We start from the raw sequence: 143,470 nt of genomic DNA, 5'->3' as shown, positions 1-143,470 counted from the left end.
GAGGTACAGGCTGCATTCTTCGGAAGAGGTGGCCCTGTCGTCTTGTCCGCCTCCCTCCTCCACAGTGGTGGCTGCGGCCACCTCGCAGTCCACGGTTGCAGCATCCTCGTCTACAACGGCTACTCAGGTTCTGGGAAAGGTGGACAAGCTCCTTGACTCCCTCGGGAGGAAAATCTTTGCCAACTCGGCCTTGCAGCTCAGGCAGGCCAACGCCGAATTGATATTGGCGGGAGCTAACATGCGGATGTGGAAAGGTCTGTCGGAGTTTGAGGAGCACATCCCGGTTGAGAAACTGGAAGATTTCAAAGGAGGCCTTTCCGATGCCAGGGTCTTGGCCCAGGATCTCCTGGAGGCTACGGCTCATCACGTAGACACCTCGGGTCTGGGCCTGATGCCTGGGGTTGATACCTCACGGCAGGCGTGGCTGCATGCCACTAAATTTTCCAGGGAAGTGCAAGACAAGGTGTTGGACCTTCCATTCGATGGTAAGGAGCTTTTTCATTCTTCTACTGATGTAGAGCTCACCAAAACCAAGGATAGCACTCAGACGGCTAAATCATTGTCTGTTCTGGTTAAAGCTCCTTTCAAATCCCAGAGACAGTTGTTGCAAATTCGACCTTCCTCTGGTTTTAGGGGCTTCCTCGACCGCAAATCTCGCAGAGTGGATACTCCTGCGGGGAATAATTGCCGTAGACAACAGCGTACGCGGTTTTTCTCCCGCTCCTCAGCCTCCTCTTGAGGTTCAGGTGGCACCGCCACCGATAAGCCTGCCAAATGAGGGTTTTCCGCGCTCGCACGAGACCCCGGTGGGAGGACGCATTGCGTCTCATTGGGAGGCGTGGCAGGCCATCACAGAAGACAGATGGGTCTTGTCAGTCGCTCGAGCGGGCTTCTGCTTACCTTTACCCCGTACCCCACCCCTCAACCCTCCTTTTCAAGTGTCGGGCTCGCCCTCCCTCAAAGCCGAAGCTCAGAAACTTCTGGACCTCAGAGCTGTGGAACCCGTTCCCTTTGGGGGAGCGAGGGGAGGGCTTCTACTCCCGGCTGTTTACGGTGCCCAAACCCAACCCGGCTGACCTGCGCACCATCCTAGACCTTTCCCAGTTCAATCTTTTCCTACCCCAAGAGAAATTCAAGATGATCACGCCCAGCCAGATTCGCTCCTCCTTGCAGATGGGCGATTGGCTCAGCGTTGTGGATCTTCAGGACGCGTAAATGCATATCCTGATTTGGAACCCCCACACAGGAGATATCTCCACTTCTCTTTGGGAGAGGAGCACTTCCAGTCGCATCCTTATCGGTCAGTTTATGACCGGAACGCTCGGATGCCCCTTCCGCACAATGTTTTGTTGCCTGCGGGGTGGGCACCTTGGGTTGATCTGTCCATCCAGATATGGGAGTGGGCCATGCTTCATGGTGTCTGGCTGCTTGCGGTGCACATCCCGGGCCAGCTGAATGTCACAGCGGATGCCCTCAGCCGGCGGACAGTGTTCAGCTACGAGTGGGAGTTGAAGGTGGAGGTCCTCTTATGGATTTTCTTGCGTTGGGGCACACCGGAGGTGGATCTCTTTGCTACGGCGGTAAACAAGAAGGTTCCTCAGTATGCCTCCTGAGGGGGGCTGAGAGCCTCCTCTCTGGGGGATGCTCTCGAGATTACATGGCACATGAGAGCTTACGCCTTCCCGCCTCTGCCTCTAGTTCATCAAGCAATTTGGAAGCTGAAGAACTCTGTGAACTGTTCCCTTCTGCTCATGGCCCCGTGGTGGCCGGCCAGTTTTTGGTTTCAGAACTTCAACACCTGTCGGTGTTTCCGCTGATCAGGTTACCAGTAACCCCAGATCTTCTTCATCAAGGGGAACAGTAGAGGTGGCACCCTTCCCCACAATCACTCAGCTTGGCGGCATGGTGCCTGAGATCAAGTCTTTAGAGCATCTTAACTTGTCTACGGATAACATGCGTATTATCCAGGCAGCCACGAAACCCTGGACCAGATCCCAATACAGGAGTAAATGGCTCAGGTTCTGTCGTTGGTGTTTGGAAAAGCAGTTGGACCCAAGGGTGGCTACGATTGACAGGGTGCTGTCCTTCTCCCTAGCAGAGTCGGGTGTTCACGCTCTGTCATGCAGAACTTACCTTTCAGCGGTTTCCGCTTATCTTGCTACAGACCAATGATCTTATTCTCTGAGTAACCCAGTGGTTAAGAGGCATTTTGCAGGCTTGACACGCCTCTACCCTCCGGTTCGTAGTCCGCACCCGCCGTGGGACCTAAATGTAGTCCTGACGGCGCTGTGTCATAAACCTTTTGAACCCATGGCCACGGTGGACCTCAAGTACCTATCCTGGAAAGTGTCCTTTCTGGTCGCTGTTAAATCTACGAGGAGAGTGAGTGAGCTCCAGGCCCTGTCGGTGGAGCATCTTTTCTTATTCTTTCACAAGGACAAGGTAGTCCTACGGACAAACCCGGCCTTTCTACCGAAGGTGGTAACTGAATTCCATCTGAATCAGTCGATCTCCCTACCGGTCTTTTTTCCAAACCCTGCCTCAAGAGGCTGAAAGGATTCTGCACTGTCTTGATGTCAGAAGAGCTCTTAAGTTCTACCTCGACAGGTCCTCCGAGTTTAGGAGTTCTTCTCAACTTTTTGTGACCTTCGGTAACCCTCAGGGTAAGCAGGCGTCTAAGGCGACTATTTCTCGGTGGATCGCCGCCTGCATCACGGAGTCTTTCACCGTCCAAGGGCTGAAACCTCCTAAGGGTATTCATGCACACCTGGTGCGGGGCAAGGCAGCCGCGGTTGATTTTCAGAAATATACCCCTGGGAGTCCATCGCGAGGGCAGCTACTTGGGCCTCCCCATCTGCTTTTGTAAGCATTATTGTCTTGACATGAGCTCAAGAGCTGATGCTCAGTTTGGTCAGGCTGTGCTGAAGAACCTGTTTCAGTAAGGGGGTATTTCCATCCACCCGTAGTTCCTGTAAGGAGTGCTTGGGAACCTCCCATGACGGGACGTAGGAGTATAACCAGGTTACTCACCGTAGTGACCACCTTACTCCTAGTCCATAGTCCCCTTTCCTCCATATCCCTGCCCGCCGTCCCCTCTAATAAGGTTCCTCTGTTATTGCTAATAGGTCTCTGATCTGGCGATAGAAAAGGACTGATGGGCGATGCGCGGGGCGGAGGCAAGGTGGGCGGGGTTACTGCCGCGTGCTGGGCCCCGCGCAAGAAAGAGAGGAAGGACACATTTTTGGAAACATTTTGGATGCTTTTTACAAAGTGCTCCGGTCCCGTCCCACAGGACGGAGAGATGTCCCGTCCCACAGGACGGAGAGATGTCCCATAAGTATGGAGGAAAGGGGACTATGGACTAGGAGTAAGGTGGTCACTACGGTGAGTAACCTGGTTAATCCATGATATGGTGTGTCCACCTTCCGATATGTCATGCAGGGTGTCAACTACGGAGTGCTTCTCCCGTAGTTCACTGTAAGCAGGCCACCTACGTATAATCTCCCTTTTGAGTGTGCTGTGTAATAAATATTGGCCTGTATGCAGTCCTGTGTGTTCCACCAGGTCTGCAAAGGGTATGAAACTGGTTTTGTGCAATAGATCCCCTACCGTGGCCACCCCATATGATGCCCAATTCGCTCGTATTCCCAGCCGCACCTGTGCTGGGGATACCGCCAATGAGACCTGCACTTAGAACGTGTCTGTGAGCCCTATCACTTCGAGAGCCCTCTCCCACATTTTCACCTCCAGGGACACTAGGTGCGACCATTGCCCACCTCTGGGTTTTCTGATCCATACTTATTCCTTCAGGTAGTAGCGTGACCCTATGGGTTGCAACATTAGTGTGTCTGGCGTGGGGTCGTTTGCTAACCAGTCCACCATGAATTGCTGTTGCCCCGCTATGTAGTATAGCTCAAACTGTGGGATCCTGATGATCCCTCATATGGCCTGTGCAGCGTTGGCAACGCTATCCTATTTCTCCCATTTAGCCAAAGAAAACCTCTACAAATGCTGTCCAGTGTCTTAAAAAAGGATTTGGGAATGTAGAATGGGATGTTGACAAAAAAGTGCAGCAGTCTAGGGAGTACCACCATTTTCAACAGGGCCACCCATTAGTGACAGGGGCTGCTTGGCACAAAGCGTTTAGCTTTTAATGCCCCATAGGCAGGGTTGGATTGGCCCCTCTGTCCCTGGGGATTGGGGGCCGGTTTCTGGCCATGCCTGGGCCGGTTTTGACAAAAAACAAAAAAGGTTTTGAAAAACATTTTTTGAAAAAAAATACATATTTTGGAAGAAAAAAAATACCAGCAACTGCATAATTCATCAAAGCAAAGTAACACGTTACCTTGCTTTGATGATTTATTTGCATGCATGATGTGGTCATCATAAATTATGATGCATGCATCATTCACATGCTGCTGCAGCATGCATAGTTGAGCGGCCGGGGCTGCCGCCGGGCCGGCAGCTGTCACTGTGCCGCCACTCCAGGGGGCACTATGCCCCTCTGGAGTTGCTGTGCTGTTGTATTAGTGATAAATATGTATTAGTGATATTAGTGATAAACAACACATTTTAGAGTAGAATAAGCTTCCATTTGGACTATGTATTTTGCCTTTTGCAAGTTGCAGTAATAGCATGGTTTTTTTCTGCTGTTGTCTCTGTTACGATCATCACAACATTACATCTCGGTCACTTGACAAAATCCTTGTGCCTAAAAGCTTCTGTACAGTGTAGAAATATTTGACCATAGCACATCAAGTGGCCATTTACTTCATTGTGCCACAATAAATGCTTTGTTGTAATGTGTCCATCTTTTCCATCTCACTGGCATGCTGTTCAGGATATTTGTTTGCATGTATGAGGTAACAAGTGCTCAGAATATGGGATGTCCTGTGAGTGCGCTGCTTTCCCTATTTTGCCAACCTCTGAAGCCTGAAAGTAGATGCATGCAGGCTTGACATGTGGCCAACTTTGCAGCAGACCTGCAGATTAACTTAACTGGTCTGCTGTTAAATCTCAGTTACCAGTTTAATGGTATCCACTACAAAATAATTGCTCATTTTACTATAATATATATGATCGCTCAGTGGGTTGAGCGCTCGCTGCTGCGATGTGTGTGTGATCTGCAAGTTCGAATCCCACCAAGGCCATCTCAGACTTTCATCCTTCTTAGGTCGATAAAGGAGTACCAACACAGGCTGGGTGATATTGTATGCATATTTGTTCTATAAAAAGAGCTTAAGCGTAAGTGCTATACAATAATATTATCATTTGGCCTTGGAGGTCTCTTGCATTCACAGTAATTTCACAATATGGATCTATGCACACAGATATTAAAGTGTACTTGGGAACAATGCTATTTGATGCCACTTCCTGTTTTGTCAAGGGGTGAAAGGTCGTGTTTCATTGCTTCCCAGGATGTCACTTTGGGGTGGGGTCAAATGACATCACTTCCGGTGATGTCATCAGAGGTCAAGGGTCGTGAGTCAAGGGGTAGGCCACTTTCTTGAGGTGAGGGGTGGGTCACTTTCTTTTGGGTGTCCTGGCCAATTTCTTGTCCCAGTCCGACCCTGCACCTAGGGCATTCATCGTATTATGTATATGTTATTTCGCTGTTTCATGGTATACATTGACCCCCAAGTATCAAAACGTGGATGTTTTCCATTGCAAGGCAAGAACCGGCAACGCCCCAGGTTCTGTCCTGTGCAACCCCGCCACTGGAAACAGGGCTGATTTATCTATGCTGATTGTGATCCCTGACAGTTTTGCAAACAGCACTAAGGCCTCCAGTAACAATTCTAAATAATCTTCAGGGTTATGGATGTATAGCAACATACCATCCGCATACAATGATATCAGGTGTCTGGTCCCATCAATCTCCATACCTGCCTCTATATATTCTGTCCTGAGATACTGAGCTATTGGTTCCATGGCAAGGATGCAAAGTAGCAGGGACTGTGGGCAGCCTTGTCTTGTCCCTTTTCTCAATTCCCATGCACCTGCCCATTTTCACCCTTGCCATCGGTCTTGTGAATACCAGTTGAACGCACTTGATAAGTCTGCCCAAATCCAAATCTACGCAGAGGTGCATAGAGCCAGTCCTATCTTACTGAGTCAAACACCTTAACTGCGTCTAGCGTGGCTATGGCGCCCGGAGTCTCCCCGGATGACTTGCTGTCTATCACATGATGTAACCTTCTCAGATTCCATGTCATGCTACGGCCAGGTACATAGTCAGTCTGGTCTGTGTGTATCAAGGTGTGTATCACCTTCTTCAGCCTATTTGCAAGAATAGTCATCAGTATCTTGTTGTCCTGGTTGAGCATCGAGAGGGGACTATATCAGCTGCACTCCATTGGGGATTTATGAGGTTTCAGAAGAGATATGATAATGGATTCCCTCAAACTAAGGGGGAGGATGCCAGCCTCATAAGAGTCTGTAAATGTATTAAGCAAGTGTGGGGCCAGCTCCAGAGGATATTCCTTGTAAAATTTGCAAGGGAGCCCATCCGATCCAGGGGTCTACCCTGTCAGCAATGCTGTGATCGTGCTCTGCATATCTTCCAGGGTGAAAGGCTCCTCTAGACTATCCCTCGCTTCCAGCCTTAGCCTGGGGAGTGCTATCTCACCCTACACTTACTCCAGGTGAGCCCCTGGTGTCATGGGGCCTCCCCTGATAGACATTTTCGTCAAAAAACTTGCAAAGCCTCGTTCACCCCGATTTGGGTATGGCACAAGTCCCCATGTCTCATGCGTATTGCGTGGATTGGGCCCTGTTTCTCCTCTTTTTTTGTGTTACAGCAATGCCAGTAGTCGGCCTGGTGTATCCCCTTCTTTATGCTGCCTCTCAATGTATTTTGCATAACTATGCATACCCAACCTTTCCCAGCACAACATGCATTTCTGTTTCAGCTCCATCACCCATGTGGTCACATCTGGTAGCTTCACCGGGGACTGCTCCAATTTCCTCAGCCTTTCCTCCACAGAGGCCAACTCCTTACTGATGATTGCTTGAACACTGCATGACCCCGGCATAGCAGCTTCCCTGATTACTACCTTTAACGCTTCCCAAAAGGGTCCTGCACTAGATACACTCCCTGCATTGTGTGCAACGTAGTCTGCAATGCTGTCTTTTAGGCAGTCCCGGAATGGGGGATCTTTCAGGTATTCAGGTATTCGCTCCTGAGTCTCCACAACGTTATTGGGGTTCTTGGGGGTACATATTGCCACTGCAGGTTAAGAGGGGCGTGATCAGACAGGACCCTACCTTTATACTGTGCGCTCATAAGATGTGGCAACTCCCGTCCCACAAAAAAGTTATCAGTTCGTGTGTGCACTGCGTGCGGTGCTGAATAATGTGAGTAGTGGCTAGTATTCGGGTGGAGTACTCTCCAAGCATCCACTAAGGCAAATGAGTCTAGGAACGTCTGTAATGTCCTGGCCGGTGGAGCAGGTTTACGGTATTTAGTATCAGATCTATCTAAAGATGGATATAATGTGCAATTAAAATCCCCCCCCCCCCCCATATGATGTTGCCCTTCCTATATGGGCCAAGCTGGTGATACAGGGAACAAAAAAAAACATAGCAGCATTGTGATTAGGAGCATACGTGGTGACCAGACAAACGTCTACTTGCTCAAGGAGGCCCTGCACCACCACCATCCTGCCTTCGTTATTAGTTTTAACATGGGTGACCTCCAAGGGTACCGTGGCCGCTACCCATATCAGGACCCCTCTGGCAATACGGAGAACCAAATGCTTGCCCCATCCATTTATTTGCTAACGGTGCTTGTTGTTCAGCCATAAGATGCATTTCCTGCAACATGGCAACATCCACTTTACACCTCTTCAGATATAAATAGACCCTATTTCTTTTAACATATGCCTTCAGACCCAGTACATTCCAGGTGAGACATTTACAGTTCCAGCCATAAGCACATATCCCTTTCCAACAGACCCCCTGCGTCCTCTTTAGCCGCAGCAAATGATTTACATTTTTCCTTATTCAGTGACCCATTCAAAATGACAGTGCCATTATTCCTCAGTGCATACAGGCAAAACCCCATCCCCTTTAACTTCCCCAACTTTCCCAACAAAAAACAACAATAATAGTCCAGCATCCTTATCCTTGCTCGGGCATATCCGCTTCTTGCAATCGCCCCCAGTGAGCATTCCAGAGGCTAGTGCACAGCGAATGGGCACAAAAACAAGTGCTCCTAAAAAATGGAACTCGGAGGGCGTGTCAACCACAGCCATAGGTCTGGTCTCCCTCTTATGATGTAAGGTGTTGGCCATTGGTATCCTGCCATTTGAATTAAGCTCAGCGTCTTTGTATCTCCTCCAAGTGGGAACCATCCCCATCCCAGGTTCCCTTTTGTCGTATGGTGCCTGTTAAACTTCAAAAGATGTCTTGTCAGCGAGCGGCGCTGCTAGTCCCGTTGGTGAGCCCTCGAGCCTATCTGGACATCCGTCACATCGAACTTCCCTTGTGCTTTTCTTGCCTGTTGGCTCTGTCCCCTTCACTGGGACCTATCCTTTCCCTGTCCATCCATGACTGCGCCTCCTCCGGGAGGTCAAAGAAGAGGGCTCTGTTCTTATGTATAACTTTCAGTCGGGCAGAGTAGATTAGCATGTATTTCAGGCCGGCTGACTGGAGCCTAGCTTTAGTCGCAAAGAATTTTGCTTGGTTCTTCTGCACCTGGAAGGTGTAATCGGGGTAGACGGCCAGGTCGGCCAATGCTCTTTTCAGTACGCCTCCCAGTCTGAAGTAGGCTTGTATTTTCTCCCTGTCCTTATAGTTCAGGACCTTTGCACTTATCTGTCTTGGAGGCGCCCCAGGGGGTGGGCGCCTGGTCAGTGCCCTGTGAGCCCTCTCTATTGTGAAGCCCTGTGTAAAGTTCCCGGGCCCAATATCCTGTAATAACATGTTCTCTATATAAGTTGTAGGGTCCGTACCTTCCTCCCCTTCCGGCAGGCCTACTATACAGATGTTGTTTCTGCAGGCCCGTTTCTCTGCCTCGTCGACCCTGTTTTCTAGCAAGGAAACGTTCTGCTGCAGGATGTGGACGTTAGCTTGTATCTCTCGGATCGCCCCCATGTTCTCCTTTTCCTGGGTTTCTGGAATAGTGGTGCGCTCTGCCAGGCTACGCACATCCTGGCACAGCAACCCAGCATCTATCTGCACAGCTGCAATCTGTGTCCCTAATGAGGCTTTTAGAGCCGCTATGGCTTGCATCACCTGGCAGTGTAGTTCCATGGCTTCACCCTCTTTTGCTTGTGCGGGGTCCATGTTACCCCCTGGAGTCTGCAGCGTGGGCCTATCGTAACTGTCCAGCATCGATTGGCCTGCCTTTGATTTGGCTGATTTAGGAGGCATCCAGACTGCCTGCCACCCGAGTTGCAAACCGCAATTCTTGTTGGCTCAGGGCTCTACCTTGATGTGCCTGGGAACAGGTTTAAAGGTCGCAGTCAGGGCTTCCAGTTAGCGCCAGCTTCCTGCACCACCACGCTGAGAAGGTACCTCTATCGGGGGGTGCGGGGGTGTTATTATCACTCCCTCTCCTCTGCAGGTCCGCCTCCCTCTGCCCACCCTTATTCCGGGCTCCTGCGCCTGGTAGCTTATTCTAAAGGCAGTCCCAATGCGCATTTGTGTCTCCAGCTGTAGTGTTCAAGCGTACCAGGTGCTGGTTTCACACAGGACTGGTAAGCACCTTGGCTCCTCAGATCCTGGCCACTGAGATGTTCATGGGCATCTGGGTGCCAGCAAACCCCCTGCCAGTGTGCTTCACTTATGATTTCCCAGCAGTTGGGGTTAGCCTTGAACCCCTGCTTTTATGCCCTCCTGGGGAGTGCCTTGAAATCACGGCCCGGCCCAGCCCGGGTTCGCCACGTACCAGCCGTCAGTTCCCGCACTCCCCTCGGGAGCCTGATACCTCGAACGGAAGGAATCAACTCCGCCGAGCCTTGCCGACTCCTTTGTGGACCTCCGGGCCAGGGGGATGCAGCCTCCGATTGTCCCCACCCACTTGGGCTCCCCATAGCTTGCCCCAGCTTCCCCACTGTGTCTCTATCTCCTGATCAGTTCATGGAGGAGGAGGGGCGAGCTTGTCACTTGCCTGCACATTATAGTGTGGGCCGGGCTCATCCAGCTTTGACTGCGGTCTCTAATGGGAGTCCTCATCCACTCCTCTGCACCCGGCTGCTTTCAGCTGATCCCTCCAACTCCGGTGCGCTCGTCCTCCGCTGCTTGCGCTCCTTAGTTATGCGCTCGGCGGCTCCGTCCCTCACCACTTTGCTGAGTCTCTGCAGGCTACTCCGGGCCACTTCAGCTCTCTGAGCCTCGCCCGCCCTGTCCCTTGATCCACCACGGCCGCCATCTTAATTTCAGACAAAGTTAGCAGTCCGACCCTTACAAGCCTTGTTCCAAGCTGACGAACAAAGCTCTGCACTCTTTCATGCAGTTGGGCATCCAGGGTAGGTTCATGTGCTGGTTTCCTGCTTTTCAGGCGTTCGCACCATATTTAAGTTAGCTATTCATGATTAATTATTCAGGTTCAGGCAGGAGCAAGTAGCAAAGGCAACCTACACCATGGCTGTAAGCCACGCCCCCGGCAAAGGTACTCAATATGACCCCATACTACCATTTCATGTGGCACTCCAAAAAAGGGTTGTGGCAAACTGAGAGGCTCCAGAGGCCAGCCCTGCAGTAAGTAAAAATTTCACATAAAAATACACGCCATCAAGTAGCGACCCTGGCTACCTGTGAATACATCCGACACCGTAAAGTCTAGTGACAAGTCTAGTAGCAAGCAGCTACATCCGCCTCTAAGCAGGCTGCGTATCCAACCATACCCCCTGATAGGGATGATAAACACGTTGACTCATTTGCAAAGAAAGTCTTTTCTGCTATTCGCCCGGGGGACTGCATAGCGATGGCGGCTGATCGCATACCTGAAGATGAAGAAAGAGATGGCTTCTTGAACCTGATAAAGGATGGTAAGGAGGCCATGTGTGAGTATCTGCAATCAGGTCTGGACACTGTTGACAGCATCAGCAGGGCCATGGTGGCAATAACTGTCATACGCAGATTTACGTGGTTGAGGAAATCGGGGTTTGCACCTGATGTACAATCTAGACTCCTCAACATGCTTGCACTTATTTGGTAATAAGGCTGACAAAAGCATTGAGAAGCTAGAGACCTCAATGGCAGCAGCCAAGTCCCTAGGTGTTGCTATCAGGCAGCCACAGCCTTTTCACCCCCAGCAGATCATCTTTGAGGTCTAGGTCCTTTTGCTACTACTCCTCAGTTGGAAGAGCAAGAGGACAGGCTGGTCAAAGGGGTCAAAGAAGATTCCCTCGTGGTTGGCGAGGGAGAGGTGCAAAGCCCGCCCAAGCAGCATCGTCTTTACCATCAGTTCCTGCTACAGCCACCTCAAAACCTCTCTGAGGCCTTGACTCACGACACCCCAGTGGGAGGCAGAAGGTCACTGCCTCTGAAAGAAGGGTGAGGTATTACTTCGGATGCATGGGTACTGTAAACAGCAGCCCAAGGTTACCGCCTCCCCTTCATACAGAGACCATCAGGATTATCCACCGGGAAGCCATTCGCTAAATGTTCCAGATCCATTCCTGTTGCAGGAAATGTTAACCCTGTTAGACAGGTGCTATAGAACCAGTACATGTGATGGAGAGGAACAAAGGATGGTATTCTCTCTATTTCCTAATGCCCAAGAAGGACAGATGACTGAGACCTATTTTGGACTTGAGATACTTGAACAGGTTCCTCAGGAAGGACAAGTTCAAGATGCTCACACTTTCTCATATCCTTTCGGCCCTCCAGCTCCAGGATTGGATGGTATCATTGGACCTTCAGGATATTTACCTTCATGTGCCAATCCATTCCAAGCACAGGAAGTACCTGAGGTTCGCCGTTGGTGGTTCTCATTATCAGTTTCGAGGTTTGCCATTCAGACTGACCTCCGCCCGAGTGTTTTCACTGAGCTGATGGCGGTGGTGCCAGTGAGTCTCAGGAGAGGGGGGAGTCACGTCTACCCCTACCTGGATGATTGGTTGATCAGGGCACGTTCACCCAAATAAGCCCTGGAATATTTTAGTGTAACCTGCCACTCTCTCCACAGACTGGGTTTCTCCCTCAATTACAAGAAGTCCCACATTATACCATCTCAAAGACTCCAGTTCATTGTAGCAGTCCTGGATGCATCCCTGGAAAAACCCTCACCACCAGAGGTGACGGCTCAACACATTCTGCAGGTGATAACCAAATTCCAGAATGCCCACCGTCTTCAGGCCTTCAACTTTTTGAGGTTGCTCTACCTCATGGCATCCTGCATTTTCCTGATGCCAGAGGTTTGCCTGAGAATGAGATCCCTTCAATGGGCTCTCAGGACACAGTGGTCTCAATTCTCAGGCAGGATGTCAGATCTACTTCAGGTTCTGAGCAGGGTCAATCAGGATCTTCTGTGGTGGGCCTGCGAGGATAACATTCTGAAGGGAGAACCTTTTTGGCAACCATGGCCTGAGATAACAGTAGTAATGGATGCCTCACTTACGGGCTGAGGTGCACACATCAACAATCTGACAATCAGTAGTCGTTGGTCTCCGTCGGAGTCCAAACTACACATCAACCTATTGGAGCTGAGGGCAATCAGACTGCCGCTGAAGGCCTTTCTGCTCTCGGTACGGGGAAACAATGTGCACGGAGGCGGATGCTCTGAGCAGGCAGAGCACAGTCTCCCACGAGTGGTAACTAACTCAGGAAGTCCTTCAAGAGATCTTCACCCTTTGGGGAACCCCTCAAGTGGATCTGTTCGCAACCAGTGTCAACTGGAAGTGCGAACTGTTCTTCTCCAGGGAATTTCCTCCAAGAGGAGCTAGAGAAGACACGTTTGTAGTGGACTGGGAGTTCCCACTACTGTACGTGTTTCCTTCAGTCCCCATCATTCCTCACGTGATCAGGAGGTTGAGAACGTTTGGGAAATCCATGATCCTAATTGCCTCAGATTGGGCCAGGAGGACGTGGTACCCGGACGTTCTGGACATGTCCATCTGCCTTCCAATATGTCTTCCACAAAGAGAGGACCTTCTCTGGCGAGCGGAGGGTCGGGTTCTCCATCCAGTGGTCAAGACACTCGGACTTCATGCATGGTGTCTGAGAGGCTGAGGTACAAGGATTGGGACCTCCCGAATGACGTAATTGAGATTTTGCTTTCGGCCAGAGGGCCAGCAACAAAATCCTTATAATGCTGCTGTTGGAACAAGTTCTGCAGCTGGTGTAGGGAGAAAGATGTGAACCCTTTTCAATGCGATACACCTACAGTATTACCATTTCTGCTGCATTTGGCAAATCTGGGGCACAAGATTGGAAAAGTCAAGGGTTATCTAGCAGCGCTTTCCATATTAAAGCGCACCTCGGAGGAGGGGAGCATCCTTCTTCAAAATACCTTTACTAACTCAATTTCTTAAATGACTCGCAACTGTGTTTCCTCCTGCACCTTTCTAAATTCCAACTTGGGACCCTTAATTTGGTTTTAAAGTTTTTGACATGTGCGCCTTTCAAGCCACTCCATTCCTGCCCTTTGAGGTTGCTAACGTACAAAACTATTTTGTTAGTAGCGATAACATGCGCCCACAGGGTAAGTGAGTTGCAGGCCTTATCCTGTAAACCTCAGTTTACCACCTTTTACAAGTCTACGGTTGTCCTTAAGGTGAAACCCTCTTTTCTACCTAAGATTGTATCGGATTACCATTCAGCACAGACCATTGTGCTTCCAGCCTTCTATCCTCCACCTCATCCTGGCATGGAAGAGAGAAGATTTCACAGACTCTATCCAAGGAGAGCTCAAAGTTTTTATTTTTCAAGAATGGCAGAGTTGCGACAGCACGTCTAACTTTTCAATGGTTATACAGGACACAAACTAGGTCTGTCAGTTACCAAACAAACTATCCTGATGGATCATATTGGCTATTTCGGAGTGCTTCAGGCTAGCTGGGGAAGATCCCCCAGAAGGCTTAAGGGCTCATTCTACTAGGGGCATGGCAACTTCCTCTGCACTTCAGAGGGGAATTCCGATAAAGAATATCTGCGAGGCAGTTACCTGGTCCACCATCCACACGTTTATAAAACATTATTGTTTAGACACCTCTAACAATGGGGGAAGATTTGGGAAGGCAGTTCTATGTTTTGTTCTTGACAAACATTAACTCTCAAATTCTTACTCCCTCCTCCAAAAGAACGTAATACTGCTTTGGGAGTCTATCATAAGATGCGGAATACGTGGGAGGACACAATCCATTCGAAAAACAAGTTACTTACCCCGGATAACGTTCTTTCGACTGGATGTTCTCCCATGTATTCCTCATCGCTCTCCCAACCTACCCCACTGTAGAATTTCTGAGCTTCATACTTTATGCTCTTTTAAGGTCTGATAATTAAAGGTACTTGTCATGGTGGTGCATATGGGTGGTGAAAAAACAGAACTGAAGTCAACGGGCGCTGTGCATGGTATATGTACTCGACTATGACGTCAACCAAGACGGAAGCCCTCGAGGGACATCGGGTCTGAAGCAGCTGAAGCTGGAAACAAAGGTATCATAAGATGAGGAATATCTGGGAGGAACATCCAGTTGAAAGAACGTTACCAGGGGTAAGTAACTTGTTCATCCCCCCACCCCCCAAGTCTGGGACCTCACCCTAGGCAAGAAAAGAGGCCCTATGCCTCTGAGGCCTACCGGAGAAACTCCGGGTGGACCAGTCCATCCCTGTATGCAGGCCAGATTGCTGAGCGTATGTAGATACTGCTCTGTGGACAAAGACATCTGTGGACAAAGACACTTGACATCTATTGTTGTACTGCACATTGCTCAACAATTTGTGTATCGTAAATTTTAGAGAATTTGTTCATGATATTAGTTTTGTATTAACTGACAACTTGTGGGAACGAATGTGTAGCAGTGATCAATATCTTTGATTTTAGCCCCTTTACGCTTTATAAACAGTTTACATTTAATCAATTTGTGTTCTTATGTAAAGTAGAAAAGTGCACCCTTTAATGAATTGTTGGTTAGTTACTGATAATTCCAATGTTCTCTCCCTGCTACCAGGTCATTTTGGGGAACGAGTAGACCTGGTCAAAATTGCACTTACGTTAGTGGTGGTTATCATTATAACCCTTTAATTGTGATGAGTGAAATCTTGTTAACCAATTACCCTAAAAGGTGGAAACATTTGAACTCCAAATTATGCTGTCAATTTGATATTTGTGGTTAATTTAAAATCTTTCTCTCCTTTCTCTTTTATATGTTTATAATTGTATTTTATATATTTTGCACGGGCGACAGAAAAATGAATGGTTCTCGCCCTTTTGTGACATAAATAGATTAAACCAGGGGTTTCCTAATTAATTGTTTCAGGCTTTTCTCTTCTTAGACTTACGCTCACCAATTTCAGCCTGCTGATTCTTGTGCACGGCTGGATGCCCTTCGTCTCAGAGGCACTCTCTTCTCCTCTTTCTCTCGCTCTCAGCTGCCTGCAGGGATTCAGCTAGGTCTTCTAACACCCGTCTCCTTCTCTGAGGCCAGCTCTGCAAGCCTGCCATGACACAGCACAGTGCAGCCCCGATTTCTTTTCCTTTTTCTCGTCCTCCCGTTCTTCCTCTACTCTGTCCTTTTCTGGCCAACCCCCTTCTTTCTGTCGTGATGTCATCAGTCAATCATCACCTCCCCTTTTAGCCAACAACCCAGCAACTTTCCAAACCCTTTCTGGTTCTCCAAAGTGACGTGACCTTTGTACAGCACTTTTCTCCAGCCTGGACGAAATATGCAACATGACATCCTGACATCCTTTCTGGCTTTCCTGTTTAAACAAAGGATCTTTTTTTTGCAAAAACACATTCTGCTCTCCTGAATCTAACATCCGCAAAGCACTTTCAAATGTTTTGCCTTTATTTCTTAGGCTGAGGTAGGTCTATGATGTAAGCAAACCACTCTCATCCCTGTCTAATTTCTAATGTCAGTAGGGTTATAATTAGTTATTGTTAGTGGTATTACTATTTAGTAATGTTCATATCATTGGCACCCTACACTACCCTATGCTAAGTCCCAAATCACTCCCTCTTTTGTTTACCCTCAGTGATATGATATGTTATTTATAACGCGCATAATACCCAGAGGTTTCTAAGCGTGGACCCCGGGATCGAACCTGTCGTCTTCGTGTCGTCTTACTTCCAAGGTGAGCATGTTGCCCCTAAGCTATCCTCCTCAGTGCCTCACATCAGTGCTAAGTCACATCTAACACATGCTGCAAAATTAGCATCATTTGTGCATGGTGCACATTACCCCTATTGAAGTCATTGGCACCGCTGAAATTAGTGCACGGTTGAAATTCATGCAGTATTTATTTTATTTATTTGTTACATTTGTTAAGCGCACTAAACCCAGAGGCATCAAGGTGCTGGTTCCTCCAACAGTGCTCTCCAGCCACTGGAGACAGACACAGTGTGCCAAGAGCTCCTCTCTCCCACAAGGCAACCTGAAACCACAAAGCTTCCCGCTGCGTGACCTCTGTAGTTCGGGCTTCTCCTGCTCACGACACTCTCAGCACCATTAACCGCCAAAGGCACAGTGGTAGTCCCGGCATCTTCATTCTGCCCCTGCTGCATAGACGGACACAAATAACTCCTTCTACTGCTACTGCTACTACTGCTACTCCCATCCATCTGCACCTGAGGGGGATTTAAATAATCCTAATTTCCGCTCAGGTGCAGATTGTTAGGGACACTAGACTGCACATTGTAGTTCTGTGCCTCCAAGCTCCTCCTCCTCGTCCCAGTACCTATGGCATTGTGGGACTTGGAGTCCCCAACAACCTCATTCTTAATTTTCTTACATTTTTCAGTTTTAGTTAACTTACTTTGTCTACACAAAGTATTTCTAGATAAGGGATTTGAAGATATTACTATTTGTTTCTTGTGTTCACAATTTAAATCAGAGGAAAGATCATATTTCTCAGAAAGAAGGGTATTGATGTTCTGATCCTTTTATTCGCCATAATGGCCTTTCTTACCAATATGTTGGGTACCTTTAGGAAAGGGAGGCTGATTCTTACAAGAAGCCATTATATATTCTGGCATCTTGGATAGCTCGTCCTTCAAAGATGATGAGTACTGCATCTTTCCTAGCGGAACCCTCTTGTTCCCTTGGGCCCTTCTCCTTCCATGTGATCCACCCAGCTAATACCACCCACAGGCTTAGGATCAGGAAGCGTCTGCTTTCCCCAGGCCACCTGGGAGGAGACTTTAGTCAGGGATTCTGTGAGGATTCCACAGAATTCATCACAGTAGACAAACTGCTGAGAGATTATTTTCTAAACCACCTACCTGCACATATAGAGGGATTGACAATATTCCGGAAACTTTCATTCAAGCTGACATAAGTGCTAAATATACTGCAACATCTTTAGTGACACAAAAGATATGCACATTTCCTTGCTTAGGATGTCAGAATTGCAGCAGTATTTTTAATAGAGATGTAGCTATGTCCTCTTACACTGGTAAAGCTATCAAACTGAAATGATTTGCGATTTGTAATAGCTTAAATGTCATATATGCAATACAATACCCATGTGGGCAATAGTACACAGAATATAATTATAATTCGTTGTTTATAACAGGCTTAATACCAAAGAGGTTTCTAAGCGCGGATCTGGGAGTTGAACCGGTGTTTCTCTGTGTCGTCTTGCGTCCAAGAGGCGCATTGCCACTGAGCTACATCAAACATCATGGCGAGTGTGTATTCAATGGAATGAGCATCGATCTGCCAGACATACAAAACCATTTAAAGTTCTGTCTATTCCAATTTCTTGGATTTCAATTTCTTAAAACAGTTATGCCTCACCCTCGAGTCAGTGACATCCAAAGTTGTTTACTGCAGTGGGAATTATAGCGATTAGAGACTTTGGGGGAGAGTCTCAAAACTTGTATTGCTGCATCTCGTCACAAACTTTCCCCTGCACCTGTTTGGCATGAGCAAAGAGGGATGTGCAATGTGTGACAGGGTCTTTCCTGAAACTCTCATGCATTTTGTTTAGATGGAACAGCAGCGGTATGGACTAACTTGCATTGTTGTCCCTCAAACAGTGTTAGACATGTTTCTTTTTACATTTCACAATGACGTGTCCTTTAAGGCAATTGGGGATCCCATTATAGGTGGTTGTATACACTTCTCTGAATCCTGATGGGAGCTCCCTCCTCCCTAGCCCAGGCTCCCTACTCCCAACGGTATTAGCACAGTACACTCTCACTACTCTCTACTGCTAGGGTACACCTACTGTCTCAGCTGTACCTATCCGAAGGGGGCCTAAGGCCCGTCACCTTATGTCTCTAGCTTCCCACAGGGACTTCCTAGGGGACATAATTGGGGTAGTCTGATCATCCTGGCGTGACTTTCCTTCTCATGACAGTCTTTCAACCTTCCTGCACCTGCTGCACACTCTCTGGTCTCTTGGTCCTTCTTCACCTCCTCCGACCTCACCCAAACACCTTGTACTGCCAACTGACTCTGCTTGATTTTTATGGCCCTCCCAATCCTGACTACAAGGCCCTCTCAGCCCTCATTAGATACTGGAGTCAGCTTTTACCTTGGCCCAATCTATTTCTGTTGTACCCCCAACTCCTTATATGTCGTTCATTTGTGGATTGGAATTTCCCCCTGAAAGTCTTCGTGAGGGCCTTTAGTCTCCATTGTTGTCCAGCCTCCCATGAGGTCTCATGCATAGAGTGTCCTCTGGTTTGCCTCTATATTTGGTAAGTTACTGAGGGTTTGGACAGTGTTTCTGGCTCTTCCCTATCACTGCCTAGAATCTTGCTAGTTCCAGCTCCACTGCTGCTGTCCCACTGCTCCCCTGTAGCCAGACTGGGTTTTGTGGGGTAGCAGTTGGATCGCACATTTGGCTCCTGAATGCAAGAAGGATAGTCCATTTCCATTAGGGCAACCAGTTTGTTCCTCCTTTTCTGCACTAGGTCTTGTCCGTTGGACCCAGGTGTATTGTGGCACCTGTTGTACCCGTTCTTTAACTTTACGTTGGTCTGCCTCATGGGATCCCTTCTCCAAGGGGCCTGAGGAGTCTGGTGCATGCTAGTAGCTATAGTCCTTTGCGTTGAGATAGATTGTTCTGTTCAGCAGGCTTTCCGGACATTCTCTTCAAAATTAAAAAGAGAGAACTGGCCAAGAAAGGGGCTGTTATGCATTGGGTCAGAGAAAGAGGAAACAATAGACATACACAACTCTACGCATATAGCTACATGCATACTGAGGAGCAGGGGACTGGAGTCCCCTCAACTGCCCCAAACCACCCCTGGGAAAGATCTGGCTCTGGTGTTGCCCCAATATGCCACCTACTGCGTGCTAAGGGGGTTGGTGGCACCCATGAACCTGTTACAAAACGTGAATTCATTGCTTATTTGAACTTAATAAACCTGACTTGAGTCTTTTATGCCCTACAGTGTGCACTGTCAGCTGGTATATGTGCATAACACACTCTTCATTTGATCTACACGAGGCCCCATGAGGATGGACACAGAAGCTGTCCTTTCAGATGCTCAGTATGACGTCCGATCTGGCTTAGGCAGAGTGGATCAAAATGTATATATAACAATGTACTTTTTGGCTAGGAAAACTAAAGTCCATCTGGCATTCAAGCTTTCAGTGAGTTTAACCGTGCAACCCTATGGCAAGGCTTGCCAGACATGGGATTTCCCTAGGGTGTCTTGAGATTATTCCTTGTCCTGGTGGGATATGGTAGGACAGGTGCCTGAACTAATCCATTTCCTATACATGGAGCAGGAAGTCAGTGATCTGTACTTTCACCCCTGCTTTTTATCTGTACACCAACTGCCCCCAGATGACTCTAGAAGCAGTTGATGCAGGTGCCCGATTATAGCGGACAAAAAGGTTGCATATGCTGTGGTCTGGCAGGATCCCAAGATCACTTCAAGGGCCTGTTTACAGTTTATACTTAAGATAGGGAAATCCTGGATCTGGTTGTAAATCCAAAGAATTGGGCAGTATTAGTTACTTCATAACGTATGAATAATTATAATTTTTGCAGTCCAGCTGGAGGTGAAGATTCTTGACTATCTAGATCAGGTCCCTGTAACTTTGTGGCTCACTAGGTGTTTTGTACTATGACTCCCATGGTCCCTCACCATAGACTATGCTGGCTAGGGTGATGGGAGTTGTAGTTAGAAACATCTGGAGAGCCAAAGGTTGCAGACCCATGAATCGATCATTTGGTTAACCCCAAAGCTTAGGTGGAGGACCCATGATAAGAAGCAAGCTTCTCTTCTACTCCATTTTGTTGGGGGTAAACTTAGATTATCGTCCCTGTGAAAATCTCAGTCAAAATGATGATAGCATCGCATGGATCGTGCATTTGCGGATTTGACTGTGTCTTTCCTGTACAAGTACTAACAAACACATTCCCAAAGAACTAATCACATCTTCTCCACTTTGCCTCCACGTTGACTTGCTAATGGTTTTTCAGAGGATCCCATTCGTATTTCTGCTTTGCTTTTGTGGTTAGTAGTATGGGTTAACCCAAAGGCAAACTTGACTCAGGAAATCCTCTCGAGTGCACTGCATTGTAAAAAAGCATTTAGTATAGTAGCAATCATGCCCCAGCAGGGGCGGCCGGCGTACATGGCCGGTAACAGCCCACCAGCAAGGTGGTCTTAAATGGTCACACAATGCCGGGCTGTCGACAGACGCACCTGCCTGCCTGACCTCTTGGCCCATTCCTCTGCTCCCTACACTACTCAGCGGTGGCTGGGATCGGAACAGGGAGTCCCATGTGGCCGATGGCTGGTGCTGGCATTATGAGACTCCCCAGGTAAATATATACCTTCTGGGGGTAGATGCGGCCTCGCTTGTCGGGTGACCCATCAGTTTCTGTGCTATGAAAAGATTGTGCAGAAAGAGACCTGCATATGATTAGGCTCCTGCCTGTTGGAACCCAAAGCATTTTGTGTTGCTTTTTAGTGCCCCGATGTGGAAGATCCTAGCTCTCCTGTGGATCCTGGTGCGGCTTTGCCTTGATCCCAAAATGTCCAACTTTTAAAGATATACTGCTTATCATATCTGTTCCTTCATATGTCGAAATGAATGAGGCCTGGGATAGACATGGGAATTAAGTTACTTGTGATTTAACCATTTCACTGCCAGGACTTCGGTCCTTTGCTATTGGTATGATGAGTCATATATGCATCCTAAGGGCAGTGGAAGAGTTTTAACATTCTGAAAGGTAAGAGCCACAGGCTGCTGCGTCCAGAACAGCCCCAAGCAGGCAGCTTTTGGGCGATCATTATAATTATTTAACCATAGTTCTACCCAGTTAGAGTTTGATGGGGGTGGCAAACGAGATATGCTGCAATATAAAACACGTATAAAAAGTGTAATAATTTATCTTTCGATTCCCTTAATATGAAAGAAGTACAATTGGCATAGGGGCATCACAAGTGGCTTCACACCAATCTTTATTTCTTAAAGATCACCTTCTTTATCACCAATGGATAACCGGAACACAGGGATCACTGCCATTAAACGTTCACCTTGTGAGAAACTCGCCGCTGACAACCAGCGGCAGAGGTTGCTGAAGATACTGGAATAAAAGCTTCCCTGCACCTTGAGTGACTTAGGAAAGACACTGAGCAGTCTCGAAATATAGTCCTATCTTTAACAGTGGGCTCTATATTAACATTGCTGGACGGTGTAGCATTAGGACCAATATCCTGCTCAGCCAATCTGATGCCGGTGTCTTGCTCTCATTCTTCCGGGTCGAACCTATGGAATTCCCAGCAATAAATATTTGAACATATGATTCCGTACCAGAAAAACACAGGCAACGTAACTGTGCGCAACATTTACATGTCAGAGTTTTTAATCCTAATGAGATAGCTTAGAGGGTAATTGAGCCTGCATAACAGCACTGTGTAACCCTCTGGTCATAGAATCAAAATCCTACTGACATAGTTAAATGGTTAATGGGACCGTGGCAGCCTGCTGGGCACAGGCTTGAAATTGACTCCGGCTTTAATTCTCCTGAGCTCGATGAAACAGGTGCTATTGGCTTGGATAATTATTACACCTACTTAGCTTTACGGTTGGCAGGGTGGAGCCCATCCAAACTGTAAAGCCAAATACAACCAGTGCTTCATCCTAGCATCAATCATTTCCTGACCCTGCCGACTGTGATGCTAAGCAGGATAAGCATGGGACGGTTTGTGCAGATGGGAGACTGTCGTTGAATTACCAAACTTACTGATTGCTGCACATGGACTGTGCTTATACGTTTTGATTTAACTTGATCACGTTAAGCTCAGGAGACCTACTTACTGACTGGTAAGAGCCTGGGCAGGTTGCAGGTTTCAGTAAGTTCAATAAAAAAATGTATGACTTAAAAATGTGGCAATAATACAAAATCTATATTGGCATGATGTCTCCCATCTGCAAACCAACAGAGGGTGATCCTGCTTAGCTTCACGGGGTGTGGTCGGCAAATGATTAGTAGCATTTAGGGTTCTAGGAAGAAGCACTGATTGCATTTGGCTTTCCAGCCTGGATGGGCTTGACCCTCCCGCCCCGTGAAGCTAAGCAGGCTCAGCCTCAGTTGGTTTGTGGATATAAGACATGCACTGGTGTGACAAGGGCTGTACGCTTCTAATGGTGTCAGCTTTAAGGGTGGGTCTTATGATTAACTGCTGTGGGAGCACTTGAACTTAGCTCAACGGATAAGATTAGCACAAGATGACGGCTTCCAATGCGTGAGTTTCACATATTTTTTTGGATAGATCGAAATATGCTAAAAAATACATGCCCTATCCATTGGGCCAATAACATTTCTGAGAGAACTTCCCCTTTAAGGGTGATGAGATGTTCTGGTTTGTGGTGTGCGCTATACACATGTAAGCACACCGTACACTCATCGCGCATAGGGGACCTTCTGTTCCTTTTCTAGCTTGAAAACACAACTCTGCATATTTTGCTGTTGATTCTGCAGTCTCCTGTTATTCTTTATCACACAATTTGTATTCAATAGTCCGTATAACGTCCCCACACTCTCAGAACTAGTGCCCATCACAAATCAGATTGAAAACGTTAAATCTTTAGTTTTACTGAATAACTTAGCCTGACTTTTCACAGAAAGTAAAACAAACAGAAAATAAGGACATCAAAGAATGGTTTCAGCGTGAACCGCGCTTTGGCTACCCTTCCAGACACCTTTTCCATCACAATTTGCTAAATCCTGCAGAGAGAACACCTAACGCACAGAAAGAAAACCCCTACTGGAGAAACATCATTTTAGTTACAAAACACACACAAAATGAAGCACTCGTTTTGTGCACGATTACAATATGAAGCGTGTTTTAAACCTCAAATAGCAGGTTTAAGGGCAAATACATGAATTAAATAACAATGCGTTCAGTACCCTTAAATCACATATATAGAGCTATTAAATTGTGAAAAGAAACTCCAATACCAATTTTACAATTTTAAATAAAAACGTTGATTTTGCTGGAGAAATGTCATACATTACAAAAGGTTGGATGCGTGCATTCTTTGCAATGCACATGCAAAGCATCAAAGGCACAAGAAGTGGCACAAAGAACCCAGATCGTTGTCAGTATGCACACGCTGGAAGATGTTAGAGGTAGTGGCATATGGCAGCTGGGGTCATCGTACACTGTACGCCATCACAAAAAAAATAGATATTCATTTGTGAACACCCGATTTTTGCCTCCAACTGGGTGCATATGGTTGAACAACAAGAGTAGGGGCGTTGGAAGAGCGCTTTAAAAAGAACAGTAATTCTGGTAGACTGTTCATGCATGCACAGACCCAGCTGGCCTAGTTTAGATTTTGAAGAGCCTACACTCCAGATGAAAATACATTGATGGATCATGGGTAGGTATTGACTGTGCAAGTGGGGTGGAGCCTAAAACATGCTCTAGTTGAAGACATTGAAGAACAAATGAGAAGTGTCTGGGTTTTTAATATCTATTAGCCCCGCCCAGTCAGTGGTACAATCGCAGGGACTTTCAACTTGGCTGCCAAATCCGAGTCTTCAATGCAGCATGTCATCCGGTCCCCCGTTCGCGGCCCCTAAAGAGAGCCTGTCAAACCAGGCTGACGGTGAGCAATACATTTTTGTAGCATAAAGCTATTGAGCATGGATTTTGAGGAAAGATGGAGAGTCCGGATTCTACATAGCCGTACGGGCAATTTACTTCGTGCGAGTTTTGAGGAACACCATTTTAAGTCACGGTGTGGTTCTGCTCATGAAGTCATGGTTAAACAGTATCTCTGAGTGTATTTTCAGCCTTTAAGATCTTTCTCTACTCAACACCTCTCAAAATATGCATTCAGGATTCAAGATGTATTTCATGGCACTGAGATGTACAAATGGATTCTTGTGCCTTATATAAAGTCAGATAAAACTACAATATGTCGTCTGTAACCGTACAATCTACAGACAGATGAAATGTTCTGAGAATTTTAAAGGTTTATATGTTAGACGTTGACTCATATTAGTGCAGTAATGACATTTTCACATTTTTATGTGATGCTTCATGCCAGATTCCACCTGCCTTTAAACTTGTAAAGTGCAGGCTAGCCCAGGGTCCAGGGCTTTAAGTGAGCCGGAGCTAGCCGGGCTACTGTCCCTTGGCAACCCCAGCTGCTAGAGGGCAAGGCTGTTTTTCTAAAGCCTGAAGCTCCTGCTCATGTGTGAGAACTTCAGGCGTCAGAAAAAATAATCTTTACTCCATAATGGTGGCACCGGCACCTGCAAGGCATCCCTTTAATCAAGAAATGCCCATGGGCCGGTGCTCATTCGCGGGATTTTCAGGCTTTTGGAATAAAGGTCTTGGCTTCCTGAGCCCTCACCATTTCAGCCTTAATGGTGCCGTTGCCCCTTGTCCAATGCCTGTGAGGGGCAGCGCCACCATTAAGGCTGAAAACATGTGGCTGCTGTCCCCCATCAGGCATTTCTTTAGGTAATACAGTTCCTGGGTGTCCTTTTGGGTTTGCGTTTGGTGCTCCATTGCTCTCGACCCATTTATAACATGGTTTGAGTTTTGTTTCAGATCTAATCCAATCGAGACTGCTAATCCTTTGGCTATGATTATTGACAAGTCACAATCATAACGCATGATATTTTTATGATCTGCTGCTGAAATTAAATTATTAATTTGTATTAAAACATAAGATTTCCTGTCAAAGTACATCAGTGTTATTTTACTATTCTTCTTTGTAATAATGTCTGTATGTACTTACAATTGTATGTCGTGTATTACATTTAAAGAAACAAGGGCAGACTACAATGTACTCTGTAAGTGGGAAATATGAACATGTATGGTATGTAACAAAGCAGAGGTGTCATATTTCAAACGTAATGAATCAAACCAGTGAGATCTGTGGTCATGTATGATGTAATTAGTGATGTTATCAGACATGTCATCTCTGATATCTTAATTGGGGTCCTACGCTGCGCAGCAGTGGGCTGAAAGTTAAGGTGGACGTGTTTCAAATGCGAATGCCGAATTTCAAGGGTTTTGTTGCGTTAAATCTGATCACCTTAACTCTCTCTTAACCAAGATTTTTTCACTGAATTTCAAAGGTTTTGTTGCTATGTTTTTTTCACATTAATCTGATCACCTTATCTCTCTGTTAACTCCATTTTTGTCACGAAATTTCAAGGATTTTATTATACTATAGTTGTTTTGTCGACAACTAGCCATGGCCTTCGACCATTGTACATATTGCACCAATAGGTTTCTTTTGGGTTGACTAGCCATTGCCTTCGGCCGTGGCCACTGTACATGTTGCACCAAAGGTTTTCATTGGGCCCGCTAGCCCTTGCCTTCAGCAAGCCTCCTCTACCATTTAAATCGATTAATACTTATGAAGAATATTTAACTGGCTTGCCAAGCCTTGCCAGCAGATGGTCTTATTTAGCTTGAGAACTAATGTGTTACCTCTGGCCAATGACAGCTGGGGAGGCTGTAGACCATCAATAGACGATTGTCTATGTGTCAGTGTGGCGGCAGAGGAAGACTTTTTACATCCTTCTTGTTTTCCCAGTTTACGCTTCTATGAGAAGGAATAATGTAGCCCCTATTTCGAGGGCCACTGGAATCAAGTAGGCAAGGATAGATTTATTATATCTGCTATCTCTACCCGATAGCCATACTGCCCATGCTGTATATCGGTTCATCAAATATATTTTACTTTAGAGGAAAGAACGGCAACCATTTTGCTTTTGATTATTCCTGGATTGTTTTATTCTTATTTAAACTACACTTACGTGCTTTGTAACCTAATGGAGCATGTGAATGTTATAAAGTTTACAACGTGTTGTAAGCTTTATAACATGTAAATGTTGTAAAGTTTAAAGTGTTTGACAACGTCATAGCCAGCACAAACTTGAATAATATTATATATGTAGTAAAGATGGACTTGCCAGAAACAATTTGATCCAGATTTTGGAGACTCCCTTATCAGGGGGCTCCACACAGTAGCATTTATTTTAATTCTTATAATCCGCCACACCCCCGTAGGTCTCATGGTGCACATTGAGTACACTTTTAGTGATTGTATGACACATTGCTTTCATCTGCTGCAATGAAAAGAAATGATGAACACATGATTGATTGCACTGATGTGGTGCTGTCTGTGGAGCAGATTACATTACGAGGTGTCTAAATTGCTTCAATATGCGACTCCACATTTAGTTTTTGGGTTACCCCACTGAATTCACATTCTCCTCCTTTGGCTGATGAACTCTGGCTTCCTGTTTAATGTAGGGTGGTGGACATGATGATACTCTGCACCGTTCATAAAACCCTTTTGAGGGTAGCAATACCACCTTTCTTTGAATTCAAGCTTCCTCGCCACGTACCTAGCCGCCAGCTTCGCTCCTCTAACCAGCTCCTGCTCTCTGTGGCAAGCTTCCAACTTACCTGTACGGGGACGCATCTTCTAAGTACATGCCCTGCTTTTCAGGACACACCTATGCCGTACTGTTCAAATGTCTTGGGTGGAAAGCTCAGGGGCAACGTGCTTGCCTTGGAAGCAAGACAACACGGAGCAACACAGGTTCGATCCCCGGTCCGTAGTTAGAAACCTCTGGATATTAAGCGTGTTATAAATAACCTATTATATCATATCAATTACTGTCCAACCATATGGATTTTAGGCTGATTTTTAAATAACTTATGTGCTTCCTTGATAGGTTTGCTGTTGCTTTTCTTTCTGGGTTCTCAGCACCTAAACATATTTTGTGTGCCTGTGAACCTTTTTAAACCTCTACTATTACCCTTCTAAACTGCATTAATATGTCAACATTATGTTTTACAGCAATTCATTATTTCTTTATTACAGCAAAGGTTTGCAGCATATCACTAAGCTATGATGTAGTTAGCTTTCAATATCTAAGTGACCTAAGTAAATTATGTATCAATTATGCCCAGTGTATGTATAACTTGGGCTAAACATAGAAAACGTACAACATACTCTTGGCTTACAATGGAAACTAATATCTCACCTTTTGGGGGTTTATGGTGCGACACACTTCCTGCCATGACGTAAATATAAATAAAGCTATAAATGCGTTATTCCCAGAACAGGCTTTGGCCACCCTTTTTTTCTATATAAGAGTTTACCACTCCTCCTGAAAGGCTGACGTCGATAGAGAAGAAAGGTCCAACATGTATCAGGTTGGGCTTATGACATGAGTTGGCTGCGTTTATGCCAGGATTTTATCTACGAAGAAAATGACGAATGTTCATATCTTATTTAAAAGATAAAATATGCCATTGATGAATTAGTCATGATCTTCAAATCAAGAAGCAATAGTTTTGCAGCTTGAGTAAGGTTTTGAGAAATCTACTAACTGCCCTTGATGATCAGCTGTTGGTTCCCCAATGCACTTTCAGTTTTGCAGTAAGATAGTGCAACCTTTTTAAATGTGCCACGTTGGATTATTTACCAGTTTCATGGTGTTTCTTGGCAATCAGCGATTTCTCTAGTGGAAACATGTTATGGTTCGGTTAGGGCGAGCGGTACGGAAGCCGCAGTGACACATTTTCTACCTAAACCAGGAGGTGTATTTGCAATGAAAAGCGGATTTCTGCCTAGGAAACTATGGCTGGTCTGACAGATAGACGTGTCGGTGCGATTCACATCACAGAAGCGGAGGCCCTTTATCTGACACGACGGTAGATGGTTCTTCAAATGTTCGTCCTTAGAATATGTCGCTGCTGCTCGCTGGGCCATTATGATATTTTTCATCTGACTGAAGTTTTCCATTCATATCGTGCCAGGATCCGCCTTGGCTCTCTGCACTGCAATCCGTGCTAACATCATCTATGAGGTCTTTTTTACCTTTACCAGGTAATCGCAGGTATAGTCGATAACCTGGAAGAGAAAATGCACGTACGTTAGACGTTTGGTTATTGTTGTAAATTCACACAGCATGCTTAGTTTTCACTACTCCATCAAAAATATGCAACTATTTCCTTGAGCTACTTCCTGAACAGATAAGATATTTGAAGATTTTCAAATTAAGAAACATGTTACGTACAGGATTTTCTCTCCTTTCTGTCACTGTTTGGAAGTGAAAACCTCCATTAAAATGTTTTTTTTCCTGCCAGCATGTTTAGCTATTTTGCTGTTATGATGACTGGAACCCCAATCCCTGTTGTCCTGGGCCATCCAATGCCTGATCGCCCATGTAGGACTGTATGGGGAAGCTTTACACCAGCTTGGTGAAAGTGCATTTGCGCACAATGGAAACCAAATATATCCGGGCGCTCTCTGGGGACATAAGTCATGCGAATGATAGAATCTGGCCAGGGACATGGGATGGTTTGGGGATCATGAACTGGTTGCTCTGACTGGAAGTTTGTGACTTTGAGACATATCTTCACAGGATTTTCCCCAGATGCAAATACATTTTAGGCTCTGTTCATTTTCATTCCAAACTCTAGTAGTAACACGGGCAAAACAATCCTACTGAAGAGTGCCTGGTATGTGCATCAGTGGGGCCCCCAACCCACTTCTTTTAGTTCTGTTCATTCTGCTATACTTTCTGTAAGGCTAGGCTGAGGCTAGTTTCCAGTACCTAAGGGATCAGAAAATAACGGAAGCTATCAAGCAATGACGCTTCTTATTTCCTCTAACTGTGACACTCTTTCCATATTGTAGAAGGGCAAGTTAGCCTTCACAGCAAATGAAGAGCAAAGATTTCAAGGAAATTCCACTTTGATTAAGTTGGTGCCAAGGACCTGTTATAATCTTTATTTTGATTGATTTATTCTACTTATTTACTTCCCAGCACGCTTTTTTGTCATTTATAATGGATGCTGACATGGATTGTATTTATTGTTCCTATTTTGTCTTTTCTAATGCTAGATAATACATTGAAATTGATAAATACAAATAGTAGGTTTCAAATTCTCTTTGCAGTTCATGATTGTGCATGAGCTATTTTAAGGTTTACTTTATCGGTGTACATATCATTCAGCAAAGCGATGATAAGATTAACCAAACTAACATGGGGAACCTTTTGGGGTAGCAAAAGCATGTGAACGAAAAGGGAGTCATCGATGCATAATTTAGAAAGAAGCAAACCTTAGTTGACTTATCACTTTGACTGAGCAAGACATACGCTGTACACAATGACACAAATATGTGATGTGTATGAAAATCTACTATTGTAGTTATACCTACAAATTGAATGCAATTGTATACAAAATTGTAGTTAACGTTTCGCGGAAAACAGACACACAAAGCCACTGACATAATAGTAAACTGTGGGAAAATATAACAATGGGGAGCGTTATCAACACAGCGGTGTCCCATAAAAAAACAAGAAACAACATAATGTACAAAACCGTGATCACTAGGAAAAAGTGGTCAGAATTACAACTGTTACCCAAACAAACATTTAACATCAACATGTTTCAACCAAATATACAAAGTTTCAACGAGGGTGTTCTTCAGGACAAATGGAAGTGTTCACAATGAAGTTGTTTTCGAATGCACACCATCATCGCAGGTTAGATATATCTTTATTCCAACTAATTAGAGGGAGGGAAATGAAGGGAAGCTTTACTGCTTGGTATCAATCACAAGACAATCTGGTAAGGCACCCATGATCTTGGCAGTATGGCTTCTGCACCATCCTGCATTAGCCCGGTTTCAAGGGCACATACGTACAATGTATTGTTCGGCCATGGCTGTGTGCCTGTTCATCAAGGGCGAGATCAAGCACATTAAGGATGGCTGCCATGGTTATGCGAAAAGGGCGCGTTAGCAAGTACCTTCTCACTATCCATGGCAGCGTCATGTGAGGGGGAGTAAGGAAGGTGCCAGCAGTTTGAAGGTGCCTGGAACATGCAGGGAGGTTGTGGGTGGAGCATGGGCGGGAGCGAGGAGGGGCGAGTGGGTGAGTGTAAGGGGGCAGAGGGTAGTAGCAAGACTCCAGACTGTGGTGCGTGGGGGAACAACGATTAGCTGTCCTGGAACAAGGATTCAGCCCAGCGTTGCAGGATGTTCATTGGCTGGCACTTCCCCATACAAAGTGCTATTTAATCTCACACAACCTCATGACAAGAAATCAAATCTTTGCTTTTCTATTTATTTGATTGTGACTTTATCAGACACTAAATAATTAAATCGCAGCGCATCACATTAACAGATGAAGTATTTAAACAAACTATTTTTCGAAGGCAAATCGTTGAACAAGCTACATTTTTCATCACACGGAATACATGTGCTCTTTGGCAGAAATTAACATGTGGGCTGCTGCAAAATTAAAAGGTGTCTATAAGGCAAGCAAATCACATTGCAGGAAAATAAAAGAAGTTTGCCGGTCTGGAATTAACGGTGCCTGTAAAACAGTACCGTTTTCCGGACCGGCAAACTACGAGTTCTGCGGGCAGGTGCCGCTCCGCCCGCCCAGTCTGACCTGGCAGGCGGAACGGCACCCGCCTGCAGAGATGCACGGAAACACCGGCACCATTACGAGATGGTGGCGGTGTTTCTGCCGTCCCCATTCCCGTGGAGTCCTATAGGACTCTACGGGAATGAGGATTAACAGAATTGCTGGCGCTGGATTTACTGGACCACCAAGGTTCTAATGCCCCAGTAAATCCTGCAAGTCTGGTGCCGGTAATTCACTACGGGTCTGGGGAATCCTGGCGGTTTTACCAGGACGGCTACCGCCAGACTCGTAATGAGGGCCCATATCTCACATATAGGCTGACAACACCCTCCACTGATGGCCTAGCCCAGATTTAAAGTGTGTTTCATTGAGTGATATGTTACCAGCCTTTTTGTAAGATATCAGTATGTAGATGCACGAAAGTATGCATTGCAAAATACCTCAAATTAAATCCAGTACACACGAACATGGTGATCGAGTGCCTCTTAGAACTTGCTTTGAGAAATTGCTCAAAAACGAAAACATCTGCCTGAGACCTATGCTGCCTTATGGATAACTCCTGCTCTCTGGTCCTTGTTATGTAATCTTATGCTACACCTTATTTATGTAGCGCGCATGATTGGTGTTACTGGTTTCTTGGCATTATCTGACTGATCATGAAACAGCGCACAATGCAACCATTATGTGGTACATAGTTATGCATTCAGTTGTATTTAAAGTGGAAATGGACTCCTGTGGCTCAAATGGTATTTGCTAGCTGTTTCAGGAACAGGCCGCTTGAGTTGTTAAACCTATTCCTAGCATAATCGTTTTCTGGTTTTGGGGTGCAAAGAAGAATGCTGAGGATGAGCACAATCTAGGAGTTGGACGTGATGGCCAACGCGTAAGGCTTAAGAGTTATGTTTGATGATAGAGGCAGTCAGTCCCTCAGGTTTGAGTAGTGGTGAGCTCCTGCTTCTTCGATATTAGAATGCTGAAGAGTTTCTTCCATTGCTTGTCGTCCCCGGGCAATCCCCGGACAATCCCCAGCTTCCCAATCTTCACTGACCAACGAGGCCCCTCCGATCCAGCAACGAAATCCGCCTGGAACTAAAACCATACCTTAAAAAAAAACTTGGAGGCACCTCCTTCTACCACTTACCACTTAGCCGCAAAAGCTTGGAACAACATCCCAAAAGAGATAAGAAACACCGAAGATCACCACAAATTCAGGAAATTACTAAAAACCTGGCTCTTCAACACCACAGACTCAAACTGAAAAACCGAAACAAGAGAGAAAAAGGATGACTAAACTGGAAAGGACACTGACAGCCCCAGAACCGACAGGGAAGCTCCCACGGCACCTGGACGGGTGACACCGGATAGACTGGAACACAGGTGACACCCATGGAGACGGAGTCAACTACCCCAGCCAATCCCACCCAACATCTTCACCCGCCCCTTAGTTACTACCAGGTACCACAGAATTGTGGATTTGTCGAGATATTGGCACATCTCCACACTAGCTGAGTTGTGGACATTGACAGGTGCACTGGCCACAGGAGTAGGAAGGGAGGACAGGTAGGGTTGTGAGGGAGGCTGGTGGCGGTGGGGGCCAGATGTGAAAGGGACCTTGAATGCAAGATGGGCCCAGATCAGGACAGAGGCGCATCAGGGGAGACTACGCAAGCCTAACGCCTCAATTTAGGATAGAGATGCCAACTAACCAATTCCACTAACAATTTACACCTCTGCATACACCTCTCAAACTCCAAACCAAACACAACCACAAACCTACAGCACAGCAAACCGCACAAACTTCATTACATTGCAACAACAAAACAAAAAACACACATAGACTTGCACAACAGTACACAACGATTACCAGCTGCAAACACCCCAGGCCCAGCCAACGGACCCACCGGGCTGAGGCCGCCAACAACACATCACTGCTCTCTTGCATTTTTCCTGCTTCCTCCCACTAACTCACCCTCCCTTCCTCTTTTAGAGCCTCCAGTGCGCCAGGGGACCACTCCGGTGGTGATAGTGCGCGGTACAAATGTCCTTTAACATTAACATTAACACTGACAGATGCCTGCATATCAGTCCTTAAGATCAACTAAGGGTAACCTGTTGGTTTCCCCACGGTTTCACGGAGCAGGGTATGGTGCTAGACAACTGATGACACTCACCTTTAGAATTCACTTCCTTCCTTTATCAGGACAGCAATGCTTTTGCAGGTTTAATGGTAAAACCTGGCTATTCTCACAAAAAGCTTGTTGCTCAATAGTGTCACCTCAAGTGTAGCAGCATGAAGCTGCGCTGGTGGCATGCACCGATTACCATTGTTTTCAACAATCAAATTCCATGGTGTGAAAGTCGTTCCATGAGTAAATACAATAGAATCTGCATCAGGAATGCTTTGGTGCAGGTTTTGGTCTACGCGATTACTAAGATTGTTATTTGGCACGCAGTTGCTGACAGAAACCGCACCTAAACGTAGAGCAGGCATGAGTGCTCCCAAGTTACTCCTGGAACATACATATTATAACTTGAAAGAATACTGCATATTTTTAATTTCAGTCCTATACTTCAACAAAAGTGTGTTGCTGTAGCGGTTACAAATTGAACAGGACGCGTGGGTGCTGAGTTATATGCTTATAAAAACACGTTAATGCTAAGGCTTTCAATGACTGTGAATGTTTTGCAATCCCACTGGAAGCACTATGTCCAACTTTAGTCACCAAGATCTGCAATTCATGTTTTCAAACTAGCCACATACATTGTCATGAGATGCATTTACATAAATGGTGTTGATTGGCTTAGCTCCTTGTTACATTTTGCAGCCACCAGGGTCTGGATCTAGTCCCCCTATTTATGAGGGGAATTTGGGTTGGGTGCAGAGGTGTATTGGGCAGTGACCGTAACTGACTCACATTCCCGCCCCCTTGCATACCTACGTGCCGGCGATCACCTTACAACAATGCATTGCTTCTCAGCAAATTACCTTCATTTTCCCTATTTGGGTGCACATTTGTAGTACCCAAAAAAGGCAAAATATCTTGTAACCTGGGCCCAATGAATCTAAGTGAATGCAAATTAATCTCGTAAATATTAATTGCGGAGATCCTTGAAATCCAACCAATTGGTTCTCCTCAATTACTGGACCTGGATTTGAATCGATATCTTTAATTTGCTAGCCGACGGCTGCTTACCTGCTAAAAGTATCACTGCAAATACGATTTGGAAAATACTGTAGATGAGCGGAAACGTGAACATCAAACTCAGCTGCTCCGGAGTGAAGGACAGCTGCACTATGGTTGTGCACAGCTGAGTGTTCTGCAGCCCTGTTTCCAGAGCCACTGTACGGCATCTAAAAGAAATAAAACATGTGTTTAGTAATTCTTCCATTCGTCTATTGATCAGCAGTAATTTAGGCAAGGCAAGTCACGTGTAAGACATGGGTAAAATGTAGCATGGAACCAGTTGCAATAGCCACTTCTGAAACAAGGTGGCAGGATGCATGTTTGTGAGTGGAGTGTTTAGGTGCAGTCGTTAGCTACTGCTTCTCTCTTTAGGAGCTGCATGTCTGAGCTGCATTATTTCCCCACGACTTGCTTTGCCTATGTAGCTTCAATTCCATTTTAATTACATGTCCCTAAAGAATTGTTTCCTTGTCTGTGTTTATCTACCTTTTTGGTAACGTGGGTTTGTACGTCATCTATTTCAGAGTATGTACATTTCCATTCCATTTAACGGAATTGCTGTTTTCATAGACTATATCAATCTCTCTTCGATGGTAGCAGGCCTAAGAGTGAACTTTACCTTTAGAACGAGGCGTGGCCCGTGCCTAAGGCAGAGATTTTAAGTGTTGTTCCATGTCATAGGTCGGACTGTGTCAAGTCAGAAACCAACCCAATCTTAGATTCATTACGGATAGGTCTGCTCTGAATGTTATGTTAAATTGATTCATACCACGCACCACTGCCATTTCTATGGTCTCCAGGTTCTCACGTGGTTCTGTAAGGTAAAGTGGGTTGGGTTGGTTTGTGGGGATCGAGGGATTGGATAGATGTTGTTCTCATCTGTTGATGCGTGCAGAGTCGAGAGGAACTGGCATCTGTGCATGTGAGCTTTCTGGGTGTGCTTTGCTTTGTGCACTGGGGCATGTTGTGTCTGGAAGGATAGCAGCAAGCCTTTGAGATGTTTGATGTCGAGGGTTATTGGTTTTGTAGTTTTGATGTGCGGTATGAGTGTTTTGGTGGGTTGTTTCACTAGCCCTCTGGGTGTGTGTGGTAGGTGAGAGTGTGGGGTGTGAAAGAGAGCAGGGAGGATGGTTGGTGGGTTTTGGGTGGTCTCTGGGTTTTGTGTGACTAGTATACATAATTATTATGAATAAAAAAGGTTTTAGGGAATCCTAATCAAATTATCTCTTCTCACTTGATACAAAATTGCAAGTTTGACGTATGGCCGACCGGGCAACCTGTATCTAAAATGATTTGAAGAAAGCATGCCAGACCACATTGGATTGTGGAACTGTCTTCCAGGAGGATGGTTCCGTGTTGGTAATACAGGCGTGAACAATTACTAGCTCATCCAACCAAATGGAGCTTCATTGAGACAGAATTCAAAAATTATCTGTCTTCTAGAAAGAATGTCTGAGTCCAGATGTAGGCCGGTGTGAGGGTAAGGGGGGAGCTTGGGGGATGGGGAAACAAGCAGACGTAATTGGTGGTGTATAGGATGTAAATTGTTATGCAAGTCTGTAAGTTATTATGTTAAACAAAAAACAATCAAAATTGTTAAAAAAAAATGTGAGTCCAGATCATCAAAACATTGCCCTTGGCCAAAAAATAAATAAAATACAACATTCATTTCTCCAGCATGGGGTCTGGCATGGATTCACATGCTCATGAATATTCCCCGTCGTCAGGCTGGGAAGCTGGGAATCCTCGGTAAAGAAAAATCAGTATCAGTTTCGTTTCTGATCTGTCTTTCGTAGTAGTAACCAATCACTGATCTCTGCGTCATACTGACCACAGCCAATGACTGCCATCTCCCTAAGCCCCACCTCTGGCAGCCATCTTCAGATTTTTAGCGCACGTTCAAGTGTTGGGATCCTCGTGCTATTGCTCTCGAGCTTTAGTGCGCTTTTTCTTAGGAAAATGTTCTCTTTTTCGGTCAAAAGAGCCTCAAGCTCCACCGTTTCTTTATCCGATCAACGGGGACCCGTATCGGATTCTTCTACGCCCCTCAAGGGTGAAGATTTCATCGAGCCACGCTTTTGGAGGGCTCCAGAAGTTTCTCAGGCCCATCTCGATCATGGCCCAGGAGAAGGGAAGGCCGACGCCCGGAAAGCTGTTCAGGGTCTGCCCTGGATGCCAGCTTCAGAATGTCTTTAAAGAGGACGAACACTCCCTCTGCCTCTACTGCCTGCATGAGGACAAGACGCACGTGGAGAAGGACTGTGCGTTTTGCGGCAATATGTCGGAGCGGACCATGAAGGACCGCCATCTGCGTCTTGCCAACTGGCTGGAAGGGAAGAGCCTGTCAGGCGAGAAGAAGAAGAAGAAGTCCGAGCGGTCTTCTAAGACCTTTGAGGGCGCCCCGGCGACGGGGGTCCAACAGAAGGCCATGCACCGCGAGTCCGCTGGCACCGGGAGCGCCGAACGGTCGGGCTCTATGGGCGCCAGGCAGGGCGCATCCTCCCCGGCGCCATCAACCACGAGCCAACGCTCTGGCTCGGGTAAGAGGAAGGCCGAGCACCCGGCAAAGCTCCTGGAGAGACCCCGGTCGAGCTCGAAGGCCCCATCGGAGGGGGAGCGAGGCGGTGACCCTCCCCCCAAGGAGAAGGCGGTGAGCGCACCTAAGGTGGTGAAAGCCTTAATCCATCCGGCCAAGGCCTCTATCGAGACAATCGTGGCGGCCCTGGCTCAGCCTGTGGAGGCTACACCAGTGGTGGCGACCTCGGGGCCCAGAGTCTCCCTGCCACCGCGGAGGGAGTCCTCTTTCATGCCCATCGACAGGACCCCGTGAAACCTCGGACGGAGAAGAAAAAGGGGGGGCAGGAGGTCGTCGTGGATTCGGCCTCAACCTCTGAGGAGGAGCTGATCGAAGTCTTAAACCACGGCGTTGGCGTGGAAGAAGACCAGCCCGTCGGGAGGGACCTCGACGTAGGAGACGACGAGAACGTCGAGGGTGCCGACGGGGCTCCTGACCGCCCGTCGGACTCCCCTCAACCAGTGCCGCAAGACAACTCAGCGGCCATTTTGTTGGCTATACAGTTCTTATGCTCAGAGATAAGGACGAGATTGCCGTTACCACCAACGGAGGAACCTCTCCCGACGGGGGACCCGGAGCCAGGCCCTTCTGGGAGCCCTCCTCCTAAGAGAAGAAGGATTCATCCTCCACCTCCTTTTCAACCATCGCGCCCTGCTCAGCCCTCCTCCCCGTCCACGACCCGTGGGGATGATACGGGGACTGACACGGCCGCGACGGGCACAGACGACGAGGTTTACGACGAGGATCTCCCGTCGTCACCTCCTCCCCGGGCTTCCCCGCCCGACGAGATTGGATCATTTCATGCCATGATCGCCAGGGCATCCGAGCTTTTCCAGCTCTGCCCGGAAGAGAAGAAGAAGGAAGGCGCGAGACCAAGAGGAAGACGGTCCTCGCTGTACCTCTACTGGACGATATATGGGATGAGGGTCTCGCCCTCCTCAAGAACCCATCCACAACGCCTGCGAGAAGGGACCGGTACAAGAAGAAGTACCGGGTCCCGGACGCGGCTCCCTTGTGCCTTTGGGCACAGCCGACCCCGGACTCGGTCATCTCCGCGGCGGCCAGGAAGAAAGCGGGGGGGGCCTCGGCCTCTACGTCAACCTCCCCGCCGGACGGCGAGGGAAAGAAATTGGACACGATGGGACGCAGAGTCATCTCATCGGCAGCGACGACGATTAAGGCTGCCAATGCCTTGGCTATCGTAGCCCGCTACGACAGGGAGTTGTGGTACAAAATCGCCCGCCTGCTGGACTTCTTACCAGACGACAAGAGGGCGGAGGCCCTAGAGATCTTGCAGGAAGGAGAAGTGGCGTCGGACCACGCCATTACGATAGCGATGGATATCGCTGACACTGGATTTCGCCAGTTGGGCAACGGCGTGTGCCTTAGAAGGCGCGGATGGCTCAAGGCAACTGACTTCCGTCAGGACGTGCAGACCAGAGTCTTGGACATGCCATTCGACGGGAACAACCTGTTTGGGAAAACAGTGGACGATTCCCTACAAGCCATCAAGACGGACATGGAGACGGCCCGGGCTCTTGGTGTTCTCCAGCAACGACGGCCGCCCTTTCGGAGCGGCGGAGGCAAGCAGGGTGCCTCCAAAGGGTCCGGCGGCAGATTTTCCACCTATCGTCAAGCGGCCCGTTCGTCGTCGCAAGAAGTCTACAGGGGACGAGGCAAGTCGGGCGGACCCCGCCGTCGTTGCCAAGGAGGGCAAGGCGGCAAAGCCTCGTTGAAGCAGGACTGAACCGGCCGTGGGGTCGGGCCCCCACCGAAGCACCCCGGTGGGAGGCCGGCTGGCGAACTTCGTCAGCGTATGGGAGTCCATCTCCACCGACCGTTGGGTGCTGGATGCCCTGGCCCAGGGTCACGCGCTCAAGTTTCTAAAGAAGTGCCCGCGCGTCCCCCCCGTGGCCACAAAGGAACATCACGTCCCTCAACTTCTCTTGGAGGTAAAGGCGATGCTTAAGAAAGGCGCCATCGAGCTCGTCCCAAAGTGGCTTCGGGGCTCCAGAGTTTACTCAAGATACTTCCTCGTGAAGAAGAAGACGGGAGGATGGCGTCCCATCCTGGACCTACGACGACTGAACAAATTCATCAAGGCACAGAAGTTCCGGATGGTCACCCTCCAGCACGTCCTGGGTCAACTGGAGGAGGTCGATTTCCTGTCGTCGTTGGATTTGGAGGATGCCTACTTCCATATCCCCATCCTAAAGGGACACCGAAAGTTTCTCAGATTCGTGGTCCAAGGGCGTCACTACCAATTCAGAGCCCTTCCCTTCGGATTGAGGTCGGCACCCAGGGTGTTCACCAAGTGCCTCGCACCGGTGGCGGCGCGGCTGCGCCTGGAGGGGATCCACGTCTACCCCTACCTGGACGACTGGCTCATCCGAGCAAAGACAAAGGAGCTCGCCGCGGAGCACACGGCGAGGACCGTCCAACTACTCACAGACCTGGGATTCTCCATAAACTACCTGGTGCCCACGCAAGACGCACTGTTTCTGGGAGCGAAACTCGACACAGTGGCGCTTCTGGCCTCTCCGTCGGAGGAAAGGACGAGGGCCATCTTGGGCAAGGTGCAGCGGATGCTGGTTGCGGACGCGGCCAGGGTGAGGTCCATCAAATCCCTCCTCGGAATGATGTCTTCTTGCATTTATCTCATCCACCTGTGCAGGCTTCGGATGCGCCTGTTGCAGGAGTTCCTGGACGCTCGCTGGATCCAGACGACGGGCAGCTTCGAGGACAGGATCACACTCGACGAGAGCTTCCGACGAGCGATCCGGTGGTGGGGCACCAGCGCGCATCTGACGGCGGGCATGGACTTCCAGACCCCGGGCCACCAGAAGACAGTGACCACGGATGCCTCTCTGGAAGGGTGGGAAGCGCACACCGAAAATCTGCACGCGAGAGGCCTTTGGCTGCCGACGGAGAAGTCCCTCCATATCAACGTCCTGGAACTCCGGGCAGTGTTTTGGGCCCTCAGGTCTTTTCTTCCGTCCCTCAAGGGCAAGGTGGTGAGGATCTTCACTGACAACACCACCACCATGTTCTTCATCAGGAAGCAGGGCGGTATCAGATCCCCAGCCCTGTCCAAGGAGGCTCAGGATCTGTGGCATTGGGCCGTCGCCCAAGGGATGTTTCTGGTGCCGTTTCATCTGGCAGGGATAAAAAACACCATCGCCGACTCCCTCAGCAGAGAGCTGCGCTCGTGCCACGAGTGGGAACTACGACAGGATCTAGTGGACTGCCTCTTCCGACGGTGGGGCACACCCCAGATCGATCTGTTTGCGAAGGCGACGAACTCCAAGTGCCGGAGGTTCGCCAGCAGGTTTCCCCAGCCGAGGAGCATGGGCGATGCTTTCTCGTTCCCCTTGGAGGGCCTGTTCCTATATGCGTTCCCTCCATTGCCGCTGCTGATCCGGCTCATCAACCAGCTCAAGAGGTCACGGTGCAGGATGATCCTCGTCGCACCTGCGTGGCCGAGACAGATATGGTTCCCGGACCTTCTGGACTTGTCAGCATCCCCGTCAATCAAGCTGCCAGTGGACGCGGATCTTCTCTCCAGGGAAGGAGGCGCCATCCTCCATCACGACCCGAAGTCGCTGAACTTGCAGGTCTGGCTCCTGCAGCGTTAGAGTTTGGAGGTTACGACATACCGGCCGACTGCAGAGAGGTTCTTGCAAAGGCCAGGGCGTCCTCAACTCTTAAATGCTATGGACACAAATCGAAGAGGTTCTCTGTCTGGTCCCACGCACAGAAGATTAACCCTCTACGGATTACGGCTCCTCAAGTACTGCCGTACCTGCTGACGCTGGCCAAGGCTGGCCTGGCGCACGCTTCCATCAAGATTCATCTTGCTGCGATCTCCCGATACACCAGAACCACGGGACGGACGTCTTTGTGGTCTCATCGTCTGGTGAAAGAATTCATGAAGGGACTGTTCAGATCGTTCCCGCCGGTGAAGGCCCCGGCCCCGGCGTGGGAGCTCAACGTGGTGCTGACCAAGCTCATGGGACCTCCGTTCGAGCCTCTGCACTCAGCTCCGTTGAAGTTCTTGTCGTGGAAAACTGCGTTTCTTGTGGCCATCACCTCCGCACGACAGGTGGGAGAGATCCAGGCCCTTTCCTGCAAGCCCCCGTACTTGACTTTTCACGACACGAGGGTAGTGCTCAGGACGCACCCCTCCTTCATGCCCAAGATGCCGTCGGACTTCCACCTCAACGAACCCTTGGTGTTGCCTGTTTTCTTCCCGTCGCCTTTGTCGCCGGCTGAAAGGACTTTGCACTCGCTGGATGTGGCTAGAGCGCTGAAGTTCTACGTGGACCGCACAAAGAGTTTTCGGAAGACGTCACAACTTTTTGTGAACTTTGGACCTGTCAATCAGGGGAAGGCTCTCTCGAAGGCTTCCATTTCCAGATGGCTCTCCGGCTGTCTCATGTACTGTCATCGGTTGGCAAACCGACCGCTGCCTGGCCGTCCGAGAGCCCATTCCACCAGAGCGATCGCAGCTACCACGGCGTTCCTATCTGGTGTGCCCTTGCTGGACATCTGCAGGGCTGCTACGTGGAGGACGACGCACACCTTCACGAAATTCTACTGCGTCGATCGGGATTCCAGGGAGGAGTCCAGGTTCGGCCAAGCAGTGCTGCGCAACCTGTTCGCCTAAGGTGAGCCTGGTGAGGAGGTAAGAATTGCTTAATGTTGAGTTTTGGATGTAATGCTTAATGTTGAGCCTTTGCCACCTCCCGTGGTTGTGCATGTGTGTACTGCTATGTATTCTTTTATTCATGAGCATGTGAATCCATGCCAGACCCCATGCTGTAGAAGGAACAGTTACTTACCTGTAACTGTTGTTCTCCAGCATGGGTCTGGCATGGATTCACATGCGAACCCTCTCGCCTACCCCTCTGCGACTCTTCACTTGGTCATACTGCCACTTCACGTGCTTCCAAATCTGAAGATGGCTGCCAGAGGCGGGGCTTAGGGAGATGGCAGTCATTGGCTTTGGTCAGTATGACGCAGAGATCAGTGATTGGTTACTACTACGAAAGACAGATCAGAAACAAAACTGATACTGATTTTTCTTTACCGAGGATTCCCAGCTTCCCAGCCTGACGACGGGGAATATTCATGAGCATGTGAATCCATGCCAGACCCATGCTGGAGAACAACAGTTACAGGTAAGTAACTTGTTCCTTAGCACCAATGTTGCTGCTTAGATAATGAGGAACAGAACAAATAGGTTAAGCCCCAATTCCTTTTATTTAAAAATGTTTTCACCTTGGTAAAATGAAGCAGACTGTGTTACTTACTATGTTTGCTGTGTAACATGAAAAGAAATGTAGAAAGCACATTTATTTACATATTATGCAGCAAATACAGTTCAAAGACAGTCCTATTCTTTTTTGCCTTTAGATAATATGGATTGTGACAAAACATGTTTGCTCCATTCCTTGTTATTTAAGCATTTGCTCAATGTCTTGTACTGGTGCAAATGATGGGATATTTACAGTTACCTGGTTTTTCCAAGTATTATAGTAGCACCCATGACAGAAAAGCTACAAGCAACTGGTTGCGAATAGAATGCATGTACACAGAATGATTTACTGTTATTATTGACTTACCTGCATGATTTTGATATTGCATGCTTGTGATATGTATTTATATTTAAGCACCTAGTGTGTACATCTTATTTGATTTGTTGTCATTTTATAAGCCGCCACCCGCTACCACCGTTGCTTCATAGCGCCTCCAAAGCTATGGGGAAGCTGATCTTTCACATGTTTTTGAAATATTTGGATCAGTGAAGTGCAAAGCATAGGGGAAGAGGCAATGTTTAATCATAACAGGTTAATTCGTCCCCAAAATGGAATACATTCCACAATTTCAGGCATGGGATTTAATGATAACTCTGCTAGTCATGATTTACAACAAAACACTCTTCTCCTGAGTTGCAAATCACACAAATTCCAGCATAAAGAAAAAGTGACAGGTTGTCGTCTCAGCCGATGCAATAATGTGTGATCTTATTAAATGCTATTTTGTAGTTCAATGCTGCTTTTGATCTAACTAATAGAATGTTCTAATGCATTATTCTTGTTAAGGACTATTATCTTGAAATACAATGGCCATGTTGTCATCTCACTCATACAATGAGGTAAAGAGTAGACTGGATTAGCTAAATGACAGAGCTCGTAATTGCATTCAGTTTTAATGGGATATCCAGAATGAATGTCAACCGAAAGCCCGTGCCTGACTCTCCACCCGAGGATCATGCAGTTATTCACAGGGTTATGCATCGTTTTGACCCATCACCTACTCAGCACTAGCAACTGACATAGGCAAACCACACACTACATGCAAGCCAGCCACACACGTAGTAAGTGTTGAATGATTAATTCTGGGAAGATCAACTTAAGGTGTAGTAGTCAGTGTCTGTCAAAGAAATATGTAATTGGTAGAGCACACTTGTATCATATTTCAAAACTGTTTTGTATTATAATGCATGTAATCTAGTAATGTGTGCAGTACTTGTAATCTCATTATAATGTCAAACTGTGATCTAAAACCAAGTAACATTGAGAGTGGTCCAAGTGTGCAAAGTTTGACAGCAACCTTTGAACTTTGACAAATACAATGGCCAACCAAATGCATTCCCAACAGTGTTTTTGAAAGGTAAGTGGCTTTGTAAGCAAAAGATTACGGCAGCAATGGGTAAAATGGTCTGTGAAATTCTGCATCTTTTCTTCATCAAACACTCACAGAGTATTTAGTCATCCAGAGTAATTAGATGCAGTAATTCCTAGTACATGTGTAATTATTTAACTCTAAACTTCAAAGTCGGTGTCTGATATATTGCAAGGACAAGCAAAACATTCCGTATTAATGAATCCATACCTGCGCCATGACTGCCCGGCAATCCAAGCCAGGAAAAAGCCAAACGTGTAACCAGCAGCAGGAAATATCGTCCCAATAATCCACAACTCCGGGGCGATAAGCCACGATCCTTTGTACAGTATTCCCCCGACTGTTGCTATCAGCACTATCAGAATTGCTCCAGAAATTGAACCAGCCTGTGAGGGAAGGAGACACACAGAGGTCACATAAAAGGTTCCTTTCTTAACTTTTATTCAATTTAAGTTCTGACTGTATCTTAAATGCGAAGCCATGAAGACCAGGACCTAGAAAATGTAGATGTACATATTCTAAACTTGCTATTTGGGAAATGACTTCCTGAATTGGAGGCAGGGGGTCTACCTCGTATCTGGGACGGAAGTTACATTATGATTATATTCTTGTGTTTGGATAGGTCGGGGTCCTTACAGTTTGGGTGTGAATACATTTGGCTATTAATGGGGGAAAGCACATTCTGGGGGTTGCCAGACATTTCGTCGAAAAAAATTGGTCGACCAGACAAATGGTCGAACCAATTTGGTCGAAAACCAAATGGTCGAAATTTTTTTTTTTTTTATTTTAACCCTTTTTTTTTTTTTGGGGGGGGTCCCCCCCCAACCCCCTTTTTTTCTCTAAAAACCCCTTTTTTGACTAAACGAAAACCCGAAAAATAAATATATAAATAAAAAAAAAAATTCGACCATTTGGTTTTCGACCAAATTGCGTCGACCAGTTTTTTTTCGACGAGTTGACTGGACACCATTCTGGGTGTATGATATATTATAACAATGAATATACCATACAAAAGTGTAAGTCCAAATGTAAGCCATTATAAGAGATGGAAAGCAGAAGAAGCAGCCCAAAGCCCAAAGAACTTGAGGGGAAGACAGCCGGTTTTAAGGGAATGTCACAGAGATTTCGAAGAAACAGAAACATGCTAAAAGTCTGAGAAGTTGGGAAGAACTACAGCTTAAGCTGCACAACCCATGAAGGCAAGTCAGGGATTGAGGGGCTGGGGAAGAGGTGTCTGGCAAAGGTGGGTGCCAGTCAGGCTTAGTATTTCGAATATGGCTTTTAGGCAATGCACTCATCTGGTCTTTCAGCTAGCTTACTTTGCTTTTCTTTCAGGGCCCACCCAAAGAGTAAGCATATTATTAGTAATTGCAAGATGGGCTACTGATGTACCAAGAACTACAGCAAATGTCTGAGCTGTGCCAAGCTGAGCACGTGTCCTGTCTAGTGACCTTAAGATGCTGCTGCTTCTTCCTTTCTAGGACTATTGTACCAAAGAGGGGGCTTAAGATCAAACGCTGCAGAGGGGGATCCCAAGCCACTGTCTAACAGGGCTTGTATTTTCAAGACAGATTATCTTAAGCCCAGGGAAAAGTGTATGGAAGTGAAACCAGCCCCTTCTTCCACGAGAGTCCACTTCTACATGAAGCTCGGCGTTGAAGAACTACAACTTAGCCAGCAGCTGTGTGGACAGAGAGCGTCCCCTGTCACAGAGTGCCACAGGAGGAAAGTCATATCATGATGGATCCTTGGAGTTTCAGGAGCTCACCCACTCTAAAGGAAGTCCTTCTCTCAAGGAAAGTCAAGCGGCTGAGCTCAAAAAGTGAGTGTGCTAGCGCTTCTTCCAAAAGCTACCTCCAACATGACAAGGTCTTTGTTACAGTTTCCCTGTTCCTAGAGTGGAGTCAGGTGTGTGACTGAGACCAGTCAGACCAAGGCAAGTGGAGGGATTGGTGCCTCCAGCGGGGAAAAGAAGAGGATCTCCCTAATGTGTAATAACAACTCTGTCCAGAAGAGAGTGCCCTTGAAAGCGATGCTCCCTGTTTACCCTACACACTATGACACTCATGGCGAACAATGGGCTTCCTGTCTGTTCCAAAGCCAAGTGTTGCTGCTACCATCTTTGGACTTCAAAGAGGGGAGATCATGAAGACCAGGCTGACAGAGGGCAAGCATCATCCTAGGGTGGATGGCAGAGTCTGGGGTGAATAAACGCCCAGTTTAATGGTATTTACTTTTGCATTTCTGTCTGTATCCATATTTATTCTGTGTAACTTTATATGTACCCACAGTTAATTGTTTGCGCTGTTAAAAAAAATGCAACCACAGTAAAAGCTTTGTTATCCGGCATCATTGGGAAACCAATGATGCAAGGATAAGCAAATATACTGGATAATTTGTCATCTGAGTGACAGAGAGCCAGAAAACCAACAAAAAAGTCTGATAAAGTTTGTGAGACAGGTATTCATGCCCTATATGGAGAGGTATATGTCCCTGTGGAAACAACTGCCACTTTTAATCCCTGGCCATAGAGGGCACTCTAACAGTGCATGATTTCTTTGTGCTCAACCAGTATGAAAGAGAGGCAGGGCTAGAATATATTGTTAACAGGCCTCACGATCTACTTTAGGCACAGGCAGCATGTAACATGTCTTTCAATGGCAATACTGGCATATGTTGTTTGCCACAGGCTATGTGAAACTATGTTTACAGTAGCAATGCTGGAAGTACTACTGCTGTTTTAATGGTGGGACTCTCTGACTGGTTACCCTCAGCGCTCTGTTGCCTGTGAGACTGTTAGCATTATACAAATGAGCATTGATAAAATGCTGGCATATATTGTTGGGTTTAGGCAGCAAGAAAATCTGTTTTACTGTGACAATGCTGGCATACACTGGTCACAAGCAGTATGAAAATGTGTTTTTTGTTGTCCTTGTGAGGTCTAGGGTTGCAACAGGCTATGTCATGCCCTTCTACGGTGCAAACAGAATTGGTAAGCCTCATGATCTGCATTGGGCACAACCTGCTTGAAAGTTGGGCAAGACCAGCATATATATCGTTGAGACAGGCCAAATTATTTTTCTTTGGGCACAGCCAGCATGAAATTGTATTGCAACTGCTTATTATTGTTGCTGACCGTCATCTATTTGTAGTCTTTATTGTATTCGCCTACAAAACCTATTGTAAATTGTATGGGGTTTTACATTGTTTTTCAGACATGTGTGCTGCAAAATGTACCATTTCAGCCTGTTATTAAAAAAGATTTCTCTGGGACAGAACCACCCGAAGCCTCCCAATTATTTCTGGCTGCCTCGCTTGCTTGAGCCAATTCAGGGAAATCATTTAAGTCTTCTGCTTTCAATATTCAACAGCCGCCACTGATAAGCAGCACTTTAAATCACCCCAAATGGGAAATCATGCACTTTCTGTACACCCTCCATATTGTGTGTCTGCAGAATCCCAGGTCTGGGCAGCATGACTAACATCCTGGGAAACATGAGAGACCTGTTTTTCTATTTTTGCACAAATATAGACAGAAAAATCAGTGTATTTCCTTCTCTAAATGTTAAAATCAGTGCGTAGCGAAAATAAGGAATCTTAGTCATAGCCCTACACTCTAGGACAGTCTATTCTCCTCGAGGGGTGCAGTGACCTACACACAATCATACCCTTGCAAGAATATGCTCTGCCGTGGACATTCCTAATCGATGGATTCTGTCCGACTACACAAAAATAGAAGGCATGAACTGCCAGGAGTCAAACCCTCATAACTCCCACCTGCTTAACTCAATCTACTTGCTCCTCCAACTTTGGAAGCTAGCCTTGCATCTTCCACCCAACCATGCTACGAGTGGCGCTGTGTGGTAGATGGCCACATCATTCTCCTCTATGGCAGCACACATGAGTTATTTTTACTTTTACTACTTGTAAATATAGATTCCATATTTGCTATACAATTAGGCATCTCAACTCACCCGAGTACATCATTGTTTTTCATTTTGTAGTCTTAATAGATATTGACATTGTGCTGTTGGAAAATTACCTTCAGTATTATTTTAGCAGCCTTGGGCCATTTGTGGTGGACATACATCCCAAAAGCGACTGGAATCACAAGAGCTGCCAACGAGATACCTGGTGAAAAGAGACATGGTTAAAGAGTAAAAACAAACATTTAGGAGAGTTGGAAGATCACAGACATGACATTTCACTTGATGAAGTGGGAATTTGTTCTACAATGCGTCGAGTGTACCACTCTTTTTTCAGCATGCCCCTTTCAACTGATGTACAGAGGGGTTGGACTGATTAATATGCAATGTGATTGTGGTATAGTGTAGGCGATTTGCTGTGAGTATACATTTAAACACGTTATATGCCACATTTCCACAGTCATATGCATATATTATAACTATATTTGACAATTTCTATATTGGCTACCTGTTCAACCGCAAGTCACTTTTCATTCAATCACTCCAACAAGTTTATTTAGATTTCCCATATACATAAAACCGTTACAACCATCACAAATATAATACATGATCAAATCTGTAAGATTAATGAACAGCTACAACACAATAATACAAATTGCCCAATAATATGAAATATAACGCCTTTGTATAGCAAGACTTATACATATATCTCCTGCTAAAAACTAAAATTCCCCATCCCTGCTCACCAACAGTTTGCTTCGCCTCCACCAGGCACTTTAAAGAAAACTTGCAAAGGCGAAAATAACCACCGGCCTTGTTGAATTTAATAAAAACGTCAATACTGGAGCAGTGGGTCCTTATACCACTTTCTCTTAAAATATTCAGCAAAAACTTTGCCCTAAGGTCTCAATATAGTGGGCAAAAGAGAACAAAGTGTGTGTCTCAAAAAGCCCTGCACATACAGTTCCAATTACAATTTTCCTCCTTACCCCTAAACCATTTCTGCTGTACTTCCCAAACTCGAAAAATATTAAATCTGTCTCAGTGTGAAGGAATAGACACCTGCATCAAATATTCTGTGGGCCCGTCCACAGAAGCTAGGGAGCTTGTATGTCCTAACATGCATCCTTGACATTAGCTCACCCTCCCTTACTGATGCCAAATAATGCATAGCTCTGCTTTTTATCAAAATCTTAGGAATATTAACAATACATTGTGGATCCTCAAACTACGACACCCACTATAGGTTATGAAATAATGATTTCATATGTGCTAGCCAGCCTACTTTGTTAAACCCTTGTGTGGAAATCAAGTTCAAGATTAGATTTTTTTGTCAAAAGGCTGTGGTTATCAGCCCATAATGCAGCCTGAGAGATGCATCATCTCAGTCTCCATTTGCATTGAATAGACTGGCGTTGAAGGAGGGACCATTAATAATCTTCTTAAACATGTATTCCTTATCCTTAGTACTGAATAGATCCCCATAATGTTGTACCCATGTCTCCTCAGCTATATGTACCTAAGGGATCCGTGGACACCCCTTATCTAAACCTTCAGTATTTCTGGCCACAATACCCCCAAAACTTCTGGAATCCGCCCTCTCAGCTGCTTCACACAAAGCTTCCCATTCCTTGGTTGCTAAGTCCCTCTTACGGTCAGCTAAAGAGCACTTGATTTCACGGCGCCTGGCTCTAATTTCCTCAGTATCCACAGTTAGTTGTTAAAGGGCTGTCAGGAGAAGTCTTTTCTTGTCCTTACAATAATCTAACAGCCATGATTTATGTTGGCGTATTTTGTTTTCTCTGAAAGGCCCCCATAGGCCTGAAGATATCCTTACATACAATCATGCAGTCCCCAAAAGCCTTCATGATTGTAACTGGGCCTGCATCTGCAACAAGACGGATCGCAAGTTCCTTCCTGGCTTCCGTGATTGCTCGTAGGCCTAACGCACTATTGTTAGTGTAGTCCCAGCGTCCTAATCTGGACTTGGTTCTCTTTGTGATAGAAGCAGAGAGGAAATGCAATTTCCTAAGCAAACAATCATCAGTCAGCCAATCAAGAGGGTTATGATCACTTTCTAACCTCTTATGGATTTTGAAATCATATATACATCCCCACCAGCTCATTGGTACCAGAATGTAGTCGATGATGCTATGAGACCTACCATTATCAAAGGTATAATCCCCATTAGAACTTGATTTTGATCATCTATCATTAACTGCTCGATATACCAGTTCAGCAAGGATTTCCCCCATAATACCAGAGCCATGTCTGATGTAGTTGGATCAATCAGAGAGGCTGTAGGAACGGAGAAAGCCATTTACTCTTCACCAAGGGTAAAGACATCTTCTCCAGTCCTAAGGTCCGAGATTGAAGTCTCCCCCACCCCACACAATGATAGGAAAGTTTGAGTATGGAACCCCAGACTTATTTAAAATAAGGCCCTTAAGTAGATCAGAAAACACAGTGTTTCTTTGCGTGCTATGTTATTATAAAAATGAATTTGCCCCAGCTTCCGCCTGTCACTATCCCTAAATGTAAGGGACTGAATATTACCATTTAATTTGTTGGCCTAACTAACTTTCAATCCAGGATGGTTTGACAAACCTTGTTGTTTAATGGCGCTGGTGGGTGGTTGCTACCCATGTGTTGTAGCTGTGAATTAGTTAGTTCCAGGGTATTGTAATAGAGGAGCAAGACTCCTGACTTGTCATCAGTTAAGTTTTTAATGTTGTTACATACATGACACAAACGACCTAGTAAACATGCTAGGTATAGGTGAAAAGGGGAAGCCAACGCGTTTTGACCGTAGTCTTTGTCAAGGCAGGGCAATTCTAGGTGATCCTGTGTAGGATTGTGGCACCTGGTAGTGGTCTCCTAGTTCTTGTGGGCGGTGGGCTGGTTAGCCAATCTGGGTGTGGGTGAGTTACGCTCCGTAGTTCGGTGATACAACACATGGGTAGCAACCACCCACCAGCGCCATTAAACAAGGTTTGTCGCACCATCCAGTAAACCCTTCTATTGGGAACCTTTGAGTTTTGGTTCCCAGACAAACCATGTGCCAGGACGCAGGTCATATTACAGCAACCTACTAACCTTACCAGTAACGCCAGGGGCCCGTTAGCCTCCAAACTCCAACCAACCGAATCTAACTTTCAATCCAATTTCACCGAAACATAAATGAAGAGGTCTCCCAGCTGCTATGAAGATTAGTCTGTAACCTTGCACATGGATTGGTTCTAACAACCAAGTTTTTCTTTATAAAGGTTACCCAGCTAACTTCATCGATCTCAGATCCTAAATCTGCAGTATTCCACACTAGAATATCAAGATGTTTTCTGCAGCCAGCCACTCCAGCCGGGGGTTTCTCCTCCTCCCAATTGCTGTCCATTTTGGATATAACACCTCCCAGCCCAGTCGGATTGTTCAGTTAATAATCAAAATCAATATGTCAATCTACACTATCAAGCGATTCCAGACAAGTGAACCTGTTTTCCACGGGGATAGCACAAGTAATTGCCTTTGTTGCCTCGGGTTCTATCCCTTCCTTCAACATGCCCATGCCCTCTGACTGGCTTTCGGCCCTGAAATGGCTCTCTGGCATCTATACCCCTCTTTATGCCCGACAGTCAATTTGCCTATTTTTAAGTGGCTTCAGACTTTGCAAAAAGCTTGGAGGGCGTTTTAGGACAAAATGCGGCGATGTTCATGGAATAAATGCACCAAGAGGTTTACTGCAAGGATGTAAGCTCGCACAAGGCGGTCACCGCTGGTAAAATTAATTGCTTTTGGAAAGATGGCGTTTTGCGCCAAAATGCGGCAATGTTCACTGAATATGTGCAGTAAAAGGTAAATGGTGTCGCCTAAGGCACCGTAGATATGCATCATTTATGTTTTAGTTTGCTCTGTCAATGCGCTGGTTTGTAGAACAACGTGCAGTGGGCTGGAGCACATTTTGCGCCAAAAATGCAGCGATTTTCACAGAATAAATGCACCAAGAGGTTTACTGCAAGGATGTAAGCACGCACAAGACGTTTGCCGCGGGTAAAACAAAGATGGCGGTTCAAGGCAAAAATTCAGCAGTGTTCACTGAATACGTGCAGTAAAAGGCACATTCAGAATGTTATTATGATATAAATGTGCACAAGTTATGCGCCGCGTGGTCTGGTTGTGCTTCAAGGAATGTTCATTTTTCGGGAGGAATTGTGCAACTTCGGGTTTTTGGCTCTGGTTTAGCCAGAGATCGGGAGCAACGGGATGCGTCTGCACTAAACGTTCTCCGCGCCGGTTGGGTTTCAAATAATGTTAAGGACACGGGTTCCCAATTTTCGGAGGGGAGTTTACCGCGAGATTTGCTGGGAAAAATGTTTCAGGAACTGGGCGCGATACCTGGGTGGGTTTGAATATTGCGAGGTTGAATTTAGGAACAAGCTGTGTCCCCGAACTCCCCCCTGTTTTGCAAGTGGAACTTATATGGCATGGGTGTCGCGAAATGCGCGCATTCAACCGGTTGAGGGTAGTGCAGCTAACACCGCAATGTGTGTGGTGCCCCGCTCTATTGTCCCGAAATCGGTTGCCATTTGGATTCCCCGCTTGTTGTTTCGGCGAGCCTTGTTAGAATGGTAATGCGCAATGCCAAAAATAGACAAGCAGTTGGTTTTGCCTGGCCCGTGCCACCAGGCGCGGCGATGCTGGTGGTCCGGCGATCTTGTGTTTAAATCTGCAAGAAGAGAAGATTTTACTGTGGTGGGTGGCTGTGATGCCGGTTCCACCGCTGTGTGGCGGGCGTGGACGGGCACAGAACACACAGACACAACTCTTGGCGTGGAGCAATAATAAAGAACCCTTTGGCGTGCATTCTCCTCCTCTTTATTTGCCAGGTCACATGGGCCATCACGGCCACGCTATATCCTGTATCATCTGACTATCACATCCCTCCCCAACTTGGATAACAAATAAAACATGTTGTGAACAATTCAATAACGTCCTCTTGCATGTCTGAGAATACACTTAACTGGAATATAGTTCTATCTTACTGTCTCTCATTCTCTCGGGACCTTAGATCGCTGGTAGATCCCATGCAGGATGAACCCACATAGTTGCGAGGATTGGGCTTGTCGCTGGCTGAGTGAGTATGGGTTGCTGCCTTCTCTCTTTGGGGTGTCGACCATCTCAGAGCTTGTCGGCTCTTCTCTTGATTAAGTGCAAACCTCTGGTATTTCTCTGGGCGACCTCCCTGGGCTTCCCTCTTGCTGTGTCTTGACCTAGGGTGTGTGTGCAGTAGGTGTCGGTGCGTTCTCTAGCCCTTCTTGCAAGGTGGTCGCAGGTATCTTTCTGAAATGGGACACGTTCCGCGTTACTGTCTCTGGTCCTCGGGAGGTCGTCACCATTCCGTGGTCTTGGTGTGTGACAACCCATGGTTGAGACTCATAGGGAAGTGCCATTTTTCTGTGGAAGGCATGGTTCTTGACCAGTGCTGTGTCGCCCACTTGTAGCTGGTTTGGTGTTGCTCTCCTGAGCTTGTTCTCTCTTTCATTGTGGTCTTGCCGCCTTCACTCCACTCGGTCTTTATCTACTCATGGGGGATTCCAGGTGTGGTGAAGGGGGGATGCTGCTTGGATGGGAACACCGAACATGAGTGCGGCTGGACTGACTAGGGTCGATGAATGTGGGGTTTGTCTGTAAGACCGGAGAAATCTGTACAGCTCTTGTAGCCACGGTCAACCTTTGTGCTTGGCAATCCCTACTGCTGTTGATCGAGGACGTGAACCTTTCGCCGTCTCCATTTGCTTGGGGCCAGTAGGGCGTGATGTGGTGGTGCCGTATTCCCATGCCATCGAGGAACCTCTTGAATTCCCTGCTCCTGAATGGCGGCCCATTGTCACTTAGGATCAAGGACGGTATTCCGTGGACTGCAAACATCTTTTCCAGTGCTGTTGTTACCGAGACAGAATCGGTGGATCTTACTGGTTCTATGGGTATCACACAAACTCGTCCACTCCCACTAGGAGCTATGGCTCATTTGCAATGGTACAAAAGTTGATGCTGACTGCTTCGCATTGGTGTTCACTCTGGGGTGGACTGGCCATTTCTTCTGGGGGCCCTGTCCGGCGAGCTGCTTGGCATGACATGCAGGTTTCTACCAGTGTTATTACCGTCTGTTAAATTTGTGGCATCCACACTCTTGATTTTAGGAATGCTTGTGTCTTAACTATTCCCAGGTGACCTTCATGCCCCAGTTGGAGTGCTCTGTCTTGCAAGCTGGAGGGCACTACGATGCAGTGTCCCTTTAATATGAGCCCCTCAGGGGAGACTGATAGCTTGTGTCTGATTCCAAACAGGCTCTGCATAAGTTCTTGTGCTTGTGGGGTGCAATGAGCTACCGCTGCAAGGTAGTTGTTCCATTCTCCAGACCTAATGGCCTGTTTTGTGATTTGAAGGCAAGCGTCCTTCTCTGTTTCCGAAATCATTTCGTTCAGTTGCATTGCTTTCGGCCATGCACAGACGATGATGTGGCAGACATGTCCTTCTGTCTCTTTTGCAGCCTCACACTCTGTCACTGTGGCCGGCCTCGGGTGCCGTGATAGTAAGTCAGCCGGGTTGTCGGCTTCGTCCGTGTACTGCACTTATAGGTCAAACTGTTGAAGTTGAAGCACCCATTGTTCTATTCTTGCTGGGGGGTGAGGCACTGACCTTTTGAATATGGGCACCAGGGGCTTGTTGTCTGTTAGGACCTTTACTGGTTGTCCCACGATGTAGACGCGGAAGTGGCGGAAACCCACGGTATGGCCAGCGCTTCTTTTTCGATGTGCGCATAGTTCTCTGTCGGCGTGAGGGCTTGACTGGCAAATGCGATTGGGAGTATTGTTCCGTCCTGGTGTATTTGCATCAGTACAGCACCTAACCCGACTGGACTAGCGTCCACTAGTAGCTCTGTCTTCCGGGACATGTCAAAGAAAGCCATTGTGGCATATCCTGACAGTGAGTCCTTTATTCGTTGGACGTTGGAATGCCTCATGTTTTTCAATCCATTCCCACATCGACTTTGTTTTGATAAATTCCCGTAGGGGTGTGGCAGTGGTGGCCAGGTGAGAGATAAATCTTCTGCAGTAAGTTGCCATCCCTAGGAAGCTGCAGACTTCCGTGGCGCTGGCGGGTGCTCGTGCGCTTTTAATGTCTGCCACCTTGATCGGGTCTGGGGATACCCCGTTCTTGTTGAAGATCTACCCAAAGAAACTTAGTGTCGACTCGCCAAACTCACAAATCTTTAGTAGTGTTGGCAATCGCGAGTTGTGTTCTTCATCTGACTTGCCATAGGTCAAGATATTGTCGCTCACATTTGTGACCCTCGGTAGGTCTTATAGTACCTTCCTGATTTCGTGCTGTAAAACTTAAGCTGCAGATGATTTCCTCAAATTGAGTATGCAGTATCTTCGTAACCCCAGGTGAGAAGAAAACGTTGTAATGTACGAAGACTACTTGGCCAGGCGGATCTGATGGTATCCCGACCTCAGGTCTGGTTTGCTGAAAACTGTGGCTCTTGTGAGGTCCACAATCAGTTAATCAATCATTGGGGTGATGTGTCGCTCCCGTTCAATGGCAACATTTGGTAGGCGCATGTTGATGCAGATGCGCATTGCTTGAGGCTGCTTTGGTTTTGCAGTCACCACCATGGGGTACACCCACGGGGTGGGGCCTGTGTTTTTTTCCGATGTTTCAGAGATCTTCTAGTTTGTTGCGTTCGGCCTCTACGGCTGCTCGCATGTGGAAGGGTACTCTCCTGTGCCTGACAGCTCTCGATTCCACTGTGGGGTCAATGTGGAGCTTCACTGTTTGTCCCTTCAAACAGCCAATCCCTTGGAAGAGTTTTGCGTGCTTATCCAGCAGCCGGTCGATTTCTCTGGTATGTATCATAAACGTAAAGAGAATGAGTTCCAGCTTTTCCACTGTTGGGTAGCTGAGTAGCGTTTCAATCCTTGCATCTACTACGTATATCTGCGTTTAGCAGCTTCTTTTCTTGTAGGTGAGTCTTGTTTTGAAGTATCCCCTTACTGGTAGTGGTTTCCTTTACCGTAGGCGAAGAGTTGCACTGTCTTCTGGTGTAGGGCTGGTAAGGCTGGAGTTTCTCGCACTTGGTGGCTGGCATGACATTCACTTTAGCCCCTGTATCGATCATCATTTTCACTGGTATCTCCTTGTGGTCTGTGCAGTGTTGCTTCTTGATGGCTTGACAGCTAAGATCATGTGGGCTCTCTCTTTTCTTTCTCTCCTGTGCTGGGGTGCACACTCTGGGGAGGAGTCTCTGCTTAACTGGTTTTCTTCTTCGCTGTAGCTTTCAACGTCTTCAGCCTCAACAGCCCAAGCTCACCCCCCTGACCTGTTCTGTGTCCGCATCGGCTGTCGATGTGGTAGTGGTCCTTGTTGTCGGGGTCGGTATGACTGTGGCTGCCTATGGTGTGTTTCTCCTTTCCATCCTCTGGACTTGCCTGGCGTTGATGGATACTTCGGACTTCAGGAGCTCAGATAAACAACCGCAAAGTGGTTCAGTTTCCCACATTTGTGGCATGTGGTGCCAAAAGCTGGGCATGACTCCTGCTTGTGTGGTGGTCCGCCGCACCATAAGCAGTTTCTGGGTTTCCCTTGTGTGGGTGTCTGTTGGTTCTTCCGGTGTTGTAGGGCATTGACGTTGGTCATGCTGTTGCTCGGGTTCTCTGTGTCAAGGGGCTGTCGGCTGATCATTTGTTCCATCTCTGCCACCTCTTCATCAGTCCTCTCTCTCTCTGACATCCCATGGTGAGTATTTGTTTGAGAGGTTGGTTAATTTCCAACAATATGGTCCTGCAGAGCTTTTCCGATGATAGGCCATGGATGACCTGTTGACGGACTGCAAATTCCTCATCCGTAAAGTCGCACCCAATGGCCATTTCTCAAAGGCGGCTGTGAAAGTCATCGATGTTCTCATTCGGACGCTGTTGAGCATGGCTCATCTTGAACCTCTCAAAGTCTGGGCTCAGTAGTGGCTTGAATTTCCTCATTAGTACCGCCTTTGCTGTGTCTTAGTCGTCCTCTGTGCCTCGATTGGGTAGTGCATTAAAGAGTCGCAGGGCCATTGTGCCTAGGTTGAGCATTAGCAGGGTCCGCTTTTCTTCTGGGTCTGTGACCTTTCTTGACTTGATATTGCTGAACCCACAGTTCCCAGGCTGTCCTCGGTTCAAATGGTTCAAAAGGCTTCATAAATTTGCCTTGCGTTGTGTCCAACTGTGTGCTGGTATCAGGGTTCTGCCCTTGTACCCTGTCTTTTGCTCTGGCAGGTGATGCACCTGGATCTGCTGCCATGACTGCTGGCTTGTGTTGCACCTGCTGTGCAGATGTGTGCCATGTGTTTGCGCTTTTGTTGGTGGGCCTCGATCACTAGGTGAGTCGCCTCTAGTGCTGTGGGATGTTCCCTTGTCCTGTCTGGCTGTATGCGCTGGGATGCTGCTCCTACCTCCACTGCATTGCTTTGTGTGCTGGGGCTCACCTGGTGGTCTGGCGGGCGCTGCCGTGTGTCTGCGGCAGCTTTGTTTTTTTCCCTGTGCTCCTCTGCTAACCCGTTGCTCTTGGGCTCTCAATCGTTTATTCCTTCCACGTGTTCCCTTCGTGGTGTGAGCCACGAACAACACTGGCCTGGCTGGGGTATGCTTCGCTATTACCACGGTGCCTCTGGCGACTCTTTTCCCGCCGCTCACGTTCTGTCCTGGGCGGGGGGCTGCTCTGCCGTCTTGCGTCTTAGGTGGCAGTGCGGGTGCCGTAAAAAAACACAGCGGTGGGGGCCTGTCCTCGTCGCCAATGTGATGTTCGTGCCACCGCTGTGCGGAGGGGTGCGGACAGGGACAGAGCACACGGACACAACTCTTGGTGTGGAGCAAGAGGAAAGAGCCCTTTGACGGCCTTTCTCCTCCTCTTTATTTGCTAGGTAACATGGGCCGTCACGGCCACGCTATATCCCGTATCACCTGACTATCACAGTGGCATGGCAATTTTCGTGCCGCTTGTGGATTTGACAAAGGCATGCAGGTGTTGTTTTATGATCGCCCCTTGTGTTTCGTTCTTCAGCAAGCTTTGTGCCACTGTGTGTTCATCACAGTGTTCTTGTGCCGTGGGGGGGTCACTTATGAGCAGTGGTGTATGAGGGTACATTTTTCGCCCGTGTTTCGGGATGAGGTGGTCGCCGCTGGAGGATGGCGGCCACGAGCACACTTTCGTGGGTTTTTATGTATGTGCAACCATTGGAGATTGCAAGGAGGTGTTGTTTCTGCACGACATGCGGGATGACGAGGGCGTAGTATGGATTATACCGCCTAGCCTACATGCCTTTGGGAAATACAATGTTTTTGGAAAGGGCACACGTTTGCATCGGTGTAACAAAGAAGGGCTCAAAATGGTGGTTGTTTTGGGCGCGAAATATGAGGTGCTTTGTTTCATATAAATGTTGGGTTAAAACATGCTAGTTAATATGGCGTGCTTCGGTGTTTAGGAAGTGCAACGAGGTTGATGAATGCTTTGAGGTCGTACTCATTGCGACCCGAAGGATATATTTTTTTTAAAAAGAAGGGGAAAAAAGGGGTATTTTTAAAGTAGGATTTACTAACGTTCAGCACGACAGCCATTATAATATAGAACATACATTTTGTAAGCCAGACACTGTAGTGGCCAGTTCCCTTCGGTCCCAAGTTTGCATCTTGGTCGCTGAAAGACTGGGGGAGATGTTTGCCCATTCCACGTCCGTTCTTAGAAAGACAAACAGGATTGTAAAGCGCTCACGTTCTTAGGGCGAGGAAAGGGCAACGTGCTGTCAAAATGGTAGAAAGGTTGAGCCCATCACGACTTGGGTTAATTTTATTTATTTATTGTGCATTTGTAAGGCGCTGTCAGGTTGCTTGATTGTCGTGAAGAGTATTGAAACCTCCGTCCCCAAGTACCACAGAGAGAGAATACAAGATTACTCCCTATGCAATCATTGAGGCCACAGGTGGGTAGCTCTTGCAGCTCGGATCCACGGGAAATGTTGAAACCCAAGGCAGCTATAAAGAAAATCTTTATTAGCAATCAACCAAGCACAGTACAAGCAAACAGGCAGAATAAAGAACAGGGCTTACCTAAAGTGATGGGTGAGGAAACCCAGAACCTAAGATAGTTGGTAATTCCGTGGATGGGCACGTGAGCTGGTTTCCCCGATGACAGTAGGGAGAAGAACTGTAGGCTGGGTTAAAACCCAACTTGCCCTCCTGTAACTTGATGAAACAAAAGGACCAAAATCCAAAGTACTTGATAGCGTAATGCAGTGAAGAGACAATGCCAAGTCCAATTCAGGGTAATCCAAGACAGTCCAAAAGGCGTTCCGAGTTCGAGATGATCCAGCAAACAGAGCCAAAGACGTGAGCAAAAGCAAATCTAAAAAACAATCCAAGAGTCAAGAAGCTGTGAAAACACAAGGTATCCAAATGCTGTACAGAGTCCTCCAAAGAACAGCTGTGAAGCGCGGACGTGCGGAAGTTCAGCGCTTAAATAGCGGAAGCTTCAGCGTCACCTGATCCGCGACGCGTCACGTGACCCGCAGACGCGACACGTGAGCGTGGTCTCCATGATCGCGGACTTGACTTTCTGCGTGTAGCGTCCTGTAGCCGGCGTCTGCGAGCTCCCTCTTGCAGACGCCAGGGCAGACGCCAGTGAAGGAACGGAGAACCCCTGAGTCTGCATGTGTGGCCCTTGGGGTAAACCCGCTCACGTGACAACCTTCCACTTTGAGGGACATGGAGTGGAAACCTGACTGGGGTAACTGGTGTATTGTGAGTGTTGCCTGTCCTATTGTCTAACCTAGATGTTTGCGAAAAAGGGACAGAATGAGAGGACAGCGTGACAGAGCCCTCCTCCCCAAAGGCCCACGACCCCGTGGGCACAACGGATTGTCCCTATGGAAACTGGAAACCAAACGAGGGGCATGTACATCACCCGCAGGAATCCATGAGCGCTCCTCCGGGCCAACCCTTCCAATCCACTAGGTACTGCAAACCCCCTTTGAAGAAACGAGAACCCAGAATAGCAGACACTTCAAAAACATCCGGGGAGGAAGGGGAAACTGGAGCTCCAGGGGAACGAAGACGGTTAGGACCAGGGCAAGGTTTGAGAAGAGAGACGTGAAAGACGGGGTGAAGCCGCCATGAAACCGGGACTCGAAGGCGATAGGCCACGGGGTTGATCACTCGGGAGACCATAAAAGGACCAACGAAGCGGGGCAACAACTTGTGGCAACCCTGTAGATGCAGATGACGAGAAGAAAGCCAAACTCTATCCCCCACAGCAAACGAAGGGGCCACAGAACGCTTCCGGTCTGCGGCAGCCTTCATGGAATCCTGGGCTTCTTGGAGGTGCAGCAAGGTCTGCGCGTGGACAGCCGAGATGTCTCTGATGCAAGAAGAGGCAGCCGGATTACCAGAAAGCGAAAAATCCGGGATGGGCAGGATTTTAGGGTGCTGACCATACAAGACATAGAAGGGAGAGAAACCAGTGGAAGAGTGCACCGCGTTATTATAGGCGAATTCAGCCATATGCAAGATGCGAAACCAGGATTGTTGATGCTGGAGAATCAGGGAATGCAGATACTGCTCCATGGTTTGATTAACCCTCTCGGTCTGTCCATCCGTCTCCGGATGGTAGGCCGAAGAGTAACGTGAATCGATCCCCACTAATCTAGTCAAGGCGCGCCAGAAACGAGAAGTGAACTGAGGACCCCTGTCGGATACCAACACTGATGGTAAACCAAAAAAGCATACGATGGACTTAAAAAACAATCCTGCCAGAACAGGAGCAGAGGGAATGCCCGAGCATGGAATAAACCGTGTCATTTTGGTGAACGAGTCTACCACAACCCAGATGGAATCAAAACCTTGAACCCGGGGAAGGTCCGTCACGAAATCCATCGTCACGGTATGCCAGGGCCTTGGGGGTATGGGAAGAGGCTGCAGGAGACCCAACGGTCGTCCTTTCCTATGTTTGGATTGGGCACAAACAGAGCAAGTGTTAACATAGCATTCCACATCCCTTCTCATGGAAGGCCACCAACACCAACGTTGTAGAAGCGAAAGTGTTCTTCGCTGCCCAGGATGTGCATGAACAGGGAGATCATGGGACCACTCAAGAGCCAGATTGCGAATATCAGTGGTGGGTAGAAACAACTTGTTCTGAAAGAAAGGCAGACCGTCTTGTAATACCAAATCCCAATCTGAAAGTAAGGATGGGTGAGTGGAAACCCACTTACGGACCATATCCAGCAGAGTCAGAGAAGGAGTACAGAGACATATCACATGTTTCTTATCTAGCCAGGGTCTCAGGATAGACTGGCAAGGAAACCCCCCCCAGGAGAGCGAGACAAAGCATCAGCCTTTCCATGAACGGTACCAGGACGATGCATGATCTGGAAATCGTAAGCGGCAAAAAACAGATGCCACCTAACATGTCTGCTATTCGAGCATTTCAGAGAAGCTAAATCGCGTAGATTCTGATGATCCGAGAAGACCGTCACCTGATGTTTTGCACCCAGGAGATGGTGACGCCATACTTGGAAAGCCTCTTTGACAGCCAGAAGTTCTTTTTCGGTCACTGTATAGTGACACTCTGTGGGTGTAAACATCCGGGAATGAAAGGTGACTGGATGCAAGCGTCCAGTAGAGACACATTCTTGAGACAGTATTGCCCCTAAGGCGAACGAGGACGCGTCCGCCTCAACTATAAAAGGGAGATCACTGTCAGGGTGTTGGAGGACAGGAGCAGTGGTAAATGCAGCTTTTAGGGTATCAAATGCAAGTTGTTGATCGTTGGACCAATTAAATGGAACTAGAGGACTGGTCAAAAGAGTAAGAGGTGCTGCTATGGAAGAAAATCCAGAAATGAATCTTCTATAGTAGTTAGCAAAACCCAAAAAAGACTGTAATGCTTTAAGGTTGGTGGGAGTCGGCCACTCCAAAACCGCTTTGACTTTGGCATGGTTCATAGTGAGACCATCAGGAGTGATGTGAAACCCTAAAAATTCAATGTTGTCAGTGTGGAATTGACATTTTTCGGGTTTCGCAAAAAGGGAGAACATGCATAAGCGTTTTAGTACCTCCCTTACGTGTCTGATGTGTTCCTCTTGAGAACGTGAAAAAATGAGAATGTCATCCAGGTAGACGACCATAAATACATCCAGAATATCACTAAATATTTCATTCATGAAGCGCTGGAATGTAGCAGGCGCATTGCAAAGGCCGAAAGGCATGACCAAATATTCATATAATCCGTAACGAGTGCAAAAGGCCGTTTTCCACTCATCACCCTTTCTCACACGTACTAGATTATACGCACCTCTGAGATCCAACTTAGTGTATACTGAAGCATGCGTGAGGCGATCAAATAGGGGCGTGATGAGAGGAATAGGATACCTGTCCTTTTTAGTGATGGCATTTACACGTCGGTAGTCAACACATGGGCAAAGGTCTCCCTCCTTCTTTGGGACAAAGAAGATAGGGCTGGCTGCTGGAGATGAAGATGGACGTATGTGACCCTTACGTAGGGACTCTTGAATGTAAGTTTTCAAGGCTTGTTCCTCAGTGGGAGATAGCGAATATATACGACCCTTTGGGATTACAGAATCTGGTAGTAATTCAATAGGGCAATCGTACAACCTATGAGGTGGAAGGATTTCTGATGATCCCTTATCAAAGACATCCAGGTAGTCTCGATAAGGCTCCGGAATTGCCTCAGCTACAAGACCAACAATGTGTGTGTCTGCCAAGGTAACGAGAGAAGGTTGCAAAGTGAGTTGTGAAACAGTACTGAGAAGTTGGGCTGGAGTGCTCTCAGTAGAAGGTGTAGTAAGGCAAAACTCCTGGCAAACTTCTGACTCAAAGAACACAGAACCAGTCTTCCAATTGATCAAAGGGTTATGCAGACGCAACCAAGGGAGGCCTAAAATAAGGCCATATTGAGGCATGGAGATCAAGTCAAAGCTAATGGTTTCTTTGTGGTTAGTTTGTATGACTAAAGTAAGAGGTGCTGTCTGTTGTTTAACTGGGCCAGAGACTAATAAACTCCCATCTATGGTCTGTACGGGTTCTGGTCGGGTCTTGGCGATAAGAGGGAGATTAAGTGTATGGGCCATATTGATATCGATATAATTGCCAGTGGCACCAGAATCGATGATGACAGTTACTGAATGTGAGACCTCAATACTGGGTTGTAACAATGCATGTACCATCAAGGGTCTGATGGTGCCAAACGCAGGTACCTGGTCCGGGGAGTGACTTATAGCGCTCGTACCCACCCCCGGGTCTATGGTCGAGCTGCCCGAAAACCCTGAGCTTTAGCCTTTGGTGCGACGTGGACATTCTTTCACAAAGTGACCAATCAACCCACAATAATAGCAAGCATTGACCACCCTCCTGCGCCCCCTTTCCGTGGAAGTTAAAGGACTACGTAGACCTCCCACTTGCATAGGTTCAGAAACAGACTCAGAATGAGAGGAACCTGTAGAAGGGGTAGAACCAGAAAACCCAGCTTCAGCTTTCCGTTCTGAGCGCCTGGCATCAACCTGGAGAGCCAGATCTACTAAATTGGGGAACGCTGTGGGCAAGGAAGGGACTACTGATAATGCGTCCTTCATAGCATTGTTCAGACCCTTGTAGAATACCACAGCCCTCTTGCTCTCAGGCCATGAAGTCTCAGCTGACAGTTGGTTGAATTTTGTAATATATTCAATGAGTGTTCCCCTGCCTTGATGTAATTCTAATAGTTCTAGATCCCTGGACTGAGCTTTGTGGCGGGTGTCAAAGACACAGGACATTTCTGTGACCAGGAGGTCAAAATCGTATAATGCTGGGTTATTATTCTCAAGAAGTGGGCTGGCCCAGGCAGCGGCTGTTCCAGATAAATGTGATAACAGAAAGGCGGCCTTAGAAGTAGGATCGGGGAAGGAGGTAGGTCGACACAGGAAGTGTAACTTGCACTGATTTATAAATGTGCGGTACTTGGTGGGATCCCCCTGGAATCATTCAGGTGCAGCCAATGGAAAAGGAGTGGGAGAATCACGGGAGCAGGAGTGGTTGGGCCTGGGGCATGGGGAACTGGGGCAGGTGATGCCGTGTCCCCGAACTCTGCATCTGCAGGTAATGGGTTGCGGGTACTCTGAATAGCATCTAAACATTGATGAAGGGCTGTGGTGGCTGCAGCCATGTCCGCTCTTAGTACTGTGATCGCTTGAATCATAGCTGTCATGGGGTCATCCGCGGCACCCTGCATACTCTGCACGACAAAGAATGGCTTCACAGTCTGTCAGGTTGCTTGATTGTCGTGAAGAGTATTGAAACCTCTGTCCCCAAGTACCACAGAGAGAGAATACAAGATTACTCCCTATGCGATCATTGAGGCCACAGGTGGGTAGTTCTTGCAGCTCGGATCCACGGGAAATGTTGAAACCCAAGGCAGCTGTAAAGAAAATCTTTATTAGCAATCAACCGAGCACAGTACAAGCAAACAGGCAGAATAAAGAACAGGGCTTACCTAAACTGATGGGTGAGGAAACCCAGAACCTAAGATAGTTGGTAATTCCATGGATGGGCACGTGAGCTGGTTTCCCCGATGACAGTAGGGAGAAGAACTGTAGGCTGGGTTAAAACCCAACTTGCCCTCCTGTAACTTGATGAAACAAAAGGACCAAAATCCAAAGTACTTGATAACGTAATGCAGTGAAGAGACAATGCCAAGTCCAATTCATGGTAATCCAAGATAGTCCAAAAGGCGTTCCGAGTTGGAGATGATCCAGCAAACAGAGCCAAAGACGTGAGCAAAAGCAAATCCAAAAAACAATCCAAGAGTCAAGAAGCCGTGAAAACACAAGGTATCCAAACGCTGTACAGAGTCCTCCAAAGAACAGCTGTGAAGCGCGGACGTGCGGAAGTTCAGCGCTTAAATAGCGGAAGCTTCAGCGTCACCTGATCCGCGACGCGTCACGTGACCCGCAGACGCGACACGTGAGCGTGGTCTCCATGATCGCGGACTTGACTTTCTGCGAGCAGCGTCCTGTAGCCGGCGTCTGCGAGCTCCCTCTTGCAGACGCCAGGGCAGACGCCAATGAAGGAACAGAGAACCCCTGAGTCTGCATGTGTGGCCCTTGGGGTAAACCCGCTCACATGACAACCTTCCACTGTGAGGGACATGGAGTGGAAACCTGACTGGGGTAACTGGTGTATTGTGAGTGTTGCCTGTCCTATTGTCTGACCTAGATGTTTGCGAAAAAGGGACAGAATGAGAGGACAGCGTGACAGGCGCTTATACAGCAAGTAAACTGAGTTTCAAAGCTCCCACAGGGCAGCAGGGAGGGAACATGGAAATGAAATCAGATACAACATTGAAAGATAGAGGGGGGCCTACTAGGCCTTGTGAGCATCTAGGAGAGAGAGAGAGAAACAGCAAGAGAGAGAAACAGAGAAAGAGAGAGCGAGAGATGGAGAGAATGAGAGAGAGAGAGAGAGAGAGAGATTGTCATTTGTAAAGGGAGATTTGGAAATTGCATGCAGGGTCGCTCCATTTATAAGGATGTTTCAAAGTTACAAGCAGTAAGTCTAAGAGTGAGAGTTTCTTTCTATTGGATTGTGATGAAAATGGATGGCAATTGCATGCTCAAGGTAAACACCCTTTGGGAGTAACGCTCTTGCCCATTTTCATAGCGTTGCAGGAGTAAAGCCGCAGTTTAAGATAAGTTTACAGGCTGCATGGGAAAAGCAACCGTGCGGTTTGGCCCACCGATTTAAAGTGTGTAGCTCAGCATTGGTTGCGGCACAACAGCACGTTTAAATATAAATTGATATAGCCAGTACGCTAAATGCTATTGGCACTGATCTATGCTTGACCAGCAGTTCACAGGTTCCATCCCGGTAAGGCCTTTTTCCTTGGGTCAAGAAATAAGTACCAATTTGATTGGGTAGTAATAGTAGTGCAAGTAAATATGTCCTATGTAATGTGCTGTACTCTAGCACTATAAAGAAACAATACGTACTTATTTACTATTGGGTATTCATAAGGTGCCAGACAAAAGGTTGCTAGACAAGGTGTCGAAGTCCCAAGTGGGTGAGGATAAGAATGCTTTATTATGTGACTTTGTCGAATAATGGATTGTTTTATATGCCAAACACCGGACAAGTGTATCTTGAGAAGAGAAAGGATCATTTGGCAGGTCAGTCACGGGATTTGGACGTTAGTGGTGAGGTGCCTTTGGGGGACTCGGTTGAAGAGTTTTTTATGAGACACTCAAGAGGAAAGAAGTGTCTCCTGATTATTATAACAACCGTAAAGATAATTACCCACTTCCGACCACCTGCAATTTTGCGCTGTCACACTTGCACGATCATAATAACAGAAGGCCTACTAAGATCGGTAGCCTGGCTTTCCCCGTCCCTTTGGGTATTGTCGCATTTAGGAGTACTTCCATTAAGGGTATTTTATTTTATTTTATGAATATCAAATAAGGCAAGGCATGCTGAGTGAACATAGCAGGTAATGGCAGGAGTTGCACCCCCTATCAACTTAGATGTGTTTGGGCAACAGACTTTACACACCACAGTTGCATTAATTAAGTACATCTGACAAATGGACACTCAAACGAAGGAGAAACCAATGGGGTATGGTTTAAAGGTAATTGCATGGGAGGCGCAGGTACGCGCACTGTTATATGTGGGTGCGCCCGGCATTGTGAGGGCTTGACCTATTGGCAGCGCTGCATCAGAGGAGCGGCCACACAAGGAAGGATTTAGGGCCCCTTGAATTTAAACAGGTAGGAAGGGTGTTCATGGAGAAAGAAATGTCATGCTTTGCATTTTTTCCGCGCACACACATTCCCAGGCTGGTTACGCTGGCGTGGTGTATGTAGATCTTCCAGTAGAAAGATTGGGGCTGGGGTGTGAAGGGTCTGAGCAGGGCTAACGCCCCAGAAAACACCAAATTAATGGAAAGAGATTGCACCCTGGGCCCCTCCCTCCATATATATCCCGGGTGACATTTTGCTGACCAATGCTGCTAGTAATTTATAGGTTGTCTGTTCCTTATGGTGGTTGCCAGACTTTCAGCATTTGCCATTTAGAACACCCCCCCATCATAGGGTTGGTTAGGTGGTAGGAACGAAAGAATAATGGAAATGAAAATTACTGACCCACCGCAGGGTCCATCATCACTGATGGGGCCAACTGGGGGGAATTGTTATGATACTATAGGGCTCAATCTTAAATGACTAATGTTTTTTGTGTTGTCCTAGGAAACAGAAATATCTGAGGATGACGAGGAATGCCTCAGGTTGTTCTCAGAAGTATTTCCATGAGCACTGCAGAAGTAGCCAGAATTGTGGTAAGGTGGGATACTCCCACGAGGCACAGGCTCAGTGGTAAGACTGGATGGATAGCTTGAGGGCACTGACAATTTACAATTAAGGTTTTTATGTACAATTAGGGGTCCAAAGGTGGTAAGCACGAACATTGTTACCAGTTGATCAACAAGCCTTCAATAGTGCATGATACTATGGATACCTGGGCCACTTGAGGGATATTATGGCATTTTCAGTGCCGGGACAGTTTCAAAAGGCCAACTAATGGCTTAGTAAATACTGCACAGGGATGGTACAAACCCCCACTCTTAGGATAAGGATGTTCCACCTGAAGATTTGGCACAATAGAGAGAGCAGCCAGGGTTTTCTTAGGAGGGAGAGAGGGCTGCAGGAAAGTACAAAGAACTTGTAATGCAAAGGTGCAAGACAAACACAACCATAAGAAATAAAGGTGGTTTATTATGAGTGCAGTCAGGCAAATTAACCATATAAAAACACAATACAATACCTGAAGGTACACAGACCATGCATGCTCACATCGGTTTATAGTTAATATGTCGAATGAAATATTTTCGAATGCAATAATGTCGGAAAAAAATGCCGGAAAAGAATATTTATTTATTTTTAATGGGGGAGGGACCCCCGCCCGGAGGGACCCCCGCCCACCGACGCCCAACCCCCATTTTTAAAAAAATGTCCAATGTATTTTTATTAGCTAAACCCCAAAAAACATAAATAAAAAAACATTTGGAAAAAAAATGTCGGCATTATTTTTTTTCAACATTTTTGCATTCAAATTTTTTTTTTGCCCATTTTAACTGGATACCGCTGACATCCCCCCACCCCTGCCAGAACACCTGCAGTTCTAACGAAGTGAAACCGTACCAAATACATTTAGTAGAGGATCACCTATCCAGGGGGGTGTACCCTCCCACAGCAGGTACCACAAGGTCGAGGGACCCCGGGTCCACCTGTTTTTAATTACAAGGTAAGATTGGACAGATAGTTTAAGTGCATTGGTAATTTAGCAATATTGTCTTAGCCCCAGGTCAGGGACCCTGCAGTGGAAGGTATACACGGTTACCGGAGCCTCGGTTGGCCCAGGACCTTGCAATAGGTATTAGTACAGGATACAGGGATGCTTGGGAAATGGAAGCAGAGACAGCATGTGACGGCCAAAGGATTGGAACACCAGCTATCGTGGTGGGCAGCTGATAAATAAGGTACAAAAGCCTGGCGCCGGCCCTTGCAAACTGTGGCTGGTAGTATATTTATTGTGCAAGGAAAATACACAGTGGCCAGCTGGAGAACTTTTCGCTGTACCAATGACATTACTGAGGGCATACTGTGTAAATAATATTAAAAGCTCACGAATGAAGGGCTCCATTGGCGATCGGAAAGCTTGAAAAGACAGCCCTAAAATGTCATCATCTGGTTTAAAGAGCTGGGATAGCTCTGGGGGTTGAGCGGTCACTGCAGCGATTTAGGCTTTGGAACTGCACGTTGCAGGTTGATATGCGGCCGTGGTCGACTAAGCCCCTCAATTTTTCTGAAGCAGATAAATTACTACCGACTACATTGGTAGGGTAATAGTAAGTGAATATGTGCTAGGTGCAAGACTTTGGCAGAAAGGTGATACCCCTGGGTGCCCTGCTACGCTGGAATATAACCACCACTGACTGGTGTCTCCCAGGCCATGGGCACTGCAGAAAAGCCCTGATGTTTGTAAGGTGTGGGGTACTCCCATGGGTTACAGGCTCAGCACCAAGAAGGGAGGGACAAGCTTACAATTGGGAGTAGGAAATACAGTAGGACAAGCAAAGCCTGGGTGAAGTACTTTGCATACAGCCATAAGAATGTTAAAATAACACAATACAAGCCTGGTGGGTACACGCCGGACCAAAAACATGAACTTGTTATGACCGAATAATTGTTATCAGGCTTTTCACCATGCGGAATGGACACCCGAAAGGGTGGATGGTGAGTATATTGTCCCGAAACCCTGTGGCCAGTGTTGAGGGAGTCCTGACCCGGTGGCCAGACACCAGAGGTGGGCCGTCCTCACAAGAACAGCCACATGAGTGATCCATACAAAGCTTATGGGAATTACTGACCTGGCAGTCAGACAGCATTAGGCAAAAGATTTCTCAGGGTTGTGTTTGCAGCTCTGAATTGGGCCGGATATGCTCATGAGAGACGGGGAGTGTAGATACAGGTAGATAAGGTTGGTAAGATTTTGGGGGTGGCGGGGTGTCCAACCCCAAATTCGTGGTGGAGTTATGGGGCGATCCTAGCTGGGGAGGAGTTTGATGCTGCGGTTTCAGCTGTGGGCGGTTTCCCGGTGGCCGAACTCGAGCCACATTTGGACAACGGGCAGTGAGTCCTTTATGGACAGTTGAGATTCCTCGTCAACGAGATTCAGTGGTCCTGAAGAATTACTGCTTGACAGTACTCAGAAGTGGAGACGTCCGCTACTCTGCAAACCGGAAGTGACAAGTGTCCCTGGGAACTATAAAATAATGACAAGCCCGATGAACCAACGCGCTTCCTTAGAAATGGAAGGAGATGTGACTTTACTTAGGGCTGGCAGTGCCCCCAAAATGTTGTATGACTCTAATAAATGTGATCTTGTGTTTCCAAATATGCACCACGTGTCCTTGGGATTATTAGGGTATGTGTAACCATTGCATGATGACTTAGACCCCAAAGGGGGGGGGGAGTAGGTAATGAGGGATGGCCCCACTAAGCTTAACAGCTAGCCCCTCGCCACTTAAATGTTAAATGAAGCCACAGGGGTATGTCGGGTCAGGCAGGCGAGCCGGCGAGGACTCTGCCTTCTCCCCCTCCGCTTTGCAAACCAGCAGCCGAACACTGCAGAACTGGCCGCTGCCGGCCCCCTCGGCGCTCCTAAGCGTGGGAAAGATTTTCAAACAGGCACGCTGCATTTTACCATAGCTGTTTTTTTATGGAGGGCTAGTCCTGCATAGCTGCGTTCTAACCCCTCATTTTATCCCTCTCAAACAACCGACCCCTATTCTACTGTTCGCCTGTCACCCAACCCCCAACAAAATCCAGTGTAGTAAAATGCAGTAGGTTGTCCCTCTAGCCCGGGTTGTCCAACTCCAGGCCTCCAGGTTTATGCATTTATTTCATAAATATTAGTGAGTGGTATCCTGAAAATCCGACAGGTTTCTGTCCCTCGAGGCCTGAAGTTGGACAACCCATGCAGTCAGTCGGCTGTCACCAGATTCGTAGGTACTGCACAAAAGGGACTTAATGAGTAGGCTATCTTTCAAGGGTGGGAGCCCATTCATGGTGCCATAATTTCCTGTGGTGTTTATCCACCAGCCCACAGGGCGTTGTGGTACCAACAAGTCTGACTGCAGACGAATGCGCAGACGAAAATCTCATTCCCTGTGCTCTCCGCCGTCACCAATTATCTGATCTGTGTGGCTTTAGCAGGATCCAGCAAACAAGTGACCACAGGAGTCCAGTACAGCAAAGTGAAGACACGAGTCACAGGGACACAAAGTCCGGTACAGCCTAATGAAGAGAGAAGCCACAGGGGCACAGATTCCAGTCCATCATAGTGAACACAGGAGGAGATGGTAGGCACTCCTTACAATACTCACTACGATAAAGCTGGATCAGTGCAGAACCACCACAGCGAGACGGCCCATAAGGAACCAGCAACAACCCCACCCACAGGGATACAGCCCGAACTGAACCAAAAGTACCTGACATCAAACCTGGCATCAGGATACAGACCCCACTAACCCAACCCTCGACTCTCTGCATACTTAACCCACACAAAAGTCATGCAACCATTTCTCTCCTAGCATTCCGCACGCACTTTACCACACCACAGCAAAAACACATAAACAGCACCCACAGCACACGAGGTCTCGCCCGATCCGATACTTGCACCAAAGCCCAGCACTCGGTGTATACCGAGCTGAAGCTGCCAACAGCACACCACTTCTCCCACTATCCTACTCCTCTCCTCCCGACTAACCCTACCGCCCTCCTTCATGTTTACAGATCCGCCAGAGCGCATAGGGACCAATTCCGTTGGTGACGGTGCGCTATATACATACCTTCAACATAACATTAACATAACATAACACATGTGGAGTGGAAACAGAGTGCAGTCCTATGCAACGGGGTGTCCAGAGCAAAGGTTTGGAGAGTCTGGTTTATTCGAGGGCTGATTCTGGAGGGACAATGTTCTCTCCTGCTTCTTGGTGTGCAATGTTTTGGTGGGATTAGCAGTGCCCAGGCTGACTCCAGTAGCACACAACGACCCAAGCTTGCTGAGAAATGTATTTCACAGCTGAGCAATTACCAGGTTGTGTGCAGATGATTTCACGAGGGTTGATCGGCCAAGTCGGTAATCCCATTACTGCCTTCTGTATAGCCTCCAGTAGTGCAAGGCCGTGGAGCTAATCGGTCTCCAGTCCCCCTTTCCCCCACCCCACAGCGAAATGTGAGTTGAGACGCAGGGCTTCCACACTTTCTTTTTGTTAGGCAGAGAGGGGAGGGAACCTTTCCTGAAACGTGCAGCTTTAAAGGCTTCCCCCAACTCTCTTCTTAACAAAAAGTAAGTGCGCACATGAGCCCCCTCCCCTGGATTTGAAAGAACACATTCCGTTGTTATATGTTGGCTCGCATCCGTGGGGTGGGGGCTGATGTGCACACTTGCTTTTTGGTAAGCAGAGAGGTGAGGGAAGCCTTTCCTGAAACAGGTGGATTTAAAAGGTTTTACTGTGTTCGTGCAGAAAAATGCATTTGCTCAAACGCAGCAAAATTAAGTGAGAGGTACTGGGTGCACGTGTGAATTAGCTAGTGTACGGGGAATAGGGGAGTGAGTGAATGCTATGTTTAAATGAGTGAATGAATGTTTTGTGAAGGTGCGTGTGTGTGGTGCGCGCTTATGTGTAATACTGGGCCGGGGAGCTGATGTTGGCGGGTAGAGGGTAGGACACTATGGGGGTGGGTGGGAGAGGGAAGAGGGGTTGCACACTGTACTACCGTCTGGTCCCCTGGTGGTCGCTTTTGCTTAAAGGGTGATGCCTGATTGGATAACTGGGCTTTAGATATACAAATTATCAAAGCAACTAAATGTGAATGGTATCTTTAAATCCAATCACTTTGTTACTCTCACTGGCATATTGCGTAGGTTGACCAGATTTCGAAAGTAAAAAACCGGGACAGGGCAACTACCATAAAAGTAGGACTAACTGTTGAAAGTGGCTGTCCAGGCAATAAACTTCAGTAGTGGTTGGAGGAGAAGGTTGCTTAAGTGTTACTGTTCAAATAAACACATAATATAACTGATTTATCACAAACTAACACTATCTTAAGCTATACAATGCAGCATTTCTTCTGTTCAAGTGTTCATTCCTGCCTGCCTCCAACGAAGACCTAATACCAAAAACCGGGACCACAGCAGTTTCCAATTGAAACATAGGGCCTCATTACGAGCTTGCCGGTCCAGATACAACGGTACCGGTAAGCTTGCCGGTACGGCAAACTCAGAGCTGTGCTCGCCCAATTTCTGAAATGGTCTTTCCCATCACCACTTTCAACACCCCCTCTCAGTGCCCCCCACCTCCACCCCGGAAATGTAGGTGTTGTTGCACCGCCGATAGCCCAGTGCCTATTCCACCAATATGCCTCGCCCATTCCCTAGTGATGTGTAATATGCAAACAACGCAACTGTCATGGGAGAAAAGCAAAAACACACACAAAAGAGTCAAAAGCGTCACCACTTTAGTATGTGGTCCCCTCCGCCCCCACACTGGGATTAGAAAATCAAAATCTCGCGCTGGCTGTCTTCACCCCAGAAATCTCTTGCACTACAAACCTTGTGTATATTATTTTACTCACCGATGCTGTCGTAGGGGATGACGATGGAATCCGAATCGACCCAGATCTTGGTATACACAAACAGGCAGAGTGGCATCATGCCCATGGCCAGCAGCGTGGAGCACGTCGTCATGCTTATGCTGTGAAGAAATAGACAGGGTTCACCTTCGTTGCCACAGTCGCAGCTTTTCCTCGCAAATAAGGGTTCTCAAAATGTCATTTAGCAAAGGGGTTCACAGTGGAATCTGCGACACAGAAATGAGCTGGAATCAAGAATGAAGTTTAAAAAGACATGTGTCACTTGGAAACGTTTTAGCGAGGATACATCATGACCAGAAACACTTTGTTGGGACCCCATAATGCCATGGAGGGGGTATTAGTGGATGGTGACCAGATTAAAAAAGTAAAAGAACCCGGACAGGGAAACGAACATAAAGGTAGGACTAATAACTCTTGAAGCCAGGACGTCTGGTCACCCTATCTTGGTGCCAAATATTTGACGCAAACAGGTTTTTCTTCAATTTTTATTAAAATTGACCATTGCTGCTTGTCCTGCCCCACAGACTGTTTAGCTGATTAGCGGCCATTTTGCCCAGTTGCACCGCAATGTACGTGATACTGGCCATTGCATGTCATGGTGTGCATCGCAGCTGCTTATGGCATCAGTTCTAATGGTCATACTCTATTTTACCAGCAAGGTAACACATCTCATGAAAGCTTTCCTAAGACATTGCTTGTGCACCACAATGTTTTTTTTAGATTCTCCCATTGCTTAGGGTAAACATACTGTTTACATTCACTCAAACAGATCAAACTTGAAAGTTTAGTCACGCCAAGTTGGGACCATAATTATACTGAAAGGCGCTAAACAAATGACAACATGAATCAATGAATCAATAAAGCACTGTGCTAGAATTATTTGTAAATATGAGTTGAACTGTTTTTGAGACATTCGGGTAAATATTACGGGGTCATTTGCATAACAGTCTAAGGGCCTGATTTATGGAATTTTTTGTGCGGTGGAATGTCATTTTTTAATGGTGCAAAGTGACTTTGCAGATGTGCCAACAAACACCCCGATTTACAGAACATTGCAGTGACTTTGCAGTGTCAACAAACACCCTGGTTTACAGAACAGTGCAGCGACTTTGCAGTGCCAACGAACACCCTGATTTAGAGAACAGTGAAGTGACTTTGCAGTGCCAACAAGCACCCCGATTTACAGAACAGTGCAAAGTGTATTTTCTGTAAATCTGGGTGTTTGATGGCAGTGCAAAGTGACTTTGCACCAGTACAATGTGACTTTGCACTGCACTGACAATTCCATGAACCGGGCCTAAATTGCATGGAGGAGACCTCCACCGTGGGCTCTGCAGTCTGCAATTTTCTTGGTTAACTCTCAGAGGTGCATACAAAGCAAGAAACACCTTGCACACCCAGGCCTACAGGCATTATTTGCACATTGTAGCGCAAAGAAGTGTAAGGGTCTGATTTATAAACATTTGTTCAATGCAACTTTCCCATGTTGCACATTTTTTGTAAATCAGGCCTTACATGTTTCCTGCATGACAGGGGACATTCAACGGTGGTTCCTAGGGCAGGTGCCAAAAGCTTATGAATTCAACAGGAATCTTGTGCATAAATGCAATGACCAAAAGCAGGCGCTGGCGTTAATGCAGGTCTTTCTGGTTAGCAAAGCCTATGGGGAACACTTTGAACATGCCCCAGCATGTTCAAAGAGGTGCTAAACCTGACATGAACCTTTTACGCCTGCTTTAAGAGTCAACGACAAGAGTTAAGAACTTGGAAAATGACCCCCCTTGCTATTGCAGCAGTGGGGTGTGGGTTCTTCAACCCACCATATAGCAAGATCCATTGAGAGTTTTTAGAAAGCCCAAAACATACACAAATGATATCCGATACATTTAATTATGAGCACTTATCTCTCATAAGCGTTCATTTTTTTAAATTGTGTCTTGCTTTGTTTCCTGTTCTCTTAAAGGCAGGGTCCAATGAAAACCTAGGCATCCGTAAGAGTGTGGAAGACATGTCTCAAGAAGTGCAAGTGCAGAAGTTGCTTGTGCAGCACTTGCGCCACACTTCTGCGACGGCATCGTTTCCACCAGCTTTTGTGCTGCAGAAGTCGTAAAAAGTCCTCAATTGATAAGAGCAGCAACTCGAATAGCAGCCTAATTATGTGTTTTGCAAATAAACCTCATTTTTTTTAAAAACATGAATCAAACTTTAAATGAAAAACTCAATTCACGCAAACCAGTGCTTGCATAAGTGTTTTCGAAAATCACTTATGAAGTCAACATTGTGAAAAATGGTTAAAAAAAATGGCTGGACAAATGGCAGCAAATCTGGATATTCAGTGCCTAGGATGATGGTGCGCTCGAAGGGCATACCCCCCCAGAATTTTACAGAGGGGTGTAAAGCTGATCTGTTCACCACCTCCCAAGGCTAGAGCAGCAGAGCCCATCAGAATGTATTTATGACAAAAGCATGTGTCTTCATGTTTGGAGGTAAAGGATCCTCTCACAATAGGCATCATCAATGCGATTGGAGGAGAGAGTGGGGTTCAACCAGACCCCGGTGGCTTGGTGGAAGTCCGAGGCACACACCCATAGCCACACGTTGCTTGGTGAGAAGAAAGCCAGTCCCACAAATCAACTAAAACTCTAATGAATAGGCATAGTCATTCCTGACATATTAAACATGGGAAGCGGGACTAGCAGTCCGTGCTTCGTTTGTTAAAATAATAAGTGCCATTGGCCAAATATTTTCCAGCACTCCGGTGACACTGCGAGTGAGCAGTTCCCCACCACTGATGCCACCACCCATAGCTGCTCCCCACAGTGTCGACATATTTGGGGCTGCACTACGGCTCGCACCTCCTCATTGTGGTTGATGGATGCACCGACTATCACCACTTCATAATGTAAGCGAGTCTGAGATATTGGGCCTCATTACGAGTTTGGAGGTAGCCATGCCGTTCTTAGTGGCATGGCTGCCTCCAAACTCGTTTCCGGGTCCGGCTCCCGAAAAAAAGGGAATAACCGGGCCATTCCGACGTTTACGGTCCCGGTAATTCCCTTTCTTCGGGACCCAGACCCCGTACATCACCATTCCCATGCGAGCCCCCATAGGGCTCAATGGGAATGGGGAGGATGCTAACAACGGACCCGTCAATGACGGGTCCGTTGTTAGCATCCTGGTCTGCTTGCGGGTGGCGGTATGCACATCTGGCTAGACCAAACGTGCATACCGCTACTCGCGAGAAAACCCGTAATGTGGCGGCCCGGAATGAACGGTGCCGGTACCTTATCGGCACCGTTAATTCCACGGCCGCCAGCCTTGTAATGAGGCCCATTGCCTCAGACCCACTTTCATTATGAAGTGGTGATAGTCAGTTATGTGCCGGGGAAACGCCTCCACAAGCTAAGCAGTGCAGCTGTTCCACCACCATGCACACCTACTTGTTGTCCAGAGACCATGACTGGATTTTTCTATTCACGAACCTAGCCCTGTGTGTGCACTATAATCTATATAGTATGTGGACCAGGGCACACACCAATGGCCAATCGAAATAATGTTCGAAGAAAACCCTGTTTACATTTGAGAGGTCTTGTTCTAAAAAAAGTCTTCGAAAAGTTCTTCAAAAGTTGGAAAATTAATCTTTTTTAGAAACTGCAGCCAATCTTCAGGTGTAATGTGGCAACTAGCTGAGTATATAGCTATAGGCAATATAGAGAACCATTTACGTGCCTTGAACTGTTCAGATTGGCTCCTCTCCCCTGAAACCTGATTCACAATATCTAAAACCAGAGTAAACCCAGTGCTGGCTAGAGCATCTCTGACATGCCCTTGGGCCAATCTCTGTGAATTGCATGTTGAGCTCCCTCCATTCGGAAATTCACACTGTCTCCTATCAAAGCTGTGCATCATCATACAAGGTCAAACCCACCACCCTTCGTAGAGATGCCAATGAACGGAATAGCAATGTCTGCCTAATAATCGGCACCCACCCACCCCGCAGTGACCGTTCCACCGCATTTGGTGAAACAGTCTTTTTGCAGGATTTTTCGCTGCATTTCTTAGGTACTGGGATTAAGAGAATATATATTCATTATTTTTAGATGTTTTAGTGTAGCAGAGAGGTGTGGGAAGGGTCGGATAAAATAGGAGGGGGGTACGGTCCACTTGCCCCCTATAAAACATTTTTGCAAAAAATGCAGCGGAACTGCCACTGCAACGAGGTGTCCCAGATCCCAACAATGATCTGTAATTGACTTGAGATTTTCCGTTAGTAGTCAGCCCTTACACAGTTATAGAGAATGGCATTTTTGCTTACAATCTGCAGCACATATTTCCAGTTGTACTGAGTAGACTGTCTTACCTGAGGTCCATGTCCCCGTCCACCCAGTAGGCCAGAATGTTGGATCCCGTTCCGCCCGGACAGCATCCCATGATCAACACGACGACAGCTTGAATCGGGTGAATGTTGAAGATGAGGGACAGCACGAAGCCCGTGAGAGGCATTATTCCAAACTGGCAGAGGAAGCCCACTATGATACCCCAAGGTCTTTTGATGTGCCCCCAAAATTTCCTGGCATCCACAGTGCAGCCCATGGAAAACATCACCAGCGCCAACATGATCGTGAGCACCGTGCTCAGAACTGTGTTCAAGACCTTATTGAAATTGTCTGGCGGGAGCAGGCAAGAGGTGCCGTCGCAAACGGTGGCGTTCTGAGAGCAGTTGGGGAAATTCATGATTGATCCCAAATTTGTAACTTTTGGGTCCATGAAAGAGAATTGTTTGCCTTTGAGTGGAAGCCGCCCTGGCGAAGTCGATGAGCACTCTTGGGAAATTTGGGAGAAGTGAAGAGTTTCCAGCACTCAAGGCAACGTTTCAATCCAAGAGAGAAATCACTCTCTAAGGCCCACCTTTTAAGTTCTACAATGGCAATAAAATGTAATAATTACTTAAAGTTAGATGTTTTATGAGTTTCATCGTCAGAATTGTCTCTTTGCATTCCTTGAGTTCTGAGTAAGAGAAGTACTGTCGCCGCTGCGGTTTATTGCCGTCAGGGCAGGCTGCAGTCTCCATTATCTATTAACCTCTAATTGTGTTACATGATGTAGTTTCTCTGTAAAGCTGGGCACTTTCGGGATGATAGCTGGATCCGATGCTGAGATTAGATGGCTTTATGAAGCTTTTATGAGGCATGATAGGCCCTGTAAATGTGTCACTTTCTCAGTTATGCACTTGGAAGGTGGGAGGGGTAAGCTGAATGAAATGCAAGGAGATCCAAACTAACGATGCATAGAGACGCAAATACAGAGGCCGCCATTACATAAGACGTTCACACTGCATGTGTTCCAGAGAGTGAGAGTTTGTTTGCTATCAGAATCGCGGAAACAAGTCTGCTGGCCAGTCCAGTGAAAGCAAATAATGATCATACCGACGACTGAACGTCTATGTCCATACCCTTTCCTAGGACCTATCCTGCTTTGGCGCACCCAAGAAGGATGAGTGCAGGAATGAGTGCAACGTTCAGAGATGAGAGGGAAGTGACTTTCGGCTTTGAGAATTGGAGCTTTAGTGCCTCATTACGAGTGTGGCGGCCCGGAAATAAGAGTGCCAGTAACATTACCAGCACCCTTATTTCCGGGCCGCCACACTACAAGTCTGCCTGCAGGGGCAGTTGTGCCGGGTAGGTTTGACCCTGCCGGGCGCAATGGCCCCAGTAGGCAGGGTTGTCACGGAAGCGCCGGCACTGTTAGCAACAGTGCCGGTGCTTCTGAGTTCCCATTCCCGTGGGACTCTACAGGAATGGGGACTTACCAAATCCGACGCCTGTCTTCCCGCGCCACTGGGACTTGTAATGTCCCGGTGGCACCGGGAAGTCTGGTGCCGGAAACGGTGTTTCGGGGTTGGCGGCAACCCGCCGGTTGCACTGGGGGGTTACCGCTGCCCTCGTAATGAGGCTTAGTATGCCAGTGCAGAAAAAGGTGTCAGTAATAACGTGTACCGGCACCTTTTCCGGAACAGCATACTCTGAGTCTGCCGGTAGGGGCAGTGAACTACTGGCAGGCCTGACCAGCCGGTAGTTCAGGCCCATACTAGCAGATAATTCATTGAAGCACCGGCACCGTTACTAACGGTGCCGGTGCTTCAGTGGTTCCCATCCCACATGGGAATGGGAATTTAGCTTTACTCTACCACCTGTAATAGCCCAGTATACAGTAAACCGAGATTACCGGTAAGCCGTCGGTAGTACCACACACACACACACACACACACACACACACACACACACACACACACACACACACACACACACACACACACACACACACACACACACACACACACACACACACACACACACACACACACACACACACACACACACACACACACACACACACACACACACACACACACACACACACACACACACACACACACACACACACACACACACACACACACACACACACACACACACACACACACACACACACACACACACACACACACACACACACACACACACACACACACACACACACACACACACACACACACACACACACACACACACACACACACACACACACACACACACACACACACACACACACACACACACACACACACACACACACACGGGGATAGCTCAGGGCTGAAGGCTGAGAAGGTGGGAGGACACCTTGGTGTTTTCAGCGAATAGATAACAGGAGAAGCCAAAGGAAGATTACTTTAGTGAAAGTGGGGGTGTAGAGTGTCACGAGAAGTAGGCCAGGAACAGATCCTTTGGAAAACCTCCCTGGCGCCATAGAAGAACTCCAGAGACGAGCTACACAAGGAACGCAGTTTTATTTCTCCTTTACAGGTAAGTTATATCTCAGAAAGCAGATGCAAGGGACAAAGCCACTGGCACATCCAAACCTCTGCCAGTTTAACGCCGACTGTCACTCAACACTGCTTGTATGCATCTTTCCCACACAATTCCACTCAGCCACCACCACATCACTGCAGCGCCTCACAGCAACATCCGTACAAACATGTAATACACATGACTCTTAACCCCAGTCCTCAGTATTGAATTGACACGTACCATGAAATGGCAACTGGTTGCTAACAAAACATGTTTTTCCTGTTTCCAGGGACAGGTATCCTGTTGCAGGGAAGCTCTATAGGGAGGCGTATGCGCTAATGGGTTTGTATCCTTGTTGGGATCAGTCGTGCATTGCGAGTAGTGCTTACCTGCTAGATGATCCCTGTTGTGAATCTGGAAGGCAGCATTAATTGCCCCTTTTATGAGTGCAGAAATGTGTGCCACATGCTCTTTCTGCCCCCCTGGTGCCTGTGGGGTGATTTGCGCTGAACCAGAAGTGAATGGTTCATGAAGCCAGGAGATCAGGTTCTGGGGCTGGGGGCAGGGAGGTTCCGGGAGGGTGGGGGGTTTGGCACCGTGATCATTGCAGAGAATAGCTCTGGACTCCAAGGGAGGAACAAGTCCTGTTATTGTATGCTCTGGATGAATGATGGAGTCCAGGTGTAATATAAGTCAGTCCTGGAGTAGGAGGTCCTGCAACTGCAGGAGGAGTGGCACAGACACAGGGGGCAAATCACCATTGCAGATCCCGCAGCACGGAACAACTGGTACCTCCGGTGCTCCCTGTGGCAGAGCCTAACCCAAAGTGATGAATGAAGATACAGGTAATGCTGCAGTCGGAAAAGGCTTCCACCTGCGGCTCCTGCAGGGGTGTCCTGGACTGAGTCACAGCCCCTGGCCACAGATCTCTGGACCAGCCAAATGAGGAGGATCACGATGGGGCCTGGGACGCTAATTGCCAATATGGGCACCGGGAGATAGTTGTCAACATAACCACCGACCTGCTCACGATTGTAGGTCTAGTTGGCACCTCCATTTCCACAATTCTGGTTCACACTGAGGCAGAGGATGTGTACAGCTGCCATGACCCTACTCTCTGGTACTATCCATAGTGCGAAGCACGAGCAACATCCAGAGGATATCTCCATCCCTAGACATCAGCCAAGATGTTTCCTCTAGAGGAGAAGGAGGACAAGAAGGTCCCTAGATGCCTTACGGTTGACTCTCTATTCCCCTGTTTTTAAATTGCCCTTATGTCTCGTTGGACTTTGCCTCCCCCATAAACCATGTGGCTAAGAAGGTTGAGTCTACTCTGAAGAAGGCCCATGTTGCCTCTACTTTAGGCATGTGTACTGGGATTCACACAGCCTTCAACTCTCAATCAAGGACGTTCAGTGTCTTATTGACAGTAATCCCCCATAAAACGAATTACAAAATAACAACGCCGAAAACGGTGAGTTTTTTTGATCGAATTTTTCGATTTCTTTGCACGTTGTAAGCAAAAAATAGATGGGGGGTGGAGTAAAAGAATACAATAAGGAAAGGGAATGTGGGGTGGAGGGCTGTGGGGGTTTCACCCCACATTTCTTTTTAAAAGTGCAAAAAACCAAAAAAGGCATGTTCGAAATTCGACCCAAAAAACGTGCCCTTATCAGCTTTGTTATTTTGAAATTCGGTATTTCAACGTAGAACCTTATTGACTCTGTGGAAGAGGTACTGTGCACGCTTATTTAAGAGACCGCATGTTTGCATCTGACATCCTGAGAGTCATGGTAGTTTACTGCAATGGTGGAGGGATGCCTATTCTGGTATCTACCTTGAAAAAGGGCAGCTTCCCAGAAGTATATTTTTCGTGTGTTGCCACTTCTGGGATAAAAGCTGTTTGCTCTCGAATGGGTGAATTAGTGAAGATGGCTGCAGAGGAATATAGTCTAGCCCTCCCGGTCAAGCCTAAGCCTGCTGCTCCTAGAAAGGTCCTTGCTGATTCCAACACTACCGGACCCATTCTCAAAAAGGGAGCAAAGGAGAGGTCTAAGGTGGAAAGATGCCTCTTCTTCCAAGGATCATAATCTCTACAAACCCAAGAATCAGTCTTCCTATCTGTGGAAGTGTGAAGATACAGCCATGTGAAATACCAGTGCTCCCAATGGTGGAACGCCTTCTTGGTTTTTACCCAGTCTGGGAAGTAGCTGTTTCTGATGTCTGAATTCTGGATGCTGTGCTAGGTAGCTATCTGAGTTTGACTCTATCCCTGCTGACTAGTGGCTCATTGTGGCTCCATGGCCAAAGGATCCGGTCAAGACAGGGTTGTTGGTAGCAGGGATTGCCTCCCTATTGGCCCAGAGTGCTACTATACCCATTCCACCAGACCAATTGGAGCTGAGATTGTTCTCCATCCTATGTCTGGTGCCAGAACCATCAGGCTATTTTAGGCCTATCATAAAGTTGCAGAAGATCAACAGCTTTATCATTTGGTGCAGTTCAAGATGGAGGCCCTAAAGCCCACAAGTTCAATGATTGCCCCTGCGAGAGTGCCTTTCTTCTTTGGTTCTATGGAATGTCTAGCTCCAAGAGCTGATGTTTGGAATGAAATTAGCAATGCAAGTGTTCTATAAAATGTTGACTCCCCTAGCCAGTATTGTGCATGAAACAATAGTGTGATACATCCGTACCTGGACAGGTGGCCTTCCATCAGGCCTTAGTGGATAAACAGACCATGTGCTAGAGTTTCACTCAGTTCACTTAGCAGTTGAATTCATCAAAGAGACATCTTTATTCTACACAACTTCTGGGCGCCATGTGGAACTCAGCCCAGTCAAGTATCTCTGCTTTTAGTCTGGGATTTGAAACTAAAACAAAGATTGCAGGCTTTCATCAAAAGGGATGCTGCAAATGCATGCCTATGCTGTAGAGGCTGGGGGGCATGTTCGCTTGGGTTTTTGTGGCACCATGGGCAAGATTCCTTATAAAGTCCATTTCTTTCATCCTCCTCAGAATTTGGAACCCCAATGTGACTCTTTTTTGTCAAACTATGCTAGTATTTTATTCGCTATGATTTGCCTATCTGAATGGTGCTTCGACTCACTGTAGTGCTACGTTCACACCTCGCAAAAAGTGCAAAAATATAAATAAATAACTAAAAGCCCTCATGGGACTATTCGTAGATGATTGCTGAGATGCTGAACATTCAAATGAATCTGCATTGGACGCTGTGGTGGAGTAACCTGCTAATGTTGTTTCCCCGGACCCGCTTGCCCCTTTTGTCCTCACAAGTGATGCCATTGGAGGCCATTGGGGCAGATAATGCTAAAGAGATAGCCTCATGGTTGTTGGATCGTAGATTGGGCTCGTCAATCCTCAAACTAGAATCTTGTCATCTATGCAAATGGCACCTCTAAAATCGGCTCCCTTTCTCGGGGGATGTGCTGTGCTCATACACAAAGAGAACCTAGTCAGGAAATGCTACATGAACTGCAGGGAACAGACGACGGTACAGTCCCAGGAGGTGATCACGCCTTGGGTGATGTTGAATGTCCCATACCTGGATAATGCTTACACTAGGGTGGTGAAAACAGCCAGGCTGACAACCTAAGCTGGGTCCTTCCATCATTGGCCCTCAAAAATTGCTCTTTTGTGCCCTCTGCCTCAGAGGTTTATTACAATGAGACTAGACTTCTTTGCATTCAGAGACAATGTGCTTCTCCGATGATATTGTATTATATCACAGGGCCCCCAGGTCTGAATATCAGAAACCCATTCTCCCCCACTGCCTTCTCTCCTTCTGTGTGCATTCCCTGCTTTACCGGTACTCCCCATGTCCCACCTGAGTGTAGAGGAAAGCTCATTATTAGTGACTGTGGTAGCACCTCTATGAGGACAAAGTCTTGGTGTCTACTTCTACAGATGGTATATGCCCCTGCATGAAACCTACCGATTTCCTCATCTCCTCTCCACTGGTCTCCTCTCTCAACTCTGCTTCTTGCCAGGCTGCAGCTGTTGGCTTGGATATTGAACCGAGTGGCTTAGTTCAACTGGGCATGTCCAGTGTCATGGCTTTGGCAGTTCAGAAACCTGCCACTGTAGAAGCATATGCAAGAATCTGGAGGGCTTTCTGACCAAGGTGTAGCTGATGTGAGGAAGATCTGCTCAACTATGTTATTATCCTTAGGGTTTGATTCTAATGGTAGAGGACATTAGAAAACTCTTGGTTTGTAGAGCGAGGACCCAGTGCACCAGCCAGTTCAACACATGCTGAATATGTAGGCCCTGTATCAAGCTACCAATCGCTAGGTGCACTATGTAAAGCTTGAGTGTCCTCTAGCAATGGCGTGTTCCCAATGCCATCCAGAAGGGTGCGAAAGTGGTCAGGAATCAAAAAGGCATGTGGGACCTAGATGTATGGAGAATGGAGATGAGAGAGAAAGAGAGAGAAAGGGAGAGAGAGAGAGAGAGAGAGAGAGAGAGAGAGAGAGAATGAGAGAGAGAGAGAGAGAGAGAGAGAGAGAGATTATAGTGCGTGGCTGTGTGGCAAAGAGGAAAAGTGGAGAGAGAAGTGAGTAGAGGTGAAGGAGGGAGAAGTGAGAGCGGAAGCGAAGGAAAGAAACATGAGCAGAGAGATGAAATGAATGAAAAATTAGAGCATAGGTGAAGTAAGTAGAATTTAGAGCAGATGTGAAAGAGAGAGAAGTGAATCAGAGGTGAAGGAAGGAGAAGTGAAAGCGGAGGTGAAGGTGGGACAAGTAAGAGGCGAGTTGATAGAGGGAGGATAGCTCAGGGGCAACATGCTCCTCTTGGAAGCAAGACGACACAAAGCAACACAGGTTCGAACCCGGGTCCGTGCTTAGAAACCTCTGGGTATTAAGCATGTTATAAAATACCCATTACATATCATATCTAAGGAGGGAGAGGTACAAATGAAGGTGAAAAGGAAAGTCACAAGTCAAAGTGAAGGGTGGAAACCCAAAAGCTGAAGTGAAGGAGAGTCAAGACAACGGATAAGGAAAAGTAGAGAGTAGTGGTGAAGGAGAATCATGGAGTGTTGCAGAAAACAAGGAGGAAAGGGAAAGAGTTAAAAAGGAGGGGAAAATGCTGGGGAATTCAAGCAAGGGTGAAGTGATAAACAGCGGGAGGAGGTGGAGGTACCAAAGATAGGGTCCATAAAGAGAGAGGGCGGATTCAAATGAAATGTCCTGAAGAGAGGATCAAGATCAGGAGTGGTTCAGGTACCCTAGAGAAGGAGGCTATACCCAGGGGTCGAACAAATGATTAAGAATCTGACACCCGAAGAAGATGAAGAGCATCAACAAGACATCCGGATGATTTTGGAAAAAGGCAAGAAAGACTCTACACAAGAGCATGAAAGAAGTTTGTGGACACTTTAAACCCCAAAGACTGTGAATGACTTTGTTTTCTGCAGAGAAGGCTCACCTACTAAGAGCGATAGTGTACGACCAAGGACCACGGTCCTAAGAAAAGGCTACCCAACCTTTTGAAACATATGCCTTGACTTTCAGTTGTCTGTTGATCCCCAATTTATGTCTGTTGGTCACCTATATTTTCAGAAGTGGGATTTCAGACCATGACCGAGTAAAGGTGGACCCTATTCTCCCAATTAGTCCTCACCCTTAGCTTCTTTTCAGGAAACCTATTTCAATGACAGGAACAAGCTATCTCAGGAGTCCCCCTCGCCCCCCTCCAAGGCCAGGACAGTCAATAGGTAGTCCAGAATAGTTTTCAGGGGAAGTAGAGAATGTGTCTTCAGCAGGGGTACACATAATGGCAGGATTACTACACAATCCAAGAAAGAACCTAATTCAAAGGCCGAAGGAGCAGATCCACACTGATCCACCAAGTACTGCATCTGGCTAAAACCATCCTTGCTGACTAGGAAGGTGAGCAACACATTACCCACACTTGAAGAACCACATGATCTTCAGCTTCTTTAGGGGAAGATTGCCGGACAACTGAAAATAATCAAAGAACTGAAATAGGGTGTCGCCCAACTGTGATGTGCACCACATCCACTGCCCGCTGTTCTTCAAAGGTATTGTGAATCAAAAGAACCGGGGGCCTTCTTTTTTACAACTTTTGAGAGGTTCCCTGAAATCATCAGTTGAGTGCGAGAACACTGGGTTCTGCTTCCTCTCTACCGACCTAACGTTTGAGTTCCAGGCTGCTTACCAAATCCGAAACCACATACAAGGGTCATATATGAATGGATTAAGAAAGGTACTCCAGTGCAGCTAGGTCATGGCCTGGAGTACCATCAGCAATGACTGTGTAACCTACACTTAACAGCTAGATGAAGCCTTGGGATAACTGACCTTTAGAATTAAGAACTCCCCAGCCAAATAGATAGTGTGAATGATTCTGAAAGAAGTAATTGCACTCTAATGCTCCAACAATTTTGACACAAGCTGCCACAATTTCTTCAGTGCATTGCTCAACAACTCAACAACCGCACACACCTGCATTATAACAGGTAGTGCAGATGACTACTGGGCACCAATGAGCCTGCCAGTATCATCCATTGCACTCTGAAATCAAACCAAAGAGAGGAGTTAGAACAGGACTGAAGAAGGATACTGGACTGGCTCCCTCCCAACTATGAACCTTTACCGATCAAATGAGTAGAGGAGTTGCCGTCAGGAGTCTTCATAACTTGGCCTTGATGACTACCACCCGAATGCCTAGAAGAAACAGATATCACGTGTTATGCATGCTGAAAACTCTGGCATATTCCCTGTGCCTGTCAAGACAAGCTCCATGAACAACCTATGGATACCAGCTAGTTCTGTCCATCCCATGAAGTAGTCCATGAAGATTGGTTGCTTGGATAGGAAGACCCAGATGATATTCAAATGAATCTTTTGATATGCTTATACCGGGGTTCAGAGGAGAAGATTACTATATCCCAGTATAAACTGGCAGACAGAAAATAATATCCTTACTGGATTTTGGCAGCCAACAACAGCAAGTTGATCACACCTGGTCATGCATGAGCAATTGCTCTGTAGAGGGATAGTCCCATCCCTTGTGTCCGTGGTTTACATGGAAAGCAGGAGAACTACCCAAATGCCAAGTCTGAGGTGCAGGTTGACAAAAAACCCTGGTGGAAGCAGCAGTGATGCCAGGCCTACTGGAGAAACTGATCCAGGGACAGTCCTCCTGGCTTTCCGAATTGGATGGGTCAGGCCTAAAGGAGACAGCAGATACCTGTCCTAGTTGTCGCTAATAACTACAAGAACCACAAGACAACAAGGATGGACCGATCTGCTTGGTCAGGTCGTTGGGACCTGTACAAGGTTACAGTATGCCTAGACTCCTCTCCCATAGAGGTGACTTTAGAGCCCTCCAAAAAGGAATAAAGACATTAAAATCACCCATCCTAGAGGAACATTTGGGGTGAACGGTTGTTGGACAATGCCTGCCTGAAAACAGAACAATGGTACCCAGGATCCTGCTCACTGGAGGTGTCAGCCCCTTCAAGTTCTCTTTGGAAACCTTCCAGCCTGGGAATGGCAGAAGAAGGACCTTATCCTTGAGATTCAGAACTGAGTCTCATAGCACCCAAATGACAGAGGACGAGCTTTTGTTCCCTCCTCGAAATGTTTGTTAGTTATGCTAACCCAGACCTTGTCTGCCAGTCACAAGCTTCTTCGTGCCAAGTGCTGTTACCACTTTAACTGCACTGCATATTGAATCAGTTGACCCGCTTACTAACCCAATGAAAATTCGCCACCTCAGAAAACTCCTAGACTCCCAGATAGAAGCAGTCAAGTCTCAAAAACACGCTTAAAAGAATTTAAAGTGCTTCTGTCCCTATGACCTCCATTAAAGGTCCTCTGTGACAGTGGAGAACCAATATGGTCCAAATTGGGTCCTTCCTGTCTTCTATTTCTCTTTCTAACTGTGGTGTTCCGCAGGGGTCTAACCCCTGGCCCTGGCCTTTCAAACAATACCTGGCAACTCACACCCACTGCATTGTCATTTTCTACTCAAATTTCCAGTGCTATACTGATGACACTGAACTCATTTTCAGGCTTCCCTCGGCCACCTCCTCTCCTTCTCTCATCTCTGATGGCCTAACTGCCATTCAACATTGGTGTGCCGCCAATGATCTTTGCCTGAATGGCAGCACGACAGAGATCCTCCTCATTGGCACACCTTCACCCTCCTTTCCCCTCACTCTCTGGCTAGCCTTCCTTGGCCCTCCTTCTGCCCCGACCTGCAAGGCCAAGAACCTCAGTGCCATCTTTGATTCCACACTTTCCTTTACTGCCCACATTTCTGATGTCTCTAAAAAGTCAAACTTCCTACTGCACCTCCTTTAGAGGTACTCTGCCTTTCCTCTCCTTTACCCAGAAGCTCACTGTCTCCCCAAGTTCTGGCTCTCTCTAGGTTACACTATTGTAACAGCCTCTTTCAAAATCTACCTGCCTCTACTCTCCGCCTTTTGCAACTAATCCAGAACAGGACTGCAAGACTTGTCCTTGGCCTTAAGCCCTGAGATTGTATCGCTCCAGCCCTGTAATCTCTGCATTGGCTCCCAGTGGATGCAAGGACTAAATTCAAAACCCTCTGCGTTGTCCACAAGGCTTTCTTGGGCTTGGGACCAAAATACCTGCAGCTATCAATCCGCAAATACCTCCCCTCTCGCGCTCTTTGCTCCTCTACCTCTAACTCCCTCAGGGTCAGTCGTTTTTCAGAGAAACGCGCTGGGGTTAGATCTCTGTCCTCGACTGGGGCCTCCCGCTGGAACAGCTTCCCTTCCACCATGAAACTTGAGGAGAACCATCTCTGGTTCCAGAAGCACCTCAAGACCTTCCTCTTTGCTTCTGCCTTCAACCCTCCTCTCATCTGCTGATGCTGATTTGTTCTCTCTCAGCACTGTGCACCTGGCCTACCCTCTGTTTCCAGGCCCAGGTACCTACTCACCCTGCCACCCACCCACACTGCCTCTGGGCCACCAATTTCACTGGGGTCTGTATCTGTACCCATACAGCCCCCCATTTTTCTTCTGCACTTACCAGACATACCCTGTCTGCTGCCTTAAGCCCAGCACTTGCCACTTCTGGCTGCACTACCACTGTTAGTTGCCTTTATTATTATTTTATCTGTTTTTCCTTTGCTCTGCACTTTCCACCCCCCACCCCCACTCCATGCACTTTTCCCTTTCCCTCTCCTATGCACTTGCGCGTTCTCAATGTTACTGGGCCTACTAAGATCATTGTTTTTGTTCTCCCCTGTTCCGCTCCCCTGCCTTGTCGCACCCTGAAACACTTGTGTTTGAGCATGATAGAAATAAAATATCAATATCAATATCAATCTGTACCTTTTTAAAGATATCTTCATTGACCTTGAACATTGCTTCTGAAATATTGCCTGTCTACCCGTCTTCAGACCCTGAGTGCCTTTTGCATCTTAAAGTCTCCATATTCTGTGGCTTCTCTTACAGAGGTGGGTTATTAGTATTTAATTAGTTGTGTGTATTTCTAGCCTTGGTTGGACATGTTTTATTATGGTATCACAGCACTATTGGATGCTTCTTTGCTAGCTCACATCACTCTTGAAGAGTATAACTTGCCACCTGACAATTCTACCTTCAAGAGGCGAATGGGGTGTCCCATTCATGGTGTGCCTGTTTCATCTTTTTTTTTTCTTTATTGTGTTCAATTAACAACATATATATATACATAACATACAAACATATAAGATGAACTGGCATTTTGACATTCCCACGGATTCTGCTATGGGTTTGTTATCCTGGAGTTGTCTGACAACCTTGCTTCCTCTGCCTATAGCTACTTGTGTGGGCAGCATCGGCGTCCGTGCTTGTACTGTCTATTATTCAGTTCCTTGTGCACCACTGTCTTGGGTCCTCTGGTATCCCCGTACCTCCTCCGGGTCCTCTTCCTCGGTTTCCTCTCCCTCTTGTCCAAATAAGTCCTGCACCAGGGAGTTCCATGGCGCTATTTTCTGTGCCGTTTCCCCCTCCCCTCTCTGCACTGCTCTTATCCACTCTGCGGTTTCCGGTAGTGTCCACTTCCAGAGGTCCGAATACCATGCTTCTGCGGTCGGGCCTTCTCTTGATTTCCAGGACATTGCTATCCTTCTTAGCATATAAAGTCTTTCATCTTTGCTAGATGCGCTTTGTCTCTACCCCCTCGTGGGAAGAGGCCCAGCAGGTACCACTCCGGGTGCTCTGCCTGTATCTGAAGTGCACTCTCTGTTATTTTGATCCTAATTCCTTCCCAGAAAGTCTGTACCACTGGGCATGTCCAAAACATGTGCACCATATCTGTTTCATCAGCTGAGCATCGAGGGTACCCGCTGGGGTCACCCCTACACATCATGTTCATCCTCTTAGGTGTGAGGTACGCTGTATGTGTTACGTACAGCTGTGCTTGTTTGAACCTTGCGTTCCTAGACACTGTCTTTGGGTATTTTAGCACCCTACTCCATTCTAGGTCACTAAATGGTGTGTGGAGTTCTTGGTTTTAGCATTTGTTCGTATAGCCTAGAGGTAGTGTGTGTTCCCTCCGATATGTCGTACCACATATCCAATGCTCCTGTTACGTCCTCTTGGTCTTCCCATTCCTGCCATCTTTTTTTAATTCTGAGGATTAATCTGTTGTACAGGATGATTTGGCCTTCGTGTATATCATGTTCTTCCACCATCTCTTGGAAGTATGCCCATCATCCTTCTTTTCTCAAGTCCCTAATTTGTGCTACGCCTTTGGCTTCCCACTGAGTTTGTTACGTTGCTAGTGCATTTGTGTCCATGCCAATTAGGCCTGCCAGGGGGATTTGTGCTGAATAGGGATCTTCTGTCCCCTGTAGTTTCCATGCTCTGTTCCACAACCTCACTGCGAGGTTAAGCAGATACGATAGAGTTCTGAGCAGGGGATTGTCCAGCCACAGTATTTCTCTTAGATAATGTGTTTTCAGTGCTGGCTGCAAAAATTGTTGTCGATTGTTTCTTCCTCACCCAGCCATTTGACCACGAATTGCAGCTGCCCAGCTAAATAGTATTTTTCAAAGTCCAGCCACCTAATGCCTCCTTCTTCATAATCTCTCTGTAGGGTCTTCATTGCGATCTCGTTTCTCCCCCCTGCCCACAGGAAGTTTCTTGCTATTGTGTTTAGTTTAATAAAGAAGGCCCTGGGGATACTGTGCGGAATTTGGTGGTTTTATTGTGTTAGCCAGTGTAGACCTTGAGTGCACATGTTTTGTATACATGTCGGAGAGTTTCGTTCTTATATGTACTGACATTCAACTGGCTTGTGTTTATGGTGAGCAACATGTTTTAAATGGCACAAGCATAGTGTCCATAACAGAGATACAAACATTGTCTAACCAGTATGAATACATCCAACACGTGAGAATCCTACAGATTTGCATAACCGAGATACTGCTGTTTGAGGTCCTCCCGGTGTGGCATGTCAAATAAATTCAACAGCCAGGAGCTGGTTTTTCACATAACACCATCTTCAACTGTTTTAAAAAAACTCAATACATGTATTAACATTAGGCATTCATATTACTAACATAGTTTCAGTGTTTATAATGTTTTTAGAAACACCAACAGTTCGTCTTCATGTTTCTAACAATGTTTAGGTGTTTTTAATGTTTTTCCAAAGACCTAATTTTTTATAGGGACATTACTGTTGTTCTGATGGTTTCACTTTACAATTTTCCTTTGCAAATTTCATAGTTTCTCGTAACTGTTTTCTTTTGTTTTTTCTTGTTTTACACAGTCACATGCTGAACTCACTCAGCTGGTGCTTATGGGGTCTTTTTACGGTGCGTATGCCTATGCTTTGACGCTGTGTAAGGTGGTGCTATGAAATTCATTGCGGCTCACAGGGGCTGTCATGGTGACTGTAAAGCAACGCACATGCTGTGATTCAGGTACAGGAGGATTCTTTTTAGGAGCTGTTGCTGCATTATCCTTTATTCGCAGTCGCTACTACAGGAGCATTGGTTGTGGGTCTTGCAGCAGGGGGCATGGCACTATGGGCAGGCAGTAGTCATGCTGTTTGTTTAAATACATGGACGTGTTTTGGGTAATTTCTTTTTTGTATCAGCACACATGATCTCTCTGTAAATGCAGGTATATTACAATATGTAGTACTTTTTTGTCAGATGATACCCTTGTTACTATTACTAAGAACATCTTTTTGTGTCATTAGTTACTTTTGCGCTGTTAGAAACAACCTTATGTAACGAATAAGGATATTAACAAAGGACTCAAGACACAGGTGAAACTTCTGAAAACAAGGTTTATTGTGTAGAAACAACTGTAGAGGAGCAAAAGTGAGAACCAAGGATGGATGCTTCCCCAAAACAGTGCTGCAGGCATGAAAAGGTACGTGTCCGGAATGTTCAAAGGGCTCTAATCCATTCTCCGATAGGGTATTTCCCCCTTGCAAAGTTCAAACAGTGTTCATCAAAGTTCACCAAGTGTTTATTGCAAAGTACAAAACACAAAGTCACTCATATTCCTGAGAGCTCCAGACTATGAGGCACTTAACAGATGAGTGCCTGGTGACTGACTGTCAATGCCCTTCTTGTCCGTCATGGGTCAATTAACAGACCTTCGCCATTAAAGACCGCCACCAAAACTGCCATCTTGCTAGATTGGTTTCATAAAATCTGTACGAGGGCTCAACCTCATGGATTGCTTCCTAGTTATGGACAGGTTAGGGTGCCTTCGGGCCAGAGTCTGTTGGCTGCACACTGGACAACAATGTTTAGTGTCTTTGGTGGAATTACCCTTCCCAACAGGTTCAGTTTGGGTGCTTCTGTCTACCTTCACTCTTGATAAGTTTCTCCTTGTCTCCTTTTTCTGAACTAGCAGGTTCTTTTTTTTTTACTGGTGTCCTTGCTGTCTCTACCATATCCAGTTATCTCTTGGCTACCAGCTAGCCCTTTTGTCGGTGGTTTTGGTTAGGGCTGCCTGGGCTGGAGCCCCAATATCTCATGTACACAAGTGAACCCAGGCCTCAAACAGTCCTTCTCCAGTAGTATTAGTCTTTCACCACTGCTTACGCCCGTGATTCCATCTAACTATTGCCTCTACTATGTTCTGATTTGTTTGTTGTAGCCATCCTTATGGTCTGTCAGACTGTCTGTCTGCCCTCTGCACTCACTCCACATCGGCCTCCTACTTTCCAACCTCTAACCTATATCCTACAATCTCCTCCATTCAGGTGGTTCTTTTTTCATCTTTCATCTCTGCCTTTCGTGTCTCTCCTTCCTCCTTCCTCTCTCTTGTAATATTCCTCTCTCTGATCTTCTCCTTCTCTCCCCTTTCCATATGTTCTTCTCGTTCTCTTCTCCTCGTCTTTCAATGCTGCCTCTTCAACCTTGCTCCCAATCTCTTCTCTCCTTCTTTCTCCTTTCACCTCTCTCCTCTCATTTCCCATGTTCTTGCCCTCCTCATCCCTGTAAATCTCCTGGCTCCTCGTCCGTTCCTCACCTGCCAATGGTCTTCAACCTCCCACAATATCCCTTCATTCTCTCCCCCCTTTTGTACCCTTTCCTAAATTGCAATCAGGGCTTTCATGAGGAAACAGGATCATCTTTGTGGGGGAAGCGGGTAGGGCCCTCTGATGGACCGGGCCCGATCAAACTACCATCTTCCGAGCTGTGCTTGCTTGTGATTTGGGGCAGGAAGAAGCTCCACAGACCAATGCCTCACATGGTGGTCCATCATCTTGGAGTCAGGTAGTCTGATCCTGGCGGGTGCCTGACTCCATCATGGCACAAACAGCATTTGCCCATGAGGAAGTGGCCTGCCTTTCTGTTTCGCAATACTCCTGTCTCGAGCAAAAGCTTTTGTCTGCCAGAATGAATACGCTCTGAGATCCTTTCCGCAAACTGTAATCACGCAAGTGTCATCAAGCAGTCATCTTTTCTTTCTTGAAAAAGCGCCGGCTTGCAGGATTCCGCAAGTGGGAGCTAATGTTCTGCTTTCATTAACCCAGGCATTTCTACACTTTTTTTTAGCCTTACTCCAACTCACATTCTGGGGCCACAAGAATGAGGGCGGGGTATTGGGGGATCCTCCATGTACCTCTCGCGAATTGACACCACAGAGCTGATGCTTTTCCCTGGCCCCCGCAGGGGCTCCAGAGTCCCTCTTCCTGTATCAAGCGGGTGCCTCTGTTACACTTGACAAGGTGGTATGGGGTCTGCACTTAGTGATTCAAGTTGGTGGTGGGAAAAAAACAATGAAGAAAAAAAAAATAGCATGTCATAAATTGTGATGCACTGCCCACACATTTATCTGGAAAAATGCCCATGCTCTTAATGCTTGCTCAATTCAAACGTTGTAATGTTCAGATCATAACTCTACATGAAGTCCATGCTAAAATATCTTCATTGGTTTTGCATTGACATGTTTCAGGGAATGACCCCTGCAGATGACCCAGAGAATGCAACAACAAAAAAACAATGATCTTGGCTCATAGCTCCAGTGCACAATAAGACTACAAAATGAAACCATGCTGACTAAACCATTCCCTTATGCTGACTAAACCATTAATTTATGCTGACTAAACCATTCCTTTATACAGAATCCCAAGCAATAACGGAAAGCATTCTGGCATGGACCGTGGTCATGGGAAAATCTGACCGCTACAGTCCGCGCCATGTCCAACCATGATTACAGCGGTTACAGTACAATGATGGCAATAAGCGCCGGTACACATTGGCACAGATGATAATCCCAAAATGTGAAGCTATCACTGATTTAGGCTCAATCATGTGGATCCTTGCAAATTAAGAACAGTTCAAGAAATCCCTGAACCTGTTAGATAAGAAGCCCAACTGCTAACAACAACGAGAAAAACGATGACATGATAATAAATGCCAATAATTATGTTGTTCAGTTACTTAAAATGAGTAAATAATTTAGGGGGAAAAAGTGGGTATATAAAATAAAACATATGACTATTGAAGGTAATACTGCTAAATAACAGCAACATCATCCAATGGTGTTCTTGCCGCCTACTCGTCCTGTCACCTCCTTCTCTTCTTCACTCCTCTCTTCTCCCCTCCTCTCTTATTGGCCCTCACTACAACTCTTGGGGTAGCCGTGCCCTTATTAAGAGCACGGCTGCCGCTGGAGTTGTTTTTTTTTCCGGCAACTGCGAAGCGGCAAAAACCGGGTCATGCCGAGTTTGGCAGACCCGGTAATTGCCCATTTGCGGGTGCCGTTATGATTGGCCTCCCGATCCCCATTCTGCCCCATAGGACAGAATGGGGGTCGGGATCATGGTTGTACCGGCACCGTTAATAACGGTGCTGGTGCAATCATGAGTTCTGCTCGCGGGTGCCGGTATGCACGCCTGGTCAGACCAGGCGTGCATTCCGGCACCCGCGAGCAGAACTCGTAGTGTGGTGTGGTGGAGAGGTAACAACGGCGCCGGTAGCACTACCGGCGTCGTTGTTGGCGCCGTTGTTGCCTTTCCGCCACACTCATAATGAGGCCCTTGCGCCTCCTTGCTTCTCTCATCCTCACTTTTCAAATAAAGACCATCTCCTCGCCTCCAGCTGCCATCTCCCACATCTTGAATGATCATTTGTTCCTTGTTATGTCTTATCTGGTTTGCCTGCTGACAAAGTAATGATGTGAATGACGTCAGCTGAGGGTTTATACAAGCGAGTCCTGTATTTGGATAACTTTCTCCGAAACTACCAAGCGCCCGCTGTTTTGATGTGTGTGGCGCATGTCAGTTTCTTCCAGTGACTGTCCACGGTCAGACCAATTCTGTGCAGTTCCATGCTCTTGTTCGTTGCTGGTGAGTCTTGGTTCAGTAGATGTCCCGTGGGGAGATACGAATACAGGCTGACAAATTGGTTTGGTCTGTTTCAACCTTACTAAGCCTTTTATAGGCTTAACATGGTTTATCTGACTAAGACTTCTGGGATTTTCCAGAGGCTGGCAAAGGGATCTACAGGGCAGTAATGGTATTTTTGCATGGAAGGCCTTGGGATGGACTGGGGAGTCTGGGGAAATCCACAATGTACCTCCTCAGTGGCCTGCTTCGCGGAGTGGGCCGTTTCCCCTGACGACATCCACAAGTCTGAGACATGGGGCTTCACCACATTAAATATGTTGTGCGGTTATGCATTTTCCAATTAATAAGTGCACTTATTAAATGGCCTGTGGTAGCGGCCATGTAGTTATGGTTAAGTTGCTAAACCCATAGGAAGAGCACTTTTTGGACGGCTTATAACTTTGATCCCCCTGGACGAATCCTCACCAAACTTTGTAAAAAAAAAGTATATGGCCCACTCTGAATTTTATTTGCAAATTCTGGTGAGGTTTGGTCCACGGGGGGCAAAGTTATAGGGAAGGTCCCAAAATTTCTTTTTTCCCATAGACATAATAGGAAAAAACTTTGCGCACACCCACACATCGAACCGCTGGACGGATTTCCACCAAATTTGCGGCAGGAGCAGTGGCTTGGTCCTGAAAGCGTGCTTTTGTTAGTTTGGTTTAAATCCGTCCAGTAGTTTTTTTTTTAAATTACCAAAATGTAAGGCAAACAAATTAGGGATAGCTATGTCCACTCCGCGGACAGGACACCGATTGGCTAAACGGCTTGCGTCATGTCCACGTACATGCAACGTGTCCGCCGATTGGCTGGAGTGAGGCGTGAGGTGTGTCACATTGTTTCGATGTGCCCGCCATCTTGGATCACAGCACGGCGGCGAACAGAGGGAAAATGCAATTCTGGGGAGTGTGTTGGTGTGCAGGAGTGCTTGGGGAGGGTTGGGGAGTAAGAGATGGGTCAAATACTGTATTTGTTTAGGTGGCAGGTGCCCCTGATGTGTTCGCCATGTCCGCGGTCTTCGCGGCTGTCCGCGGACATAATAAATGCACTGCTAGCTATTTTACTTTAGTATGATGTTGGTTTTGGGTTGTTAGTAGAACATTAATTGTAATTAATATCCCCTATAGGCAGCCTACATACCACAGTCCAAATGTTTGGTAGCAAAGGTGTGTTATGCTGCGGTGGTTGTGGCCAGGGCCTAGGGTCTTGGGTGCATAGCCGAAGGAGGCCTTCGGCCATGCATCCAAGAATATAGGGCCTGGCCACAACCACCGCAGCATAAAACACCCATAGAATCAAACACCCATCAAATATCCACAACCCAAAAGTTTGTGTACTGTTTCATTTGTAGAGTTTGTATGTGAAGTTTTGGCTAGGCTATGCAGTTAAGATTGTAGAGTTTGTAACAAGGACTGCGTCATAAAATACCCTTGAAAGTAAACATTTTGGATTGTGGTGTATGGTTAGATGTTTGTTTGAATGGGTGTGTTATGCAGCAGTGTTTGTGACTCCATTTATTTTATAGTTACTGGTTGAGTTTTTTGTGATTGTATTCAGTTTTTTCATGACGTGGGTAACTGGACCAGACATACTTTTTCGATCTGTGTGATAAAAGAAAAGATCATATGTTAGAGTAGGTAGTTCATAATGAGTTATTGCATTGCATAATTGACATTTCGGGATTTTTTTTTACTCTCATATTTAGTACTTTACAATTACTACAGTTCAAACCAGTGTACTGCGCAATTCGCTCAGTTTCTGTGTTTGTTTTCTAAATCATTGTCTGTGGGGAAGGAAATCCATGCTGGATTAAAAAAAAACTTCTCTGTTGTGGTACAATATATTTATTTCATTGTTTTACTGTTTATTTCTTGTTTCTTGCTAACCTTCTATCTGTTGGCTTGTTGCAGATTTTTGGGGCAATTAGATACCTGCTGGCTTTTCTAATTGTTGATTTTTACTTTTATGCTATTCATGTATCTGTTGGGTTGTTGCAGATTTTTTGGGGCAGTTAGATACCTGTTGTCGTATTCTAACTGTATATTTCTTGTTTGATTTTAGTGGTATTTATTTATCTGTTTGCTTGTTGAAGAATCTTGGGGCAGTTAGATACCTGTTGGCGTATTCTAACGGTGTATTTCTTGTTACATTTTAGTGGTATTTATTTATCTGTTTGCTTGTTGCAGAATCTTGGGGCGGTTAAATACATGTTGGCGTATTCTAACTATGCACAGTTTTGAAGCTGAAGTTTTGCTTATGTTCATACACAGATTACGTATTACATTTTGGTTTTAAGAATATTAAGTAAGCGTTTACAAGATTTGCTGGTAATCTCTGTTTTAGAGTAATTGTACTATCATTACATTCAAACCATCCACAATCCTTTTTAATATATGCAGTCTAGTGACCTGCATTGGTTGTGGCTCCTGCTTGGTAAATTATACCTATTGTTGTGAAGGTTTTCTTACCAAGTGATACTTGACCATGTGTGAATCCAGTCAGCTTACAATTGTTTTTGGTACCATCTGCATTGCAATGTAAAAGCATTACTATTACGTATTTATTATGTGTCTGTATTTGTAAAGTGGAGCGATTATCTGAATTGCAGGTATTACATAATCTGCCATGGTTGGCATTTTGTACAAGTTGCTGAAATGGAATGGATTCCCAGTTAGGTATGGATACATACACAAAGCGTTCATCATGGACTTCTTCATGTGCCACATGGCTGCACAGAGTGCATGTATGTTTCCTTATGTATGAAATCTGGAAGATTTCATTTATAGGTATGTTTTTGTTTTCCAGTACTTGTAGTAAGTACATTAGAAATTATTGTGGATCTTCTTGTGAGTTTATAGTGAATTTGACCATTCCAGCACAATAGTCCAATTCTTGTCTTATTCCATGAACACTGTAAGTGTTGTCAGGAATGTTGGTTGCATTTCTATGAAGGCCTAACATTTGCAAACACAATTGGTCTGTACTGTGTAAGTAAATGTTCTCAATAATTGATGGCAATTGGAATAGAATATTTATTGCTACATTTGCGTAGCAATTTACAGCAGTTGTATTTGAAATTTGAATGGACCTGACAGTTCTGTGTCGAAGTCATTTGTTCAGAGTGTGTGTTGCTTCTTTGAAGAAGTAGTTGAGTTACTTTGACCAGTAGATTCTTCTTTGGTTGTGGTACTTGATGAACTATTAGTTTCTGTTTTTTTCTTTGGAGGAATTGCAGTGATATCCTGTATCGTTTCAGTTTGAAGTAGTTACCTTTTACAATGTTTTGCTTTTTGTGGGACAGGATAGGTTTTTAGATGGGGATGTAGAGTGAACGCAGCCTATCGTATTCTAGAATGCAAGGAATATCTGCATTTACTTTACTTGCATCAAAGTTGATTAGAAATAGCCTGTTAAGTGTACGTAAGCATCATAGTGCTACATAGCTCATGCCTTCTTTAAAGACTGTGCTACCAATATCTATTAATGCTTTATCTAGGGTAATACCTTGTGATTTGTGAATGGTAACTGTGTATGCTAGAGTTAGTGAAAATTGTTCTCTGCATACATATATGTCTTTGAAAAGAAGGAAGCGGTCTGTTGAGCGTCCTATCCTTTTAACTTCTGATAGTTTGTCAAAGAGAATATTGACAAATTGAATGTTGTTGTCACGTGGGTATGTTTGAAAGCCAACAACTGTACCAAGTGCTCCATTAACTAATCCTTGTTCCACATCAAGGTTACGTTTAAGCATTACTCTACAGTTTAAGGATAATTTTAATATTTTCTCCAAACCAGCTGTGTTGGAGATAGAGTTTTCTAAGGCATTTAGTCTTATTGTGGCTTGTTGACACATGGGTAGTGTCATACCATCTACGTCCAGTTTGTCTGTGGAGCAAATTTCAATTATTGGTTGCATTTCTTTTTTCAACATTGTTTCATTGAATTTTGAACAGCTTGCAAGAGTTGACATCAAGGACATACAATTGACATTTTTGTGTCCTAATTGTTCCATGACATAAGTAGCACATGAGTTATGGCCATAGAGTGCATGGATGTGCCTGGCTTTTAATATTGATTGTGCTTCTTGAGATAGTACACCAACTCTAATACATTTTAAAATGTTGGTGTATGTGAGGTCTGCAGACTGGCACATGTTTTCTGTTCATTCTCTGTATTGGAAAGCTTGCCAAAGGTTGACATTTCCTGTGCTGCCAAGAGTTTTACGGCACAGTTTGTGCCCTAAGGTTTTAAAAATAGGTTCAGCTTTCACTGGTGTCAATTGAAGAAGATCTCCGAAAACAATAATGTGTTTTCCTCCAAAGAGCTCTTCGTAGTCTGTTTTGAGGACCTCTTGTAATCTGAGGTGAATCAAAGCCAACATTAGGTTGGAGACCATGCTCACCTCATCTATTAGCAGCATTTTCGTTTGTTTGAAAACTCTGCGTAGTTCCATTGCAGCTTCTGTGGAAAGTTTGTAATAGTCTAATTTGTTTTGGTGTTCTACTGGAAGGAGTAGTAATCGGTGTAAAGTGACACTGCCTATGTTGTAGGCAGCTAAACCTGTGGGGGCAGTTATAACAACTGACAGTTTCTTGTTTGTCAATTGTTGGAGGAACTTGCTGATGATTTTGATTAAGAATGTTTTGCCTGAACCAGCTTCACCAATCACGTATAGCAGTATAGGTGTGTAGTCTTGGCAGGTACAGTTTTTATTTTCATGTTGCACACCATGTTCAATTTGGTTCGTTATTCCTTGGAAAATGCTATGCTGCTCATTGTTCAGTTGTGATTTCAGTACAACAATGTCTTCTGTAGGTTGTTCATACTGACACATGGGGCCTCATTACGAGTCGCCTGGTATGGAAATAACGGTGGCGGTAAACCCGCTGCCACCGTTGTTTCCATACCGGGTGATCTCGAGTCCTGCAAGCGGAGGTGTCATTCCCGCCAGGTCTGACCTGGCGGGTTTAACACCGCCCTCCTGCAGGCGGACGTGGAAACACCGGCACCATCACGAGATGGTGCCAGTGTTTCCTTGGTCCCCATTCCCATTGAGTCCTATTGGACTCAATGGGAATGGTGATTTACCGAATTCCGCCTCCGGAATTCCCGGGTCACCGGGGTTGTAATGACCCGGTAATTCCGGGAATCACGGAGGCGGAATGGTAATACGAGTCCGGCGGTAACCGAGCTGGAAAAACCATCCGGTTACCACCGGACTCGTAATGAGGGCCATGGTGTTTTCTACTTCTGTCATGTCCAAGTGGTTCTTGGCTTCCTGTTACAGAAGGTTGACTACTGTCGGGAGTGTCCACTTGTAGTTGGGCCTGGAGTTCTTCCTCGTGTTGCTGTTCATTGTGCAACATTGTTTGGTACTGTGTAAAGTTTATGTCTGTTATAGTGCTTTCATTTGCTTTGAAAGCGTCTTCATAGGAGTCATATGTATCCAGTAACTCTTCTTCTTTTCTCCATGGTTTAAAAAGTTGTAGCACGGACATGTGATACAGTCCTTTATGTTGAGGAGTTTTTAATGACAATTTGATATGATTAATTAAGCTGCGTTTGGTAAGTTTCACTAAGCTGCCTTCACAATTTCCAACTCTGTATCTACCTTTCTTTTCATCTAGTTTAATATTATTTTTATATGTGAAGTTTTGGGCTACGTGGTAGAGACATGTGGTTTCCAAAGTGGTACTCCTGTTTGGGTAGTATTTGTCTACTAAATTGTTTTTCAAAATGTCTTGGCTGTTGGGAATATTTTTGGCTATTGTTTCTATGTCCTCATATGATTTGAGAACTCTTTTTTCTAGATTTAGCGGGACCAAGACTTAGCCATGCTATATTGTCAGATTTTCCATACAAGGCAGTACCAGTTAAACGGTCTGCAGCTTCATAGCAGCCACATTTTTATGCCTAAATTGTACAATTTCTGGGATAGTGTTTTGTCAGATGATATGTCATCCCAGAGGTCCTGAAGCTCTGTTTTCTCTGCTTTGGTTAAGTAGGCTGTGACATATCGTGCAACTGCAGTGGAATTGTCTGCAATATACTGCACATCTATGTTTGCATTCCATAGGAGGGCAATGATTGCATTGTAATCATTGATGTATTTTGATTCTTCTTTTCTTTTCATGTAATATGTGTTCTTAGGTGATTTACCTTTGACACTATGGCCCTCATTACGACCCTGGCGGAATTCGCGGTGCTAAATGCACCGCGGAGCACGGCGGAAAGCTGCCGATAGCGCCATGGGGGTTGGCGGATTTTCCACCCCATGCCGACCTTGGCGGAGCGGTAAATCCCCAATCCCCATTTTGCCCTTCCCCATTCCCATTCTTGCCCCATAGGGTATAATGGGAGTGGGGAAGGCGTTAATTACGCCACCGTAAAGTACGGTGGCGTAATTAACAACGAGGTCCCTTAGCGCCATGGATTTCTCCGCCCGGTAAAACCAGGCGGAGAAAGGCTCCATGGCGCTACGGGAACTCGTAGTAGGGCGGACGGGTCCGCCACGATTACCGCTGGCGGTAACCCACTCCGCCAGGGTCGTAATGAGGGCCTATGTCTGACTGAAGACATGAAGTTGTTCACTTGACCTGTTGCTGAAACTGATCTAGGGAAACCAAAGTAGCATTTGGTGTAGTATTTCCCTTTTTTAAATATTTGCAACCACATTTGTGTCTTTGAAATTGTAAAAATTTGTGCATGAAGGTCACTATGTGTTGTTTGTGAAGGGATTTCACAAGTGACATATTTTTGGATGAACTGCAAAACAGTGGCATCACTGTCCTGACCAAATTTAGGAGCATCTTTAATCCATAATAGCATGTGCTCCTCTGGCTTGGTATTCTTTTCTCCAAAAGAAGTGTTGATCTTCTCCCAGGGGAGGAACAGTCATGCAGGATCTAGAGAGCAGGGTTCTCCTGGTGTTTTTATATCTATGTTTGTTTTGTTTGCTATGTTTGTTTTGTTTGCTATGGTGTAAATCTTCCCATGCATATTCTGCACAACTTAATGTAACAAACCAAGTGGGTGGGCCAAGGTTTCTTATCAAACAGCGTACATGTCTGTGATGTCGGAACCAGTATTCTTTTGTACCATACACGTTTGCTAAAAGATTTGTAATACTTGACTGTAAAACCTCATCTTTTTCTTGCACTTTTTGTAATAATTGTGTAGCTGACATATTTTGAAAATGGGTACCTTCCGTAGCATAGAGTTGCTAGTTTACTTTCAAAGAAAAGGTAGAATATGTATTCCACGTTTTGTCTGGATCTGGGGTCATCTGAATACATTCATAAAGAGCGATATTCTGATGCTGTTATCTGTGTGGGTCTACCATCTTACCTTCTTCCTTTTCCAGTAGGAAAGAGTAGAGGAAAGGCCTGTGCTTCTATACTTTTTTCCCATATGCTGATTGGAAATGCTTTGGCCTGTCGCATTTGGTACGTTTCCAGTGCATTATAGTGTCTTTAGAGTGTAAAGGATGAATTGTATAATGGTTTAAAATATTAGATTATGTAGCAGGATTTAAAAGTTGAAATTGACCAGTTTCCGGTGACTCTTGAATTATTTCAATTGTTTCTCTCAGGTTTTCTTCAATATTAATTTCTTTGTAGTATTCATTGTTGTTTTTTAGATATTGCAGCGCTTGTCTAACTTCATGTAAGTCAACGAGTTGTTGCCAAATTATTTTGTCTTTTGTAGGTACGCCATTTCCTAAAACAATTAAAGATTGATCTATTGGCCGTTGCACTCCTAGAGTGTGTACATTTTCTTTGAGATCGAATGGTAAATAAACTACTTTGCCACAAATGCCTTTCACTAATTCAGAGGGAGGGAATTTTGCTGTTTTTGGTTGAAGGCGTATTATTGCATGAAATGGGTGCACTGTTTGAATTATGATGTTCTCATATACCTTTAGTTGTTGCAAGGGTTTTGGTAGTGGGAATAATTCCAAGTAATTCTTTTTTTTTTTTTTTTTTTATTGACTATTTTTCTTTAGGAACTACCCTGAGAAAATTTATCAAAATGAGCGCTTTTCGTAATTTCAAACTTCTTTCATTCAGGCATTTTCAGATGTTTCATGAATGTAGAGTCGCCTCTGTGAACCAAGGTCGTTGGATTATTTCTTGATGTCTTTTAGGGACACGATTGTGTCTCTTTGATTTGTCGAAATATTCCGTCAATTTGGTTCACCAAAGCTACCGTCTATCTTGTGGTTTCACCAGATATCAAACGATTCCATAGATTGTTTTCACATACCATCCAGGGGTTCTCGATCAGCGGTAGTAGGTGAACTGTTCTATGTTGCTTGGTGTTTGGACAATTTATTGCAGGGTGTTTCAAGGTTCCTGTCACCTACGTCGATTTGCACAAACGGCATTCTTTTGCACCTCTGATGTACAAAATGTCCTGAGTTAGGAGCAAGTTTAATCTTGCTTTCATAAACAAAGTTCTTTTTCTTTTTTCAGGAAATTTGACGCAGTATTTCAGCGGAGATTCCACTTTGTTGAATGTAGAGGGAAGATGTGCTAGAAGTTTATTCTCTGCGGCTGCCTCTAATGTGTGAATCCAGTCCATGGTTACCTTTTTTTGTTTTATTCGGTCGGGGTTATCTGTCAGCTCTTTTTCTGTGCAAGTTATTTCCGCCAGTTTCTCTTTTCTCTTTTCCACCCATCTGTTCAGTGCTGCGCATTTGCCACTTTCCAGTTCATCCTTTATGATTTTGAGAGCTGGTAGCTACTCGGCCAGAATTATTTTCCTGAAAAAGCTCTACCATGGATGCAGGGGTAACAAGACCAAGCTCTCTTCCTATGGCCGCTATTGAGGTAGATTTGGGGAGTCCTAGCACAGCCTTCCATATCAGCCCCTCCAATTTGATCCAAATTGAGGAAGGAATGCACAGGGACACTTCTGTTCCATATGCTAGAGCCGGGACCGCTTTCCTTTGTAAAGGTTTATTGCGGGCATTAGAGAGAACTTGCCATACTTTCTATCGATCACTCTCATTTGTGACGTGAGCCTTTTTGCTTTATCTCACAGGGTCTTTTGCATGGCTAGATCTGTTCCTGAACTATCAATTTTGACCCCTAGGTATTTGATGTTTTCCACCATTTCAATTTTGTCGTTTTCAAGGTACCAAACCATTTTCTTAGCTTTTTTGTTCGATGCTTTCTCGATTGTCAACACTTTTGATTTGTTTTTATTGATTTCCAGATGTTTGGCATCGATGTATTTAGCTAAATTTGGCAGGTTACGCTGTAGTCCGACTTTTGTTTGATCGATGAGGATCACGTCGTCTGCAAATAATAGTCTGGGGATGGAGGTTTTACCCAGTCTCGGTGGGAAGCTACTTATTTCAGCTTCTGAAGTTTGCAGGTCGCCCAAGAAAGCAACAAACAGTGCCGGGGCCAGGGGGCATCCCTGTTTGACCCCTTTGCGGATCTTGATCTCCTCGGAGAACTTTTCATGCTGACTTAATTTCACACATATGGTGTTTTGCGAGTGTAATGCTTTGATAGGCTCAAGCACCGATTGTGGGCAATTCCAGAGTAGTAATTTCGCCCAGAGCATTTTTCTGTCGATTTTGTCGAAGGCTTTAGATAAGTCTACAAAGGCTAAGTGTACCTTTGGGGCCCCTTCCTTCACCTTGGCTTTTAAGATGTTAATTATCATGATGTTAATTGTGGTGCTTCCATTTTTTTGGAAACCTGTTTGAAGATTATCTTTTGACGGTCCACTGAGGTGGTCCAACAGGAGAGATGCATATAGTTTGCCTATGATGTCGAGCAAGGCAATTGGTCTGTAGTTTTCTGGGTCTTCGTGCCCTCCTTTTTTATAGATCGGTACGATCACCGCTTTCTGCCACGACTCAGGAATTTGTCGTTTAGCCTCGCATTCTGCGAAAATTCCACTGATCAGGATCGACCACTCATTCGGAAACTGTTTGAGTGCCACGTTAGTCAGACCGTCGGGGCCAGGAGCTCTTGATGTTTTAAGTTTCTTGATTTTGGCTGCAATGTCTTCAGGGTTAGATACGTTCACCCAGGCTGAGTTTGGCATTTCCCCCTTCGCATCTTGTACTACTTCCAGGTCTTCAAATTCCTTCGTTAGGTACGTTGTCCATTTTTCCTCCGCAACTGTGTTGATCATAGGCGCGTTTTGCTTCACAGATGTTGTTTTTATTAGTGACCAGAATTCGCTCGATTTTTTAGACGAAAGTCTCTTCATCATATCTTCTGCGTCAAGTTGGTAGTGTGTCGCCCTTTGTTGTTTTAGCCAGTTGCGATACCTTTTTGTCTCCTGGTGCCAGTTTGCCCAGTCCTCGGTGGTATTTGTTATTTTTGCCTTTTTCTTCAAGCGGCGTCCCATTTTTCTTTGTTCGACTAACTCTTTGTTAAAGGCATGTTTCGGGAAGGCCACGGATGCACCTGTTCTTTTTAGTGGTTTTTTGTATGCAGCTAGTAGCGTTATGTAGTCCGGTCTTTCATCTATTTTGTTTAACTTGTTGGTCTGAATTTTTTGATCCCAATCGTTTTTGATTTCGCAATGTTCGCTTCCGTTAGCCTCAGCCATGTTTGTTGGTTATTTATCTCCGTTATTGGAAGATACCTGGGTTTTGTAGGTCTCCAACCCTGCCAATTGCACATCAGCAGGTTGTGGTCGCTGTTCAACGTTCTTTCCACTCGAAAAGTTTTTATTGATTCTGTTAGGCCTGAGGAGATACATATATTATCTAAGGTTGCGGTTGAGGACCCACGTTCCCACGTAGGGATGTTTGTTTGGTTAGGAAACAGTGTGTCTATGTTTTGTAAGTTTCTTGTAGTGATGAGATCATTCCAGGCGTTCCCACACTCTCTTGTTTGATCTGATGTTAGAGGTCGCTGGTTGCCGGTTGGATTTGTCTGTTTTTGATTGCCACAGTTTGCATTGAGATCACCACAGATAATGATTTCGATTTCTTCGAAATCTTCGTAGAGCTGGTCGATCGTGGAGCTCATATTTGAGCAAAATGTTTTCGTTGACATACGCTGGGGATTCCAGCAGCAGGTGACTATAGCTAGCAAATTTGAGTTATTTCCTTTTTTGGTTCCTGTTGGGACCACTATGACACCACTACCAGCAATTCGTAGGCTTCTTTCCACTTTCGCGGCTCAGCTAATCCGCAACCTGTTTTTATCGCAATTAGTAGGCCTGATGACGGTTTTCCTAGAAGGTCTTTCTTGGCTGGAGAAATTTCTACTGTAAAGCCGTCTAGTGCAGGTTTAGTCATCAGCCACGTTTCCTGAGGGCATAGGATGTCGAAGCTACCCAGGTTTACATCTCCCACTATCGTTAAGTGCGAGTGGCCTCGGGTGTTCCAGGATCCTAAAATGAAATTATCTGGTTCGGGCCGTGCCTCTCTGGATTTAACTGTTGTATTAATGGCAAAGTCCAGCCCTGGTAGCTGCTATTTATTATTTTTTTTGTTCCAAGTTGATGTCAACCAGTTCCAAGGGCCTTTCGCATGGCTCAAGTCCGCCGTCTTTCCCTTTTTGTTTTGGGATCTCAAGGGTCGAGGAACATTCGTATCTTGATTTACACGGCTGGACGTTGGTGCTCAGACTTCGTAATGAGCGGTGCCTTTGGTTATCTTGGATCGGCTGATTTCCCCATTTCCTTGTGGGACCGGCTGGCCAGTGTCGTTCCGGCGATTCTGATTCCTTTATTTCTGTCAAACAAAGACTCATCAGTTGCAGTTCTTTGAAAGCCGCTTGTTCAATTCCTTTTGTTCCATTTGTTTTGATGTGAATGTAAGCTTTTGCTCGATTTCCGTCGTGGTAAGGTTCCACTAGCTTGAGGTCTTCCGATCTTAGGTGCCTCAGATGTTTCGATCTCTTCATTATCTGTAGAATTGCTGGCCGGTTTAGTGGCTCCTTATCTTTCTTTGGGTCTTGTTGTTCTAACTTGAATACTTGTGTCCGATGATTGAGTGTGGTTTCCTTTGTCGCTGTCTCGGACGATTGACTCTGGGTCTCGACCCTGCTTGGGTTTTTTCTGTCTGATGGGTGGTTCTTTGTGGTAGGACTCGTGGCTGTACCTCTGCTTTGTTGCACTAGGATCTCTGGTCGATCTTTGGCAACTGGGGTTTACGCCTTTGCTCTTAAGCTCCTTCTCTGTTCGCAGGTGGTTGTCTTTTTGTTGGTGCGTAATAGTTTTCCTTATTAAACTTTCTTTTGTTGTGTGCTTTTTTATTTCGGTTAGAAGAAAGCCTGTTCGCTCCACTTCGTTAAAGGCTGCTTTTTCAATGTGATTAATGCTTTCTGCTTTTACATGCAGGTATGCTTTCCCTGTTCTCCCGCTATGGTAAGGCTCTACCAGAATCATGTTTTTGCTTCTGAAGTTCTTTAAGGATTGGGTGTTCTTCATTATCTGAACAACGGTTGGTCGGTTTAATATGAGAAAGTCTTTCCTTTCTCCATGTTGCTCTAGCTTAAATAGACGGATTTCTTCTTTTGTTTTTGTTTGTTGAAGCTCGACCCTGCTTCTCCATCTGATCTTTTGAGCTGGTGTTTTTTCTCTATCTTCATTTGCCCGGCTTTTTTTTTTTTGTCCAGGTTTTCACAAATGCTTGCTTGGCTTTCCGTCTCATTTTTTTCGGGGTGGTCCTTCTTTTTTTGAGATATGTTGTCATCAACTGTCACATTCCTGTCTTTAGTCTTGCCAGAGGCCGTGTTATCGAGCTCTTTGCTAATGAGGTTATGGTCTTCCCAGTGTTGCGTTAGGTTCATTAAAGTTGGGTCTGCCATAAAATCCTCTGTTGTTTTAGGAGAACTTGTTATCCGACAGGTCTCCGGCTGTGTTGTAGTTGATGTTTTTAACTCTTCCGCTGTCGATACCTGTTTTTTGAGTATTTGGCCCATCTCTGCCATTTTCATCTTTGGCAGAATTTTGTGATTCTGGAGAGGTGGTTTTGGTCAGTTTTGTTCTATACTCATTTCTGAAGGAGATGCGTTTTTGCTTGCAATCCACAGGCACTCTTCGAGATGCGTCATTTGCAGCCCGGTCTGTGGTGCGTTGCGGTTGTTATTCTGACATACCAGGTCTTTGATTTTTTTCTAGTTCCTCGATTTTGCTCTCCTGTGGTCGTTGGTGCGTGTATTTTAAATCTTCGATCGCCGTTATATAGCTTTCCACATGCAATATTTTGTTGATCATATTGGACATCATTGCCGTGTTGTCTCGGATTTCTTTTCTTATTGCTTCGTAAAGTTTGCAGAATGGTGCAAATACAACTGACATTGCGGACATGATTGTGATCATGTCCGGGTTCTTATTTGGTGAGACTTTCTGCATTCCAGCTGCTATGTCACTTAGTCTGCGATTTTTGGGAGGAGTATGCATTTTCTCTGGTTTTTTTTGCAACAAAGGTGTGTTTGGTGGAGATTTTGCAATCAGTATACTTTGCTCGTGTTCTGCAGTAGGTCTTCCTCGTGCCGATCTTTGCTTAGGTGCTTCGAACCCCTGTAAGAGCCCTTTTCCGTCTTTGGTAATTAAAGTCGGCGTCTTTAAAATGCCGGCCGCCAGATGGGGCTTGGTCCATGCTTATCTCCCCTCTTTAGCCCTTAACGCAGGGCTTGGCCCTTTGTCGTTTTCTAGGAGGTCTGTGTCGGAAGCGTCTTCCCTTAAACTGTCTTTTTCTGGTTTTTCCCCCTGTGAGGGGAGCGGCTGCGGAGGCGCTTCCTTTTTTTCGGAGTGACCTTCCAATTCTTTAGTTGTTGCTTCGATGTTAATGGGTCGATATCCCCCAGTCGTCTGCCTAGCCTCCATTGTCTCATTTGTGTCCGTTGTTTGCTCCAAAGTGGTGCTATTCAAGTTGATCTGTTGGTCATCCTTTGTTCTGTTTGCTGGCAGAGCTAAGGTCCAAATTGAGTCCGTTTTCCTTTGTTTAGGCCCCGGGGGTGTTCATGGGCTACTTCTAGCATTTCTGCATCGGAAATTTCGATCTCCGTCATCACTTTTCTTTTATACTGTTGTGTGAAGAAAGCCTTCAAGGGGCATGATAGCAATGGGCTTGGTAGGGTTTTCGAGGAAGTACTTCTCCTTTTGACCACTTTTACAATCACTTGCTCTTTGAGGACAGCTTTTGTTTTATTCGAAACTGGTTTCGTGTGTTTGCTTGTTAGATATTTTTTTTGATTTGCTGTTTTTGTTTCTTTGTTTGTTTTTGTCCTTTTTTTCTTTAGTGGTCTTGGGTTCAATTTGCCATGTTCATCCTCTGATTCTTTGTATGAAATTCTCGAGAGGTTGGTTGTCTCTCCCATGGATTTAGAATCTTCGTCTATGGATGCGATGGAAATTGAGTGAATTTCGGACCAGTTCTTATTACTTCCCTTTTTCTGAGCCTCTGGCTTTTTCCCACACTGATTCTCAATGTTCTTGATTGTTGTGTGTGGCACATTTTCCATGCTTGCCCTTTCCGGGTGGTGAAACATGGCCTTTATTTTAATTGTGCTTTGAGGTTTGTCAATGGTGGTGGTTGCTTTCTGCCCCTGTGACCCTGTAGGTTCCAAACTCTTGTTCTGTCGTCTCTCATCCTGCGTGCCAGGTTTGGTCTCCTGATGGCGGTGGGGTGTTTCGGGGCTCATTTCTCTCCCAGCTCTCCCTGCAGCTAGTAGAGGGTGGAGGGACCCGATGACTGGGATTTCTCTCCCACTAGCTGTAATGGTCGGGGTCGTGCATGCTTCTGTCTGTACGCCTGCCTGTGTCTCCGGGCGGAAGGCATCTTCCTGCATCGATGCCTCCGCTTCGATCCCTGCAGGTTCCCACCCCTCCTCGCTGCTCGCAGTCCGCCCTGTCCCGTACGGGAGCTGACCTCCACCAGCTCCCGCCCCGGGCGCTCTCGCCACACAGGCCTCGAGCGGACTGCTTGCTGCTTCAGGGGGCGCCGAGAGCGGTCCGTCGATCACCATCTCCTCGCCGGCACCGGACTCCGACCTAGTGTATCCGGGGATGTCTGCACTGCACGCGGCAGGCGGGGATGGACTGCTCACTTCTCCGTCTCTCCCCTCAGTCAGACTAGCCGTGCCTCCAGTTCCCGCCAGGATCAGCAATGTCGGCGGCGGCGGTGGAAGTTCCTTGGAGAGCGGCGTCGATGGTGATGGAGACGGCAGAGCCTGTATCGCTGCTGCTGATGCTGTCCCTGCAAAAGGTCCAATAAGGTCTGTTTCTCCTTCCATATTTTTGTTGTTTTTGATATTAGGCGAGTTTGTGCCGCTAAAATCCTTGCTGTTCTGAAGAGCGGCTACGCTCGATCTGTAGCCCAGCAAATTCTTCCCTCCTTTGCTGTAGTGTAAGCGCACCTCTTCCGCCTCGCTGTTGGATTGTGAGGTGGGAAGGGAGGTGAGTGTGGTACACGGGGAAGACACGCTCGGTTTTTTTGATGTTCTCCCCTTTGGGCGCACTTCGGGCTCCATATGGGTTCTGCTACGGGTCTGCAGCGGACTGCTGCAGACTGCTCTCCACCTCTGCTCCCAGCTCCACTCACCGCTTCGCGGTGTATTTGGGTTTATAAATGCTGCTTCCTGAAACAACGATGAGGACTGGCTGCACACTGCAGACTGCTCTCCACCTCTGCTCCCAGCTCCGCTCACCGCTTCGCGGTGTATTTGGGTTTATAAATGCTGCTTCCTGAAACAACGATGAGGACTTGCTGCACACTGCAGACTGCTCTCCACCTCTGCTCCCAGCTCCAGTCACCGCTATGCAGTGTATTTGGGTTTATAAATGCTGCTTCCTGAAACAATGATGAGGACTGGCTGCACACTGCAGACTGCTCTCCACCTCTGCTCCCAGCTCCGCTCACCGCTTCACGGTGTATTTGGGTTTATAAATGCTGCTTCCTGAAACAACGATGAGGACTGGCTGCACACTGCAGACTGCTCTCCACCTCTGCTCCCAGCTCCGCTCACCGCTTCGCGGTGTATTGGGGTTTATAAATGCTGCTTCCTGAAACAACGATGAGGACTGGCTGCACACTGCAGACTGCTCTCCACCTCTGCTCCCAGCTCCGCTTGGTTGTTGTCAAGTTTTGCAGTGCAGTAATTGCAAAGTATTAAGGGGTCAGTAATGTCGTATTTGTTTTCTGCTATAAGGTAGAGAGCTATTTGGAACCATTTGGCGTGTTCATTGCTTCTATTTTGTACGTTATGTCTACAGTTTTTGTGCTACTTTTATAAAAAGTCCTGCAGCAACACACACATACACACATGGTTTGGTACTTCAGCGGAGGTACTTTTAAACTTTAGTATTTCTTTTTGTATGTGTTTAATAGAAGGTTGCTATTTGTACAGTATTTGCTAGTTTGTTGTAAAGCTATTACATTTTGTAAGTGGCTTTCACTTCCAAAATATTTTCTATGGATATGCTCTATTTCTTCAAGTAGTTGTTTGGCTGTACCATGTAGAAGATTGTTATTTAAATTGGCTAGTGCTAAAACAGGACTTTTAGCATAGTAGAGTTTATGGACCAGATTTCTTATAGTTGAATGATGTGTTGGTATCATTTTGATATGATGGAAGGTGCTTCTGCAAATAGGTCCTGAAATGCAGGCTAATGAATGTCCTTATAGTCCTGTGTATTTGCGCACTGGACAGGCATCCATATTTTGTAGTAGTTTCATTTAGAATTTGTCTTTGCTTTTTACATAATGATTGAGGAACTGGCATAAAGATTTGAAAGATTTTTTGGCAATGTGACACATTGACGTGCACAGCCATTTGTAGACTGGACATTTTGGCTCAGTAGAATGGAGAGGTGATACTGAGTTTTCTGGGGATATTTTTGTGAGCAGAGTTTCTTGTTCCATAATAGTGTTATTAAGTTTTTCATACCCTCATCCACTGCTATGTATGGCAATTGGGTGTGTTTGCTTTTGTTTATATGCTTCTTCATTAAAATATGGTTCTGTGCTCGTGGTGTGACTCCATTCACCTCCACAGATGTTTAAGAAGCTATTTTTGTTGATATTCCGTTTATCAAGAAGTCTTTTTTGTAGTTTAGTGGGTAGTTTTGTTAGTGCTTTCATTCTGTTTAAAACTGAAATAAATAACTTCCTTTTGAGAAGGATTGCACTGTCTATGAGAGCTTCTAGGATTAATTTTCTACGGTAGGTCTTAAGGGTTGTGCATGATTTGTCTCCTGTTTTTATAAGGTTTTGAAGGACTCTAGAACATTTTTTGTAAAAGATTTCTTTTGGTATGGTTACTTGCCACTACATCAGATTTATAGGTGTAGCGTTAGCAATAGTGATAGCTGAAATCTTGTTAATCACTTTCTGTTTCGTTTCACATTTTGATAGAGGAGGGAACGTTTCTGTGCTGGAAGCTTGTTTTGTTTCGCTTAATGACTGTATTAGCTGTTTTGTTTCAACTTTTTGTATAAAATCTGCTAGAGATGGATGCTTATTTTGGACACTTTTATTCTGATTTGCTCTACTTCTGTGTTGCTTTCTATGGAGTTGCTTTTTGGTAGGCATTCTTTGGGGTCTGTTGGAGAAAAAAAAGAAAGTGTGTGTTGGGCTGGTGTGCAGTGTATGCGTGCTTTGTGCATGAGTGTCTGAGTATGATGGTAAGGATGATTGTGGAGGTGTGTGATTGTGCAATGGGCAGCTACATCAAGGTGGGAAGGCTATTCTTGTATTTGTGTGTTACTATACTGGGCTTCAGATGACAATATAAAGTATGCAACTGGTAAGGGGAAGCACTAATACTACATCTAATGGTAAAGGGTTAATACACGTGTTTACTCTACAATACTAAAATGCTAGTGTGTTTCAGTAATAGTTAGAACATTATGTTAGTACTGTACTTACTTTTTTGTATGGATAGTGTAGGTTTCTTCTAAGTCCTTGTTCGTACTTCACACCCTGCTGCTTTTCAGGAGAGTGGTCTTCACTGCAATTGTAAAAGAAAGGAGTTAGTCAATATGTGTGTTTATAGCACTTTTGTTAATGTAGACAATGTTTTTTTGTTGCTTAATTATTTTGTCTTAGTTGCTTATTTATAACGTGCTTAAACACCCAGAGGTTTCTAAGCGCGGACCCGGGGATCGAACCTGTGTTGCTTTGTGTCGTCTTGCTTCCAAGGTGCGCACATTGCAGCTGAGCTGTAGTCTGTGTTCATGCATGTGGATGTGCATGAATCTGCAAATAGAAATCTTGGGGAGTTTTATAGTAGCTGTTGCTGTAGGTCCTTTGCAGTCACAGCCGAATTGTACTGAGAGTGATTAATAGTACATCTAAAATGCTGATCTGTGATGATAGCATAAGTTGTAGGGATCTTGGATGTGATTGTTGGATGATTGTGTGGCTGCTTAACAGTTGCCAATGAGGAAATGGTGCAGAGAGGGAAGTGGAAAGGGTAGAAGGGCTGCCCCAGTGTTACGCGCTCCGCGGTCACTGCGGTTCTCAGTGGACAGGGTGTGCGCCATTTGGGGTTTCTCAGCAAATCCAGCATGGAAAAGGGACCGTAGGGATCAGCCAATCAGATGTTGAGGTTGTGGTTTGTGTTGAAAGAGGCTGTTTGTAGTGAAGATGGCAGAGGTGGAGAAAGTCAGGGTGTTGGTGGTCGGAGATATGTTTGTGCATGGTTTGGAGCAGTATGCTAAATGCAGGAATGTGGCAAACAATTTTGATCTTAAAGGAGTGGAGGTGGTGTGGAGCACTGTACCTGGTTTCAATGTGCATGGAATTGTCCAAGTTTGTGGAGATATGGGCAGGGTGAACAGTCCACATGTAGTTGTTTTGCACTGTGGTGCTTTGCATTTGGGCTATGTCAGTGCCCCTACTTTGTTGGTAGATTTGCAACACTTGGTTCAGGCAGTAATGAAAATACTTCCAAGTGCCAAGGTTATTTTTTCTGGTTTAGTACTTAGGACAATATAGGACAATAGTTGTGTTTTTTGTCCTCAGCTAAATATTGCTAGGTGTACAATCAGTCAAGGCATGTTTGCTTTCATGCTTAGTAATGAGAACACTGATTCTGGTAATGTTGTTTATTTTAAAGAAGATGGCATTTCTTTATCTTTTATGGGAAATGCCATGCTGTTTTGGAACATAGGGTTGCTTTGGAGAAGCTAATGTGAAGATTTCTGGAGGAAAAAAAAAAAATACAAAATAAAAGGGGCCTCATTACGACCCAGGCGGTCCGGAAATAAGGGTGGCGGTAAACCCGCCGCCACCGTTGTTTCCGGACCGCCTGAGTCCGACCCCTGCAGGCGGGAGGTGATGTTCCCGCCAGGTCTGACCTGGCTGGTTTCACACCTCCCGCATGCAGGCGAACGAGGAAACACCGGCAGCATTACGAGATGCTGCCGGTGTTTCCATGATCCCCATTCCCATTGAGTCCCATAGGACTCAATGGGAATGGGGATTTACACCATTCCTCCTCCGTGATTCCCGGAAAACCGGGGTTGTAATGCCCCAGTAATTCCGGGAATCACGGAGGCGGAATGGTAATACGAGTCCGGCGTTAACCAGGCGGTTTTACCGCCTCGGTTAACGCCGGACTCGTAATGAGGCCCAAAAGGTGTTTCTGAAGCATCTGCAAAAAAACCAAAAAAAAGTTTCTTTTCAGAGCCAACCTCAAAGATTAAATGGGGCACACTATTTAAAAATTTTCATTCCCCACGTTCATATTTTTTGATTTGTCCGTGGACACCGCGGTTGTCCGCAGACAGCGCGCATTACATATGCGGATTTTGGGGTTGAGAGGCATGCAAATGAGACTGAGCAGAGCAAGGGATTGGTTAATAAGGTTTACTGGGTGTGTTGTGTAAGGAGAGAGTTTGTCAGTAGGTCTTTTTCCTGAGAGAAGAGCAGATAGCCATGGCTGTGTGTTTCAGAAAGCAGATTGTTTGGATTTGGGGAGATCCATGGATAAATTGATTGGAGGTGCATGCAGATCGCTGTGGAGTGGCTGCACATCTTGGATTCTCTCATGTGGAAGTGCACTGGCATGGAGTTCGTGGAATGAAGTGGGTGGATTTGGTACATCTCTGTGCCTCTTTGGTGACACAGCGCCATCCAGATATTATTATTATTCATTGTGGAGGGAACAGTTTAGGACGTGTGTCTGGAATCTCTTTGCAATTTGCAATGAAAGAAGGACTTGGGAAAGTCATGGACATGTATCCAAATGGCAGGGTAATTTTTTCCTGTATTGTGCAGAGACAAATGTGGTTGCGTTCTTTTTCATTTGGTCCACAACTGGAGAAAGCAAGGCCCAATGTTAACAAGACTGTTTGTGCCTTTTTGAGAGATGTTGGTATGTCCTCTTTTCAGAATGAAAACATTATGTTTTGTAGCACACACATTTTTCGCAGAGATGGAGTACATCTTACTTATGCTGGCAATCAGATTTTTCTGCGAAATATACAAAATGCATTGCAACCTTTTTTGGAATTACAGCAATCCATTTTGCAGTAGGTGTTAACCATTTGAAGTTTTTGAAACACAAAAAACACCACCATAAGGCTCTTTTCAGAGCCACCACTTGCTCCCAGAGAAAAGTGCAATGGTTCTAATAGGGCAGCCCCCCAAAAAATAAATGTCTGTGGACGTCTAAAAAATTCACAGGGCCCTGCACTATTTATTTGTCATTTCTATTTTTAAACTGTGAAAGGCGGCTCTGAAAAGAGCCTTTTTTTGTTTTTGTTTTATTTTTTTTTGGTTTTATAAACATGACACACAAGGAAAGAAGGGGAAAGAAGGGGAAAGGAGGTTAAGGAAGGGACACCAACCACGGGAATAAGAAAGGGCAGGTGGAGAGAGGAAGATGTAGGGTGGGCCTTATTGAGGTAGGTCGCAGACCTTCTCATGTTCCTTGACCACAGTCTCCAAAGCACTCCGAAGGTTCTTTCACCTGCAGAGTACTGCACCGCAGTACCTGCACAATAGTGTGACCTTTGAAAGGTAAGGGTCAACAGCATCATGGATGGCCTGTGAGGCAGCTGGAGGGATGCGCTGTCCAGCAGGAGTGTCTTTTGTGGTGACAGGAGTGGAAACGGAGTATGCTGCAGAGGAACTCAACCTACTACGTTTATCGCAAGGTACAACCCTACGAATAGCCCCATCGTGGAACGACTTTAGGTGTCGCTTCATTAATGTAGTACCATAGCTATACCAACCAGGCTTGCCACGACTCAGCACCATGTGGCACTGAGTGCAGATGACCTTGCTTGCATCAGCTTTTTCCGTTCCATCAACGGTGGTAAATAACCACCACACCCAAGACTCACGATGAGTGCTAGTAGTAGGGACTTCCACTACCTCATCCTCTTCATCCCTCTCCTCTGCATCCTCATGCCTGTTCCCCTCTGCAGGCCCTTCGGGACATGGTGGTGGTGGAGAGAGTGGGGGTGCTGATGTCGAGGCAGTAGCAGCAGAAGCAATTTGGGATGCCATCTGGAAGGTTAATAACCAGGAGCGAGGAACCAGGAACCAAGAACAGCAACCTGCATGTTTGTCCTGTTGTAAATCTTGGAAATCCAAAAGCAGAATGAGGATCAGCTCTGGGGTGTGGCCTTTTATAGGGGTGCAGATTTGCGCTTTGCGGACACCCGCGCTGGCTGCGGAAACATCGAACACCAAGAAAGGGCACACAAAGTTCCAAAAAGTATGTAGATTGGCAAGGACATTGTCTGGGACATGTGCAATGGTGAACGTTTACTGTAAAATACCTTGGAATGCTCAAACAAGCACTTTTTAAATGTTCGGCGGCCCGGACAGTGTCAGCAAATAAGGACACACACTCAGCGTGGGTGCGGTCACATGATGACGTCGCAAACACGTTCGCAAATGGGACGGCTGTCTGCAGGACATTAAATGCGCAGGGACGGTTGGGCACATGGGCGCAGGTGTTCTACGGACAGTGTTCGGGTCCCCGAACTAATTAAAAGTGCGACACACGTGCAGCGGACAGTTGCGGACAGACACGATGTTCGTAGGACCCAAGTGTGTGATGCGCATGTGCGCAGGTGTTCTACGAACAGTGTTGAAGTCCCCGAATAAAATAAATGTGCATCAAAACTTTGCAGACAGGCGGACGGGATATGTGTTCTACGGATATATTCATTCTGGTTACGGACATTACGAACAGGGGGGGTGTTCTTAGGACACCCCAATTTTGGGTCATTGCGGACAGGCGGACACCTTGTGTTTTCTAAGGACACCTCCATTTTAATTACAAACAGTACGAATAGGTATATTGTCCTTAGGACACCACCATTTTGGTTAATTATGGACAGGCAGACCTCTTGTGTGTTCTAAGGACACCTCCATTTTAATTACAGACAGTACGGACAGGTATGGTGTCGTTAGGACACCCCCATTTTGGTTAATTGCAGACATAACGGACACCCGCGCTGTCCGCGGACACCCTAACTGCCTTTTAAAAAATAAAATTTAAAAAACAGGACACAGACATATACTAAGAACACACTTAAAATGTCATTATTGTTTAACAGTATAAAAATTACAAAAGAGAGGGGGAAGCAGAAACTGAAACAAATGCAGGGGAATTAGGGGTTTGGACATGATGTATGGGAGGGGAGGAAGGGATGGAAGTCTCATCGTAACTTTTTTCTTGCTGGGGAGGGTTTGGGGATAGTTGGCTGGGACATGGAGAGGGGGAACAGGTACATGTGGTACAGTGATATTTAATCTTTTCTTTAATATGGTCCTCAATAAACTGTTTTAGAAGATTGAAATGTTTCATTAACATATACATTTTTAGTTCCATTAGTTTCAGAGGATCTTCTAATGTCTCTCTTGGTATATTATACTTATTGTCTGTATGGTCTGTTAAAAAAAATCTTAACGACACATAAAGTAATGGTTATTAATTGGCTTATATAGAGAAATGTTGTGTCTACCATTAGCATCACTGGGCCTCATTACGACCCAGGCGGTAAGTTACCGCCTGGGCCGTGACTTTACCACCATGGCGTAAACTACGTTTACGCCATGGTGGTTGGCGGACTTACCGCCCCATTCCGACCTTGGCGGGGCGGTAAGTCCCCAATCCCCATTTACCCTTCCCCATTCCCATTTTTGCCCCATAGGGCATAATGGGAGTGGGGAAGGCGTTAATTACGCCACCGTAAATTACGGTGGCGTAATTAACTCCATGGTCCCTTAGCGCCATGGATTTTAACACCTGCTAAAAGCAGGTGTTAAGTCCGCCATGGCGCTAAGGGACCTCGTACTCAGGCGGTAAGGGTCGGCGCTGTTAACGCCGCCGTAAAACCCTTACCGCCTGAGTCGTAATGAGGCCCACTGTCTTCACTCATTTCATCTCGTGGGAAATTTTCTTCCAGCCATTCCAAAGTACTGGACATTTCTGTGTAAAAAAAAAAAATATTAGTTTCATGTACGTAATACAGAAAATGTATAAATATATTAAATAAATATTGTGTACTTACTAGTTTCTTACAAACGTTTGGTGTGACTGTTGTATAGGTATGCACTTGCTTTTTGCTGCACAGCTTCTGTGAGGTAATTCTGTTGGAGGCATATTTATTTTATTTTGGTATATTCCATTATATTGGAAACACTATTTCAATGGATGGTTGGTGTCTTACATATACAGTTTCCACTTCTTATTTATTATTACATGTAATGTATTTATGTGGTGCTTTTTGAACATGTTTGGTGTTTTTATTGTATGATACAATAATGTAAGATACCCCCTGAGTTTTTGGATAGTGTTGATGCTGTCCGATCCTGTCCGCGAACAGGCGCATAGTCCGCGGACATCAAAATCACTAGCGGGGCAGGTGTTCAGTATTTTCTATTTTATATGTATGTAAGCTAAGGGAGTCTTAGTAAACATTTATAACATTTACATTATCTATATCTATATTCAGTAAAAAAAACTTTGTTAAAGGGATGTTATGGTTAAGTTGCGCTACTAAAAACCTATGAAATTCAGTGAAAAAAACTTTGTTAAAGGGACGTTATGGTTAAGTTGCTCTACTAAAAACCTATGAAATTCAGTAAAAAAACTTTGTTAAAGGGAAGTTACGGTTGCAAGTAAAACCAAAAAAAACCTGAAATTCGCCAGTTATGGTAAGCTAAGCAACCATAACTCGCGCCACCACCGTGCACTGCTAAGACTAACACCCAGGACATCAAAGATGACTTCACAAATGTAACTGATGACATCTCAGATGTCTATTTTTGTAAAGGTTAATTCGAACCACAAACAATAAAAAAATATGATTTTTTTAACCAATTTAGTATATTTGAGAAGTTCTACCAGAATCGTAGCCCTGCCAGTAGTAATGAATTCTCTTCACCACCAAGAATACACAACAGAAAATGATCTGTCTTTAGAACATGATTGCTATTTGGAATCTGTCCATCTGTGATACTCTGTCATTCAATATGTCTTATGGTCCAAAGTGTTGTTTATTAGATGTACGCCAGACTTGGTCATTTAAAGGCATCCTTTTATGACCATGAATTATTTCTCTCACTGATTCAAGGGAATTTTAAAAACAATTGTCTTCTTTGTCTTCCAGTGAAAAGGGCCACATATGTAGCCAAACTGTGTTCAACTAGATATACAACCTCATTTTGTGTAAGTTAGTTAAGGTGTTTTGCAAGTCCCATACTTTCATGGCCAATTTAATTTACAGTCTGCCATGCAGCGGTTTCACCTAAACCATTTTTGACTGGCCTGTTTGGTTGTGGCATGCATGCAAGCGTGTGCACCTTGCAATGTATTTGTTACCGTTGTCTGAGGCACGCTGTCATACTAGGGTATTTCACTGTTGCCTCATGCTGTACAGCATTTCACTGCGCCTCCTGGACCTGGGACGGCTGTTTCGGTGGCTGCTTCTGGCATACATGGGCACCAGGTCTGAACTGACCGAAGGTTTGCTCTTCCGCTCTTGTCTCACATTGCAAGCGGCTGCTTCTTGCCGAAGCAGGTACGGCTCTGTTTGACCTCTTCTCCTACTCTGTTCTGCTGTTCGTAGCCTCTGCTTGCTATACTGTATGGTGGTATCTCGCTCCTTTATTACTCATTCCACTTTTGAGACTCTGTGTGGCGTGCAAGCTTGTGAATGCCAGGGTGGGAAACCTCCTCCCCACCCCCATTAGTTCTGCTGAACTTCTAGCCTAGTCCTTGCTTCACTCCTTTCAAACCAGTACTCATCTCTGCAGGTGTAGAACCTGAGCGCTTCCCTTGCCAGAGGATTCCTGTGTGTCTTGCTTTTCCCTCTCTTCTATGTCTTTCCAGCACTCTGCTATCTACTCCTGGAAAGTGCTTCGCCTGGAACAAGAAGGACCATCAGTTGACAACCCTTCTCGGCTTCCAATTATTTGTGCCGCCCACCGGGACCACCCACCTAGGTAGATGCTTTAGGCATTTGGGGTTTTCCAGGCCCAGGGTTGAAGGAGGGATTCCTCTCGCTGCAGGATTTGTCCCTAAAAGTGTTCCCTTGCCTCCACAACCTGCCTAAATGGTTGAAAATCCATCTATTCTCCTGAATATCTCCATCCAATGCAAGCTACCTGCCTCCTGTTCTGAAGACGTTCCTTTTGACATTGCTGACCCTGTGATAGACTTCACCTCCTTGGTTTGTGAGGTGCGGTTCTGCTTGGGGGTCTGGATTGCCATTGACCCCCAATGCGACTTCTAGTGAGTCTGTTTGTAAAAATAAGCTTTTAGTGGAAAAATCAAAGTATTACTAGACATACAATGAAATATAGTGCTTGAATTAGCTAAGTTCTCCCTTAAATTGCTGGAAAATATTATTTATTTTACACGTCAGTACCTTGCCTCTAAAACTCTATTTTCTTGCCTGTGTCTGAGCAGTCTAAGACGCCAAGCTCAACTCTGTATGCAAACATTCAAACAGAGCCCTTGGCTTTCATCCACGAGCCTGCCACCAAAGATTGGCTTCCAATTTATGTAGCCATATAGTCATTGTAATTGTAATTGTAGTCGTCATTTGCATAGCGCCTTTTACCATTATTATAGTCTCAATGCGCTTGTGTTGGGAACGCCCTCGGGGACCGCAGTCCAGAGTATGGGATATTCTCATAGAGTTTTAGAATGCGTGTGTGCATTTTGGCCAAGATAATCAATTAGGTGGGCTGGCTAGGCTCCGGTAAGCAACCCAAGAGGTCAGGCATGTGTGCGGGTGCTGAGGGAGTGTGTGCGAGTGCAATAGACTTGTTATGTGTCCAGCTAGACCAACATTTCTGACATAGGTTTTTGCTGTATCCCAACAGCAGAGGTGTTGAGGCAAGTCTGATGTAATAAGGCTTAAAACGCTAAGTGTCCAGCTAGGCTGAATTTTGTCTTAGGTCGTAGATGCATTCTAATTTGTGTGGAGTGATAGCCGTACCTGCGGCAGATGTCCACTGAAGGGTTGAGTGTATGAGTACCTAGAGCTCAGATGGAGCTCATCTTTCATGTCGATCTTTCAGTCCATCTAAGTGTAATACATTTCCTTCCTACATTTCCTACCCCAAAATCTAACCAAGTGCAATACATTGCCAACCCTCAAAATCCATCCAGGTGCAATACATTTGCCACCCCCTAAAATCCATCCAAATGCAATACATTGCCACCCCCAATTCATCCAAGGGAAATCCATTGCTACCCCCAATCCATCTAAGTGCAATATATTTCCTACCCCTCAAAATCCATCTAAGTGCAATACATTCTCTACCACCCATTCCATCCAACCCCAAACTACAGCTAAGGATAACAATAGTTAATTCCTAATAAAACTATCACGCTACTTAGGGGGAGGAACAGGTACTCTACACAGTAATATAAAATGAAGAAGGTAATGCAAGAAGTGGCAGTGGTTTTTATTGTGCACAGTAATGGCTATGTTCACAGCCCATGTAACCTTACCATGGTTGTAGCTGTGCAGTCGCACATGGAGCATTCCAAGTGCCAGATGAAAATATCAATAAACAATCTCAGACACAAATAACTGGACAGACTCAAAGATATGGCAACATACTACGTTATTATCAGCTCAAATTAAGTAGGGAAAGCTTCTTGTGCCTTGCAATTACCTCTTGATGTGGCACCCTTGATCCCAAGCCAAACAGATATTCTTTGTTACTCGCACAAAGCTGTTTTCCAGCACCTGTCAGCTCTGCAGTTCTGGTCTCTCTCCTTAAGGCTTCTTAGCTCACTATTATACAAAACTGACGTCCATCTTTCTACCATGGCCGCTTTACTCCCTGCAGCAAACTTCTATATTTATCATCTACCTTGAATTTCTGCTATATACATTTGCTGATTCTCTTCTTACTTATCATCTTATTGTATATGATTTCTTCGTATTTGAATGCATGTTTCTCTTGTCACTTCAGTTACATATTCATTCTTTAAGTATTTGTATATCGTTTCAATGCGTCCTAGTGTCTTCTCTACATAATGTCACTTTACTCTGTTCTGATTTCACTTACAGCTCTTCTATGTTCAGTGCTGTATGCAAATATCCTTCTACCTGATCAGTGTGAGGGTACATTCGATACGGTTGTCTAAGTGCATAACGTCTTTCATATTTTCGGTGCAGTATTGGGATGACCCCGGGTGTCTTTCTTTTTCTTCCAATATGCCAGAGATGAGGGGGAGGGCACTAGAGATGACTTGTACATCTGCATCTCCTACGTAGCTGTAGGTTATTTCGCTGGTTGTCTGTGGGAGGACAGGGGCAGACAGGGAGAAGAGCTGTCAAGGAGGAGCTGCCATTTGCCTCTGGCCCTTAGCCGGCTGGCTGCCTCTGCAGGCTCCCCTGGGACCCTCAGTGAAGAGGGCTTCTTCCTGGTGGGTCCATCAATCATAGGCCGGATGGGCTGGAGAAGGACAGGGGAGGGGGAAGGGGCGGCGAGCAAGGAAAAGGAAGAAAATAGCAGCCAAGACAGCCGGAATGGGAAATAAATAAAGCCAAAGAGAAGCAGATGGCAGGCGGGAGCGGCGGCAGAGGCAAAAAATAAATAAGCCAAAGTGAGGCAGATGGCGGGTGGGAGCGGTGTAGGAAGGAGGACAGGCTACTCACTCAAAGAAAAGGGTTCCTTGAGCAGGCACAGGGGCAAGATCCAATTTGGCCTAGCTTCGGTCTTGCAGCTGAGGAAGAAGCTATCAGGAGTTCTCTTTTCTGGTGGGTCCACCAATCACGGGCCGGCTGGGCAGGATGAGGAAAGGGGTGCGGAAAGGGGCGGCGAGCACAGTAAAGGAAGAAAAACCAGCAATGACGGAGTGGGAGCAATGAGTCATTGTGCACCTAAACTTCCCTTCCATACAGGACCATAGCTGTCAGCTTTATTTTAAAAGGTTCCACCAGGCACAGGATTGAATGGCCATCATGATGTAAGTCAACAGTGAGCAGCATGTTCAATATCTGGAAGGTTTACATAGTGAGTTCCTTCCTATGATCCACCCACATAATGGGCCTCATTATGACCCAGGCGCTAAGTGTTTAACGGCGCCGTAAAAGGCTGCGGCGCCGTTAAACAATTAGCACCCAATGCGCCGTTAAACAATTAGCGCCGTTAAACAATTAGCACCCAATTACGAGGTCCCTTTGCGGAACCCGACCTTAACGGCTGGTTTTTCCAGCCATTAAAGTAGGGACCCGCAAAGGGACTTTGGTGCTAATAACGGTACCGCAATTTGCGGTACCGTTATTAGCGCCTTCCCCATTCCCATTGAGCCCTGTGGGGCAAAAATGGGAATGGGGAAGGGCCATGGCGGCATGGGGAATTACCGCCCCACCAACCTCGGAATGGGGTGGGAATTCCCCATTCCGCCATGGCTGACTCCGGCATGGACCATGGTGCTAATAGCACCATGGTCCTCCGCCTGGGTCGTAATGAGGCCCAATGTGTTTACCTAGCATTATGCTGATGAATTTAAACTTGACCATTAACACTACTGTTTGTCCAAACAAAACCAATTGAACTGAGTTTTCTTTTTTTCATGCAAAATCTCATGACTTTAGCTTTATCATTGTTGCTTTCAATATTACTTCTCTGGTCCAATTCTTGAACATTGCAAGCACCCATTGAAGACATACATGTTTAGTGTCTAAAAGGATGATACCATCGGCATATGGCAACCAACGCAAAGACAGCTTGCCTAGTTTTGGAGAGAATGTTCTGGCCCATTTCAAATAAACTGGTGGATCATCCAAATATACATTAAAGAGGATCGCATCCAGTACAGGCCCCTGCTTTGGCTCCTAGTCCTATTAAAATAACCTCTAATAAGACCCAATTAGCATGTAACTGGACCTGCGCTGTTGACCGTTCACGAAAACCTATAGTCAGGTTCAGTAAGCCTGGTTCCATAACTCAACAATTACCTTTTTTCCATTAATTGCACTGGTTTACCCAGTCAAAAGCCACTGCAAAATCAATAAGGTGATGTGCTCTGGGAGTTGTTTGGCTGTTTAAGATGTTGAAAGAATCCCCATGGCGTTGATCGAGAAGAATGCCTTATACGCCCTCCATTTCCCTTCTACCAAATTTCTTTTTGGTGCATTTTCCAAATGGAGGGGGTTCAACTCTACATCGCTCCCTTTGCCTCTCCCCCACACCTCCCATTACCGTCTTTTCCACCACTCACTCCCATTTTCTCCCCATTCCCCTCCTTTCTCCTACTTTTAAGTCCCTTCCCAAAATAGAAATACATTCAAAACCCTCTGCATTGTCCACAAGGCCTTCTGGGGTTGGTGCCTCAATACTTCCAACTCTCGCTTTTCTAAATATCTTCCTTCTTGAGCTCTTCGCTCATCTGCCTCCAACTCCCTCGGGGTCAGTGGCTTCTCCAAGCAACAAGTTGGTGGTAGATCTCTTTCTTCGGCTGGGTCCTCCCTCTGGAACAGCCTCCCTGCCTCCGTGAAACTTGAGGAGAACATCTCTGGTTCTGGAAGCACCCCAAGACCTTCCCCTTTGTTTCTGCTTTTTCTCCTCCTCTCCCCTACTGAACTCCTGACTGTAACTGCACTGGTCACCTGGCTACCCTCTGATCTCAGGCTAAGGTCCCCTCCCCTGCCAGCTGCACACCTGCACTGCCTCCCGGGCAACCCCTGCATTGGGGGGCTGTTTATGTATCCCTACAGTCCCCCCAGCTCTTGACACTTGATGTCTGCACTTACCCCTGCACTTGCCACAAGCTGGCCGCACTTTTACCTATTGTTTTATTTATTTTATTTATTCTTCCCTGTTGATCCTATGTATTGCACTGCCCCCTACCACCTCCCCTTCACTTGCATGATCTCAGTGTCACCTGGCCTAGTAAGATTGTTGTCTTTGTCTCCCCTCTGTTCTCCCGCCCTTGCCTCATCACACCTTGAAACACTGGTGTATAGGGGCATTATAAATGCCATATCATATCATATCAATCCCAGCCTTGTTTTTCACAATGTTGTACTTGAAAGAGTCGATCCACAATGGCACTTTCGAAATGGTAATTGAGGACCCTTGGAACTAGAGATGAGAGCACATTTTACCTGGAGGACCTAACATCATGTTTAAGCGATGGTTTGGATGTGACTTCTGCTTCCTTTTGTAAAGATTGGGGTCAAAATACTTGTATCCATGTAGTGGACTAACTAACTACAGACTAACCTAAACAATAGTGAAAAAAGGGAAGCACACTCCCATGGTAGTGTTTTGATGGCCAGATTAGAGAGGCCATCATATCCTGTTGTTGAGGCAGTTCAATTTTAACAATGATCATTTTAATTGTTTCAGTTGACTAGCTAAAGGAATAGTGAGTCATTTTGTCAGAGTGCAGGTAGATTTCTGTCATTCGAAGTAGTTTCTCTTGGAAAATTCTTCCTTGTCATTACTGAGATCCGTCTTGTGGGGTGCCTGCAGAGTTGTATCATTGTTTATTAACTGCAAAGAATGCTGCACATTTCGTTTTTTATGACAGTTACCATGGATCTCCACCTTAACATCTTGGACTTATTAATGATGTTTAATCCAGCTGGACTTGCCCTCATTTCCCCTGCAGTGTTCATTAGGTTCTTCTGAGAGTTCTGAGAGTTCTTATGAAAAAGAAGGTAATGTTCCATTTGCCATTCCAATATGTCGCGGGCTGGAAGGAGGACATGGACTCTGATCTTCCATGTATAACTGATTCTTTATTCAAAGAAAAAGGAAAATGCCTAACTTTCCCTAAGTTACGGGTGTTACCTACCTAACCAAAGTTATTGTGCTCCTCACGTCTTTGTCAGTCCAAAAGAAAGATCGGTTCGCTTTCCAAATGCTAATATGACCTGACCCTACCACTATCAAAACAACCACTATCAAAACAACTAAAGCACAGGAGAATGACTCCTTTCTCTTGTGGGCTGCTTCCTCAGCAAGTTCAGCCAGTAAAGTGTTTGTAGATAGTTGTCATGCCCGCGCCGCTGGCGCACGCATTGGCAACAATCATGGACTACTTGGTACTCATTTATCCTTCTAATACTCTTTGAACAACTCCTATTCACACCTTGGTCTTTTATTTCCATTTGCTCAACTTTGGTTCTTTCTTATTTTATTCAATTAACTACATTTACCATAATGCACCTGGCTACAGTCCTCAATTCCTGGCTATTCTCATTTATTGTTATTGGGACCACAATCCCCAGAAGCCCTAGCGGTCAGTGCTGCTTCCACCTGCTCAGGACCAGAGAGGGAGGAGGCAGATTGTCTTCAGGTGTGCTGCTCCAGGTGCTGTCTATTAGCCTGCCTCAGAACAGGGCAGGGCTGTATATAAGCAGCTGCCTGCAGGAGCACAGTGTCTTGCATCTTGAGATCTCTCCGCTCCTGTTTGCCTTGACCCTCTACTTTGGATGCTGTTCCTGTTGCTGCATTATCCTGTTTTGATCCAGTGCCCCTCTGGGCTTCCTGCCTTGCAGCCTACTACAGCCCTCTACAGTCAGCGGCCCTGCTCCTCTGGGCTCACTCCATACTGCCCTGCTCTTCTGGGCTCCTTGCCTTGCAGCCTGCCTCTCTCCGGCTGCCTACAGTCCTTGTCCTCTGGGCTTCCTGCCTTGCAGCCTACTACAGTCCTCTGCAGCCCTATACAGTCAGTGGCCCTGCTCCTCTGGGCTCACTCCATGCTGCCCTGCTCTTCTGGGCTCCTTGCCTTGCAGCCTACCTCACTCCGGCTGCCTACAGTCCTTGTCCTCTGGGCTCCCTGCCCTGCAGCCTGCCTCACTCCGGCTGCCTACAGTCCTTGTCCTCTGGGCTCCCTGCCCTGCAGCCTGCCTCACTCCGGCTGCCTACAGTCCTTGTCCTCTGGGCTCCCTGCCCTGCAGCCTGCCTCACTCCGGCTGCCTACAGTCCTTGTCCTCTGGGCTCCCTGCCCTGCAGCCTGCCTCACTCCAGCTGCCTACAGTCCTTGTCCTCTGGGCTCCCTGCCCTCCAGCCTGCCTCACTCCGGCTGCCTACAGTCCTTGTCCTCTGGGCTCCCTGCCCTGCAGCCTGCCTCACTCCGGCTGCCTACAGTCCTTGTCCTCTGGGCTCCCTGCCCTACAGCCTGCACCTCTTCGCTGCCTACAGCCCTTGTCCTCTGGGCTCTGTCCTTGCAGCCTGCTCCCTCCGCTGCCTACAGCCTGTGCCCTCTGGGCTCCTTCCTTGCAGCCTGTCTCCCTCCGCTGCCTACAGCCTGTGTCCTCTGGGCTCCTTCCTTGCAGCCTGTCTCCCTCCGCTGCCTACAGCCCTTGTCCTCTGGGCTCCCTGCCTTGCGGCTTGCTAGACTCCTCTGCCTTACAGCCTGTTTTACACTTAGCTGCCTATGGCCCTGCTCCTCTGGGCTCCCTACCTCGCGGCCCTATTCTTTTGGGCTCTCTGTCTGTCGCCTACTACTAATCTCTCTCTGTCCTGTTCTTCTGGACTCCCTGCCTTGCAGCCTACTACAGTCCTCCGCAGCCCACTACAGTTTGCCTACACCTAGTGCCACTCTTGACTGCAGACCTGCTTCCTACTTTGCAGCCCTTCTGTTTTCCTGACTGCTGCTCCCTTGTTCTCTTCTTTGAGTCCTCTGTACTCCACCTTAGGTTATCTACTTCAGTCTAACTGCCTTTCCTTCATTTCCGTCTGCTAGATTGCTCATTGACTTCCTTTTCGCTGGATATATCTGTTCTTGTCTTCTCATGTGTCTTATGTAATCCCTTTGTACAGAGCTTGCCTGTTGGTTTCCGACAGGCAACCTCTGCCCCTTCCCTTGTCGCGTTTTCAGTGTTACAGACACCCACTGCTGTTGTTCCCAGCCATGAGCAAACAGCGTGGGCCTCTGTTATAGCAATCTGTGCAGAAGGCTGGAGTTTCCTAAGGTTCGTGGAACACTCTTTCCCATTTCAGCATACACCCCAAGAGGGAATCCAGTTTGTTTGTACCTTTGTATCTTTTGCACCTTTTGGCTCACAGCTGCAGTTTCCTACTCTTCTTTCTTGTTGAACTTCCTGCTGTGTGTGCTTATCTGCTACCTTACTTCAGCACAGCCACCCAAAACCTACCTGGGTACCCTGTGCCACTCTTGACAGAGTGCCATTCTTGACAATAGTTCTTTGTTATCACTTTTATTAAGTCTGAAAGTTCCAATATTTGGCTTTCCCACTTTTCTTTCTCTTTCTTGTCTCGTTCTTTTGTAAACTTCTTTGTTTTGATTTCTCTTGGGACTCATTTGCTCTTTTCTTGTTAAGCACCTGAGAGGTTCGCTCTCTGTTCAACGGACAACTATGCGGGTCCAAACCTTTTCTAGGTTATGTGAGGAAGGCATGGTATCGCAAGTAGACACTGAAACGATATCCACAAGTTTGAAAACCATTATTTACTTTGAAGGGGGTTGAAAAACTCGACCATCAAAATAATAATAACTCCGTCCTGGTCAGGCTGGTCCAAATCATAATATTCAAACTAGAAAACATGATGCCTGCCCTCACGCTATTACAATAAATGTGTACAGGGAAATGTATTCTCAAAAGAAAAATCATTGTGAAATAAAAATGTCAGAATGGCAGAAACATGTATCACTATGCCTCCTCTTCCCCACATTATATGGCACGCAGGTGTTAGGAGGAACACTTTGGATTCGGACACAAACTGGCTTGCGGACACGTTGGCAGTCTGCTTTGTCTCCAAGAGCCTTCTTAGGTTCTCGAATTGTCTGTCACAAAAATTGGAGGGTGCAACCTCTCAGGTTTTCCATCTCCCCAAGTCCAGGTTATCCCCCTTCTTTTCTGCACAGCTCAACAAGTGTCTTTCAATCTGGTAACAGTTCAACAAAATGTCTCTCAGTCTGGTATTAGTCCCATTTATACTCCCCTCAAATCGGGCTCAAGCTTTTCGTACTTATTTGATTTCCGGGGTTCCCGTCCCAATGCTTTCATCATATCTTTCTTAAGACTTCCCCCTGTCGTCCTGAAGTCTTTTCCTGCTTGTCAAAGACGTTCGCAATTTTGAGGACATTTGCTTTACCTCAACATGACCACTTTGTGAGAATCCTATGGTTAAAATTCAATCATTCCTTTTCCCTGCCTTGCAATGTATCTTGGTACTTGTATTTCTTGGTTTCACCAAAGTTCACTTTACACTTCCAGTTTCTTTCTGCCGGAATAAAACTGGCTGGTTTATGTCTTTCAAATATATCCGCCATTATGAGTTCACTTATTTCACTTCTTTCCGTCTTTCTCACTTCACAATCTTTCTCAGAGGCTTTTGAATGGGCTATTTCGTTTTCTCCTGAACACTCTGCTACTTAGTACTTGTGAGACAATATTCTGAAGCATAGGCTCACTTTCTCTCGCAGCATATCTTCTCATGTGTAACCTTAATTTTCCCTTAGCAACAGTTGCAGGCACTCCGAATCACAGACCGAACAATTGACTCACCGGTTTACGTTGAGAGGCTTGCCTGCTTGTTGTGCCTTTTAATGTGATGTTAAGGTCGTTACTCTCGCTATTCTGGTGCCTCCCCAACTCTTACATTCACCTGGGAGGACAGCTGTTAACCTTTTCGCACTGGATACACTTGCTCTTTCTTCCCAGCTGAGCTGGCTGGCATGGCCCTCGCGGCTTTCAGGATTCAACAAAGGGGTTTCTGGCTTTTAGCTTCTTTCTCCTAGTCCTCTGGTCTGTTGCTCTCCTTTGCTTGGCTCGCCACCTCTCTGAAAGAGCTGCTTCTTCCTCTGCACAGCCTTGCCTGAGGTGTGTCTCAGTGTTCCTCCTTTTAACCATGTGGGGAGAGGTAATAGGGGTCAGGTGTGTACAATTACAATTAAGTGCCTGACCCTGCCTGATCTCATTAGCGGGAGCACATGAGGGTAGTTGGTGGTAGTCTTTTCTCTGTTTCGTAAAGTGTTTTACACAGGTAATCTTTGCTACTCCCAGTTGTCTCTTCTTCTTCGGAGTATTATGTGAAAATGGGGGGCGGGAGATGCTGTGTGTTTGTAAATGCCCCAAAACGGTAGAGGGTGTGTGTCATTATGGGTAACTGGAAGAAGGGGTATACCGTGTCTCACCATCTGGTGTCTCTGCCCCACTCCCCGAGGACCTCCCACCCAGGTGATCCTCCCACACATATCCACCCCCAGGGTTTAGATCCAAAGGCGATGGCCATGCCTTGTCCACCTGAGCAAAGGATCCCTGTGGTTTGGGCAATAAAACCCCTTCTGGTTTTTCACAGTTATGACCAGAGACACTATTCCAAACACAACTCTCACTCTTGGGTAACGTTCATTTTATCCAACACTTCTGTTGTACTGGGATGAGTATGAATACTCCAGTAATGGTTCTCACACTTATTCAGTACTTCTTTTGTATTGGGACGAGTATGATTAACCCAGTATTAATCCTCATGCTTATCCAACACTTTTCTAAGAACTAGGACGGGTATGAGTTACCCAATCTTATCCAATAGTTCTTTAGTACTGGGACGAGTATGCGTATCCCACTTGTGATGCCAATCCCCAGCTCTTCCATTCTCCCTGTTACCTCTCTGACTTGGGGACTGTGTCACCTGGCCTCTAGTAGGTACAGGGCCTTCTTCTCTCTTTGTCAGGATGAATTCATAGTCCGCTGCTCTCTCCTCTCTCGGCACATGTCGCGGTGCCTTAAGGTAAGTGGTTTTGGTGTCCTGGAGGCACTGCCTCGCATATTCGGTCACACCACCACTTCTCCTTCTGTCCCACCTAGGACACACATCCAGTTCTTCAGCTTGGCTTAACTCGGGTCTCCTGGACTTCAACCCGCTCAATCTCGCACATCAGCTCTCATCTGGCATTCGAAGTCATGCTTTCCTGCTCCCCTCGGCTCCGCGCTACCGCAGGTTTAGAACTTTCGGGCTTCTCTCTCATTCGCGTTTCCTCCTCCCAGATCAATGATGTTGCGGTGGGACTTTCCTGGCGTAGCATAAAAGTCTTTCCTCTTTGTTATGTTTGTACTCATTATTGATCTAGTGGGTTTCTTCATCTTAGTACAACACATATAATTCTTTTAATGTTTTTCCAGGTTTCTGCATGACAAAAACACATTTTAACTTCTCCTTCATGGTTTCTACCAGTAGGTTTCATGTGGACTGGACCTTAGGGGTATGGGTTAGGGAGTTCCTCATCAGAACAGGAGTTTTTGTCCCCAATGGGGAGTTTCTCCCAGTGAGGTACCACTTGCCTCGGTATTGGTCGTTTTGACCGAATCTAATGGTTCACATGGACCATTAGGTCTAAAAATGCTACCACCAAAGGTTCGAACACCAAAAGTTCGATCCTTTGGTGTTAGCATTGTAAAAAAAAAATGGGGGCTGCACGGGTGTCCCCCGCATCGCCCCGCTCACTATACTTTATAGTATAGTGACCGTTGGTTGCGGGGGGCACCCCCGCAGCCTTCCATTAAATAAAAAAGAAAAGAAAAGGACCCTGTGGTGCCGGTTCCCGATCATGGAAGTGAAAGGGAACTGGCGCCGCAGGGACCCAACATGAAGAACAAGGTAAGTGGGGTATGTTTAGGTTAGGGTGTGGGTGGGGGTGTGTTTAGGGTGTGGGTGGGGGTGTGTTTAGGGTGTGGGTGGGGTTTGTGTTATGGGTGTGTTATGGGTGTGTTATGGGTGTGTTATGGGTGTGTTGTGGGTGTGAGTATGTATGTGTGTTCACCTGAGAAAGGTGCAAACTTTTTGTAGTTTGCACCTTTCTCATGCAAACGTTCCGGCCACGGCAAATTCAGCCACAGTCGGATCACTTAGAACCCTTGCCTCTACCCCTATGGAGGGTATCGAGTAGTGGGCTCAACTCCCTCACCTTACAGGGAAAGCATACCCCCGGGGGAGAAGTGACTGAATCCTGCAATTTCTCACCAATGTACGTCTCGCCCAATAGTGAACTTCTATGATTTATTCAGTAGTAAAAGTGACACAGGTGTATTGCGTTGGCATGTCTCCAGGGACATGCCCATTAGACATTCTAATTTACAAACATTCATTGGGCCTCATGACGGTTTGGGCGGTCCGGAATTAACAGTGGCGGTAAACCCACCGCCACTGTTAATTCCGGACCGCCCGATCCCGAGTCCTGCAGGCGGGAGGTGATCTTCCCGCCAGGTCTGACCTGCCGGGTTGAACGCCTCCCGCCTGCAGGCGGACGTGGAAACACCAGCACCATCACGAGATGGTGCCGGTGTTTTCACTTCCCCATTCCCATTGAGTCCTATGGGAATGGGGATTAACACCATTCTGCCTCCGTGACTCCTGGGACACCGGGGCTGTAATGCCCTGGTAATTCCGGGAGTCACGGAGGCGGAATGGTAATACGGGTCCGGCGGTAACCAGGCGGATTTACCGCCACGGTTACCACCAGACTCGTAATGAGGCCCATTGTCTCTTCCATGCTCTTCCATTCATGTTAGGCTCTAATTTTGAAAAAAAAAACTGGACAGAATATTCCGTAAATCATCTAGCCAGTCAGTCAGACCCATGTTCTACTGGATAGCTAGTGTTTAATCTCCCATAACCAGAATATGATTTTTTGTAAATGTAATACTCCACAGTCAGCTAATAATTATTTTACGTTTTCCTTAATCATTGTGGATTTTTCCATAGCTGTGGTGTCATAGACAGTGAGTAATAACAAAAGACAAGGGCCTTATTATGAGTTGGTCTATAAGTGGTAAAAATTGTGGTAACGGAATTACTGCCACTTTTACCACTTTGCTGAATCAGGGATTTCCAGTAAATCAGTGTTAATTCTGCCGGCAGAATCACCATCAGCCGAATTAACGCCAGCCAAATTAACGCCATAATTGAAAACTGTAATGTTTGCAGACATTGTATTCCACTTCCCAAACCCCTTTTTGTTCTTTAGGTGCTGTAGCACTAATTCTAGTAGTTGAAGAAAGATCTCTAGCGAATACTTCAACCGCATACATTGGTATGGAAGAGGAGTAGAGCCGAAGCATGGCGTGCACCAATCCTCAGGGTCAGGCCCTCACCCTGGACCCACACTGACACCTAGTTGGTGACTCTGTACCACCTTAACAGGGAGACCATAACTGAGCTGCTCAGTACAATACAGGACGACACAGGGATCAGGATTAACATCCGGACAGCTTTGCCCCCACTGCTGAAGCTAGTGACCATCCTACAATTCTTAGGCACTTGAACCTTCCAGCACTCTGTGGCCATGATGCAAGGCATGGAACAGCCCACATTTTGTGCAAAGTTGGCCCAGGTGCTGGATGCCCTACTGTGGCATGTGCAACGCCACATCTCACTGTCCACCACCCCATCCCAGGTCAACGCTATGAAGGCACAGTTTTATGCTGGTGCCCAAATGCCAAATGTGATTTCAACCCTGGACTTTACCCATGTTGCATTGGTGGCCGCCCAGGCCCACAAAGCAGTGTACTGTAAATGCAAGCACTACCACTCCCTGAATGTGCACGTGACCTGCGTCCCCAACCTGTAAATCCCCCTCTGCTGTGCCCGCTACCCTGGATCCACCCATGATTCCATGGTCCTAAGGAAATGCACACTGCCAGGATATATGGAGAGGCACAGAGGACAATGGACGTGGATAGATGGTAAGAAAAACATTCTGCACGCTTGCGCTGCGAAGCACCTGACCGTATGAGGCGGGGGTGAATAACTACACAAAGCATGGCATGACAAGCGAATGCAAAAGTCGTCCCCGCCTACCCGCCAAACCAATGTCACAGTACAGCCAGGGAGCATGAACATGTTGGACATACCTGGACGGAGAAGCTGATGAACACATACAGTAGCAACTCCAAACACACACATGACTAAAGGTACCACAGTGCCGCATGCATGATCCAAAGCAATGTCAAACATATTGCCACATCGCATCACATAAAAATCAACCATGACAGTACCAGAGCCTTGTACCCAATGACACCCAGCCCGCAATGCTGACCCGCTGGCCCCTTGAAGCCGAGGGAGGGTGGATAGGACACCTAGTATGCCACATGTATGAGAGCAATACACTGCCACAAGACAGCCACCATGTCAGCTTCACATGTCATAGACAGGCACATGACATAACAACTGTTGCAAGGGAACAGGGTGCATGTAAAGTAATAACAATGCATGATACGAGTGACACAGCATGCACAGACATTGTACAGACAGATGCCACAGAATGAAGCCCCATATACATTGTAACGCTCACCTGATTCCCACGGAGGCGCTGATCCCGGCTGGGCTGCTATCGTTTCTTCAATTGAGAAGCGTGGAGCTCGGACGACTCTCAGGACTGGGCTTCCTCTTATCGAATGTCTGACTTGCAGGGTAAGTTTTCTGCAGGTGGAAGAAAAAGGGTTAATCACCGTTTGATGGGATTCCTTCTCCCACCAATCGCCAATTTCTCCCACAGCCTAGCTTTCTACTTGTCTCGGCAAGCTCTCACCTTAGGCGTATAAGTGCTGAGCTCTCCATCCTGCGTCTGGTGCAGGGGTGCATGGATTCCAGTTACGTCACTGGATGAGTTCAGTGTTGAGGCTCAAGTCTTTTGCGGCCTTAGTTGTGGCACTGGTGCTGGGATGCCGAAGAGCGATGCCGCCGTTACTGCACGAGCGGATGCCTGTAAGTATACTGTAGTCTTTAGGCTTTAAAAGATGGGCACCTCAATAATGTCCCTTTTCCTTTGTTTCAGGCCTCGGGATGCTGTGGGCATAGTTTTCCGTTGCTGCTGCACGTGCCAATGCACGTAAGTATAATGTTCATTGGCCGCTTTTAATGGCACCTCTAATAATGTCCTTTTTCTAGTTTTCAGGTGCCGGGATGCTGCGGTTGATGCGGCCGCTTCTGCGCGTGCAAAAACTGGTAAGTTAAGATGAATGCGACTGCCTTCACCCGAACCCCTTTTTAATTATGTCCTTTGCCTTTCAGGTGCAGAGAAGCTGCCGAAGAGAAGACCGCGGTTAGCTCCGTTGCAATCACGGATGGATCAGGTAAGCGGGCGCGGCTGCGAGCGAGTTGCACTTTTCTAACCTTATGTTTATTCTTTGCAGGTTTTGCCGGTGACTGGATTCCGGGATCTGGTAAGTATTGTTCTGTGTCTTTCTTCATCCACAGGTTGCTGCGCGGAAGCTGAAGATGACTCTGGACCTGGAATGCAGGAGCCGACTTGGTGAGCGTCCTGCTGCTGCTGCAGAATAACGCGAAGCACGTGTTTTCCATCGGGCGTGGTTTAAATAGCAGAGAAGTGCTTCCAGTGTGTGTTCTTCCACCGGTTCCACCCAGGTAAGAAAAGAGTTCCTGAATGGAGGGAATAGTTCCTCCCAGCCCTGATGGCTGGGGACTTCAACCAGACTGGATTGTTCTGGGTAAATATGCAGCATGGTCTGCCTCAGGTAAGTCCACCCAAGCATTATTACACTGTTTATCAATATGAGCCCGGCGCCTATGGCGCCGGGACTGAAACCCTTCATGAGCCTGGCGCCAAAGGCACCAGGACACGGTCCAAAGGGCCCCTGTAGGGGTCTGCTGGGTCCGGAGTAGTGGAAGACGGGTCTGTTTCCGAGGGCGCTGGGCCAGTCCTGGCCCCTCGGGAGTAGCGCCCATGACATGCATCCACATGATGCCCATTGTCTTCATCCTGCGTGAGGCACCCCTCATGCATTACACTGTGGCTATTGGCTGAGCCTCTCTCCATGCAGGTGACTCCAGATACCTGCATCTGCCCTGGCTAATGAGCCCCATGCGTGATCCACAAACCCCACAGGAATTGCCTACAACCATGCCCACAGCAGGACCCGTGTGTGCATCGAGCGTACCTTCAGCCTCCTGAAGGCACGTTTTCACCGCCTCGACCATAGAGGTGGAGCCCTGATGTACGCTCCTGTGAAAGTGAGTAAAACTGCTTGTATGTGCCATGCTGCATAATATCTACCTACTGAGAAATGTTCTGCTACCCCCTGATGTGGACATACCACCGCCTAGAGGAGGATGCCGTGCTAGTGGCTGGGGCAACTGCACACATTGTCAGAGACAAAGTGATGGATGGCAGACTGGCTCGCCAGGGACTGATAGACATTTTCTTTTGACACATTCACATGGCATAAGCCATGCACTCACTTCTATTAATAAACACGACAATGATAGAATCAGGAATGTCATCGCATTGATGAAGTTCAACAGCTTTAATTAAGCTTTGCACACTAACTATCCCCCCTCCGACCACCAAATCCCCCATCCCATCACCAACTGCCCAGCACACTATCCCCCTCCTAATCCCACCACCAACTCCCCAGCACAGTATCCCCAATCCCACCACCAACTCTCTAGCACACTACCCACATACCCCCACCAACACCGCAGCACGGCCGCTCAGGGCCATGTGTCTCAAAGTCACTTCTGTGGCCTCTTTCTCCCCATGCCAGACCCTAGTGATCTAGGCCCCAATTGGTGCTCAGAGCTGCGCCTGGGTGTGCTTGGCTGCAACCTCTCTGTGGGTGTTGTTGAACTTGAGGGTAATGATGTGCTGCAGGGAGATTTCTGTGCTCTGACAGATCGCCTCTACAAGGACCGAGACCCCTTCTGCCATCTCCCTGACACGCTGCCCATATACAGTCAGGGCGGCAGTACTGGTAGCTGCCTCTTTCGGGTTTCTGAACAAGGCTCGCACAATCCTGCGGCTAGCCCCTTGCAGGCAATCATGGATTACCTGGAGGTGTTCAGAATGAGTGCGACCATTGGACTTTGCTACCTCTCCATTTCATCCAGCCTCTGTAGGATGGCTTTGCTTAGTGGTGTGTGCTGAATGGGAGGGGGACTATGAAGTGGCTCCGAGCTTTGTGCCGGTGAGCCATAGCAAGGCGTGTTCACATCCGCCTCTGGTGTGAGTGCACGCTGGTGGCGGTGAGGGTACTTGGGGGTTTGTGGCCCTTCGTCAGGCTGTGTCACAGGGCTTATGTCCCCCTCTGACTCAAAAGTGGCCCTGCCAGGATGTGTGGCCTCTGTGTCTGACACTGCAGCTGCGGGAGTGTGTGCAGTAGGCTTGGGGGTGCCCCTGGTGGCATGCAGTACTGGAACAGGGCCTGCGGTGCCACCTGCTGGCTTGGCCTTGCTGGGTCCCAGGGTTTTGCAGCGGTCCATGCGCCTAGGCGTGGCTTCTGTGTGCCTTTGTGGGGTGGTGGTGGTGGCTTTCCTTGAGGGCCAAGATGCGCCACTTCACGATGGGCCTGCCCCCTTGTCCTCCTCTGATGCTTCTGGTGATGCATGAGTGCCTGTAGGGGACATAGGATATGATGTCAGGTATGGTTATTTCACGTGAGGTGGCATGCAATACACATTTGCTATGGTACAGAGTGGCACCGCACTCATTTGGGCAGGTGGATATGGTTGGTCAGGGGACATTGCATGTGGGCACAGCATTCTGGGGATGGTTGCAGATGTGTGTGTGTGTGACAAATGGCCAGGTGGCCTTTGGTCTGTGTGTGGGGTGGGCAGGCTTTTTTATGCTGGGGCAGCTGATGTATTGCATGCATGCTTCTGGTCCTTCATGCCCTGGGTGGCACACACCTTGTGGGAGTGGGTGTGGTGGCTTTGTCTATGGCACTGACACAGGTCTATGGGGAGCTGCTGTGCTGCCAGCAGTGTTGGGCTTTGGTGTTCAGTGAATGGATAGCTACGCGCATATCGGTGTAGGAGGACAAGTACTTCCACGGGGCTTGTCTGCCATATCAACATGGGGAAGGCCAACTAGGGCCACAACATGTTGGTGTGGCTGCTGCACGGTGTCGTGGTTACTCACGCACCACTATCCCGCTGGCACAGATGCACCAGCAGGGGTGTGGCATGCATGGAACTTGGATTGGTCACTTGCCACCCCTTCACACTGCTGTAACGGTCAGGGGGGGCACATGGTGCCCTGCCCCCTGGCTGGTGTGGAGGGTGGCTGATGTGGCAGCCCATCACTTCACCCTGATTGGCCAGCACAGATGCTGGGTCTGCTGACATGTGTCCCTGTCCACTACGCGGTCTTGTGCTAGGCTGACATTTGGGCATTGTCTTTTGCTGTGTGGTGGGGGTGTTCACTCACCTCCTGCCTCCTTGCTGCTGGCACCAGCCTCCACACTTCTGACTCCTTCAAAGCCATGCATGTCAAGGATGGTGCTGCACTTTTCTTCCCAGGCATCAGGACCAGGGGATTGATGGTTCCACCTCCGGTTGCCAGGGACTCCTGCGGGTGTTGGGAGAGGAGTCCCCGCACCCTGACCCTGAGGTGGTTCCAGCGCTTTCCTCAGTCCTCGGCATCACGGGGGGATGCTGGACACCTTCTGGCTGATTACATGCCAGATGGCAGTCCTGCGCTGGCCCGATGTCACATCACAGTGTGCCACAACCACATCACTGAGGACCACCAGTTCCCCCTCACTGAATTTTGGTTTGCAGAGGCTATTCTCAGGCACTTTGTCTCTGGTCCTCTCCTGAGACATGTTTGCTTGTTTTCACGTCCGGATGGCTGCAGGAAGTGGGTGATTCTGGTTGGTTTTCAAAGAAGGCCACTGCCATGCTTCCCGTTCAGAGGTGACGCAATTTTCGTTGGTGCTAATTACGCCAGAGCTAATATCACCAGGAACAGCACCTGCAGCGATATTAGTGATGATATTTCAGCGGACAGCCTGATTTCCATGCAGTTTTCATTGGGCGGTATTCACGCCAGGCTGTGATGTGGCAATAATACTGCTGCACGACTCACGGTAACGCTAATTACGGTCGGTGGAAATTGCACTGATTTTCTGCCCAACTCCTGATGAGGCCCCTTGTGAAGGGAAGGGTTGGGTCTCTCTCAAGCTGAATCTCAAACACCTTGTTTTCCTGTCTTTGTCTTTTAAATGTGCTCTGTTGTTGTTGTTGTAGGGCAAGGCAGTGCTTAGTTTGTAAGCCACCACACATAGCTGCCCTCCAGAGTGTGAACATATTTGGGGTTAAAGCTAGAACTCACATTGGTTCTTTGTCGGTTGATTGATGCCATGACTATTGCAGATTTGTGATTAACAAACACCAATCAGAACATGAAATAGCACTAACATGTTAATTGTGCCTTGAAATGAGACACGTGTTTACGTGCTTCTTTAAACACAATGATTGTTAACATGTTGCTGTGATTCTTTGCATTGGCATGTGTAACTAATTGGCCACTTAACCAATGGAAACATGCAAACATGCTTTCCTACTCTAGTAAATTGATTGACAAATGCAGGCAATATCATTATCGAAAATAAGAACGTTCCTGTCAAACACTGCAGCAAGATCAACTTGTGTAGGTTGGCACTCTGGACAGGCATTAGCCTTTTCCTTGGCATTGCCCCTGTGTTGGTGCTGTTGGCTGTCCTGTTGGTGTCAAATCACCCTGCAATGGCACTGATGCTGGTTATTACAGTGGCAGATCTGCACCCATGTCATGCATGCGGACTGGAGCATAGGGTGGGCATGGCCAGCATGACCGCCCGGCATTGTCACCTTCCAACTCATTGCTGTTCATGAAAATGGATAACTAACACTGCCGCGCCAGCACGGGTCATCAGGTGCATGCTTTACAGTGAGCCAGCTCAGGATGCAGAGACACGTGGCCAGTGCACTCTGCAGATTTACTGTTAAAATAATAAAGTTGCGATTGCACCACATCATTATTAAACTGAGTCTGAGACAATAGGTGTCGAGGCTCCGAAATAAGTGCCAGAGATGAGCCCTGACAACCCCCCCATAAATTAAGCCCGCGAGCAGGGGTCACCCCGCTATTTATATATTCGGTTATTTTTGTGAGTTGTTAATTTGTAGTTAACTAAATCATAGCACAGTCCACTAGATGGGGCTCTGGTACCATTAACACAAACGTGCACCCTGTAGAAAAGTATGTATTGATATTGATAATATTTTATCTTTAGCCTATTTAAACGATATGAAATAGTTTTGAAAAAACTGATTAGCAGCGTGTGCTAAATTACTTCTTTTTCATGAGCAATGCAACTTCACTGATTAAAATGTTATAATTATTTGAATGTCATGTTGAATTAGTTATTTGTATCCAATGCATTAAAACAACATATACAGCATGCCTATGTTCTTCTGAAGTCAGCAGGCAATGCCTTCGGCGGGAAGAATGTGAGCAAGGCAGGGAAGACATCATGAGATAACGGATCGAAATAATAATAATATTAAAAAAAGCTACCTGCAATTTAGACAAGCTAAAAACGACCAACATACAAACACAAGTGGCTGTGCAACATGTTTGCAGTGCAAGCTCCCATGCATTAGGTGCTGTAGAGGGCCCTGTGGATTCCCTTTCTATTGTTCTGGTAGACTCCATGCCTACGGCCTCCTAATTGTGTTCTGCATGCATGCAATATGCCTGTGATGGGTGAGCTTGTCCTCCTGTCTGTGGGCTTCATGCCTGCAACCTCTCTCTAATGGGTAAAGTTTCCCTCCTGTCTGTGTGCTTCGTGTATGCAATATGTCTCTATTGGGTGTGTTTGGCCTCCTGTCTGTGTGATTCATACGTGCAATATGTATGTGATGGGTGCGTTGGTACTCCTGTCTGTGTGCTTCATGCATGTAATATTCATAATATGGGTGAGTTTGACCTATGTGTGTGTGTGCTTCATGCCTGCAATATGTCTGTAATGGTGAGTTTGGCCTCCTGCCTGTGTGCTTCATGCCTGCAATATGTCTGTAATGGTGAGGTTGGCCTCCTGCCTGTGTGTTTCACCATCTGATGATGGTGTTCTGCACGGAAATGCATTGGCATTGCCTTGTACTCTAAGGAAGAGGAATTGTATTTCGCCATTTGACTTATTGTGTGAATTAAACACAAGAATATATTTTTTATAAAGGACTCAGTTAAGTCATTTAAAGCACAGATTTAAACCATTGGGTGAAAGAACAAGGAAGATGCAATTGAACATAATCTAATCCCAAAACATTCACATATAACTTTGAATCTGACCATTAAGTAACGAATTTAGCCCAAGTTGGGAGCAAAAAGAGAGCTCGGGTCTTACAGGGTGGGTTCCACTCTGTTTTGGACTTATGCAGATTATACATAACCCTTGTGTCATTGGGTTATTTTTGACCTGGAAGCTCCATATATAGACACAAATATATCTAGAAGTATTATTGACAAGAAAGGTTTATAAGAAAATATAAAAATATAAAAATTCAATTAATAGTGGTGCCCGCCCATACCCTCTATCATGGCAATGGGATCTGCCATGGCCTCTGCTATGCAAATATCTTCATGCATTACTTTAAAAGTGCATGTGTCCTTAATAAGCCAGAATGGTCTAAAACAATTGTTGTCTGGAAGCAAGACATAGAGAATATTTTTGGCATGTGGAATGGTTCGACTGCAGAATTAGAAGAATGTTTAAATTATCGGAATGCCGTCTATCCAAGAATAACGTTTACAATTGCGATAGGGAATTATTTGGGCATCCACTGTCCTATAAAGGCCAGTGAAAGTCAGACCTTTGCACTTGACCGACAATACATTTTTAGTGTCCTCCCACATCCACCAGCTGCCAGTGGCCACTTTTCTTAGAATGTTAAAGATATTTATATTGAGCACCATCACCAACTGAATTGGTCCCCAGGCGCTCGGGCGGATCTGTGAACGTGAAGGCGGGGTGGGTTATTAATGTGAAGAGGGAGTAGGATAGTGAGAGAAGTGGTGTCCTGTTGGCAGCTTCAGCTCGATTCACACCGTGCGCTGAGCTGTGGTGCAAGTATTGGATCGATGTCAGTCCTCGTGTGATGTTGGTGCGGCTTATGTGTTGTTTGTTTGATGTTGCGATGTGGTGAAGTGTGTGCGGCTTTCTGCGCGAGAGGTAGTTGTGTGGGTATTTGTGTGAGGTAAGTATGCAGAAATGTTGAACTTTTTGGTTAATGGGTTATTTGTCTCGCAGCTGACCTTCGCAGTTTGGCTAAGTGCCTAGATTTGAGAAACCTGGATGATGGGGGAGAGGCCCAGGTCTCGCAATACACTACGTTTCACCATACAATAGACAAAGATGTAGGCCACACCTAGATTTCAGTGTCCTGCAGAGTGGTGGTAGAACCAGAAACAAATTAGAACAATGCAAAGAGCCGTTCTTGGTGCAAATCAAAACCAAGTAAAAAGAAAAGCCTGTTCTAATGACTAAAGCATCTGGTGTAAACCGCCTGAGGTGTGATTGACAACAAAGCCCAACGCTCTCCAAGACTGTGAGCCCAAGTGACCACCGCCAAGAAAAACGCTTCCTTATGGAAGAGCTCCAGGGCACATTTTTTCACAGCCTTGCGAGGTGCAGACTGCAGATGCGTTAGAGTCATTGATACATTCAACAAAAGGTAAAGGGACCTCACCAGTGGGTGAAAAATTAAGGGCCAATGAAACAGACAAGCGCATGATGCTCCTCAGCCTTGAGATATTGCCTCAAGTTCTAAAGGCACGAAGAGCTGTGACCAAAAGCAAGAAATGTAAAGACTCAACAGAAACCTACTGCTGAAGAAACCTAGGTGCTCATTGATCTTTTCTTATGAACAAATAACATTCTCATTTGCAGGTCAAG

The 143,470-nt window shown here is 46.4% G+C and overlaps 1 protein-coding gene across 1 annotated transcript; it reads right to left on the bottom strand.

Annotated features, from left to right (window-relative positions):
• Positions 1–23,161: 23,161 nt before the first annotated feature.
• On the bottom strand, positions 23,162–77,766 carry SLC10A2 (solute carrier family 10 member 2). Its single transcript, XM_069640079.1, has 6 exons — positions 77,039–77,766; positions 72,661–72,779; positions 47,504–47,592; positions 43,672–43,847; positions 34,209–34,366; positions 23,162–28,484 (listed from the first exon to the last, which is right to left on the bottom strand). The coding sequence occupies exons 1-6, from the start codon at positions 77,443–77,445 to the stop codon at positions 28,312–28,314; spliced, it is 1,122 nt and encodes a 373-aa protein (XP_069496180.1). The 5' UTR covers positions 77,446–77,766; the 3' UTR covers positions 23,162–28,311.
• Between the last annotated feature and the right edge of the window lie 65,704 nt (positions 77,767–143,470).

Source organism: Ambystoma mexicanum, chromosome 7q (assembly GCF_040938575.1).
Source record: "Ambystoma mexicanum isolate Mex_15411 chromosome 7q, UKY_AmexF1_1, whole genome shotgun sequence".
Taxonomy (NCBI): domain Eukaryota; kingdom Metazoa; phylum Chordata; class Amphibia; order Caudata; family Ambystomatidae; genus Ambystoma; species Ambystoma mexicanum.
This window is presented reverse-complemented; position numbering and strand designations above follow the sequence as displayed.

Bases quoted from the DNA above. Each gene is read 5' to 3' on its own strand.
- SLC10A2 (XM_069640079.1), bottom strand. From the start codon at position 77,445: ATGGACCCAAAAGTTACAAATTTGGGATCAATCATGAATTTCCCCAAC. The intron at 34,367-43,671 runs GTATGGATTCAT...TATTTCTTTTAG, and splicing joins GCCGGGCAGTCATGGCGCAG to ATGCCGTACAGTGGCTCTGG. The intron at 28,485-34,208 runs GTAAGCAGCCGT...TTTCTCTTCCAG, and splicing joins TGCAGTGATACTTTTAGCAG to GTTATCGACTATACCTGCGA.